Here is a 144179-nt window from a genome sequence, read left to right on the forward strand (position 1 = left end):
GACGAATGTAACAGAGGGAATCTGGTCATTTTTTAAAAATAAAACATCGTTCAGACTTAAATATAAATAAAACGGAAATAATGTAAGTTATTTATTCTTTCTCTGCAGCCTGGTACCAAATGGCCCACAGACCGGTATTGGTCTGCGGCCCGGGGGTTGGAGACCACTGCTTTAGATGACACATAGTTTTCCATTGAGCAGAACCTTTTTCTACAAAATGACACATTAGGAAAGCTAACGCAATCATTCATTCATGTGATGAACATTTGAATTTCTGTTCAGTGCCAAGTAATTTTCAACGTCTTCCTGAGTCTGATCCATTTGGACTGCCTGCATTTACAGTCAGTTTTGGATGTTCACATTTTTCCAGAATACACTCTATTTCTTTGAGATTTTCTTTTTCTTTTATTAAATTTATTGGAGTGCCATTGGTTAATGAGATCATATAGGTTTCAAGCGCACATTTCTATGATGCATGATCTGCATATTGCATTGTGTGCCCACCACCCACAGTCAAGTCGTCTTCTGTCACGTATATTTGGCCCCTCTTACCCTTTTCTACCTTTTGTCTCCTTCCCTCTGGTAACCACCCTATTATTGTCTGTGTCTGTGAGTTTTAGTTTTATATCCTGCATATGAGTGTTTTGTTTGTTTGCTTTGTTTTTTTAGCAAGAGAGAGACAAACAGACAGAGACAGGAATGGAGAGAGAAAAGAAGCATCAACTTGTAGTTGCGGCACTTTAGTTGTTCATTGATTGCATCCCACATGTACCTTGATCCTGGGGCTCCAGCCGAGCCAGTGACCCCTTGTTCAAGTCAGTGACCCCAAGCTCAAGCTTGAACCTGCACCACCACTGGTCAGGCCTTCATATGAGTTTTGAAATCGTATGGTTCTTAGCTTTTCCTGTCTGATTTATTTTGCTTAGCATAGTATTCTCAAGGTCCATCTATGTTGTCGAAATGGCAGTATTTCATTTTTTCTTATGGCTGAGTAGTATTCCATAGTATGTATGTACCACATCTTCTTTATCCTCTGTTGAGGGACGCTTTGGTTGTTTCTATGTCTTGGCCACTGTTAGTACAGGTATTGATCGATTTACGACCTACGCAACTTACGACCATTTGACTTTACGACCACAATCGCTAGCCATGACTGCTCCGAATCTGGCAGTGCAAGTGTTGCCCAGCTGTGCGTACGACAGTGTGGACCAGCTTCCGGCAGCACTACCATCTCCGTGTGCACCATTTCAATTGTTATCCCAGACTCGGTACAGCAATTTATGTTTTGTATCTTGGATATTTTTCATCAAACCCCTCCCAAGATGTCCACCAAGAGGAAATTGTCTTGTCTTTGACTTAAAGATTTTTATAAATCATTTCATAGTACTATACATATAGCCTACTCAACTTACGACCAAATCGTGTTACGACTGGTCTGTTGGAACCAATCGTGGTCGTAAGTCGAGCACTAGCTGTAATGCTACAATGAACATAAAGGGGCATATATCCTTGCAATAAATGTTTTCAAATTTTTTGAGTAGATAGTCAGAAGAGGGATTGCTGGGTCATATGATAACTCTATAATTTTTTGAAGAAGCACCCATACTGTTTTCTATAGTGGCTATGCCAGTTTACATTCCCACCAGCAGTAAATGAGGGTTTCTTTTTCTCCACAGCCTCTCCAACACTTGTTATTACCTGTCATGTTGATAATAGCCATTCTAACAGGTGTGAGGTGGTATCTCATTGTAGTTTTGATTTACATTTCCCTAATAGCTAGGGAAGTTGAACATCTTTTTATATAGCTGTTGGCCATTTTTATGTCTTCTTGGGAGAGGTTTCTGTTCAAGTCTTCTGTCCATTTGTGTGTGTGTGTGTGTGTGTGTGTGTGTGTGTGTGTGTGTGACAGACAAAGAGAGGGACAGATAGGGACAGACAGGAAAGGAGAGAGTTGAGAAGCATTAATTCTTCATTGCAGCTCCTTAGTCTCCTTAGTTGTTCATTGATTGCTTTCTCTTATGTACACTGATGGGAGGGGGGAGCTACAGCAGAGCAAGTGACACCTTGCTCAAGCCAGCGACGTTGGGCTCAAGCCAGTGACCTTGGGCTTCAAGCCAGTGACCTTTGGGCTCAAACCAGTGACCATGGGGTCATGTCTATGATTCCATGCTCAAGCCAGCGACCTTGCACTCAAGCTGGATGAGCCCACGCTCAAGCCTGTGACCCTGGGGTTTTGAATCTGGGTCCTCTGTGTCCCAGTCCAACGCTCTCTCCACTGCTCCACCACCTGATCATGCCCTCTGCCCATTTGTTAATTGGATTGTTTGTTTGGTGTTGAGTTGTATGGATTCTTTATATATTTTGGATATTAATACCTTGTTAGAGCTGTTGTTTGCATATACTGTATCATCTTCCTTTTGGGTGATTGTCTTTTTGTTTTATTGTTCGTTTCTTTTGCTGTGCATAAGCTTTTCAGTTTGATATAGTCCCATTCATTTATTTTTGCCTTTACTTCCCCTGCCTTTGGGGTCAAATTTATAAAATGTTCTCTAAGACAATGGTTCATACACTTAGTACCTATGTTTTCTCCTACATATTGAATAATTTGTTTCAGATCTTATATTTAGGTCTTTGATCCATTTTGAATTAATTTTTATACAATGGGACAAACTGTAATCTAGTTTCATTCTTTTGCATGTGGTTTTCCAACTTTCCCAGCACCATTTACAGAAAAGGCTTTCCTTTCTCTGTTGTGTATTTTTGGCTCCTTTGTCAAAAATTATTTGCCCATATACATATGGTTTTATTTCTGGGCTCTCAATTCTGTTCCATTTGTCTGTATGTCTGTTTTTCTGTCAATACCATGCTGTTTTGATTATTGCAGCTCTGTAGTACAATTTGAAGTCAGGTAGTATGATAGCTCTAGCTTCATTCTTTTTTCTCAGCATTGCTTTGGCTATTTGGGGGTCTTTTGTGGTTCTATACAAATCTGATTTTTTTGGTTCTAGTTCTTTAAAAAATGACAGTGGGATTTTTTTTTTTTTCTTTTAAAGAGACAGAGAGAGAGTCAGAGTGAGGAATAGACAGGGACAGACAGACAGGAACGGAGAAATGAGAAGCATCAATCATTAGTTTTTCCTTGCGCATTGCTACACCTTAGTTGTTCATTGATTGCTTTCTCATATGTGCCTTGACCATGGGCCTTCAGCAGACCGAGTAACCCCTCGCTTGAGCCAGAGACCTTGGGTCCAAGCCGGTGAGCTTTTTGCTCAAACCAGATGAGCCTGCGCTCAAGCTGGCGACCTCGGGGTCTTGAACCTGGGTCCTCAGCATCCCAGTCCGACGCTCTATCCACTGCGCCACCGCCTGGTCAGGCGACAGTGGGATTTTGATGGAGATTGCATTAAATCTGTGTATTGTTTTGGGTAATATGGCCATTTTAATTATGTTGCTTTTCAAATGTATTATCATTCAATTATAATATTCTGTTATGATTTTTTTTTTTTTTTACTGAGACAGAGAAGGATAGACAGGGACAGACAGACAGGAATGGAGAGATGAAAAGCATCAATCATTAGTTTTTCGTTGCGCATTGCATTGATTGCTTTATCATATGTGCCTTGACCGTGGGGCTACAGCAAACCCAGTAACCCCTTGCTCGAGCCAGCAACCTTGGGTCCAAGCTGGTGAGCTTTGCTCAAACCAGATGAGCCCACGCTAGAGCTGGTGACCTTGGGGTCTCGAACCTGGGTCCTCTGCATCCCAGTCCGATGCTCTATCCACTGCGCCACCGCCTGGTCAGGCTATTCTGTTATGATTTTTAAAAAAACCTTTTTTATTTTCTAGAACTTTCTTTTGAATTCATATGATTAAAATATCAAAAATTATAAGTTATTTAGTGAAATATATATCATACTTTTCTTCATCTAATTCTGACTTCTCCCAACAAGTAACTACTATCAGTTTTAGTTATATGTGTGCACACACATATAGCCATCTATATTGTTTTATGTGTTTCTTTCTCTATACACACACACACACACACACACACCAGTGTAATTACATATGGATATTTTGTAACAGCATCTTTGCATATTTTTATTTTTTAGATGTTTGATTTGTCAAATTTTTTGTAGTGGAAGTGGTTTGGAAACCAGATTTTAAATTTCTTTATGTTAATTTTCTTTTTTTAAAAATTCATTGTTACTTTTCATGCCCTGGCCAGTGGGCTCAGTGGTAGAGCATCGGCCCGGTGTGTGGATGTCCTGGGTTCAATTCCCAGTCAGGGCACACAGGAGAAACACCCATCTGCTTCTCCACCCTTCTCCCTCTCCTTTCTCTCTATCTCTCTCTTTCCCTCCCGCAGTCAAGGCTCCATTGGAGCAAAGTTGGCCTGGGCACTGAGGATGGCTCCATGGCCTCTGCCTCAGGTGCTAGAATGACTCCGGTTACAATGGAGCAACGCCTCAGATGGGCAGAGCATCACCTCCTAGTGGGCATGCCGGGTGGATCCCAGTCAGCTGAATGTGTCTGTCTCTCTGCCTCCCCGCTTCTCACTTCAGAAAAATACAAAAATAAATAAATAAAATAATTCATTTTTAACTTTATTATTTCTTCTGTCTTAGTTTTCTTATGTTTGTTTTTTCCCCTAAATTCATGAAGAAAGTGCTTTTTTAAAATTCCTTCCTTCCTGTCTTTATTGTAATGAAAGTTTTTAAGAAGGCCAATTTATAGCCTAGGTTGCACCTTCCTACCTATTTGAAAAATCCAAAAAGATTACACTGATGTGCAATATTACCTGCAGAGTATTGTCATTTTTAGTAAAAATTTTGCTGACTTGATAAGCAAACATGTTATTGTTTTTTTTTGTTTTGTTTTGTTTTTTTGTTGTACTTTTTTTTCTGAAGCTGGAAACAGGGAGAGACAGTCAGACAGACTCCCGCATGCGCCCGACCGGGATCCACCCGGCACGCCCACCAGGGGCGAGGCTCTGCCCACCAGGGGGCGATGCTCTGCCCATCCTGGGCGTCGCCATGTTTGCGACCAGAGCCACTCTAGCGCCCGGGCCATCTTTGCTCCAATGGAGCCTTGGCTGTGGGAGGGGAAGAGAGAGACAGAGAGGGAAAGCACGGCGGAGGGGTGGAGAAGCAAATGGGCGCTTCTCCTGTGTGCCCTGGCCGGTAATCGAACCCGGGTCCTCCGCACGCTAGGCTGACGCTCTACTGCTGAGCCAACCGGCCAGGGCCCATGTTATTGTTTTATTCATACTCTTTTGAAGATTCTCCACTGGCTTCTTATCATCAGCTGGTATAAATTATTATGCTCAATTTTGCTATCATTTCCAACCAAAAGGTCATTTTTTTTTCATTCTGACACTTCTTGGAACTACTGCTTCCTGTCTGTTTACAGCTAAACCTCTTAAAAGAGTACCTCCCATTCCTTTCTCAACCCAGTTGGACTCTGGCTTCTGGCCCAGGACTCTGAAAACCAGCGTTCATCACCAGTGTTGATAATGACCTCTGAAATGCCAGATCCAATGATCTCATCTTGTTGCTGGTCTTTGCTGAGCTCTCAGGACATTTGATGTTGACCATCTCTTTCATCTTGAAGCTTTTTCTTTTCTTGGTTTTTGTGACAATATTCTTTCCTCCATTCCTTGGCCTACATGACCACTTTTTCAGCTCCCTTCCCTCCCTTGCTTCCTAAACATGAGATTATATAGGATATATGATCTCTATCTCCATCTATGTCTCTATCTCTGTCTCAGTCTCTATCTCTCTGTCACTCTCTTTGCCCTTGCTTGCTTTCACAGAAGAAATAGGGATTATCAGGCATGAACTGATGGAGATTTTCACTCTCCTGACTTTGCCTCTTCCCTCCTATGACGAATAATACTCTCTGCACTCTAGAGCCATTTCCCTTCCTCTTGCAGGATCTGGCACCATTTGGACGCCCTCTCTCTATCTGTGTTTTCCAGCTCGCCCCTCTTTCTCTTTGGCTATGACATATGCTCGAATTTCCATTTTTGTGAAAAATGAACTTCTCTCTTGACCTTTATCTAGATCTTCCTTTACTTATGACTGCATATTTTTCTTTCATAGTTGACCTTCTTGAAAGTGGTCCATATTCATTTTAGCTACTTCCTCATTCTACATCATCCTTTCATTCTATTGTACACCACTGCAGTGAGAACTCTCCCTCCACAATTCCACTGAAACGATAAAGGCTACCACTGATCTGTTAATTGGAAAAAAACCCAGCCTCTCTTCAGCCCTCAGCATGACCTCCCTGCAGCCTTAGAGATGGTTGAACACTCTCTTTTTCTCAAAAACCTTCCCTGGCTTCCACAACAAGACTCTCTTGTTCTTCCCCTGCCTGGCTGATTATTCCCACTCACTGTCCTTTGCATCATTTCCTTCGTCTTCCCGCTTCTGGTATTCCTCATCCTCTTCCTGCTGAGCTCTCTTCTGCTCTGCTCTCTTTCCCTTCCCTCCTGCTCACTCATCTCCTCTCTTTGTGGTTCTTCTTAAGTGATGTCTCCCCTGCACTCCCATGGCTCCCTCTATCACCAGTTCGCTTAGATTCACAAATCAATATGTCTAGCCTCACGGTTTTCCTGAACTCCAGTCCTAAATTGTGTCCTCCCAAATCACGACAGACTTTGATTCATTCAAGATGATGGACAAAGAGGGCAAAGGAAGCAGAAATAGTAAGAGAGAGAGGAGAACAACAGGGAGGGCTGTGGGAATGGAAAAAAAAACAATTGTAAATGAATGTGTGTGCCTCTCGCTTTTCCCCAGCTGTGTTTAGGGCACTCACCACTCTTATCCCCACCTTTCTTCACTAAAGCTGTGGTTCTCAGAGTGTGGTACCCAAGCCAGTAACATCAGCATCGCCTTGGAACGTGTTAGGACTACACATTCTCAGATCTACTGAGTCAGAAACTCCGGGGTGGGCCCAGCAATCTGTGTTTTAATAATCCCTCCAGGTGATTCTATGCCTGCTGAAGTTTGAGAATGCCTGCACAAGTCAATTTCCTCCATGAACCAGGGACAGTGTTATCTCCTCTGTAGAGCCCTCCCCAAACCCTCAGACAAAATTAATGACTTCCTCTTCTGCTTTATTCATGCCAATTATATAGCACTTATTCTATTATAGTTGGCTCTTTAAGAGTCCTTCCTCCCCCATAGATTATAAAGGTCTAGAGTTATTATTGATCTTGATATTACCAGTGCCTGGCATGAAGTAGACATATGTTACATTATCACAAATTACTTTTATTTTTCTGCTCCCATGACCCCTTTTCACTACCTACTTACCCTTTCTTTTTCTTCCTTGAACTTGGCTTCTGGGTATGAATAAGTCATCAAAATGAGATCTCACCATCCTCAAGCCGTGTTTTCACTGGATTCAAGCTTTCAGCCTCTTCATATGTATCACTCAGGGTTCAAAGACAGAAAAGGAACCATAAGTGGAGATGTATAGGTGTATAAATACATATATACGATTGACTACAAGGATTTGAACTTATGTGGTTATAGAACTAGTTAAACTCTTTGTGCAAAGCTATTGCTTTCACTTTTATGCTGGTGCTCAAACTCCAGTGGGCAGACATTTGGGAAGAAAGGCAGAGGAAAAGGGGGTGAGAGCGGTGAGCAGAGGAAAACTGGATCCACAAGCACAGAGTGGAACTCACAAGCATCAACTGGAACCCATGGGGACAGACTAGAACTGAGTCAGTTTTCCTGTCTCCAACCTGGATGACATGTGCACCACCAGTCAAGCAGGTGCCTCCATCATGGAGCTAAACACACCCCTGACCCAGCAGTCAGAGCAGCGGAAGGAGGACCCGGGAAAGGGGGAGTAGCTCAGGCCCGTGGCTGCCCCACACCAAGGCGGGAGCCAGCACGTAGCGAGCATGTGTGGGAGCTACAAAACATAAAGGAACACCTTTCCTGGGTTGGCTGGCAATGGAATTGATTTGAGAAAGATGGATAAGAGTTACACAGGGGAGACTAGGATATCCCAGGGGAGACAAAATCATAATTCTCAACAGAAGACCCTCAGTCACCAGTGAAAGGCATAATTATGCTGAATATATTGTCTTTACTGAGGTAAGGTAGATTTTAGAAAGATTATTCGTAATTTAAAGTAAAGCTATCTACATTTAATTAACTAGAGCATCATCCATGCATTATAACTAATTGAGGGTGTTTTTATAAGTGTGTAATAAAGAAGAATAGAGTTTAGAAAAGTGTAGTGGGCAAGAGCTTAGACTCAACTACTTGCTAGCTATGTGACCTTGAGCAAAGTATTAAATCTGTAAGCCTTTGTATTCTCATTTATAAATTGGTAATAATAGTAGTCTTTATCTGATAGAGTTGTTGTAAGGACTTAATAAGAGAATTCATGTAAAGGACTTGGCAGAATATTGGGTACATAATATATTAACTGCGGCCAATATCTCATCATCATTATTGTTCTTTCTGTTATTGCCATTATTTCTCTAGGAAATACTTTCCAGGAAGGTTAATTCCAAAGGCTCAATAATACCTTTGCTCACTCCAGATAATTCATCATATAGCATCCAGCATCGATTGTCAGAAGAACTTCGCTCTACTTATTTTGATGCTTTCTTTGGATTAAAATGTAGTTGCCTTTGTCTTCTCAACCCCAACCCCAAATGCATTCCTGCACTTTCCTGTAAAAGTTGTCTTTCATTCATCTAAAATATGGGCTCTGCGGCTTTTTCCCACTACCTGCCCCACAGACCTTGAGCAAAGATGGTTTTAAAGCCCAGGGTGCAGCAGCTGAAGACCCAGCCTCCTTGCCCATTTGCAAGGTGACCGCCTGGCCTGCTCTCAGGTCCCAGCAGGAAGGAATGGGCTGAGGTTCAAGTGAATATGTGGCTTTCCTGTAACAGAGTTTAGGGACTTGTTTTATGGGGCCATGAAAAAAACAGACTGATGTTGACGCACAGTACGGGTGTCATTTTATAACTATAATCCAAAGTTGTAAAACATTTTATTGCCTGAGAGAAAGAACTAGATATCTCTTTATTTTTTTTAAACAATGAAAAAACAAAGAATAGTGTTATCCTTTCATTAAAGAGCCATTCTAATCATTTTCTTTATCCTGATTATCTTTGAGTTTTCATGAATCTTTATCTCCTCTAAATCTTCAATCTCATTTTCTCTGTCTTTAATTAGGTTTTCTGGGTTATGGCCACTTTAACCAGAGAAAAATCACTGAACTAGAACTTAGAAATAATACAGTCCCTTCTGGTTTTATTACTCAATTTCAGTATTGATTGGATCTCCAGAATGTACTTTCATTGGCATAACCTTCTTTTAAAACAAAATCTATGTATCTTACCAATGCAATGATTTTTTTTTCTCCTTTACCAAGCCCAAACTGACATTACTTCAAATACAATAATTTACTCATTGGAAAACATTGAAGGGTTTCTATTTGTTGAAAGGTACATACTGCAAGCCTCACATTAGCTGTTTCAAGAGTGAAATGTGACCCTGGCCAGTTGACTCAGCGGTAGAGCGTCAGCCTGGCATGTGGAAGTCCCGTGTTCGATTCCCGGTCAGGGCACACAGGAGAAGCACCCATCTGCTTCTCCATCCTTCCCCCTCTCCTTCCTCACTATCTCTCTCTTCCCCTCCCGCAGCCAAGGCTCCACTGGAGCAAAGTTGGCCCGAGTGCTGAGGATGGCTCCATGGCCTCCGCCTCAGGTGCTAGAATGGTTCCAGCGTAATGGAGCAATGCCCCCAATGGGCAGAGCATCGCCCCCTAGTGGGCATGCTGGGTGGATCCCGGTCGGGCGCATGTGGGAGTCTGACTGCCTTCTGCTTCTCACTTCGGAAAAATACAAAAAAAAAAAAAAAAAAAAAGAAAAGAAAAAAAGAAAAAAGAATGACGTGTATCAGGAATTCTTTCTGCTTTCGCCTCCCACCCTCATAATATCCTTTGAGTTCATCTTCTCTATGATGTCCCAACTGCTACATAGCAGTGTCTATCTCTAGGGACACCATATAGCTTCCCACTCCTTCCAAAACCACCGCCATACTGAAATGCTCTTCACTGGGACGTAGGTTTGTCATTGAATCATGTTTCCATGGCTTTGTTCAAACTGTCCCTCTGCCCAGAATGCCCTTTTACTTTGTCTGCCTGGTGAATTCCTTCAAGACCGTGTTAAATGTCACCTCCTCCAGTAAACTCTTCCCAGATTCCTTGGGTGGGATTATGCATGCCTTCCTTTGGCCTGCTGAATAGAGCTTGTTTGTATTGTGAAAGTCACTACACTGGCATTTGTAATTATTTCATTGTGTCCGTCTCCTCCTCTAGACACCTGAGGGCAGAATCCTTGCCTTCTTCGTAAAGGTGCCTTCCCCAGTACCCAGTACAGTACCTGACCAAGGGAGGCGCTTGATAAATACTTGCTGAGGGAATGGAAGTACAGTTTTTTTAGAGGGCATGTAAATAAGGAAAGATATAATAACAAAGACAATTACTTGGATATTTTTCTGAAGAAATTCCAAGAGAAAGCTACAAGTAACTTGTGTGCAATTTAAAAGAAATGGGCTATTCATTCATAGCTAAAGGATGAAGTGTAGAGCTCCCAAAACACATTTCTCTCTTTTTAGAAATGTACAGTGTCTACCTAAATGTACAGGGAATGTCTTTGGAGAAAGCAAACCCAGATTTTCTTTTTGCAAAAACAAAAGAAAACAAACACACACACACACACACACACACACACACACATCAAAGAATAAAATGGTGCTTCTGAGATAACTTTAGCTTCTGCAACCTACTTTTGAATTATGGTTATGTTTTAGCTGTGTTTTTAATAAAGTAGGTAATTTTGACCCAAGCCATTCTTTCCTCTTATTCTTTAAAACTATGTAGAATGTTCAGCATCTTACAGCTGTCTATGTGATGCCTCTCAGAACAGTACATATTTTGGTTTCATGGAGTAGGATGCCAGACTTTTTATGTGCCCCAAATAAACCTAGAGCATCTCTTTATCTTTGTCATCTATCATTTAACTCATCAATCCAATAAGCACCCACTCTCGACCCCCCTCTTTGTATTTATTGGAACCAGAGGTACGGGGGCAGTGCTGTGGATCTGGCGCCTGGCATTGTCCAATCCTGATGTCTGCTGGGACAGAAAGAATAATCCAGAACCCTGGAACAAACTAGTCCCAATGATCAATATAGTTTCTACTCAATGAATGTAGATTACAACAAACTGGAGGAAGAAGGTACAGACTGCAAATTGAAATACTATATTTCATTATAAAGCTGCTTAGAATGAAAGACTTCCAGAAGCCGTCTGCACAATTTTCCACTTAACCAGGAAATATTTCCCCTCCCAATGCATGAAATCATGTTGGTGTATTGTGCTGGGGTTTATACTGATTAATAAATATCTGAAACTTAAAGTAAAAAGACAGTCATTTATAATAATAGGCTTCTACTTATTGAGCACTTGCCATATGTTTCTCAAAGGGTCTTTTGTGATCCTCAGGGAAGCCCTGTGAAGTAGGTACTATTATGACCCCCCTGTGATAGATGAGGAAATTGAGGCTTGGTGACGTTAAGCAATTTGCACAGCGTCATCCAGCAACTACGTGGCAGAGCCTGGATTTGAAACCAGAGACTGTGGATCCAGGACACGTGCTCATGATTCCAGCTCTGTCTGTGTTTCTGCAATGATGGAGAGTGAAGAAATGACCATTGTGGCCATCCCCTCTGGTCTAACGCACCCACTGAGCAGCTGCCAGTGTGTTGGGATGAGGAGATCCCAGGTGAGGGCTTGGTGTTTGATGGTTATGTCATTAGCCCAGCATTCCTCAGCCTGAGTGCCCTACCATTAGCCACATACAATTCTACCTGAACTTCCTCCTCAGAACTTACTGGGTTGATCTGGCCTTGGGGATTTCTAGTTGGCTCTAGTTGGTTTCATGTTGGGTTGTTTACCTTCATGGAATGAGGCCTGAGGTGTTGGTGGCAGAGTCTAGCAAGAGACAGCCAGCATCACTGTGAGTCATTGTTTGTTTTGGCACGTAGAGTCAGGACTCTGGGCCAGGGAAGGTTGCTGTGATTTGATTTCCAAGCTGCGGACAAGGGACTTCCAGGCACAAGGATTTCATTTTCAGTGAGCTCGTGGTCAGGCTGCTTTACCGGTTTCTTTGTGTGTTTGTTCTTTGCCTTAGGGATAGGAAAGCACATGAAATAATTGCATAAAGCAAAAGGTCTAGAAAAGATTCTTTAGAACTGCTGAATCAGGCCTGTTGAGAATAATCACATCGCCGTCATCTATAAATAAAATCGGTCATGCTGCCCGACATTTTTATACCACCTAGGATGCTGTTGAGTGTTTGTTTTTTGTTTTTTTTTCTGTGAGTATTCATTTGGTTTCATATCTATAAAATACAGCTAGCTCTTTAGGGGAAAGTTATGTATACATATTTATAAGACCTTTGTGAAAATTATATGTAAAAGATTGGTCATTGCTAAGTGAGGAAACCACTTCCTGGACTTACTTCTTCCGCGCACTTGGAGAAGCCACCTTCTCACTGTCAATCCTGGGTACTGTCTGATTCACCAGGCCAAGATTCTGTAAATTATTGCCTATTGATACTGAGAACAGAGTGATGATTGCCAGATGACAATGGGTTTGGGGGGCTGGGTGAAAAAGATGACAGGATTAAGAACAGTTGGTATTTACAAAGTAGTCACAGGGATGTAAAGGACAGCATAGGAAATATAGCCAATAATATTGTAATAACTGTGTATGGTGCCAGGTGTGGGTACTAGATTTACTGGGGGGAATCACTTCAAAAATTATATAAAGTCTAACCACTACGCTGTACACCTGAAACTATTATAAAATAATACTGACCGTAAACTATAATTGAAAAAAAATTTTTTTAAAGGAATCTGTATACCTCTTGGTCATTTGTCATTTTTATAGGAAGTAATGTGATGTATCAGATGTTTGGGCTGCAGCTTAAAGTATCTGAATCTATTAGCAAGAATAGAAGGTTCAGCTGCTGCATCAAGAAACCCAACAGTAATGGGCTCACAGATGAAGTTTATTTTTTCCCTCATGTAACAGCCCAGGGTGGGTGTCCAGTCTTAGTGTGGGAGGAGGGGCTCATGCCAGCCAGCCATGCTCAGCGTAGCTCCTTTCTTCTAGTCACTGCGGTCTCAGCCCATAGGAAGTGAGTGCTTGAGAGGTGTGTGTGCCAGACCAGGAGGCGGCACACATCTCTTCTGCTCACACTTCATTGGCAGGAACTGATGGCTACTTCGTAGTGCAGAGGAGGCTGGGCAGCCAAACGCCGAGCTATATGTCTACCACAATGGAAGAAGGGGAGAACAGGTCTTCATAAACTGTTAACAGTCTTGCCACAGTTGGTCCTTCTGGCTACAAAAAGTCAGTGAATTCCCTATTTTCAACACACAGAGCACACTCACTTCATCCCAAGGGAGACAGACAAAAGCCCGTCCTGTAAATGCACCACCTGCAAGTCTGTGGTCTCTGGGTAATGCACAGCGCTCTCTATCCGGCTTGGATGTGGTTCCTAATAGTCTGGTAGTCTGTGAACCAAAAAGCAATTTATCTTTTCTTCTGTGCTCACACGCACACTCAGTATACAGTGGTGGAACAGGAACTAAAAAACCGCGTTTAAAACTCCCATACAGAAAAGAGAAAGAAATGCACACAGCAGCTCCCGGCCTATGGCAGTGCTAGGACCCTAGGGGAATGGGAAGGCCAGCTGCCCTGGCAGAGGAGGGGGTGCCCCGATTAGACCCTGGTTCTGCTCTTTAGAAGGACCCCCTTGCCAGTGCCTCTGTGTGGTCCTTGGACTTGCCCTTGGGGGTTGCTGGTTCTTCCTATTGTGTCCTCTTTAGCCTCATCTGGGGTGGGTGCCCTCCTCAGTGGCTGGGCAGCTTTTGCAGCCCACTGCCTACTAGTGCAGGTTTGGAAATCTGAGACTGCAGCAGTCATGAGGTTCTGTTGGCTTGGCTTTGCTAATACAATTCCCTCAGAAACTCAGCTGGCTTCTGATCTGTTACCATCTGAACAGCTCGCATGCCAATAGTCTCTCCCAAAATTCTTTCCAAGATGTGCGTCTCGAGCCTGCTCTGTTTCTTTGCTCTCGTGCACTCCATGCTTCTCTTTCTCAGTGTAATGGCTGCTGTGTGGAGGCCTTGGAGAGCACCGACTTTGGAAGGAAGGCCACGTGCTTTTTCTCATCTCTAATCCCATGCTGTTTGAGGTGTAGAAGCCCCTGGCTTTTCCAACCCTTCAAGGCCGCCAAATTTCTAAACCCTCCCTCTTCTTTTGCATCTGTCTTTGCAAATCAGTCTCTTCTGACCTGAGCTAGTCTCTTTCTTACAACAACGTAGTAAAAAACAGCAAAGAACAGCTAATTCACACTAATGTGCAGGCTCTCTTAAATCATTTATATAGTTATATGCTCAGTTCGAATGTGGTCTTCTAAGTCAGACATATCAGGTGACTGTTTTGGTTTCTGTTTGTTTGTTTTTCTAAAATAATGAAGAGACTTTCTGGGCACAAATCAGATTTTTATAAGACATTTTCCTTGTGTTTATTATTTTTTAAATTGTGGTAAAATATAACATAACTTTTACCCATTTAATTATTTTAAGTGAGTAATTCAGAGGCATTAAGTACATTCACATAATCTGCAACCACCAGTACCAGACATCTCCAGAACTCTTCATTTTGCAAAACTGGAACTCTGTGTCTGTTAAATAGAACTCCACATTCACCCATCCCTCAGCTCCTGTCTCTATGAATTTGACTACTCTAAGTTCCTCATGTAAGTGGAACCCTATAGTATTTGTTCTTGGTGACTGGCTTACTTCATCTATCATAACGTCTTCAAAAATAATTATGTTGTGTCATGTGTCAGAATGTCCTTCCTCTTTAAGGCTGAACAATATTTTGTGTATGTAGATCCCACATTTTCTTTATCCTTTCATCCATCAGTGGACATTTGGGGTTGCTTCCACCTTTTGGCTATTGTGAAAAATGCTGTTATGGTCTGACCAGGCGGTGGCGCAGTGGATAGAGCGTCAGACTGGGATGCGCTGGACCCAGGTTCGAGACCCCAAGGTTGCCAGCTCGAGCGCAGGCTCGTCTGGTTAGAGCAGGGCTCAGCAGCTTGAGCCCAAGGTTGTTGGCTCAAGCAAGGGGTCACTCGGTCTGCTGTAGCCCCCCCCCCCCGTCAAGGCACATATGAGAAATCAATCAATGAACAACTAAGGAGCTGCAATGAAGAATTGATGTTTCTCATCTTTCTCCCTTCCTGTCTGTCTGTCCCTATCTGTTCCTCTCTTTGACTGTCTCTGTCTCTGCCACAAAAAAAAAAAAAAGAAAAAAAATGCTGTTATGAACATGGATGTACAACTATCTCTATGAGTCTCTGCTGTTAATCTTTATGGGTGTATATCCAAAATTGAATTACTGGACCATATGGTAATTCTGTGTTTAATTTATTTTTTTTGGAAACACCATACTGTTTTCCACAGCAACTGCACCATTTTACATTCTCAGCCACAGAGTACAAGAGTTCCAATTTCTCTACATCCTTGCCAACTTGTTATTTTCTGGGTTTTATTGTGGGTTTTTTAAATATCTTTTTTTTAGAGAGAGAGAAAGAAATAGGAACAAAAAGACAAGAAGGAAGATGAGAAGCTTCAACTCATAGTTGCGGCACTTTGGTTGTTTGTTGATTGCTTTCTCATATGTGCCTTGACTGGGGGGCTCCATCAAGCCAGTGACCCCTTGTTCAAACCAGAGACCTCTGGGTGGCTCAAGTTAGCGACCATGGGGACATGTCTGTGACCCCACACTCAAGCTGGCAACCTTGCGCTCAAGCTGGCGACCCTGCACTCAAGCTGGTGAGCCTGCGCTTAAGCCAGATGAGCTCATGCTTAAGCCAGTGACCTCGAGGTTTTGAACCTGAGTCTTTACCATCCCAGGCCAGTGCTCTATCCACTGCACCACTGCTTGGTCAGGTGTGGGTTTCATTATTTTTGTTTTTGATAACAGATATCCTAATGGGTGTGATGTGATACTTCTTTTTTGATGACATGTTGATTTTTTAATTACTTTTTTTATTATGGTAAAACACGTATAACATAAAAATTGCCATTTTAATCATTTTAAATGTACAGTTCACTAGCATTAGTTGTATTCACAATGTTGTGCAATCATCACCACTCTCCACCCCACTGATGAAGTTTTTAAAAGTAAATTTTAGACATTGTGACAGTTGATCCCTAAATGCTTCAGTATGCATCTCTAGAAAATAGAGACCTTGCCCTATATAATATACAGTAGTATTATCATATGAGCCTCCACTCACATTTTATTGGGAGAAAACTTACGGTGCCTCATTTACCTGAAAGGGAGGCTGCTAATTATGGTGGAGTTGCGTAGCCACTTGCTCAGCTGTAATAGAAGAAGATAAAATGGAGTTTGATGCTATACTAACCTACAGTAATAAAGCAATAAAGACTTAATTGACTCACATTACAAGCAGTTTGGGGCTCGTGATATTGGGAGGTTAGTATAGTTTCTCAATGTTATCAAGGAGTCAGTTCTTTCCTCCTCCAGCTATGCCATCCTCAGTATGTTGGTTTTGAATCTTGGCATTTGCTGTCCCATGGTTATACAATGGCTGCCATAATAAATACTAGGTATCGTATTTTCAGAATAGCATCCCAAGTGGAAAAGGAGGAGAGTGGGAAGACATGAGGTTTTCCATTATCAGGGATGTAAACCCTTCTCTTGCGACCCAGTAGACTTCCCCGTGCATCTCACTGGCCAGGCGCAAACGAGTCTGGAAAGATACTCAACAAAGGAAAGTGAAAGAGCCATGATTGGCTTAAAACAACCGTGCCATATATCCTTGTGCTAAACACATTGCTGTTCTGAATAAAACTATATTCTGTTAGCTAAGAAGAAGAGGAATAATGACTGTTGGATTGGCAATTATATCTGCCACAAATATAGGGAATATTTTTTATTATTCTTGAGATATAAATAGACTCTGAGGAGGATCTTGGCATAACAACTCTAAGAAGATATTATCAAATTGAAGTACTGATAGAAGGGACTTTTTCTTGGGATAATCCATAAATGGGTGAGGACAGTGTATTTCATCTATTTCTGAGAAAAAGAATCCTTTGGGCCCTGGCTGAGTAGCTCAGTGGGTTAGAGCGTCGTCCTGAGACACCACAGTTGCAGGTTGGATCCCTGGTCCGGGCACATACAAGAAGCAACCAGTGAATACATAAATAAGTGGAACAACAAATCGATGTTTCTCTCTCTCTTTTTCTTCCTTCCTCTTTCTCTCTAAATCAATCAAGTTTAAAAAGATAAAATAATTTTTTTAAAAAAAGAAAAAGAATCCTTTAGGCCATTAGCTTGAAAGTATCCCTATAAATCATCTGTCAGTTGAAGGTGATTGAGTTTAGAAATCAAGAAAACACTGGGGAGCCTGACCTGTGATGGCGCAGTGGATAAAGCGTCGACCTGGAATGCTGAAGTCGCCGGTTCAAAACACTGGGCTTGTCTGGTCAAGGCACATATGGAAGTTGATGCTTTCTGATCCTCTCCCCTTCTGTCCTTCTGTCTCTCTCTTCCCCCTCTCTAAAATGAATAAATAAAAATCTTTTTTATTATTATTTATTGATTTTTAGCTAGAGGAAAGAGAGAGAGAGAGAGAGAGAGAGAGAGAAAGAAGGGGGGGAGTGGGAAGCATTAAGTTGTAATAGTTGCTTCCCGTATGTACCTTGACCAGCGATCTCAGCATTCCAGGTCACCACTTTATCTACTGTGCCGCCACTGTAAGGCTGAATAAAAATCTTAAAAAAAAAAAAGGCTTTGGGGAAAACCCAGTCACCATCGGCTCTTAAAAATCTTCATATTTGCCCTGGCTGGTTAGCTCAGTGGTAGAGCGTCGGCCTGGCGTGCAGAAGTCCCGGGTTCGATTCCCGGCCAGGGCACACAGGAGAAGTGCCCATCTGCTTCTCCACCCCTCCCCCTCTTCTTCCTCTCTGTCTCTCTCTTCCCCTCCCGCAGCGAGGCTCCACTGGAGCAAAGATGGCCCGGGCGCTGGGGATGGCTCCTCGGCCTCTGCCCCAGGCGCTAGAGCATCGCCCCCTGGTGGGCAGAGCGTCGCCCCTGGTGGGCGTGCCGGGTGGATCCTGGTCGGGTGCATGCGGGAGTCTGTCTGACTGTCTCTCCCCATTTCCGGCTTCAGAAAAATACAGAAAAACAAAACAAAACAAAACTGTGACTGTGCCTCTTTCCTCCTCGCCCCCACCCCTCTCCTCAGAGCTCTAAATCCTTTATAAAAAAAAAAAGAAAAAAAAAAAAAAAAAATCTTCATATTTGACCAATGTCACCCTGTCAAATTTAATTGTCTAAATAAAAAATATTTTTTTAAAAATCTTCAAATTCTTTTTAAAATGGTAATGTACAGAAAATTTTTATTAATTAATATATTAGTTCTTGCCAGTGCTCACAATAATTATTCTGGGGCAAAATTGACCTCTGAGATTAAATAGTATTATGTATATCTGTCTGGTTAGAGGAAGTCATATAGTCTAAGTGTAACACCGGGTCACTCAAACTATCATGCTCTCCCATGCTTGGGGTTCAGTGAAAGCAAAATGCTAACTAGCAACATAACGAGTGGTTTTGTGCAGCTCTCTCCATGCTGATTTATATCTGAGAGTCTGTAAACATTTTAGGAACAAAACAAATAGTCCTTGTCATTACCACTTATAATTGTAAATGAATTACAAAATAATACAAGCCCTTCATATTTGCCCATGACACACATGGAAAATAACTTAAGATTCCCAGAGGTTAAAAAAAAGAAAAAGGCTGGCTGCAGTTGGTTCGCAGACACTGTGACAGTCAGTCATTAGTGAGCGGCTTGTCCATCTTCCCGCTCCATTCCAGCTGGCCCAGACAGCAGCATGAAGGGCGGCTGTGCTGGGAGCTCATTTTCTGATAAATTACAAAATGAACAAAAGGTATCTCAAGACCCCAACATCACTTGCAGTGGAATATAGTAAACATTTATTGAAAAGCCATCAAATGTTAAACACTATCAGTGCTTTAGATGTATATATTTTTAACTCTTATAAAAATCCTGTGAGGTAGGTACCATTATTATTCCCACTTTACTGGTGAAGAAACTGAAGCTCAGGAACTTAATCCAGGACACATACCTAGTAATTGGCAAAGCTGGTGTTCCGATCCCTGGTAATCTGGCTCCGGAGTCCATGAACTATTGCTTTCTCTCACCATGAGTACAAACTCCTTCTAATTCCTAACGAGCAAATTCTTTCCAGCCCTACAAAATATTATCTTAACTTTCATGATGTTTCACAGTCATTATTATAAGTGGTTCCTCACTAATAAAGTTATAAAAAATGTAAAAGAAGATGATCAATGGGGCTTACTTTTCCATTTGTAAATTGGAGGAGGTTTAACCATTGCCTAGTAGAATAGAGAGTTTGTCTGTAAGAATTATCATTGGTAATGATATGCTATCGTCTTAGACTTCAGTAGCCTGTCCTGGAAGAACTATTTGGAACTTGATGATAAAATTATGACTAATTATATGACCTTAACTTGATCACAGCCCCTTTTTCCAATCAGTTAAAGTAATTGGAGTCTTAGGTGCTGAGCTAATGTGAGCTTATATCATAGTAATACTTCGTTTGCGTTCATGAGATTGTAAGTTTTTAAGTGACTAGGTACTCTCTTGGGAATTTGCGGCTAGAAGACTTCCAGAGGAACAAAATGTCAACAGTGGGGGACACCACAAACCTTTGATATGGTCCATTTTCTCTCTGAAAAAGAATGAGAGCCTTGGGGATGCAGATCACAAAGGGAGCAGCGAACACACAGGGGTTTTCAGGCTCTGACTCCATGTTGAGTTCACACTATGCAGTCACACTCCTACACGGTTGGGCGAAAGAGTGAAAATCACTCAAAGTGTGATATTTATTAGAAGAAAAGAACATGCGATAGGATTGTACAAAGAGTTAGCAGTATTGGCTCTGTGGGCGGATTTGACCATCTGGATAACAGTTTTGCAAGTCATTTGGATAAATGATACCATTTGGAGGAGAGTCTTCCAAACCACATCTAAATGCCAGAATCCTATCGAGAAGGTTTATGCAATTCTGGCTCTTTTCCTTCTTTTGTCAGAAACTCATTGGGTGACATTGTTCCAGATATAATTTACTATTTGGGACGTGGGAACAATTACCCTAAGTATTTCACTGTGAGATATTATTGAAGGTTAACATCAATGGAGTAAACATTACACAGAATAAAAAGGAAGTATAGCTTAGAATGCAAAGATAGAACTACCTTAGATGTATGGAGTATTCCTTCCTTCTCCCCGTCTTTCTTTAAAAAGGCAAGGAAAAATGTACTCTGCTAGCTGGTAGGCACCGTACTGATGTAGCTCAGGGAAAGTGTAGAACTTGTCCTTGTTAGGAAATGTAAGTCAAGTTTGGGTGACACTTTCTAATGGGACTGGAACCAGTGGACCAGTTTATTTTAATGGTGTCTGGAAGGATGGAAGAGAGAGAACCATCTCTTGGTTTTAATTTTTAATTCTCAGATAACACTGAGGCAGTGAAGAGAGTTAATTCAGTAGTTCTATTAATTTATTCTTTGCAGAGGTATTTCCAAGCAAGTAGCTTCTCAAGCCAGAAAACTCAGAGAGGCTTATGAACCTAATCAAACGGTCAGCTCCTGGAGCCTCCAAGAGTCCTCTTCTAGGACAGAGAGTAGGAAGCACATGGGTGTCATGTCTCTGCTGCAGGTTCTTTGTCACATTAAAAGATAGTGTGGGTGAAAGAAGAATGAATAGATTAGTTTAGACAAGAAAAGTACATGGAATAGAGTCCCCTTCTTTGGTTAACACAGTCTCATCAGGGTGGGAGAAAAAAGTATATAAAAAGACCAAGATATGTCAGATGGGACATTGGTAGGTTAACAAGCCAGACACTTCGTTCTTCCAGTCCTCATGATAACTCAGAGAGGGATGGGGAAGTGAAGCAGGTAAGGGAGCTCTCCCATCTACACACACGCACACCTCATTGTTCTTTTAGACTCATAATGGTCAGATGACAAAAGAACCTGACACGCTAGGATATATTATGGGTAAAGTATATATTCTTCACTATAACGATATTCCTTTACTACTTCAGAAGACTGACTTGGAATATCACATATTTCCTGATCCTTGTCAAAATGATTTACAAATTGTTTAGGTTCTAACCCAGTTCAATAAGATAATACAGACCCATAGTTTAAAAAGACATAACTAGATTATGAGTTTAAATGTAAAGTCAGAAAAAATATAGGAGAAAATCTTCAAGATCAAAGGCTAGGCAAAAAGTCCTTGGGCTTGACATAAAAAAAAAAACTCAGTCCATAAAAGAAAAACATGATAAATTGGATCTTATCAAAAATGTAAAAACCTTACATGTTAAAAAAAAAACCAAACGCTTAGTCCTGGCTTGATAGCTCAGTTGATTGAAGTGTCATCCCGAAGAGCAGAGGCTGCCATTTCCTGGACAGGGCATATACAGGAACAGGTCAATTCCTCTCTCTCTCCCTCTTTCCCTCTCTCTGCCCTCCTTCTTCTCTCCCTCAATTCCTTCCTCTCTGTCTAAAATCAATTTTTAAAAATGTTTAAAACTTTTGCTCTGCAAAAGACCCTGTTAAGTACCAAGACCATTCAAAGGGGGAAAGGTAATCTTTTAAACAAATGGTTCTGGATATTAACATGCAAGCAAAATTACCCTGTACTGTATATTAAAATGGACTCAAAGTGGATCAGACTGGGTACATCCATACCATGGAATACTACCGAAGAATAAAAGGTACCAAATTATCGATGAGCACAAATTCAGATGATTCTCTAGGGAATTCATAGATGAAGTCTCAGTGAAAAAAAGTCAATCCCAAACGTTACATGCTGTGATTTCATTTGTGTAACATTTTTGAGATGATAAAATTATAGAAGTGGTGAAAGGATTAGTGGTTGTCAGAGATTAGAAAGGAGGGTTTGGGGGAAGGAAGTAGTGTGGTTATGAAACGGCAATGAGGGATCTTTGGCTCCCCTTTCAGGAATGTCTGTATGGTCTGTAGCTTGACTGTGCTGGTGATCACACAAATCTACACATATGGTAAAATTGTATAAAACTAAACACACACAAGGCCCTGGCTGGTTGGCTGAGTGGTAGAGTGTTGGCCTGGCGTGTGGAAGTCCTAGGTTTGTTTCCTGGCCAAGACACACAGGAGAGGCGCCCATCTGCTTCTCTACCCTTCCCCCTCTCTTTTCTCCCTCTCTCTCTCTCTCTTCCCTCCCACAGCCAAGACTCCATTGGAGCAAAGTTGGCCCGGGCACCAAGGATGGCTCTATGGCCTCCGCCTAGGGTGCTAGAATGGCTCCAGCGTAATGGAGCAATGGCCCAGATGGGCAGAGCATCGCCCCCTGGTGGGCTTGCCGGGTGGATCCCTGTTGGGCATATGAGGGAGTCTGTCTCTCTGCCTCCCTGTTTCTCACTTCAGAAAAATAAATAAATAAATAAATAAATAAATAAATAAATAAATAAATAAATAAAAAGATTTAAAAAAAGATTAAACACACACACACAGAAAGTAGTACATGTAAAACTGGTGAAATCTAAATGAATCCAAATGATTGAATCAATGTTAAATGTCAGGATCTTGGTTGTTGATATCGACTGTACTACAGTTATACAGATGTTACTACTGGGGAAATAGAGTGAAGGGTGTACATTTCTATATATCTTTGTTTTAAAATATAACATTAAAAATGTCTGGCATCTGGTTTGTTTTTTTCCATTGTGTTTGTAGGAGCTAATTTAAACTTATACACAACATGGTTTTTAGAGCATTCATTTCAGAGTCTTCTGAAATAGTTGCTCAATAACATATCGTGAGAAAAATTCAGATTTGTAAAGCATTTGTTATTTCCTCCTGCAGTGCTCATTTATTTAGTAACCATTTGTTTCTGACGTTCCTGTTAGCTAAGCTGGAGACATATGGACATGTTGGATCCATAAATCCATAAATGTTAACAGCACTAACAGTAGGTTGGAATCTGCCATTGGTGTCTAGTCCTCACCCAAAACCTTCTTCATGTCCTAACGCAAACCCTTGTGTACTATCTTAAATACATCAATGCTTGTCTAAGGATAAATGTCATTATGAGAAAATTTCCATCAGTTCTCAACTAAGACTGGAATATTTGAGCTAATGCTAGTTACCAGTCATTATGTTATATGCTCAAGGATTTACTGCATGTGTAGGTGGCCATAATGATACTGATTTGAACCATGGTTTCATCAAATGCACTCTTTTACAGTTAAAGACAACTTCCTGTTTCTCTTGAAAGAATAAGATGAAATGTTTGCCTTAGTTATTAATACCTGTTCATTTGATTTCAGTGTGCAGGCATGGATGGGAAGAAATGCAGCGTATGGATGTTTTTACCTCTTGTATTTACCTTGTTTACTTCAGCTGGATTGTGGATAGTGTGAGTATCTCTTATTTATTTAAGGACTGAGGTGCAGCGTAGATAAAAATGTGGTTTTGGTAGTATATGGCACGGCTATATGAATGTACTTATAAATACTTCAACGGGCCCTGGCCGGTTGGCTCAGCAGTAGAGCGTCGGCCTAGCGTGCGGAGGACCCGGGTTCGATTCCCGGCCAGGGCACACAGGAGAAGCGCCCATTTGCTTCTCCACCCCTCCGCCGCGCCTTCCTCTCTGTCTCTCTCTTCCCCTCCCGCAGCCAAGGCTCCATTGGAGCAAAGATGGCCCGGGCGCTGGGGATGGCTCTGTGGCCTCTGCCTCAGGCGCTAGAGTGGCTCTGGTCGCAACATGGCGACGCCCAGGATGGGCAGAGCATCGCCCCCTGGTGGGCGTGCCGGGTGGATCCCAGTTGGGCGCATGCGGGAGTCTGTCTGACTGTCTCTCCCTGTTTCCAGCTTCAGAAAAATGCAAAAAAAATAAAATAAATAAATACTTCAACGTTTATGAATGAAGCCTTACTAAAGTCACCGTTTCTCTTCCCTTCTTCATTACCCAAAGTAAATAACAGGAGCGAGTAATAAATTATGCAAAGCTGGTAGTGAAGAATACTAGACTTCTTTTGTGTTCCTGTGTTCTTCCAATAATGAACATTCTTTAAACTGGTGATATGGATTCATTATTTGCAAGATGTGTTGATTTGACACTTGTAACATCTTTAGGATTCCACTACAATATAGTTCGTAGTCCACGGGTTTTTCTTTTTCCTGTGACTGTGTCTGGTATCTTTATAAAATGGGCATGATTACATTAGAAATCTTGGCTTATCACAAAACATCCCCATTCTTGCTTATTTCAAATACTGTTCACTGGTAGAAAATTATTTTAGTTCCTTGCAGTTCATTAAGAAAGGTGGACCAAGAAGTTAGAAAATTTGAATTTGAATTTTAGTTTGCCTAAAGTTGTAAGTAAGGTCTTATTACTTTGTTTCCCAGTTTTTGGATTATAATGATTTCCATTAATTTGGGGATATTTTGAAAATTAAAGAAATACTATTAATAATGACAGTTGAGCTTCAAAGAGTTAGATGATCTACTGTTGAAAAGAATATTTTCTTAGGAAATAAAATGAATATGACTTAATGTGGTTAGTTTAATAAAACTGAGAAACAAATGGTTCTTTTTTTAAAAAAATTCTTTGTTTGATAAACTTTTATTGTTCTTTTTTCATAGATACTTTATAGCTGTGGAAGATGACAAAATTTTCCCATTAAATTCAGATGAAAGGTAAAGTTGACCTCTGGGTAATTCGTTTTTCATTAATAGACCGAACAAAAACTTTGCCACTGGTGAGGTTAAACTGCAGAAGTGACTGTGCTTTAACCTCAGCATCTGTGTTTTCTGTTATCCAGGATACCCGGTGTGAAGCGTGCACCATATATAAGGTAATTTGATTATTCTTTTCTTTTTTGTAATGTTCCCTTAAAATATTTTATTTTATTTTTATTGAATGTATTGGGGTGACACTGGTTAACAAAACTATACAGGTTTCAGGCGCCAGATTCTACAGCACATCATCTGTACCCTGCATTGTGTGCTCACCACCCAAGTCCTCTCCTCCATCACCGTTTATCCTCCCGCTGTGCCCTCCTCCACCTTCCCCACCCACCTCCCCTTGGCGGTCACCACACTGTTGTTCATGTGATAATTCTCTTCTGATCTACTGGATTTTAGAAAAAGTTGGGAAGGGGTCGGTCCTTCAGTCAGGCTACTAGAACGAAGTAGCATAGACTGGGTGGCTTATAAACAACAGAAATTTACTTCACACAGTCTGGAAGCTAGAAGTCCACAATGAGGGTGCCAGCACGGTCAGGTTCTGATCAGAACCCTCTTCTGGGTTACAGACTGCCATCTTCTCACTGTATCACTACATGGTGGAAAGAGGACAAGGTCCTCTTTATTAAGGCACTAATCCCATTCATGAGGGCTCCACCTTTATGACCTAATTACCTCCAAAGGTCCTATGTCCTAATACTATCATATTGGGGGTTAGAATTTTCAACATGTGAATTTTGAGGAGACACAAACATTCAGCCCTTTGCTGAGGGTTATAGATTTTAATGTAGTAATAATGAAACATTTTATATTTTTCAAGTATTGCAGGTACTGAACCTCCTGCAAGCTGTGTGTTTAGTCAAGTTATGAACATGGCAGCATTCTTAGGTAAGAAGATAATAAAGAGTGCTTTACGTGCTTTGGCACATTTCTATTTATTTTCACTTTTCCCAAACCCATATCAAAGCATGGCGGGCTTAGTTGATAATTTGGGATATCATGGTGAAGCTAATTTTTTGTTTTGAGGGCCTTTTTCCTCTTAAATCCTTTTATAGTCACCCTGCTTACCTTACATTTTCTCTTCCCTTTACCATCTTTATCATTTCAGTGCATTCTTGATTTCTTTTGCTACATGGAATAATGTATTTCACATACCACATAAAGTGCCACATGAGAACATAATATTGTATAATATGCTTGCTCTAGCAAGTGAACTTGACTCAGAGGAACTGCTGAGCTAAAGCCAGCCCATATGTTTGCTTTAAAAAGAATGTCATATTTATTTCTTCACTGGCAAAGATAAAAAAAATGGCTAGGCTCTGTGATAAATATTCACGTGTGTAGATACCGTTTTTTAAATATGAAGGTGCTGTTCACCTTCCGGTGCCTATTCTGTACACATATCAAGCTGCCAAATGGAGACATAGGTTAAAAAAGAAGAAAAAAAACTTGTATCCTCATGTCTGGCCCCAGTGCCCCACTTTTTTTTCAGGGCCCAAGCCCTCAGTCAGTATCCTGTCCCCTTTGTCCTGTGAGTGCTTCTATGACCGGGTGGTCCCCCAGAGAGTGTGGGAACCAGCCACGCCCTCTCTCCTTTTCCAGTTGGCCTCACACACCTTCAGCTCAGGGCCAGGCCTTCCCCTGTCTGTCAAAGGGTCAGCCAGCTGCATCATCGTAGCATGCTGCGGGGGATGGGCCAATGACAACTAAATATTTCAACACTGGTTTTCTGGAAATGGTTCTTGTGGAAGGTGAGACTTTTTTTTTTTTTTTTTTAATTTTTTATTTATTTATTTATTCATTTTTTAGAGAGGAGAGGGAGAGACAGAGAGGAGAGACAGAGAGAGAGAAGGGGGGGAGGAGCTGGAAGCATCAACTCCCATATGTGCCTTGACCAGGCAAGCCCAGGGTTTCGAACTGGCGACCTCAGCATTTCCAGGTCGACACTTTATCCACTGCGCCACCACAGGTCAGGCAAGGAAGGTGAGACTTTTTACTGCAAGTAAGAAATAAAGATGATCTTATTCCGGAGGGCATATTGGCCCTTTTAACATGTCTTCCCAAGAGGTGCCCTATTATGTATAATTCCCTCCCCCCACCAAAATTTCTACTCTCTCTCTTTTTATTGTCAGTGAGAGAAGGGGAGTCAGAGAGACAGACTCCTACATGCGCCTGATCAGGATTCACTCGGCATGCCCACTAGGGGGCGATGCTCTACCCATGGGGTGTGTTGCTCTGATGCTCAGCAACCAAGTTTTTCTTAACACCTGAGGTGGAGGCCATGGAGCCATCCTCTGTGCCTAGGGCCAACTTGCTCCAGTAAAGCCATGGTTGCAGGAGGGGAAGAGAGAGTGAGAGAAGCAAGAGGGGGAGGGATGGAGAAGCAAATGGGCACTTTACTGTGTGTCCTGACCAGAAATTGAACCTAGGACATCCACATGCCTGACCAATGCTCTACCTCTGAGCTAACTGGCCAGGGCCTATACTCACTCTTAACATGTTCTTTTTTAATGTTTGCTGTAGGAAAAGGGATGACCTGTAGATATTATTGGAAAATCAAGGGAGATGGTTGGTCCAACATGCAACACAGGCAGAATCTTAGTTCTGAGGGTTCAAAAAGTGGGAAGCATGGTGAACATTCCCTGTAAGGCCCGCAAGGCCTCGCTAACCCGTAAGGTTTAAAGAGGAGCACTCTAGGGGGCTTCTCTGCGGTTACTAAGGTTGGTCCCTGGAGCTAACCTTCACCACCCAGGCTTCCCGAAGCACCCTGCACTCGCCTGCGCAGAGGGCGTTTGGGAGGCAGGGACTGCACGCGAGCGCGGCGGACAAGGGTGGACACATCCTGTCCCTGGCGTTGCTGAATCTGTAATGATGCTCTTCTCTTCCTGCCCTTAGCAGGCAGTATTTTCATGTCCCAGATATTCCCAAGCTCTGAAAGAGGCGGTGTTTTCAGCAGCTGGTGCCCCCGTGGCCACCAGGGCCCATCCTTGTCACTCAGGTTTTATCTTCAGTGCCTGCAGCCTCAGAGCTGCCAGGGGCTTTATACTTGCCTTTTTTTTTCTACTCTTGACACAACTCTTCTGAGAAGATCTAATAAACTTAGTCATACCAAGGCATACGGGACTGATAAGGAGAGATTTGCATTTAACAGAGCACAAAGCCCCGAGATTGAATCTTCAGTCACAGGGGACCTTTCCCAACCCCTTGGCAATCACACCACATACACTTGTAGATTGGTACCTACTCGTAAGATCCTCACAGGGCGCATTAATAGCAATAATTAATGAGAGTCATTTATATTCCAGGCATAATGCTAAGAGCTTTGCAAATGCTACCTCACCTAATCTTGATACAGAGGAGAGTGCCCTTATAAAAAAACTGCCACAAACTGTCTATCCTCCATTGGGCTCTAAAGAAACCAGTGACCATGTTGGAAGCCACATATTGTTGCCTTCACATTCTTAAGAAAAATTGAGCCTGACCAGGCAGTGGTACAGTGGATAGAGTGTTGGACTGGGATGTGGAGGACCCAGGTTCGAGTCCCCGAGGTCTCCAGCTTGAATGCAGGCTCATCTGCTTTGAGCAAGGCTCACCAGCTTGAGCCCAAGGTCGCTGGCTCGAGCAAGGGGTCACTCGGTCTGCTGTAGCCCCCCCCCCCCCATCGAGGCACATATGAGAAATCAATCAACGAACAACTAAGGAACCGCAATGAAGAATTCATGTTTCTCATCTCTCTTCCTTCCTGTCTGTCTGTCCCTATCTGTCCCTCTCTCTGACTCTGCCACACACAAAAAAAGAAAAATTGATATTTCCCAGTAGTCCTTACTGTATAACTTAAAAAATACCAATTTGCACAGCTCACATAGTTATCTGGTTATAAAGCTTATGATTAACTAATTGTAAAAGCATTTCCAAAAGCAAAGTAATGAAAACAAGTCCCCCTCTTCCAGATGACACTCGTCATCATCCAGGCCTTCCCTGTTCCACCAAGAAGACATTAAGTTTTTACTAGCTTTCCCGCTCTAAAGTATTGCAGCAGTCAGTGTTTATTCTTCATTATCTTTCATCATTTTGAGTGCCATCTGGTAGACACAAAACTGATTCAGATTAGGATTCAGTGGGAGTGAACCAACAATGATTTATTTATCAACTGTGGGGGTGAGAAGTCAGTTCACTAATGATTCTCGCTCTGAACTGTGGACACCCCCATCTCCCCAGATTTGTCCTGTTTGACCTGAGACTATTATTACTTCAGACAACATAAATGACTTTTAGAAACAACCTGCACAGCCGATAAGTCACTGCTTTTTGGCCGCTGTATAGATTATAATTTACAGTCTACAAAGGAATTGGTGTAGCCTTGATTAAAATTAGTTACCAAAGGTCTTTTATCTTTTTGATGGCCTAATCGAAGATCAAATGCTCAATTATTTTCTTTACAGAATTAGTTATGCTCTTTGTCCGAGTCAGTTGAGGTGGAGGAGACCTAAGACAAATTTCTTAAAGGGAATATTATTTTTCTGGAGAGGTTGCAAGAATAAAGCAAATTGCTGAATGATTTCAGTCACCTAAAAGCAGCCATGCTCCCTCCTTCAGCCAAAACATATTGATTGTCGTCTTCTGCTGCAGTCATAAGTAGGAATTATTGATGCATAAACAATAAAACTAAACAAAACAAAAAAAGAATTTGGCCAGGCATCAGTTTAGAACTGTAATGAAGAGCTGCTATCTTGAGCTGAACTTAAAAAACCCCATCAGCCTCAAAGTAAAAACAATTTAATAAAGAAAATAAGCAATGTAAAACATATTTGTGTTCTTCTAAATAGATAAATTAAATAAGGACACCTGTAGAGCAAAGGACTAGTCTGAACAGCAAAAACAACAGGATGGCGGGGTTTTTTAAATCTTGTCTAAAACTGTTGATAAAAATATCTAAAAATTTTAATGAAACTAAAAATCAGTTAGCATATTTAAAGATGACTGTGAAACTGCCCTAGTGCCCAGAAGTCTTTTTCAAGAAGCTATAATTAAAGCACTGCTTGATTGAAAATGGACTTTGTAACAGTCTGAATCACCTTCCAATTACACCTAATTCTTAACAAACTGTTAAAAGGCCAGAATCCTTATTATTTCCACCACCCTAAAAACTCAACTAGAATGTCTCTCTCCCTCTCTCTCTCTCTCTCTCTCTCTCTCTCTCTCTCTATATATATATATATATATATATATATATATATATATATGCCTAGTCTGAGTGGGTTAATGGAATGAATAGGTTGAAAGGGCAAACTGTGGTTTGAGATGCAACATGGAAGTTTGAGTGTTGGGTTAAATTCCTGTCTTCAAGTAGGTTTGTTTCCTGCTTGCTTTCATCATCTGTTCGTGATAAAATGATTTTCATCATCCCCATTACAAATGGGAAGGCTAGCAATGCTGGGACCAAGAGACGGATACCCATCGGGTTTTCATTGGAGAGAAGTGGGTAATGCAGAGGACCGCATTCCCCTCTCCTGAACATCGTGGAACAAACTGAGTGGGCAGGTTGACGTCCAGAGCCAGCTCAGTGACTGCTCCAGCAGTGGCTTAGCCCTTAGGCCAAAGTTCCAGCGCCATCCTCTCCTTCCAAACTACGTGACAACCAGAGAGTCCCGAGTGACAATTCACTAGTCATTTTTAGAAGAAATGAAATGCACCATCTTGGTCTTTGTCAATACGCCCTGAATAATGTGCACACAGTCAGTCAGCATGTGTCTCCCGTGGTGCCCTGTGTTTGTTTGGGTTTCTGGATTTAACCTAATGGCTTCTGTATCTCAGGATCACTTGGTTGGTGTCAGAGTGTTTCTGTTGAATTTCTTCTGTCCCCATTTCCTCCTCCAGTCCCATTCGAAAAACTAATAAGTTGTGCTGCTTTTTCATCCTCTAAGATAGTTATTGTCATTATTGATAGATTGCTAATATACTATAACTCCTAACTAGGTTCCTCAAATAAGTGGGTTTGAAAACTGTTGTCAATTCAAGTATAATTTACTAATTTTCTGATCAATAGTGGGCATTAGCTGACATATAAATATACCAAAAGCTAAATCAGAACAGAAACTTGAGATTTCATAAGTTATGGTTTGTTTCTATTGTTTCCAAAATCCAAATATGTATTAACCAGGTTGTATACCACTCTGATCAGAGGTACTTGAAAGTGAATATCAACTCACTGAGCTTAACTTTGTAGCTTGAAACGGACATTCAGCATACTTGAAAATGCAAATTTAGGGTGTTTTTTTTTTTATTAATGGCTACTAATAGTGGCCTGTGATCAAGATAAAATCTTTAGCACATAATTACCTACTTAATTGCTATATAAATAAGGTAGTTCTTGAATTTCTAAATGTCTTCCCTGCTAAAGTTTAATGTCAAAATAAATTGTTTTGGGAAACAGTAAGTGCATTTCCTTCATTTGGATATAATTTACATTAATTGCAAGTGTCTTTTTATCACTTGTAAACTAACCTCTCTCAGCTTTTTGTATAACTTTCCCTGAACTAAGCAGTTAATAAAAGGTTGGGTTTTTGTTTGTTTGTTGCAAGAGAGGGACAGGAAGGGAGAGAGAGAGAAATCAACTCATAGTTGTGTCACTTTAGTTGTTAATTGATTGCTTCCTATACGTGCCTTGATGGGGGGGGGTGTTCCAGCTGAGCCAGTGACCCCTTGCTCAAGCCAGTGGCCTGGGGTTCAAGCCAGCGACAGGATCGTGTCGATGATCCCACGCTCAGGTCAGCGACCCCATGCACAAGCTGCTGAGCCTGTTCTCAGGCAGGAGGAACCTGCACTCAAGCTGGCAACCTTGAGGCTTCAAACCAGGGACCTCAGCATCCCAGGTCAATGCTCTATCCACTGTTCCACCACTAGCAAGGCTAATCTTTTAAAGTAATTAACATCAGGCCCTGGCTGGCAGCTCAGTGGCTAGAGCATCGGCCTGGTATATAAACATTCCACGTGTGATCCCATGTCAGGGCATACAGGAAAAGTGACCATTTACTTCTCCACCTCCTTCTCTTCCTATTCCCCTCCCACACCCAATGCATTGGTTTGGGCGTGGCCCTGGGCGCTTAGGATAGTTTGGTTGGTCCCAGCGCATCAGCCTCAGATGCTAAAAATAGCTTGGTACTGGAGCATTAGCCCCAGATGGAACTGCCAGGTGGACCCTGGTCAGGCACGTGCAAAAGTCTGCGTCACTGTCTCCCCGCCTCTCACCTAAAAAATAAAAAATAAAATAAAGGCCCTGGCCAGTTGGCTCAGTGGTAGAGTGTCGGCCTGGCATGCAGGAGTCCCAGGTTCAATTCCCGGCCAGGGCACACAGGAGAAGCGCTCATCTGCTTCTCCACCCCTCCCCCTCTCCTTCCTCTCTGTTTCTCTCTTCCCCTCCCTCAACCAAGGCTCCATTGGAGCAAAGTTGGCCCGGGCGCTGAGGATGGCTCCATGGCCTCCACCTCAGGTGCTAGAATGGCCCTAGTTGCAACAGAGCAACGTCCCAGATGGGCAGAGCATTGCCCCCTGGTGGGCATGCCGGGTGGATCCCGGTCGGGCTCATTCAGGAGTCTGTCTGACTGCCTCCCCGTTTCCAACTTCAGAAAAATACAAAAAAAAAAAAAAATTAACATCATTTGGAAGAACTGAACTTTCCTAATATAATTAATGTGATTTTTAGTACATACCAGACCCTAAAATCTGTTATGTGAAAATCCCTATTTAATAATTTGGTTACACAGCTGCTCTCCTTTGACAACGAACATCTCCAGGTGGAATCACAGGGAAATAGGAGTAAACCAGCAATAAAGGGATGTGTACACTGCCTTTGTCTTCCTTCCCTTCCCCAGGCGTGATTTCTGGCCCAGGGACCCACAGGTTTGTCTGGATGTGGAAACTTGTCTTCTTCCCCGTGTTTTCCTGCCCAGTCTGTTGTAACACTGTTCTAAACTCCTGGATGACTGAGTTGGTGACTGTCTGTGCCATGGGCTGTCTTTCCCCATCTTATTTGTCGTGTGTCCAGCTTCTGCAGTGTTCTCCTAAGCCAGGCTGTTCTGTGCTGACCTCGTTTTTGAAAACTCTGAGAACACTATTAACAGTTCCATCATCCTAGCATCACCCAAGAAACATATAACACTGCTGCTCCAACTCCTCTGCGTCCCACAGGTTAGGTCCCATAAAACCTCTAAATAATAAACATCACATAAAAAGTTTTTTTTAAATTGTCATTTCAGAGATTTTTAAATGTCCTGTGGTGAAAAGTTTAATTTTGCACATTGTAGTTTTAGAACTCTGCTTCATAGTCTGAGTGTATGATTTCAGTGTTCCCATTTTAACGCTTTATTTTATCCCCAGTTCTTGTGGTAGCTGTTCTGCGCTTCATACAACTGAAACCAAAGGTGTTAAATCCGTGGCTGAATATCAGTGGATTGGTGGCGCTGTGTCTGGCTTCCTTTGGAATGACCTTACTTGGTAATTTTCAGGTACTTCATTTGGCCTTTTTCACCTCTGTCTCACACTTCACCTAATGGATTATCATAGCCACTGAGGGACAGTCACTATATGGCTGATATAATTCTGCACAGATCTTTAAAAACATTGCTAATGGTGGCTTCTAATATGTACAGCAGGGGTCCCCAAACTATGGCCTGCGGGCCACATGCGGCCCCCTGAGGCCATTTATCCGGCCCCCACCGCACTTCCGGAAGGGGCACCTCTTTCATTGGTGGTCAGTGAGAGGAGCATAGTTCCCATTGAAATACTGGTCAGTTTGTTGATTTAAATTTACTTGTTCTTTATTTTAAATGTTGTATTTGTTCCCGTTTTGTTTTTTTACTTTAAAATAAGATATGTGCAGTGTGCATAGGGATTTGTTCATAGTTTTTTTTATAGTCCGGCCCTCCAATGGTCTGAGGGACAGTGAACTGGCCCCCTGTGTAAAAAGTTTGGGGACCTCTGATGTACAGGTTCTTCAGCAGTCAGCCCTGCGGTCTCTCAGCCTGGTCGGCCTGTTCGCATTGCACACGCTACAGTATGCATTGGAAATGCAGCAGCACGGTTGCTGGGGAAAGTAGTTATGAAAATAACTGTGTATTTTCTACAAAGGGTCTCAAAGTGCTTAATGCTTTTTTTTTCATAACAAATTGTGTCCTAATGTACCTTTCTAGAAAACTAATAGGATCATTGCCTTTCTATTACTAAACACTGAACATCCTTTTTGGATGAAAGCTTGCATTTCAGATTAGCAAGCTCAAGTTTGAAAAGCCAGCATCTTTCTAGAATACCTATGACTTGTGCAAAGATACACTCAGTCTTCTTCCCAGAAACTTAGAAACTCAAGGTCACAGCATTTACAAATAATTTCCCTTGCCAGTACCATCACTCAGCTGTTGATCTGAATGACATCTGTACACCAGACCAGGAGACCCCTGCAGCAGTAGGTTGTCTGGTTCCCTGCCTCCAGCCCTCAGCATCCTCCAGCCTGATGTATACGGCTGCCAGAAACTTCCCTCTTGTCATCAAGCACCTGATCCTGAGCACCTCTCTCCCTTCTGTTGAGTGAAGTCCAAATAGTATAGGCATTCAAGAAAATATGGTAGTAGATTCTCAGAGTGTCTCTTTTCTTAACCCACAGTCCTGAGAATTCATTAAACCAGGGTTATTTGACAGATAGGCGGTCCAACCAATTCCTCTATTTTAGGTCTCATCCCATATCAAGTTAGACGAGAAAGCTGCATTCATAGAACATGTTGACTATGATGATGACTTATCAGGAAAAATTCTGAGAGTTTATCCTGTTGAATTCCAAAATCTTAGGGCCCAGAGCATTTTTACTGAGTTTTGGTGGGAGTCTTCCCCTCACTTCCCTGTCTGTGTTGAAGGTGCTGGCGTGTTTAAAGGTGCTCAGTGACCATCATTTCTCTCAACCAGGACTGGGATGGAGATTAATGAGTAGATGGTTTGTCTTTACTCAAGTCCTAGAAGAAACCCAGAGATTAGGTTGTTTTGTGAACTACAAGTAGTCAAAGCCATGAATGATGATGCTTCTTGTGAAAAACCCTTTCTGGAAGATCTGCAGAGAATACACAGGAAACAAATAACAAATGAGATGCCTATGGAGAAATCAGGTGGCCAGTATATGGGATGGGAGACAGACTTTTCAATCTATACTTTTTATAATTTTTAAAAGTTTGAACCATGTAACTATATTATCTTTTTTTTTTTTTTCATTTTTCCGAAGCTGGAAACGGGGAGGCAGTCAGACAGACTCCCGCATGCGCCCGACCGGGATCCACCTGGCATGCCCACCAGGGGGCGATGCTCTGCCCATCTGGGGCGTCGCTCTGTCGCATCCAGAGCCATTCTAGCGCCTGAGGCAGAGGCCACAGAGCCTCAGCGCCCGGGCCATCTTTGCTCCAATGGAGCCTCAGCTGCGGGAGGGGAAGAGAGAGACAGAGAGGAAGGAGAGAGGGAGGGGTGGAGAAGCAGATGAGCGCTTCTCCTGTGTGCCCTGGCCGGGAATCAACCTGGGACTTCCGCACGCCAGGCCGACGCTCTACCACTGAGCCAACCGGCCAGGGCTATATTATCTATTTTAAAAATTAGGTTAAAAATAATTAAACACAGAGAGTTTAGAACACCAATTTCCTAGAAGTAAAATTTGTCTTGAGAAATCTTTATTGAAAATGTTTCAAAATGTCTTTTGAACTATGAGAGAAAAAGGCAGCTTTTCCAAAGAGGGGAGATCGTAAAAAGTAAGTAACATTGATTTGATACGAGCATTACTCATAGCAATGTCAAGAATAAAACATCTGGCCTGACCAGGTGGTGGCGCAGTGGATAGAGCGTTGGACTGGGATGCCGAGGACCCAGGTTCGAGACCCCGAGGTCGCCAGTTTGAGCACGAGCTCATCTGGTTTGAGCAAAAAAGCTCACCAGCTTGGACTCGAGATCTCTGGCTCAAGCAAGGGGTTGCTCGGTCTGCTGAAGGCCCACGGTCAAGGCACATATGAGAAAGCAATCAATGAACAACTAAGGTGTTACAACAAAAAACTGATGATTGATGCTTCTCATTTCTCTCCGTTCCTGTCTGTCCCTATCTATCTCTCTCTCTGTAAAAAAAAAATAATAAAAAAAAAATAAAACATCTGAAAGCACTGGCAATTAAAAAAAATATTCCACTGGCCAGGGCACACAGGAGAAGCGCCCATTTGCTTCTCCACCCCTCCGCCGCGCTTTCCTCTCTGTCTCTCTCGTCCCCTCCCGCAGCCAAGGCTCCATTGGAGCAAAGATGGCCCGGGCGCTGGGGATGGCTCTGTGGCCTCTGCCCCAGGCGCTAGAGTGGCTCTGGTCGCAACATGGCGACGCCCAGGATGGGCAGAGCATCGCCCCCTGGTGGGCAGAGCGTCGCCCCTGGTGGGCGTGCCGGGTGGATCCCGGTCGGGCGCATGCGGGAGTCTGTCTGACTGTCTCTCCCTGTTTCCAGCTTCAGAAAAATGGGGAAAAAAAAAAAAATATTCCACTATGTTTGAGAAGCTATGTCTTCAAAATAGATTTTATTTTCTTGAACATGTATTTAAAATATATATGTAATTCCTAACGGTGCTTTAAGTGACAACTTTTTTAAACCAGTGGGTAATGATTTGAGGAATTTACATCTCTAACACCCAATTGAAATAACCCAAATGGCTCTCCTTTAACCTACTAACTGTAAAAATGCTCTGACCAGGAATCTTCAAACACTATTGTCCTTTAATGGGTCTACAGCTCTGGCAAAAGCCCCTCGGTGGTGGTTTTATCATAACAGGAGAACAAAACAAAATCCCATTAACAACGACTTGGTCACACCGTATGGACAGGCCAGTTTTGTAGGAGTAATGAACAGTCCAAGTATTAGTTGTCTATGCCAATGAACTTGGACCTATTTAGAACTGGTCCTCCTCAATCAGTAAATACACAGCCAGATCCCAAGTCTCATTTCTTATTTAATTTTATTTATTCATTTTAAAGAGGAGAGAGAGAGAGAGAGAGAGAGAGAGAGAGAGAGAGAGAAGAGGAGAGGAGAGAGAAGGGGGGAGGAGCAGGAAACATCAACCCCCATATGTGCCTTGCCTAGGCAAGCCCAGGGTTTCAAACTGTCTCCTCAGCGATCGAGGTCGACGCTTTATCCACTGTGCCACCACAGGTCAGGCTCATTTCTTAGTTTAGAAAACAAATTTCGAAGTGTATGTTTGTAAAAACTTTGACATTTCTCTCTCTTTGTAACTTTTCTGCTTTTTTCTTTTACTTTTTTACACTTTTCTGGAAAATAAATTCAAGAAATAGATTACCACTGCCTTGTAGTTTTTCTAAACAAATGTTGTGAGGCTTGGGGGTATTTATTTTCCTTCTTCCCTTCAGAGTTCAAACCAACTGAGAATTGATCCAAGGGGCCAGTGGAGACGAAGGACTCCCTAATCTTGTTAAAATTCATCATTTCATTATTGGGGTATCACTTTACCTATTTTTTTTTCCTCCCTCACACATTCCATTGGCTTCTATGTGTTTTCTAAATGTCCCTCCATGTGCCCTTATATGTTCATCTCTTAGCTCACAAATGATGAAGAAATCCATAATGTTGGAACGTTCATGACCTTTGGATTTGGCACATTGACGTGTTGGATCCAGGCTGCACTGACACTCAAAGTCAACATCAAGAATGAAGGACGGAAAGTTGGGATTCCACGAGTTGTTCTCTCAGCATTGATCACTCTCTGTGTGGTCCTCTGTATCCTTTGAATGTGAAAAGGTTTTTTTGCCAATGAGATTAAAACACCAAGAACTGGTCTAATTGTAGAAGATGAGAAAATTGCCATTCTGGATTGGTTCAGATATAGATAGATCATTTCAGAATCTTAGATAAAATGAAAAAGTAAATACGTATAAAAACAAAAACTCTCAGACTATTTTTCATGCCAAAGAGGAGATCTAAAAATAAAACGGTGTGCCTTCTCAAGATTGTTTCAATCTGTAGAAATGGTGTCATGCATTCTCCCAATCACTAATGAAGTAAAAGTTTTCCTTTATGAAAAACAGAATTGTGATTTTTTCCCCCTCCATCTTAAAATTTTTCATTTGTGATTTTATTAATGGCCCTATTATTAATTCTAACTAATGAATTTCAAGGGACAAATACATTTATGTCTTTTAGGAACATCTTTTCTGGAAAACAAATTCAAGAATTAGATTACCACAGCATGTATAGTTTTCCTTAAAAGTTTTTTAAGGTTTTGAAATGCTATTTATTTCACCTCCTCCCTCAGAGTTTAAACCAATGGAGAATAGACACAAGGAGCCAGATGGTGATAAAGAAATCAGTCTTTATTCCTGGTAAATTTGGAAAGGAAAATGCCCAGAGGCCTCCTATCTCACACCATGGAATTCAACTTATCCACCCAGTAACAAGAAGAGAAATCAGGGAAAGGAAGAGATCAGGGCTTCACTCAGCTTAACCCCAAACAGATCCCAGAGAGAGAGGCTCCTAGGATGGAGCACAGTAACTTCACCTACTGGTGGCACGGTCAATGAAAGCTGGACAGTTCCAATCCCACCAATCAGATTGCTCACTCATCCCATGGGGCGGAGTGATCATAAATGTTCACCTCCATAAGTCTCCCTAAGGAAACCAGAGAAGAAGCATCAGGTTCCTAGATGATAGACTGCATAGGTAACACTAGACATCTTCAATCATGTAATAGCCAGTATTTATTGGGCACTTATAATGTGCTACGTGTTATCCTAAGCTCTTTAGACATATCAACTCCCTTCATCTTCATTTTACAGGCAAGACTAGTGAAGCACAGAGGTTAATTTACCAAGGATCACACACACAGTATGTAGAGATCTTGATTTATAGTCAGCTCAGTTCTTGCACTCTTAATCAGTACATGATCTTACATTAGAGAACATGGCTTTAAAATACAAAAAGATTAAGCATTTAGTGATGTACTCTAGTGAATGGAATATTTGCAGTCTCATAGTTCTTCTTCCTGCACAAACTGCCATTAAATCATTTTTTTGTTTGTTTTTTATAAAGTTCTGTAGTTGTATTAGAGAACATTTAAGGACTTGAACATTGAGCCGAAAAACTATTGCTAGCAACCTGATAAAATATTTTGAGTGAAAAGGTCAGAACTCTGCCAGTATGAGGTTTGAAGATTCATCCCTTCCCCATTACCATAAGTAATAATATTACTTTGGCAATATTTTGAACCCTCAGTTAGAAGAGTATGTGCAGACTTCAAATTATTCTGAGTTTTGAGCTTATTCCAAGCAATTGTGATCCATATTATTTCTGAATACATGGAACCACTCCTTGGTTCCCAGGTGAATGGACAAGTCTAATTTGGAGAGCAAAGTTTGGCTGAAGTAGTTTCACATACTCTGAAAATTTCCCAAAATATTAGGGCTCAGTTCTGAAGATAGAACTAATTCTAAGGGGGCATTTCAGATTTTCCTAAATAAATATATCCTTGACCTCTTGTCCTTTCACTAAAGCATGCTATGAACCTTTCTCAACGTACACACTCCATCTCCATACATATTCTGGCTAAGGAGTTTTACCTGTTTTGTTTTGTTTTTTAATTTCATACTTTCACTGAGGCACAAGTTTAAATGTAACACCAGGAATGAAACTAACCTATCTTATTGTCTGAACGACGGTAGTGAAAACTAGACAGAAAAGAAAGAGGGACCACTAGACATTATTAGTAGCACTGCAGAGACAAAGGCAGCTTATATGGAGGTGGTTTGCTTATGTTCAAAATTGTTTCTGCAGATAGAATGATGACTGAATCCACAGTCATTGGCAGTGATTTTTAAAAAGACAACCTTATTTTTCTGGCCAAGTCCTTACTTTGGCATTGTGACTCTTGCTCATCTCACAGTTTATTAGGCACCCATAGAGTCTAGTGGTCGAGTGCAAGGCCTGGGAGTCGGAGCGCTTGAACCCCAGGTCCACCAGGTAGCACCTGTGTGACCTCAGGCAAGTTACTTACCCATTTGGCCTGTTCCCCTATTTTTAAATGAACTGATGCTGATCATAGGACTGTCATGAGGATTAAGTTATATTTTCCATGAAAGCACCTGGAAGCATGTCTGGCACAAAGTAAGAGCTCGATGATGTTATCAAGTATATTCATGTAGCTGTTCAAGTTTAGCAAGCTCCATCAAGCTAACTTTTGCTAGCGAGGAACAGGGCCAGACTTTTCCTGTTACCTGTCTCGGCCGTTTTCATGAGGCTGACAGGGGTACTTTCCTTGACTGCTCCTCTCCAGACTTCATCCTCATGGCCCAAGGCATCCACATGTATGCAGCCAGGGTCCAGTGGGGCCTGGTCATGTGCTTCCTGTCTTACTTTGGCACCTTTGCTGTGGAGTTCCGGCATTACCGTTACGAGATTGTTTGTTCTGAGTACCAGGAGAATTTCCTCAGCTTCTCAGAGAGCCTGTCTGAAGCTTCTGAATATCAAACTGACCAGGTGTAACCTATCAGATCTTCCTTGCTGGTGACGTGGGTGTGGCAGTGGGGGAGGGGCCAGAAGGACACACCCACTGGACTTGACACATAACCTCATGACACAGTCTACACACATGTTCACGGCCACATTTGCCAAATGAGCTTTCCAGGGCGAGTTATTTAACAAAAAAGCACAAGCCCTATGTGTCAAAATACACGCTGTTACACTGAAAATATATGCACGACAGAGCAAGAAGCTTGTGCATGATCACCTCTCTTTTCCCTCTCCCCCAATACTTCCTGCTCTTCTCATTCTCTTCACATATTCCAGACATTGCGATGACCCTGCCATACGGTAGAGCAGGCCAAGTGTGACATGGGAATAATGCCAACTCCCGAAGTTGCCTTCAGATCCAAAGGGCTTGGAACCAGCTCACAAGGAAGTTCTGAATCTGGCACTGATACTCTTGAATGTATAGCCTATCATCTAATTGGATGGAAACTGTGTAGGTGTGACCCTATGTGACCTGTGGAAAGGCACGGGATCAAGGAGAGAACTTTTGCACAATACTCCTATCACTGCTCAGTGGTTGGCTGTAAGGATTCAGTGGAATATGCTACAGACTGGGAAAGTGAAGCCCACCACCAGGATTTGGACTTTACTGTGACAGAAATACTTCCAAATGTGAATATTTGTGATCTGCTAGGCATGGAACAAGATGGGGGCAGTGAGGGTGTGGTTTCATTGTTGCTTTATAGTAGGCAATATATAGTTTTTGTTTTATATTTCATGGCTTGCCTTCTTTTTTAAAAGTAACTAGCAAGGGTCTCTGGAGGCTTCAAGGACAAAGATGGAGGCCAAATACAAGAGATCAGCTTGTTTTGGGTTCAACTATGATAAAAAAAAAAAGGTGACCTGCAGGCTTAATTTGCTTTTATGTTTGAAGTTAAGAAAATGTTCACAGAAAAGCACAAAGAAACATGTGGAGGTAATAAAAAGAGCCCCTGTGGGACATTTATTAAAGATAGGAGATTTCAAGCAAGATCTTGCTGCAAGTTCAAGTCAGGGGAGAGTTTCTTACTATGTATTGATAGCTCAAATTTAATATTGGGGGGGGAGGCGATGGCTTAAGGGCTTTTCATATTTGGAATTTCTAGAAGCCAATTAAAAGATTACCATCCCCCCCCCCCAAACGAAAATGACACAGCTGTCCCCTCCTGCCTACAGTCCCACTGGCTAAGAGTATAGAACTCAAGCTATAGGCCTGGGCTTTTGAGGTTGTGCTTCATAGAGGAGCCGAATCCTAAATCCAACGTGCTGGCGTACGTAGACCACACTGACAGGCCCTCCATGAGTGCAGTTTGTTTCAAGAAATCCCCAAATGTATTTTGTAGGAAACTGGGATTCATAGTATACAATGTGGAAAACATTGCTTTTTTATTCAACCCGAAGTCAGCTTCTTAAGGGGGAAATCTCTGTAGTTATCTCCACCTCCTACGCTGTGCCTGGCACATAATAGGTGCTCAACAAATGTCTGTTGAGTAGAATTATTGGTCATTGGAGAGTAGGAAAAGGAGCATCAGAGAAAGACTCAAAAGTGAGAGAGAGAGAGAGAGAGAGAGAGAGAGAGAATGGAAGATGACTGTTTTAAGACATGAATGGAAGAAATCATGAATGAAGGTCCCGTGGGGAAGTAAGAATAGTTAGAAGTCAATTTGTGAAGAAAATAATCAAGCAGAGACTATTCTGTTAAAAAGGTATCTTACTGTAAATAGTCCAAGGTGACATTTATTATCTTGGAATACTGTTTTTGGGGTTTTTTCATTTTTATATTTTAAAATTTTGATCAGAGAACAAAGATTTATGAAGTTCTCTGCTACTCTATATGATCCAAATTACACAGCTTTTGGTGATGCACTGTACACTTTCTTAAGAGCATATCTTATGATAGCACATGTTAGCAGAATCAAGCAATGACTGGCATTATTCATTGGGATCTGACCACTAAATAAAATTCTTTTATGCAGAGTTGTGATTTGTCTCCTACTCTAATATCTTTAATATTGAAGCATGTGTAAATTCTGTAAGACAGTATGCTGTGTTTTCCAGCAGTAACAACCAAATCTGATCTGCTGGACACCCAACTGGATATCCTACAATTCACTTCAATTCTGACACTAAGTACCCAGGGTTGCTGTCAGACCCCACAGGTTTAAGGAGGTCCCATAAGACCACTCTCACTTCAGATGCCAGATACAACTATTGAGTTCCAGGTTACCCACACTTCCTTCCAACTTGGTTATCAAATTAGGGAGTTCCCACCACTCCCTTCACTGTTGATAATTTGCTAGAATGGCTCACAGAACTAAAGAACACACTTGACTGCCGTTTGCCTATTTATTATAAAGGTTTAACTAGAGAACAACCAAATGGAGGAGATGAATAGGGCATGGGAGGGTGGGGAGGCACTCAGGGGCAGGCCATCCTCCCAACATGTTGATGTATTCACTGACCCAGAAGCTCTCTGAATCTCACTGTTCAATAGTTCATAGGTCTCAATCTCCAACACTCTCTCAGACCCCCTTTCTGGAGGTTGGTCAGGTCTAATAATCACTTGGCCTTTCTGTTGACCAGCGGCATCCTCAGGCTACCTAGGAGCCCCACCCACTTTATTAGCATAAGCATGGGCTTATTATGAATAAAATACACTCTTATCAAGAAATTCCAAGCCTAACCAGGTGGTAGTGCAATGGATAGAGCACTGACCTGGACACTGAGGACTCAGGTTCAAAACCCAGAGTCACCAGCTTGAGTGTGGGATTGACATGACCCATGATTGCTGGCTTGAGCCCCAAGGTCACTGGCTTGAGCAAAGTGTCACTGCCTCCCCTCACCCATCAAGGAACATATGAGACAATTAATGAACAACTTAAGTGATGCAACTATGAATTCATGCTTCTCAACCCTTCCCTTCCCCTTCTTTCTCTCTCCCCCTCCCACAGCCATGACTCGATTGGTTCATGAGTTGGGGGGTGGGGGAGGACACTGATGATGCCTCTGTCTCAAGTGCTAAAATAGCTTGGTTGTCGAGCAACAGAGCAAAAGCCAGATGGGCAGAGTATCGCCCCATAGGGTGCTTGCCGGGTGGATTCCAGTCTGGGTGCATGCAGAGCTCCCTGGGAGTTAGGTACCACAGCTTTCTGCTATGAGGCCAAGACCAGGGAATCTGCATTTAGAATGAGCAGCCCTGGAGGATCTAATGCAGATGGCCCAGAGAACGAAGTGTGAAACACTAAACTGTTTTTAGTAGTCTAGCTAAGCCTCCTAAAGAAGCAAGTTCCTTGCGTGGTTGAGAGAAAAAAAATTTTTTGGTGTTTTTAATGTTAACATTTTAAAGGTTCAATCGTTTTTTATTTAATGGAGAACTGACAGTGCGGTAGTTTTATTACCTGTGTCATTTATTGAATTTTCTTTGCCCCTGGTATGGAAAAGTAAAAACCTTTGTGTCCTGAAATGTATAATCTATCTATTATAAAGGAGCTGGACAGCCACTGTTTGTTTTATTTTTGTCCTTAGGCATTGTGTCAGGATAGGATGGGTTTTGCTATTCCAAGGTAAACCTTATAAAATGAAAGTTCATTTTTCAAACTAGATGTCTATCCAGGGTTCACAAAGGGGCTCTGCTCATTGCTGACTTGGGCCTTGGCTTGTAGAGGCTTCAACACACGCTTCCTAATTTCCGACAGCCAAGAAAATGCGGCAGACTGCTCACCGGTCCTTCAAGCTTCTGCTGGGAAATGACACATCATTTAGCTTACATTTCATTGGCTAGGGCAAATCACATGGCTGTATCTGAGAGCGACACTCCTATCATCTGCCTAGAAGGGGAGAAACATTTGCGAACAACCTAGTGACTACCACAGGCTTCACATTTAAGTTTTTCAGACTTCCTTGGTCGTTGTCATTTCCTTGAAGTGGAGTTCCAAAAACTCGGTGAGGAACCACCCGTCATCATACAGAAACCGAGGAAGGTAGCAATCTATGGGGATAGGGCAGAGCACCGAATTATAAGTATCAAGAGCCATCCAAATCATAATTAAATTAGAGAAATGTTATTCCATTGAGCCGAAGGACTCAGCCATTTCTAAAATGTGGCAGTAGTGGGAGCCAACAGTTTGGGAGAAGAGAATTCCACACATGCAATAAGTTTATTTTCACAATCCTAAGTTCCACATGAGTTCAGATTTCCTATTAACACTCCTCAAAGGGTTCCAAGAAACAGCAAATATCCACATTTGAAGTCCAAAGGACAGAGTGTGGGTAAGAACAGGCAATGTCCCTCGCTGGAAACCAAAGATCTTATCAGCATAAAACTTGCTTTTATTTCCATTTTCAGAAAGGAGAAGCCCCAACTGGCTGTCGCCAACCCCTCTCCGAATTCTCCCTCTACCCCACTCCAGGCACGCTCTTGCTCCTACCACTTCCCTGGAACTGCCTTCCTTAAGTTCTCCAAAGATCTTGTAAAGTTAAGTACAGAGATCAGTTTTTTTCATACTTTATCTAGACCCATAAGCAACACTTTATAATTTGATCACCCCCTCCCCATCACCCTGCTTAAAACATCTCCCCTTGGCTTCCACAGCATCGTGCACTCTTATTTTGCCTCCTGCTTCACTGTCCACTCCTCAGTCTCCTTTGCTGGGCCATGTCCCCGACATCCTCAAGTCAGTGTGCCGACGACCCAATCCTCGAACTCTTCCTATCTACGCTCACTCTCTGTGTGGCTTCATCCAGTCTAGTTTTAAATACTGCCATATCCTGACCTCTCAACTTCTCCAGCTCAGACCTCTATCCTGAATGCCAGACCTGTACATTTGACTACCTTTGTGACATCTTCACTTCAAGGACATCTCAATTTTAACACATCCTGATCTTATCCCTTTAAAAAAGTCATTCTTCCTAGAGTCTTCCCATCTAAGTTAGGGACAACTCACAATCCTTCTCTTTTTTTCTTTCTCTCACACCCCGCATTTGTCAGCAAATGCAGTTTGCTCTATCTTTAAATTATACTAGAATTTGTCTACTGCTACCCATCTGGTACAAGCCACTTCCATCTCTCCTGGACTTTTACAAAAGTCTACAAGTACTGATCTGCTTCCATTATTCCCCTTTCAGACAGTCAACACAGCAATCACAGAGCTTCTATGTTTACTTCTAAGATGCTTATGGTTTCACGACTTACGTTTAAGTCTTTTATCCATTTTGAGTTTATTTTGTGAATGGTGTAAGTTGGTGGTCTAGTTTCATTTTTTTTGTAGGTAGCTGACCAATTTTCCCAACACCATTTGTTAAAGAGACTGTCTTTACTCCATTGTATGCTCTTATCTCCTTTGTCAAATATCTATTGTCCATAAAGGTGTGGGTTTATTTCTGGGTTCTCTGTTCTGTTCCATCGATCTGTGTGCTTGTTCTTATGCCAGTACCAAGCTGTTTTGAGTACAATGACCTTGTAGTATAACTTGATATCAGGAAGTGTGATACCTCCCACTTTATTCTTCCTTTTCAAGATTGCTGAGGCTATTCGTGTTCTTTTTTGGTTCCTTATAAATTTTTGGAATATTTGTTCTATATCTTTGAAGTATGTCATTGGTATTTTAATAGGAATTACACTGAATTTATAAATTGCTTTAGGTACTATAGACATTTTAATGATGCTTATTCTTCCTATCCATGAGCACGGTATATGCTTCCACTTGTTTGTATCTTCTTTGATTTCTTTTATCAATGTTTTATAATTTTCTGAGTACAAGTCTTTAACCTCCTTGGTTAAATTTACTCCTAGGTACTTTACTTTTGTGTTGCAATAGTGAAGGGAATTGTTTTCTTAATTTCTTTTTCTTACAGTTCATTGTTAGTGTATAAAAATGCCTCTGATTTCTGAATATTAATTTTATATCCTGCTACCTTGCTGAATTCATTTATCAGGTCCAATAGTTTTTTGACTGAGACGTTAGGGTTTTCTATGTATATCGCAGCAATGTATTTTCTGATTTATCTCCACAGGCAAGTGAAATAAAAGACAGGATGAACAAATGGGACTATATCAAACTAAAAAGGTTTTGCACAGCTAAAGACAATAAGAACAGAATAAAAAGACAAACCACACAATGGGAGAACATATTCAACAACCAAATTTAAAAAGAACTTGTAAAACTCAATACCAGGAAGATAAACCAATCAAAAAATGGGCAAAAAAAAAAAAAAAAAAAAAAGAATAGACACTTCTCCAAAGAGGACATACAGATGGCCAATAGGCAGATGAAAAAATGTTCTACACCACTAATATTAGAGAAATGCAAATTAAACCACAATGAGATATCACCTCACACCAGTTAGAATGGAGCTCATCAACAAAACAACACATAATAGTGCTGGCGAAGATGTAGAGAAAAGGGAACCCTCCTGCACTGCTGGTGGGAATGCAGACTTGTGCAGCCACTGTGGAAAACAGTATGGAGATTCCTCAAAAAATTAAAAATCAAACTGCCTTTTCACCCAGCCATCCCACTCTTAGGATATATCCTAAGAACACCATATCACTGATTCAAAAGAAGAAATGCACCCCCATGTTTATGGCGGCATTGTTTATAATAGCCAAGATCTGGAAACAGCCCAAGTGTCCGTCAGTGGACAAGTGGATTAAAAAGCAGTGGTACATATATACAATGGAATACTATGGGGCTACAAAAAAGAAGGAAATCTTACCTTTTGCAACAATATGGATGGACCTGGAAACTATTATGTTAAGTGAAATAAGCCAGGCAGAGAAAGAAAAATATATGGGCCCTGGCCGGTTGGCTCAGTGGTAGAGCGTCGGCCTAGCGTGCGGAGGACCTGGGTTCGATTCCTGGCCAGGGCACACAGAAGAAGCACCCATTTGCTTCTCCACCCCTCCGCCGCGCTTTCCTCTCTGTCTCTCTCTTCCCCTCCCACAGCCAAGGCTCCATTGGAGCAAAGATGGCCCGGGCGCTGGGGATGGCTCAGTGGCCTCTGCCTCAGGCGCTAGAGTGGCTCTGGTCGCAACATGGCGACGCCCAGGATGGGCAGAGCATCGCCCCTGGTGGGCGTGCCGGGTGGATCCTGGTCGGGCGCATGCGGGAGTCTGTCTGACTGTCTCTCCCTGTTCCCAGCTTCAGAAAAATGAAAAAAAAAAAAAAAAGAAAAGAAAAATATATGACCTCACTCATTGGAGGAATCCAATGAACAATGTGAACTGAGGAACGGAAGGAATAGAGGCAGAGGTGGGATCAAAGGGACCAGAGGAAAAGGGGATGAGAGGATGGGATCAGAGAAGGGAAAGAGATGAATGAAATTATATATACATAATACAGCATTATAGGGAACAGGACAGCAAATCCTGGAGGGAAGGGGGGAATTCATTAGGGGGAAGCGGCATGGGGGAGCCGAGGGGAATAAGGGATGGGTGGAGATATATTCGGTGGGACACTTGAATCTATGTAAACACAAATTATAATTAATTATAAATTAAAAAAACATGGCAGGGAACAAGAGGGAAGAATATTAGTGGGTGAATTTCATTCGATTACTGCCATTTTTTCAAAAGTACTCTGACTCTTAAAATATGCTATTTCCTTTTAAAGATAAATGAACTATATGTACTTTCTCTTAATGCTCTGCTCCATCTGCTGTATCTGGCGGCCTCAGGCTTTGTAAGGTCTCTGGAGAAACAGCACCATCTGCTGGGCAAAGGCTCTGTGCAACTGTCTTGACACCAGACCAGTAGTTCTCAACCTTTCCTTGTACACAATGCTACACTGGACCCGTTAGGCTTAGCAACCAAGGCCAGCCTTTCAGAAGGCCAAACAAGAAGCTCTACCACTCCAAAACTGCTAGGACGATTAGAGAAGCCAATCTGTCTGAGGCTTTTCTTTTAAGAAACCAACTTGGGTTTTGACTCAGGATTAAAAATCTGCCATTGTGGGAAAGAGCAATCTGGATTAACAAACAAATGAAAAGGGCCACAACCTCAAGGGGCCGCAGGATGCTGAGAAAACTTAGTGCCTTTGTTCTTCTGAAAACTCCAGAAGCGAGATTCGTCTTTCCATACTAAGGGCCATGAGTTTATCTGGATTTTCCTCCTAGCTGCTCGCTACCCACTTTCTAGGCAACTTCTTCCCTCGTGGCCAGTCTCCTTGAAGACTCAAGAATCTTCCTAAGATCCTGTCTATCACACTGTGAATGAGTTTCTTAGGCTCTAAGAAATAGGCCCCTCACCTTTTCCCCTTCCTCCTTCCTTTCACACCCCTCTTTGACCAACTTGCTATCGTCACCTTCTCTTTAATTTTTGACTTTATTTCTATCTTCAATTACTCAATATAAACTCGTTTTTCTAGTACCTTTTTAGGAAAATCATGGACAGTACATGCCTGTTGCTATAGACGACTACATGTTTCTGCCCCAACAAATGCACATATTGAAACTTAACCCCCAAAGGGATGTATCTGGAAATGGGGCCTTTGGGGGGCCTTGACAGAGCCCTCAGGAATGGGATTTTAAAACAAGCCCTTTTAAAAGAAGCCCAAGAGAGCTCTTCGTCCCTTTCACCATGTGAGATTACAAAGAGAAAACTGGTCTATGAAGAAACCGGCTCTCATCAGACTTTAAGTATGCAACAACATGATCTTGAACTTCCCAGCCTTCAGAACTGTAATAAAATTTTGTTGTTTATAAGCCACGTGTCTCTGGTATTTTGCTACAGCAGCCTGAATCCACTAAGACACTGCTCTACCTCAGTTCTCCACTGGCAAGATATTGAGTACCATTGCTTTTTCTTAAATTCTTTTCTAATCCAGACTCTGATGTGTACTTTTCTCACTTCTTCCTTAGTTTTCCAATTATTCCTTTACTTTCATTGAGACACCTTTTTCTGTTATCTTGTGAGCTTTTTCAGAAATTGTATGAAATGGAACCTTTTATTATCATTTGTGGTTTTATCATCATTTACAACTCACTCCCGTTTCTAATATTATTCTAATTCATTCCCAACCACGACCAGTGGCTCAGTGGATAGAGGGTCTGCTGGGCATATGGATATCCCAGGTTTGATTCCTGGTCAGGGCACACAGGAGAAGTGACCATCTCCTTCTCTCTCCTTCCCTCTCCCTCTCCTCATGCTTTTCCCCTCTTGCAGCCACTGGCTCCACTGATTCAAGCATGGCCCCAGGTGCTGAGGATAGCTTGGTTGGTCTGAGTGTGTCAGCCTCAAGTGCTAAAAATAGCTCAGTATTTGAGCATCAGCCCAGACAGGGTTGCCGGGCAGATCTTGGTCAGGGCACATGCAGGAGTCCATTTCACTATCTTCCCTCTTCTCACTTAAAAAAAAAAAAGAATTTCCCTTTTACTACTCTTCCGTATTTCCAGTTCTTAGATTTTTTAATTAGCTACTAGAAGATAAAAATTATTAACATAAAATTTTTTATATTCCCTGTCCTTTCATATTTGAAAGGCTACTTCCTTCTTATTCAAAGCATTTCCAAAAGTATTACTCCAGAATTCATTAGTTTTTCTTGATTAATTAGAATAACTGCCTCCTTCAAGCATTATCCTATATACCTCAAATGTCTCATATTCTGAATGTTTACTATCAAAATGAAGTAACTAATGAAATTAGCCATGTATGTATACCTACCTCAAAAAAGTTAATAATTTTCCAATAGCATTCTATTAAAACAAAAACGATTAAGACAAAAACAAAAATAAAATCCTATTTTTCTCAATCTTTACAGTTTCTCTTTTGATTACAGCAGTATGTGGTGTAGTTCAGGGACCTACATAAAACCAAGCGAAGAAGAAAATGTGTTTATTAACTACAACATGAAACTAACATGACATCCCTTTAGAATTGAGCAAGGAGAAGTAATGCTGCTATAAAATTCACATTTCTCACATTCATTTTGAGGAAAATAGCACATGGTAGTGCTCTTCCAGGTCTTATAAACTGATTTCAGTAAACTTTATTTTTTTTTTAATTTTCCTTTTTTTTTATTAATTTTTAGAGAGGAGAGAGTGAGTGAGAAAGAGAGAGAGAGAAGCGGGAGGGAGGAGCAGGAAGCATCAACTCCCAGATGTGCCTTGACCAGGCAAGCCCAGGGTTTTGAACCAGCAACCTCAGCATTCCAGGTCGATGCTTTATCCACTGCGCCACCACAGGTCAGGCCAAATGATTTCAGTAAACTTTAAAAAAACAACAACAACAGTATTAATAAATATTCTCAAACTGCTAAGAAGGAGTTAGAAAGGCAACTATAACATCTACAGTGATAATAACTGACAGGATCAGAACTGTTTTGTTAAGACTATAAAGATGTTGACACTCATGTTTCTGTGTTACCTGATACATCAGTGCACCCTTTTCAGTGACAAGGCAGCTGCCTGCTGAGGGTGCCATAATGATTAGCAAGTTTCTTAAATAATAGACATTTGATTAATCAGGACTCAAATAAGCTTCTTTTCCTAATTTTGTCGCTTTTGGAGCAGAAATAAATAACTGTCTTTTGTACATAAGGTTGCTAATATTTTGAAATTCAGCTGTTGTAATCTTTTTTCTTTTCTTTTTTAATTCAGTGAGAGGAGGAGAGGCAGAGACAGACACCCGCATGCGCCCTAACTGGGGTCCACCCTGCAAGCCCTCAAGGGGCGTTGCTCCATTGCTCAACTGAGCTCTTCTTAGTGCCTGAGGCGGAGGCCATGGAGCCATCCTCAGTGCCTGAGGCCAATTTGATCCAATTGTGCCGTAGGAGGGAAAGAGAGAAAGAGCAAGAGAGAGAAGGGGGAGGGGAGGAGTGGAGAAGCAGATGGGAGCTTCTCCTATGTGCCTGACCAGGAATCGAACCCAGGATATCCACATGCCAGGCTGACACTCTACCACTGAGCCAACCAGCCAGAGCAGCTGCTGTAATCTTCTAACTCATCATTAAAAGGGGAGATGAACTATTATTAGAATAAGTCGTTGAAATACTTCCAGTTTACATGTATGCTTAAAGTTCATTCCTCTTACCAGTAGAATAAAACTAGACTACTGGGATAACTCTGAGAAGACAGTGGTCTCCCTTGGAAACCCTCCTCTAGGCAGAGGAGGGCAGGGACAGTTCGCTGAAGGATGTGATGAGGCTGTAGTAAGTCTTTTCATCATCCGTCAGCCCTGCGTTGCCAGGCCTCACCACCACGGCTACATGCACATCTGCTTCCTCAGCAGCACTGGCCTCTGTGAAAATGAGAAGATGTGTCGGAAACGTTAAAATATGACCTGAGATTTGCTTCAAGTAATCAGAGGAATGTGGGAATGTAAGAAACAAGTCTGGCCCTGATCTGATAATTGCTGAAGCTAGAAGATTGGCACATGGACGGTTACTCTATTATTCTCTTTTACATAACTTTTAATTTTTCTGTAATAAAAAAATTTCAATATATAATTGTACTTGACAGACTAGAATGGCAATGTATCCAGACTGCAAAGTTTTATTAAGTACACACGGCAGAAGGGCAGAGCCATGCTCTGTCCATGACTTTCCTCTATTCCCTTCCACTAGTCCTACAAAGAACTGAGCTGTTTCCCAAAGGGCAGCCTGGCAGGAAAAACACCAATCAGACAGATACGAGACAAGTGGAATGTTAGGGCCCAAACAGGCTGAAATACCTGCTCTCACTTCCAGAGCCCAAACGTGTCATGACTAGACTGCCCATCTTTTTTCCTGGTAAACTCCTACTCTTTGAAATTCAACTCAAATATCTCATCTTCCACTATTACAGCATCCTATGTGCTCCTCTAACATCCTATATTTAGTTCTATTGTGACAGCATTAATGGACAGTTATTATCGTTGTCTCTCTCCTCCCTCAATGGACTGCATGATAGATAGAAATAAAAATAGAACTAATAAAACGAGGTAAACTAGATATTACAGGAAGTATCTCTAAAATTATTGGGTTACATTTCTCTCCATTTTGATTCCATCTGAAAGAGTAACAACTAATATATTAATTTAGCACCTACTATGGACCAGGTACTGCTCCAAGAGCAGAGAACAAAACAAAGCTCCTCCTTCATGGAGCTCCCATTCTCATCTAAACCTTCGCAACCCCAAGGTAGTTAGTATCACTATCCCCACCTCAGCTATGGAAACTGAGAGCTAGCAAGTGGTAAAACTCAAGTTGGAAATTGTCCATCTGACTCTGTGATCTGTGCTCTAGAAGAAGGGTCAGCAAAGAGGGCCTGCCACTTGTTTTTGTAAATATAATTTTATTGGAACACAACCATGAGCATTCACTTGTGTTCTATTTATGGCTGCTTTCGCACTCTAAGGACAGAGTTGAATAGTTATGACGAAGGCTGCATGGCCTGCAAAGCCTAAAATATGCACTCTCGGCCCTTCGTGGAACACATTGGCCAACTCCTGTTCTAGAGTACTACCAGCCTTAGTGTGATCCATGGACCAGCAGTGTGGGAGCCACCTGGCGGCTTGTAAAAACTGAAGACGCTCAGGTCCCCAGGGTGGAACTGCTGAGTTAGGATCTGCAATTTAACAAACGACACCTCTGCCGAGGGTGAGTTTTGATCGGAAATTTCAAGGAAAGAAAACTGGCAAGAGAGGAGGCATTCTAGGCAGACATAAAATACATGTGTGACTATTGGAAGAATGGAACAAGTCAGTGTAGGAGACAGGACACAGGTCAGAGAGAGTGTGCATATTTGGATAGAGAGCAAAACTGAGGAATAACCTGAAACGCATGCTACGGAATCTAGATGTGGTATAAAAAAAAACTTCAGTGGTTTCGCAACCTTTGGAAAACAGTTGCAGCACCTGAATGGACTAAAGGACGGCAGCGTTAAGAGAGATACTAAGTTTCCAGAGAGAGTAAATGGAACAGAGCTGCCTTCCTCCTACTCACCTCAAGTGTCTATCTTCTGCTCTTCCTGGGAAAGAGCTGTCACCTTCCCAGGGCAAAAAAGTGCTAACCAATCCCGTCCTCGGTCAAACACTGCACATGCCATTCAGTCCAGCAGAAGAGGCCGCTGCCTCCTGCTCCCTTGCCAGTTTCCAGCTCAAATGCCTCAAGCAAAGCTTTCCTCCTATCTAGCAATCGGGGATCTTCCCTCAGCTAAGCCATCACGATCTATGCATGATGCACGATCCACAATCCAACAGGAGACTTGACACTAGCTAATGATTGTTCCACATTCAACATCTTACCTAGATAACCACCAGGCAAGTTTTGTTCCTAGACATCTAATTTGCTCTATTCATATAAAGTCGAGACACTTCACTAATATTTGTTGACTTAAAACTCTGGATCTCTAAAAAAACAACAACAACAACAACAAAAAACCCAACTCTGGATCTCTTTTCTTTCCCCAAAAGGAAGAAAGTCTTTCAGTTCTCCCAATATACTTGGGTATTATTTGGGATATCACTTAGTCTTCCACTCTGCCTTGGCAACGGAAGTCTGGGCACGTGGTACCAAAACACAGGATCAGAGATAACAGACAAGAGTGAGGCAGGCAGCCAGCTGCCTGGCCCCGGCCCAGCTACAGATGGGCCCAGTTCTGGCTCTACTACGGGGCGGGGCCTGGCAGAAGTCTAGGGGCAGGAATAAAACCTTTTTGTGGAGAACTCGGAGTCAATTTCATTGTGAGGCAACTTGGGAATCATCTCTACTCTCTAAAAAGAATAGGAATAATTTCTGGGACTGCAACCTAAGAAAATGGCTTAAGGGAAAAAAGAAAGATCTGAAAGTATAGATGTGCTATGATGGCAATTAAGACAAAAAATGTGGTTAAAAACAAGACTGTGAAGAAACTTTAAGGGGTCTTAGGTGGGGGATAGGACGAGTGGGGATCACAGAATGCTCAGGACAGGATGACTGGGGGGGGGGGTCCTGCCACAGGCAAATCCTTAACACTAAGCTGCAGAAATTTACCACTCAAAATGCTAAGGAAATTAAATATAGGACAAACCACAAGATTTTCATCTCCAGCAGCTCCCTTTATGTGAATGATTAAAGAAAAGCCATTCACAGATGAAACCAGACTAACTTACCAGAACAAGGCCTGTCTCCATAAAGAGCAAAATTATCATTACTCACAGAAACTGCTGGCACATCCCTAACCTATACAGACAGTAAAGCACCCTCCCTACCCCACCACTCTAAGCCCCCCCAAAATCGTTACTGTATATTGTGGCTCTGAATCAGTAAAAGGCTTTTTTTTGATAGGCGAACATTTACAGTTCAAAGTAGAGAGCAGGTGGAACCCTTGCTGTTACGGCTAACATTTGGTGACAGTACATTTATGTGGCTTGGTACCTAGTTACACAATGAACCTGAAGCAGCGTGTCTGTGCATCTGTCTGCCACTCACCTTCAATGCAGTCAGACGTGCAAACAGAGCGCTTTACGAGATGCAGAAAAATGAGATACGATTTGTAGAAACCTTTAGACTCTTGAAGCTGACGCGAGCCAGGGAGTGCAGGGCAGGGACTGATCCCCACGAAACACTGTCTACCTAGGTCAAAAATTCCGGTCTATGCCTGACCTGTGGTGGCGCAGTGGATAAAGCCTCGACCTGGAAATGCTGAGGTCGCCGGTTCGAAACCCTGGTCAAGGCACATATGGGAGTTGATGCTTCCAGCTCCTCCCCCCTTCTCTCTCTCTGTCTCTCTCTCTCCTCTATAAAAATGAGTAAGCCCTGGCCGGTTGGCTCAGCGGTAGAGCGTCGGCCTAGCGTGCGGAGGACCCGGGTTCGATTCCCGGCCTGGTAAAAAAAAAAAAAAAAAAAAAAAAAATTCCGGTCTAGACTCACCAGGCTCTGAGATTTAACAAAGGTATTAAGAATTACTGAATGTCTACTGTGTACCAGGTGAAATTAAGCCTCTTTTACTCCTTTTACTGTGAAAAACATGTAACTTCTCGAAGGCATCAGATGACCTGTGCTGATTAAGATTTCTTTTTCAAAACCACTTAGCAGATTAGTAGTCGCTTCCATATACCTGCAATTTTCCCCTAACAGACCCAAAGGTCAAGGGTCAGCAGTAAAAAAAGTATGCTCGTACACACGAACACAGGTAAGACGCCTCTGCCAGCAGCCTGGATCCTAGCTCTGAATGTCCTAGTGAATGAGGGTGACTTTAGCTCTGTGACAACAGACAGAGGGCTGAAGGGAGAAGCAGTGTTTACAGGTACTGACGCTGCCTCTGAGGGGCCCGGGAGCCACGTGGAGCTGACTGTGTACCCCTGGCCCTCGGCCTCCTCCCCAACACCCTTCCCCAGCCTGCCGCACCGACAGGGTGCTGGAGCAACTGCACAGTACAGAGCTGTTTTGGGGGTAGTGGAGGGTGAAATTTAAAATCCAAGGGGAGTGGAAGAAACAAATACATAGATCTACACTCAAACACAAGTGCAATTATAAACACACCAAAAGGAGGCCTCTGGGAGATGCACAACTCTAAGGAAAATGACCATGCAATCAAAACCCGGGGTCAGGCTGGGAAGTGTGGGCAAGCCGTACCAACAAGGGGCTTTCAGGTAAGAAGGGCAGAGGTCACCTTCCCCAGCCCCCTCTATCTCTGTGCCTGCGGCTTCCTGTTTTCCTTCTTCACCACTCTTTCCTGCTAGAATTCTGTAGAGGACCTAGTCTTATACAGACTCTTGAGTGCATGTTTTACATTTGGTCAAACCACTCTTGAAATTACTTAGATTACCAACAGTATATATTGTTTTGCGCACGCAATCCGTAAAGTAATAATGTATCTGCTAATGTACCATATAAAATAAAGTGGGCCAAGTTGGGTAAAAAAGACTCTATCTTTGAACAGGTGAATCATGAGAGGTGCCTAGGGGACTGAGACTGTCCTCGGGAAGGCAGGGATGAGGCTCCCAGTCCCCGCTGGGCAGTGTGCATCAATCGGAATGACTATGAGGCAGAGTCATTTCAAACTACAGAGTCTTCTTTCTCTCTTTATTGGCTGAGTGTGTATATGTGATCTCACTGTACTAGATATATTTGATGCAGGTCCACTGTGACTTTATTGTCCTTAACTAGACATGCACCTACTGTCATATTTTTGCTTGCATGCTCATTCCCACAGTGTCACTTTTAAGTTATCCTGCTTATTTCATCTGTGTGCACAGGTACAGAGGAGTGGTAGGGGACCATGGATAAGGAGTTAAGATGAGAAGAATTAGTCTTTCCAATGCCATTTCCCCACACCCAACCCCCAAGGATGGGTAAATGGAGAGGGAGTTGAGTTGGCTAGTTCACTGCTTCTTTTATAAATTTCTTATTTTTCAAGGGTCCAGACATAAACTTTCTTTAAAGAGGCAATGTGTTTGCAGTGCCAGGCTCAACTCCCCTCATGGAGTAAGAAGTCAGATTACTCACCTCGAGTAACGTCTGTCAGAAACAAGATGTTGTTGGTCGAGCATCCAATGCTGTTCGCAATCTTTCGGTAACTCTCACTCTCTACTTTGTGTCCAATCTTGGTATCAAAATGACCATCAACGAGCTGAACACAGAGAAGGGGAAGAATGACGCTCTCAATACACTTGTGATCTGGCCCCCTTGTCTCTCATCCCTTATCTCTGACACACACAACAATCAGAGTAAGCTCACTCAATACGTAACTGACAATCTTCCTTTTTTTTCTTTTTTAATCTTTTTCTTTAGAGAGGAGAGAAGACTCCCGCATGTACCCTGACTGGGTCTACCCAGCAACCCTTGTCTGGGGCTGATGCTATAATCAACCGGGTTATCCTCAGCACTTGAGGTTGATGCTAGAGCTATCCTCAGTGCCCAGGGCTGAAGCTTAAACCATGAAGCTCAAACCATTCAAGCCACTGGCTGCGGGAAGGGAAAGAGAGAAAGGAGAGGGAGGGGAAGAGAAGCAGATGGTCGCTTCTTAAGTGTGCCCTGACTGGTGAACAAACCCAGGACATCTGCACACTGAGCCAACGCTCTATCCACTGAGCCAACTGGCCAGGGCCTGAAAACCTACTCAATGGGGATCTTAGTGAGGCTTTGTGAAGTACCAAGGTTTTATAGCAATAAACATTCAAAAGGAGAAAACTATTGCAACTAATTCAACATATATAAGATCATTTTATAAACTGCTTTTCTTTCATCAGCATTACTTTTTTATCCAAACTCTTTTGGATAAAAGTACATGCCCTACTTTGTACCCTTAAAATATATAACATTTGCACTCAAACTAGTTACTGAACTAGATTTCTCTAACCTGCCTCATTAATAAGCTGTTACTTGACTTTCCAGGAACTTTCATTTTTTGATTAAAACGTTCTGAAATTCTACCCAAGAGCTAGTATATACCCTTGCTGTCTTAGAAATAATTGGGCCAAATGTGTACCCTGCAAATCAACCAACAGTGATTAAAATAAATCCATACTAAAGATCAGATTTTATAATGTGACCTTTTAAATATGTATTTTCAGAACTTTTTTTTTGTGGCAGAGATAGAGTCAGAGAGAGGGACAGACAGATAGGAGGGGAGAGAGATGAGAAACAACGATTCTTCGCTGCGGTTCCTTAGTTGTTCATTGATTGGTTTCTCATATGTGCCTTGACTGGGGGGGGGGCCTATAGCAGACCGAGTGACCCCTTGCTCAAGCCAGCAACCTTGAGCTGAAGCTGACGACCTCGGGATCTCGAACCTGGGTCCTCTGCATCCCAGTTCGATGCTCTATCCACTGCGCCACCGCCTGGTCAGGCTCAGACCTTTTCACAAACTAAAAAACAAGCCTAACAAGCACTCAAAGACAAATTAAGGTAATAAAAATATTATAACTTTTTAAATTCTAAAAAGATTGGTTTTGTATATTTTTTCTCTCAAGTCTAACCACACTTAGTAACTGGAGAATAAATTTTTTATTATCGAACTCATTACATAATTATGGTCTTTTATACCAGAGAGAGCATAAAAGACATTTGCATCTATTCAGAGGACAACGGCTACTAATAATTTTAAAATGTTATTACTGATTTAATTTTTGATTTAGAATAAAAAGCATGAAAGTACTAAAATGAGAACTCGACAATCTCCAAAGCCAGTGTTCTCTGTATACAGAAGTAATTCAATAAGTATTTATTTTTAAAAATAGTTGGTTGAGTGACAGCACCAAGTTCAGTGTGTACTGAGTGAGCGTTTCTGTTTGAAGCCCTACAGGTATTCCCTTCCTCCAATGACCACTCCTCTTCCAGGGGCCGTGGGGATGGTAGGGTAGAAGAATGAATAAGAATTTCTCATGAACAAATCTAACAGGTGGTCTTAACTTATAATGTTTAATAATGTACCCAGTTCTCTTACACAGAAATGCTGGTTCTGCTAAAATAAAAATCTATATCTCTCCAAAGTACCAGAAAACAATCAATCCTCGTTGTACTCTGCTGCATTCAAGAAATCTATTTTTTTTCATATAGTGGCATCTATCATTATTTTACATTTTACCTGCTACTTAAATGTCTTTGTTAACTGTATTTTATATATTGTTCTAGTACTACCATCACCATCACCAGAATCACTTAGGGTGAATGTTTAAAAATGCAGGTTCCCGACTCCCCACCCCAGCCCTGCCAATTCAGATTTGCTGGAAAGCAGGGCTCAGGGCTCCACATTTTTAACCACTCCCCAGGTGACCCCTATGCTTGACAAAGTTTAAGAACCTTGCTGCAAAGGCTGATAACAGAAACATTTCGCCCTTGCCTGTAACATGTTCCCCAGTTTTTCTACTTCCCCTTACAACATGCTTAGCATATATAAATACAATTATCTGAATGCTGATTTAGCTGTAACTGTAGCGTATTCCTTTAACATTCATTATTTCATGCTTTAACAGTGTCAAAGACAAAGTAATCATGTAACCTACCTCAAGGATGTCTCCCTCAGTAGAATGCCCAAACAATAGTTTCTGCGCCTCTACACTCCCTGAAGAATAAATATACACCTTCATCCCAGCCTCTCGCCACTTCCTGACTGCTGGAACTACATCTTCAAAGAACCTATAGGGAAAACCAAGTTAAAATGCAGAAACATATTATCTAGCAGGATGAAAGTCAGTCAAAATTGTTGTCGCAGTTTCTCTATTTGTGCCCAAATGATCGCCACAAGAAGTAACTCCATGAGACTGTATCTGCAGATCTGATAAGGGTGTCAGCGGAGTTCCAGGATCACCACAGAGCAGAATAGCTTGGCTGGAGAGGAGGACAGTTTTTGATAGCCCTGCTAATGATAGTCAGAAGTGATTACAGATAAAGGGAGCAATGAGAAAGTGATGTTTTAAATTCCCAAGTAACTCAGAAAAGCAAACAATAATATTCTATTATTATTTAATCATTGATGTAATGTATAAGAAAAGGTTAATTTATGTCCAGTGTGCCTTAAGAAAGCGTGGGAATGCATTAAGAGAGATTTGCACCCAAACAAAAGAAAAAATGTTTAGGGGCTCAAAGCTACTAATCTTTGATTAGCTAGAAAATGGAACTATATTTCTTGAGAACTAAGATAACCTAAAGTTTTACTATACAGGAAAGAAAATTATGTAACAAATCAGATAAGAGACTTATACCATCTCACTAATCAGAAAACAGTGTCTGGTTTTCTGATTCCTGACATTGTCCTGTTTACAATTTTATGGCATATTCAGTGGTGAAAATATCGCAGGAGATGGGTGAAAAGTGAAGCACAAGGAAGTTGGGATGTGGAGCTCGCCATCCTTCAAAGATTAACTGAAAAATGTTGGAGAGGTCCTCTACTGGGTAAAACAGCTTAATATGGTACACTAACTGAAGAAACCAGCACACATAATTGTGAGTTACTCTGTGTGTTATTTTGTACCCACAGAGACATAATTTTTCCATGTTGAATATGCAGATTGTTACTGCACCAAAGCAGGGCTTAGAAGCGTAAGATAACTTATTTCAGGTCCCTGGTTTTACTGAGGAATCAAGACCAAGAGAAAGAAGGGCTAAGTACTTGGAACATAGTCTCCTACCTCCACTCTTGAGTGTTTTACAAAGCTATCTAGCTGATTTTCCCAGATCATTGGACTATACTACAATTCCAGTGCATCCTTCAAACGGTGGAAGCCCCTTATAAGGTACATACAGAAACTGGCATCTTATTTGCAAAAAACAAAGGAAACAACGGCAGCTGGAAACAGTCTTGGGTCTTAGGGTTTACATCAGCCAATGGCTTAAAATCCTTAGTAGCAGTGTCTTAAGAGTTTCTTAGCAGCACGTGACTTAGAAATCTCCTTAGCGAGTATTCTCAGGAAGTCCACACCAAGACAAAGGGTCTGTGGAAGTTGCTCAAAAGAGCACAGAAAAGAGTGGCACTGCTGATACTGTGAGTACCCCCAAAGGGACAAAGTGCATAATTTTATAGAGCTCTCATTTCTCTAACACAAGAGAAAACAGGTCATCTAATGGTTCTGGGAAGCAGCCCAATAGGGCTATTACTCTTATGCAAAGGTTCAAATATGACTTAGTTCAAGAAAAGTTATCATTGTCTTAGAAGCTATTTTCAAATTGGGATTAAAAGTTCTTCAACCAGCCTGACCAGGTCGTGGCTCAGTGGACAGTGTCGGACTGAGACACAGAGGACCCAGGTTCGAAACCCCAAGGTTGCCAACTTGAGTGTGGGCTCATCTGGCTTGAGCACAGGGTCGCTGGCTTGAGAGTTGGATCACAGACATGACCCCATGGTCGCTGGCTTGAGCCCAAGGTTGCTGGCTTGAGCAAGGGGTCACTTGCACTGCTGCAGCCCCCGGTCAAGGCACATATGAGAAAGTAACCAATGAACAACTAAAGAGCCTCAAGAGCTGCAACAAAGGATTGATGCTTCTCATCTCTCTTCCTTCCTGTCTTGTCCTGCTCTCTCTCTGTCTCACACACACACACACACACACACACACACACACACACACACACACACACAAAAAAAAAAAAAGATCTTCAGCCATCCCACAAAGCCAAACATCAGGTTTGGGGAATTTGGCTGGGTGAAATGTTTTTATTCCTAGCTTTGAAAAAGCAAAACACTTACTTGTTAGAATAAAAGAATGTTGACTGTATCTATTTTACTAATCATGCAACACTGGAGGGAGAGCACTAGTGGAAAATGTATTCGGTTTGGAAGCCAGTGAAATGTTCAGAGTCACAGGAGCAGCTACGTACTCGGCTTTCACGCGCCCCGCTGTGAACGCTGCCCTCCACATGTGGCCCTGCAGCTGTTTCAGTGCCGTGGTCTTTCGGTCCAGAGACATCTGCCAGCACACATTATCTACCACGGCCTGGATTGTCTGTTGCAGGTCATCTGCCCCATTCTCAGATGCAGCAGGGATCGGAACAGCCCCATCCAGGAGGGAGTCTTCTTCAGCCTTCAAGTCATAAACAACATGAAGATTGTTTCTTAGTTATTTGAAAAAAAGAATATTGAAAACAAGACCTGAAAACCAAGGTTTCTCCAACTATCATTAGCACCAAGCACTGTTACAAATTAAAAGTATCCTACACTTTAGGGCTGATCTGAATGATTCCTAAAAGAAACCGGAGTATAATTAATAACTTACTATATAACTAACACTGAAATTTACAATGAGAGGTATGTGTGAAGAGAGGTGGCACATGATAAAATGACACAGTAATCAATGCTTTGTTGATTCACTTACTAGGATTGATAAACCAGGACTTTAATTAAATGTGATCATTTCCTCTGCATATTATAACTGAGGAAAAAACAAAGAAAGCCTTTAAAATTAGTTCATGCCTGGAATTCAATGAAAAGAAGATAGTGAAGTAAAGCCTTCAGCTGGTTCACATTCAGTCTCTTGCCATCTCCCACATCTTACAGAAACTCTTAACAGCTACTGGAACAACCACAATGTGACAGCACCTATGTTCAACCTCTAAAGACTCAATGATTTATATCCTACAATGAGGGAGTATGCAGGCATGTTTTCACAAGACATTTGAGACAACAAAAAAGGTAAGGGAGGGGAGTGTTTCAAACTAACCAGAGTTATCTAGAAAATCCAAGAAATCTAAATATCACACGCCCATAACGGATATGACTAACATTAAAAAATCCAGAGCATTCCACATTGTCCAATGTAGAAAATTAACTAGAAGATTACTGCCACAGAGTGAGCTCTGCACAGCATGTAAGATCTTTGCCACTGAAGCAATTGTAATAGGAAAAAATACAAAAGAGGAGTTCCGTAGCACACAACGTGGAAGGGGAAAAAAAGAGACTGAAAACGGCACACGACAGAGCAGAATAGAGCACGTGAGAGTTGGATGGGTAGGAGAGCTGGGCCTCGTTTGAGCTGAGGAAGGGGTCTGGAGGCGAGGTGTGGGTGTGAGGGGTAGGAGCTCCAGGCTGGGCTCAGCCAGCGCTCATGCCAGGAGGCAGAAGAGAGTGGAGAATGAAGTGATGAGGTGCTATCACTTGGAGACATTAATGAAAAATGCAAAAAGACAGCACAGAACCTTTTGCAGGGGCCTAAGCATAAGGCTCCAGCATCTTTATTTCTAAGACACTTGGGAATATAGGAGCAATGGCATAGTACTGTCCCGACCTGTTTTCTCAGGAGACTGACGTCCTGCTGGCACTCCTCTTCTTCCCAATGTGTCTGCAGATAATCTTTAACATTTTCTTTGATATAAGGAAATAAAATGTCCTGGTAAAAGGGTAGAAGAAAAAAACAAGAATTAGCTTTAGTCATCTGCATGAGATCAAGTTCTTCAACAATCTCACCTTAGCTAATTGTAGTAAATTAGCCACTGAAAATATGAAAATTGCAGCTGCAGATATATGAGTGAGACAAACAGAAACCAAGAAATAAATGAAGTAGATAAGAATCAGTAAACTATGCCCCTGGAACATACCTGTTCTACCTTTTCTTTTTGTAAATGAAGTTTATTGGAGCACAGCCACCATCATAATTACATAGTATTGATGGCTACTTTGGGGATACAACAGCAGAGCTGAGTATTTATAACCAAGACCATATGGCCACAAAGTCCAAAAATTTACTATTCAGCCCTTACAAAGTCCGCTGACTCCAGAACGAGATTGCTAGACCACAGGTCCTTGAGTGCTGGGACCAAGGATATGCCGCTATGTTGCTTGCCGCTGTAACCACAATGCACCCCACAGCACTCGGCACATGTACCTCACTCAAATATCCACTAAAAGGATGGTGTCCATGCGAGTGCTGTGCAGGAGGCGCAGTACAGAGTTGCAATTACTCACGGATGGATTTCAGGGGAAATTTATTATGATTAATAACAATAAAAAATAATCAAGGTAAAATCAAAAGTGGTTTGAACTTTTATGGGTAACCTAAAGTAGAATAAAGAAAAAGAATCAATGCAACAGAAAGCTACACAACATCGCCAGATAGAGACACATCAGCCTAAGCTCCAGAGCAGGGGTCGGGAACCTTTCTGGCTGAGAGAGCCATGAACGCCACATATTTTAAAATGTAATTCCGTGAGAGCCATAAAACGACCCGTGTACCTTATGCATTATCCAATAAAAATTTGGTGTTGTCCCGGAGGACAGCTGTGATTGACTCCAGCCACCCACACCATGAACATGAGCGGTAGGAAATGAATGGATTGTAATACATGAGAATGTTTTATATTTTTAACATTATTTTATTAAAAATTTGTCTGCGAGCCAGATGCAGCCATCAAAAGAGCCACATCTGGCTCGCAAGCCATAGGTTGCAGACCCCTGCTCTAGAGTAATAAATAGCTAGTTAAAGCAACAGACTAAGAAAAGAGAATTACGAGTATGTACAAATCCCACCAAACTCTGCAGGAACACACCACCAGACTGGGAAGCAACAGCCTGGGCTCCAAAGTCGGCCACAGGCCTTGCACATCCACAGGAAGAATTCTCTAGCACCTCAGGGGTGGTCTAAGACTACCTATTTTATGGGAAAATTTTGGCTGGAGGCTGCATAACCTCTAGGAACAAAGAAAGGTCACCACATTCTGGAATAATTAACTAGGCCAGCAGTCAAGTGATGAGAACATCCTCCCTGGTTTCCAGAAGAACTACTGCAGGAGTCTCATCCTACCCTCAGTAAATGACTCAGTCATTCCTGCAGCCATTTTTTTCTGACCCTTATTGTTCATGTTCAACTGCATTCAAATTCATATATATATATATATTAATTTTAGTGAGACGAGGGGAGGCAGAGACAGACTTCCGCATGTGCCCCGACCACCGCATGTGCCCCGACCAGGATACACCCTGCAAGCCCACTAGGAGGTGATGCCATGCCCAGCTGGGGCCCTTGCTCCACTGCAACCGGAACCATTTTTTAGCACCTGAGGCAGAGGCCATGGAGCCATCCTTAGCACCAGGGGCCAACTTGCTCCAATTGAGCCATGGCTGCAGGAGGGGAGAGGGGAAGAGAGAGAGAGAGAGAGAGAGAGAGAGAGAGAGAGAGAGAGAAAGAGAGAGAAGAGGGGTAAGATAGAGAAGCAGATGGGCACTTCTCCTGTGTGCCCTGGCCAGGAATCAAACCCAGGACATCCACACACCAGGCTGACACTCTACCACTGAGCCAACTGGCCAGGGCCCATATACTTTTTATATACTGTTCTTCCACAATGCATGACAAATGTTTTTTAAAAAAACACCTGATCACTACGATTCCACTTATTAGAATACTATTGTAAGGCTGGTGGCCATCACCGTCATGGCCATGCAGGTTTACACTGGATTTGGGTAGATGGTAAAAGTGTGTTAAGGCACCAAAAAGTTGCAAAATTAATACTGATATTTTAGGAGGAAAGGTCAGGCTTTCTGTCCCGTCCTTTCCTTGGGGAGGGGAGGGAGAAGAATGTGGAAGCTTCCTGATCTACAAGGACAAAGGGTCATTAAGTTTTAACTATAGAATAAAGGTTGTCTGAGGAGCTTCTTTTCCCTATCAGTAAGAGACAGAATTTACATACCAGCCTACATTGATTTTGGCTCTTTCTCCCTTCCTGGAATCCTGAAAGTAACATACCTCCAGGCAAAGGAGGGAAGATAGACACTAAAAGATTTGTAAATGTCTTTGATTGTATTACCTTGAAAGTTTTAATGTTCTTATGAAGCCCCTAAACAAATGTTATAAGCTTGTGTCATGATGTCATGCTCCCCCCAGACTGTATGTGATCAAGGGTATATAACCAGCCTCTGAAATGCATTTGGTGCTCATGATTTGGGTCTGCAATGCCCTGTGTTAGCCATATGCGGCTGGCATATTTAATAAATCTCCTTTCAATAAAACCCTTCAAAATTCATCTGGACTTTGTGTCTCTACGTATACCTGCAAAAGTGAGGTACAAGTACTTTACAACAGTGGTCCCCAACCCCCGGGCCATGCGGACCGGTAGTGGTCCGTGGGCCATTTGGTACCGGTCCATAGAGAAAGAATAAATAACTTACATTATTTCCATTTTATTTATATTTAAGTCTGAACAATGTTTTATTTTTAAAAAATGACCAGATTCCCTGTTACATCTGTCTAAGACTCACTCTTGACGCTTGTCTCGGTCACGTGATACATTTATCCGTCCCACCCTAAAGGCCAGTCTGTGAAAATATTTTCTGACATTAAACCAGTCCGTGGCCCAAAAAAGGTTGGGGACCACTGCTTTACAAAACCACCAGCCTCAGCAGGGTTCCCAAGCCCCTCAGCACTCCGTTTTTTTCTAGACTTCCCAGCAAAACAAGCTAGGTCTAAATATCCCTTCTCAGGCAAACAATAGCAAACAATCGCCCCTCCCCATGGAGAAAGCAATCTGCAGTATAGTATGCCGCCCTGAGGGCAAGCACCTGCAGCCTTTCATAGACTATACACACAGTGCACTGTCCAAATACAAGCAAGCAAACTTAACACTTGTTTACCCAACAACTCTATAAGAAAGTGATATGTGCCTGACCAGGTGGTGGCACAGTAGTTAGAGCGTTGGACTGGGATGTGGAGGACCCAGGTTCGAGACCTCAAGGTCGCCAGCTTGAGCGCAGGCTCATCTGGTTTGAGCAAAGCTCATCAGCTTGAGCCCAAGGGCGCTGGCTTGAGCAAGGAGTCACTCAGTCTGCTGCAGCCCCCCCCACTCCCGTCAAGGCACAGGAGAAATCAATCAATGAACTAAGGAGCTGCAATGAAGAACTGATGTTTCTCATCTCTCTCTTCCTGTCTGTCTGTCCCTATCTGTCCCTCTCTCTGACTCTCTCTGTCTCTGCCCGCCCCCAAAGTGATATGCAAAACAAGTCAGAAACTGTCAGTAATCCATGCATTGGGAAGATGATTTCTCTTAGGTTAAAAAGTTTTACATTCACTTGCAATTGTAACATATGTATCTTTTCAAGTGAAATATGGCACTCTCAACAATTATTTCAGTGTCTACTATATACCAAGATATGCTAGTCCTAGAGTGGGGCATGGAGAAATGGACTGAAAAGATAAATAAGTCACAGTCCCTATTCTCAATAAGTTTAAGAATCTAGACGTTGAGGTGGCAGGTTGTTGGGCAAACCAATGTGTTTCAAGTGTGTTTAGGTCTGCTCGCTTGTACTGGGGCAGCACCACGTGTGTGTAGTCTATGGAAGGCTGCGGGTGCTTGCCCTCAGGGTGGCAGACCACAAATTGCCGACTGCCTGCTGCAGTGGGGAGGGGCGGCTGTTTGCCAGGGAAGGGGTATTTCCACCCCACCTGTTTTGCTGGAGAGTGCTGAGGCTGGTGGGGGCCTGTGAGTCCAGAGAATGAGTCTGTGTTGTGGAACTGAAGACGAGTAGAGTCGGGGCTTGGGAGCCCTGAGAAAAAGGGAAGCAGTTTTCCCTGCCTGTGTGCTTGTCCGCCATTACAAGACTCTAATAAACAGAATGGCCCACCATTTTCTGGCTCCACAGTTCCTTTACTGTCTGCCCAAATCCAATATGAACCTGCATCTGCGTGGCCACGGCCACTGGCCTTACACAGGTAAACAAAGACTTATACTGGGGTACAATGGGGAAGACTAACAGAGTATGAACAGAACACTGTGTGAACTCAGGGTATAATGGCTCTGCCACAGTCTTAGGAATAGAGTCTAAAAAAACATGTTGTGAACGTAGATCCCAAGTATATAATTCAGAGTAGGTCTTCTTACATTATAAGAGAAATTCCACAATCAAGTTGAACTCAAGAAGTCAACTAGAATTCATTCACTCATTTATTTATCCAAATATTTACCTAATGTCCGATACAGGGCAGGCCCTGTGCTAAGAGCTGGAAATATAACTACGAACAAAAACCACACCGGACCACTAATCTCAAGGAGTAGAATCGGACCCTTTTAGGGGGTCCCGTAAGGGCAAACTATTTTTATAAGGACACTAAGTTATTTGTCTTTTTCAGTTCCATCTCTTCAGGACTATGTAATAGTTTTTCAGAGCCTATACAGTCTGTGTTGTGGACCTGAAGACTTGAGTCGAGTCGGGGCTTGGGAGCCCTGATATCACAAGAGATCCAATGCAGATAAGAGAATCCAGATGTCTTCAATAGCTAGACAGTGAAGAGGAATACAGAACATGTGAAACAACGCCACTCTTCTAACCACGTTTTCCAAAACAAAAAACTTGTTTTGTGAAAACATAATTTACGTTAAAGTAATGAGATTTATTGTTGTTTAAAATAAATGAGTATTTTAAAATTACTGTTTTAACTTCTAATAAGGTAAATATTGGTCAGTGTAATCCACATAAATAAAAGTTCTTTGGTTCCTCAGTCATTTTTAAGAGTGTAATGGAGGCTCTGGCAGGTGGCTCAGTGGATAAAGTATTGGCCCAGTGTATGGACGTCCCAGGGTCGATTCCCAGTCAATCACACAGAAAAAGCAACCATCAGCTTCTCTACCCCTCCCCCTGCAGCCAGTGGCTGGATTAGTTTGAGCACAGCCCCAGGTGCTCAGGATAGCTTCACTGGATAGCCTCAGGCACTAAAAATAGCTCAGTACTCCAGCATTAGCCCCAGATTGGGTGCCAGGTAGATCCTGGTAGGGGTGCCTATAAGAGTCTGCCTCCCTATCTCCCCTGCTCTCACCTAAAAAAATAAACAAACAAGAACAAGGGTGTAAAGGAATCCTGAAAACAAAAAGTCTGAGAACCACAAAGTGAACAGGATTAACACAGAGAGGACCAGAGGAGAGACCGTTCCACACAGAGAAAACCCTGTGGGAGGGAACGGTTCTAAGTAGTCACCTGATCTATGAAGCATTTAAATCAGAGATTAAGACACAGGTTTTCAAATATTCCCATACCACCTTGAGGTGTACAAAAGGCCCTGAAGGTAAGCAATCCTACTCCTTGCAAAGAGGGCTCACTAAATGTAATAATAAGAACGGGCTCCGCGTGCGGAGGACCCGGGTTTGATTCCCGGCCAGGGCACACAGGAGAAGCGCCCATTTGCTTCTCCACCCCTCTGCCACGCTTTCCTCTCTGTCTCTCTCTTCCCCTCCCGCAGCCAAGGCTCCATTGGAGCAAAGATGGCCCGGGCGCTGGGGATGGCTCTGTGGCCTCTGCCTCAGGCGCTAGAGTGGCTCTGGTCGCAACATGGCGACGCCCAGGATGGGCAGAGCATCGCCCCCTGGTGGGCAGAGCATGGCCCCTGGTGGGCATGCCGGGTGGATCCCGGTCGGGCGCATGCGGGAGTCTGTCTGACTGTCTCTCCCTGTTTCCAGCTTCAGAAAAATGAAAAAGAAAAAAAAAAAAAAAAAAAAAAAAGAACGGGCTCCAATTCCTGAAGCTCCAGCATGTGCCAAACAGAGCACCCACCTTTTCTGATTAGTATTAACCAGAACCTGCCTTCAGCTCAGCTTTGTGGGGTGTAGGGAACATATTACAACCACAGATCCAAGCTTTCTCCCTCTCTTCCCTTTCGACGTCCTCCTCGTTACAAGCTTCTAGACCATTACATTTTCCTAAATACTAGTACAAGAGCGAACAAGGGCAAAAAGAAGTGTAAGAAGCTGGCAGAAAGCTGAGAGAGAATATGGTTAGGACAGTTAATAGACCCATATAAACACAACTACACTGCTCACAAAAATTAGGAGATTTTTTATTGCTGCATGTTCATTTTGAAATGTCTGCTAATTTTTGTGAGTAGTATATGTGCTGTTTTAGTGTGTATAGTGTTCCCTAACTGACACAAAGGTTTGAAATCATAATTAGAATTTGTTAATATCTCAGAAGACCCAAGTCTAAGTTCAACTTAAACTGCACTCACAAGTGAAAATATATAAGAAAGTTACTATGGCTTTTTTTTTTAAATGGTAGGACTTAAGTATTTATCTCCCTCATAATATGTTATTCAAATTTCACCTGCCCTAGAAAACATAAAGAAGTCATTCCATTTTGCTTGTTCTTATGTAGCATTCCAGCAAGTAATAGATCATTCAGCGGATTGTGAAGCATACAAACAGATCGGGCATATTTTTCAGCGTACTTGACAGAAAAGCCTCCTTTAAGCTCAATAAAAACTCATTCTTGATCTAAAACAAGAAAAATGAAGAGTTAAGATTGACAGCTTCCTTTTTCTGCATGAAAATCCTTTTACCCTACTGATATACTTCTGATTTTCTTTGAGTTTTCCCATCATGCCCAACATCGCGCCCCTCCCTACTCACGCACTGTCACCTGCGGCAAACTGGCCCCTACTTGAGATTGCTACCTGAGAAGATGTTGTAAAAGGGAAGGTGCACTAGCCATTCCTTTCTAGGCATATACCGCAGAGTAACTAACATGTGCACAAAGGGCAAAGTAAGAAAATGTTCATTGTAGCACTGGGTATAAGCGCAAAGTAACCAGAAACACATAATTATCAGCTAGAAAATAAAGGGGGATATTCATACTCTAAAACATTATAAAACAGTTAAACATGAATGTACCAAAATTATATTTGTCAATATAAATATAAATGCTAACGTATAAATAAAACTCTAATACAAAATGGCTTATACTCGGGCCTCAGTTTTATCTGTAATGTTTTATCTCTGAGATCTGAAACAAACATAGTATCAAAAGTTAGCTTTATGGTGGGTGCATGGTCATTACAATACTTTTTCTTCTTGATATTTTAATTGTTTCACAATTAAAAAACAAGCAAGCTAACTTTGATCCCTTATCCTACCTACACTTACTTGACTTTTTCTCTTGGTCATCCTCCTCCAGTGTCCTGCCTCCATTCCCAATTTCCAAGCAACCAGAAATACTCCTGGGGGAAAACTGTTGGTTAGATTCAGGACCTCCTAGTAATGGAAGAGCTAAAGTACCTACCAGAAGTTATAAAATGCATGCAGGTTCTAGACTGCTTTGTGCTTCACAAAGACTAATTTCCTACATACACCTCTACTGGTACCAAGAATAATTCGCGAGATGAACTGTAAATGCTGAGATCCCAGTTTCCTGTGCTCTGTGGGACAGGAGATGAATACAGATTCTAGGCGGCAGGCCGGGGCAGGCCCCTACCTATCTTTTACTAGCTGTGTTCAAGTAACTGACCCTTTCTGAGTCTCAGTTTTCTCATCTGCTATATGTGAATAATATCAAGCAAAGGCACTGTAGTAATTCAAGACAAATAGAAAGCACCTTCTATCACTTATAATATTCTCCAACACAGACAAATATATAAACTGGGCAAAGATCACCTTTGACCTGAGTTTATTGGTAAATAATAGCAAAAAAGTTCCCAGGGTATAAAGCGAAAGCACAACCAACTCATTTACCAGATATTTACTGAAGATCTACTTAATGCCAGATAATTCTGATAATGGTAGTTATAAACCATAACCCCGCTCCTCAGAGAATGTGCAGAAACAAAAGGTGCAAGGTTCCTAACAATTCCAAACTTTTAGGAAAAACTTGAGAAGTTAGAGATTACTTTGGAATTCCTGTTCATCCAATTTGCCCCTTTCCTCTATAAGTAAACTTCTCTTCTGCACTGAGTAAACCCCAAACTAGGCAATGAAGCTAGAACTTACTATACACCTGGAATATTAATATCACCTGGAGGTGGCATGTTAGCAGACTGTTCTATTTTAGTGCCAAAGTATTACTGCATAACAGAAAAGTATAGTTAACTACACTGTAAAGATTTGTCCAGCCTTTCAATATACATATTGAACATATATTATGTAAATTAAGTAAAATTCCTTCACGTTGCTTATTTTAATTTTTAATTTTTTTTTTAATTTTTCTGAAGCTGGAAACGGGGAGAGACAGTCAGACAGACTCCCGCATGCGCCCGACCGGGATCCACCAGGCACGCCCACCAGGGGCGATGGTCTGCCCACCAAGGGGCGATGCTCTGTCCCTCCGGGGCGACGCTCTGCGGCGACCAGAGCCACTCTAGCGCCTGGGGCAGAGGCCAAGGAGCCATCCCCAGCGCCCGGGCCATCTTTGCTCCAATGGAGCCTTGGCTGCGGGAGGGGAAGAGAGAGACAGAGAGGAAGGAAGGGGGGGTGGAGAAGCAAATGGGCACTTCTCCTATATGCCCTGGCCAGGAACCGAACCCAGGTCCCCCGCACGCCAGGCTGACGCTCTACCACTGAGCCAACCAGCCAGGGCCACGTTGCTTATTTTAAAAAGCCAGTAATTATATCATGGTCTGAATGTGCTATGATACCATATAGGGAAGCTCTAAAAATAAACTTTTTAAAGCTGGTGCTTATTGCCCAACCCTGCCGCACTGAAAATGTTCAGGCTTTAAAAGTAATTCCATAAATAACTGTGATGGTAAACATTTTAACTTCAGTTATAATCCATTTATAAATAATTTCAGAATTCTATATATAGTACAAAAAATGCAGCTATGAACCTATGATTACAAGTGTGTGCCTATTTTTAGTTCATCAGATACCTGAGGGGTTGTTGTGGTTTAGTAGTACATATAGCAAAAGGCTATAGAAATAAATGAGAGTAGAAGACAAGATGGCGATGGAGTAGGCGGACATACCAACTTCTACCTCCCAAAACCAAAGTGAATTACAAAATAATTTTAAGAACCATCATCTGGAAAAACCAACTTTGGACTAAACTAAGAGGACTCTTCAACCAAGGAACACAGAAGAAGCCACACTGAGACTGGTAGGAAAAGCGGAAACGCGGAGAGGGCTGCCCAGCTCCCTGGACCGAACGGCAGCCGGGAGAGACTTGCGTGGCGGGAAGTGAGTTTAGCAGAGAGGGGAGGGTCCTAAGCCCAGCCTGCAGCCCCAGAGCCTAGAAGAGGCGTATGGACAGTATTTAGCTGGAAACAAGTCAGGATACTGTTTGTGAGAAAGATCGACTTCTCAGACCCAGGATTCTTCTTAAAGGGACCGCACAGAAAACCTCTCTCACAACCACTCACCCGGAGCTCTGGGGGATGGGAGAGAGGAGAGGACTTGAGTAGCAGGAAGAGAGTGTAATCTAGGAGACACAGGGAGAAACATTTTGAGAGACAGCCACCCTAACCCCTGGGACAAGTCACTCCCCAAACCTGAAGTGAATATTTCCCCTGGAAACAGCAATACCAGCAAAGGGAAGCAGGACACCAGCCAAACAAGGTCTCCCACGGCACTCAGTGCAGAGTTGCTTAGGAGGAGGGAGCTTTCAGGACTACAGTAGTGAGTCTTAGGGTCTGAGCTGCAGCGCCCACACCCACATGGCTGAGGGCTAGCCCGAGGGCAGGCGGCGGCGGGATGCAGAAGTCCGGTTCTGTCGGAGAGGGCGGAAGCTGGCTGGCCTCCACTGAGGCCCAGGTGTGAGCTCAGTCTTGCCCAGCTGGAGAGGAGGGGACGTTCGAAAGTGGTCAAGCCCAGCTGCGGGCCGCCTTCAATCCAGCCTGGAGGGGGGGGAAGAGCAGGAACCCCGGAAGAGATGGAGACTCGCCCTAAAGCAACGGTGTAGAAGCACAGCCGAGCCCCGCCCTGCCCGTGGAACCGAGGCTTGTGGCCTGACTTGGGAGCCAGCTCCTTCCCGGGGGGTGGAGCCAAAAGCCCAGAACAGGCGGAGTCCCGCTACTGAGTGTGGGCACGCAGTCCCACGGGCCTGTGGAGCCAAGGCTTGCAGCCATCCCACGAGCAGGCTCCTCCTGCAGGGCGAGCGAAAGCCTGGAATCAGGTGGAGACCCGCAGCTGAGCAAAGGTGCTCACCCCTGCCCTCAGGGCCCAGCATGACGCCACCCCATGGGGACTGGGCGAAGGCCAAGTCCACCTAGGCTTGTATAATGAGCACGTGATCACAGCCACTCTTGTGAAGGAGAGGTGGAAACCACAGCAACAGCCCCAGGGGGCAGGCACCAGCAACACCCATACCCGAACACCCCAGGCAGCAACAGCAGAGGGGGTGGTGGGACTGCAGACAGACCACACATAGGGAACACAGAGGAAACACCCAGTGGACTCCAGTGGCCAAAACCTTCTTTTACACAGACAAAATGAGATGACAGAGAAATGCTACACAAATGAATCAAGAGAAATCCCTAGAAGGAACCTGAATGAGTAAGATATAACCAAATTACCAGATGCAGAGTTTAAAATAACAATTGTTAGGATGCCCAAAGATATCAGAACAACAATAGATAGTCATTATGAACACCTAAATAAAGAGATAGCAAATATAAAAAAGGACATTGAAATAATAAAAAAGAATCAGTCAGAAATGACAAATACAATATCAGAAATGAAGAACACAATGGAAGGAATTAAAAGCAGATGGATGAAGCTGTGAATCGAATCAGCAAGTTAGAGGACAAGATAAATAAAGGCATGGAAGCAGAGCAGAAAAAAGAAAAGAGACTCAAAAAGTCTGAGGAAACTCTAAGAGAGCTCTGTGACAACATGAAGAGAAATAACATCCGCATCATAGGGGTTCCTGAAGAAGAGAAAGAACAAGGGATAGAGACGTTGTTCAAACATATCATAGCTGAAAACTTCCCTCAATTAAGGCAGGAAAACATCTCACAAGTTCGAGAAGCACAGAGAAATCCATTAAAGAGAAACCCAAAGAAATCTACACCAAGACATATCAAAATTAAAATACCAAAGCTAAGTGATAAAGAGAAAATATTAAAAGCTGCTAGAGAAGAAAAGACTATCACCTACAAAGGAGCCCCCATAAAGATGACTTCCGACTTCTTAACAGAAACACTTGAGGCCAGAAGGGAATGGCAAGAAATATTCAAAGTAATGCAAAACAAGAGCCTACAATCAAGACTACTTTATCCAGCAAGGCTATTGTTTAAAATTGAAGGAGAAATAAAAAGCTTTCCAGACAAAAAAAAACTCAAGGAATTCACTACAACCAAAACAAGGCTGCAAGAAATATTAAGGGGCCTGTTGTAAACAAGAGGAATACAGTTTTAAAGAATAAAATGGCAATAAACAATTATATATCAATAATAACCTTAAATGTAAATGGATTAAATTGATCCGATCAAAAGACATATGGTAGCTGCGTGGATAAGAAAACAGGACCCATACACAGACTGTCTACAAAAGACACACCTTAAAACAAAAGATGCACATAGACTGAAGATAAAAGGATGGAAAAAAATATTTCACGCAAATGGAAATGAAAAAAAAGCTGGAGTAGAAATACTTATATCAGACAAAATGGACTTTAAAACAAAGACTATAGTTAGAGATAAAGAAGGTCACTACATAATGATAAAGGGAGCAATCCAACAGGAAGATATAACCGTTATAAATATCTACGCACCTAATATAGGAGCACCTAAATATATCGTATATAAAGCAGACTTTGATGGATTTAAAGGGCGAGATCAACAGCAATACTATAATAGTAGGGGATTTCAATACCCCACTAATATCACTAGATAGATCCTCAAGAAAGAAAATTAACAAAGAAACAGCAGACTTAAAGGACATACTAGATCAACTTCATTTAATAGATATCTTCAGAACCTTTCACCCTAAAGCAGCAGAATATACATTTTTTTCAAGTGCTCATGGTACATTCTCTAGGATAGACCACATGTTAGGGCACAAAAGCGACTTCTACAAATTTAAGAAGACTGAAATCATATCGAAACACTTTCTCTGATCACAATGGCATGAAACTATCAATAGAAATCAACCACAACAGAAAAACTGAAAAATACTCAAACACTTGGAAACTAAACAGCATGTTGTTAAATAATGAATGGGTTAACAATGAGATCAAAAAAATTAAAAAATTCCTAGAAATAAATGATAACGAGTATACATCAACTCAAAATTTATGGGACACAGCAAAAGCAGTCCTGAGAAGGAAGTTCATAGCATTACAGGCATACCTCAAGAAGCTAGAAAAAGCTCAAATAAAAAATTTGACCCTGCATCTAAAAGAACTAGAAAAAGAACTAGTAAAGCCCAGAGCTAGTAGAAAGAAGGAAATAATAAAGATCAGAGCAGAAATAAATGACATAGAGGCTAAAGAAACAATACAGAAGATCAATGAAACCAGGAACTGGTTCTTTGAAAAGGTAAACAAGATCGATGAACCTTTAACCAGACTCACCAAGAAAAGAAGAGAGAGGACTCAAATAAATAAAATTAGAAATGAGAGTGGAGAAATAACAACTGACACAACAGAAATACAAAATATTTTTAGAAAATACTATGAAGAACTGTACGCCAAAAAAACTAGACAACCTAGATGAAATGGACAAATTCCTTGAATCATATAATCTTCCAAAAATTAATCTGGAAGAATCAGAAAACCTAAAAAGACCAATTACAACAAATGAGATTGAAACAGTTATCAAAAAACTCCCAAAAAAGAAAAGTCCTGGGACTGATGGCTTCACAAGTGAATTCTACCAAATGTTCAAAGAAGAACTAACTCCCATCCTTCTCAAGCTATTTCAAAAAATTCAAGAGGAAGACTTCCAAGCTCCTTTTATGAGGCGAGTATAATTCTGACTCCAAAACCAGGCAAAGACAACACAAAGAAAGAAAATTATAGGCCAATATCCCTGATGAATTTAGATGCTAAAATCCTCAACAAAATATTAGCAAACCAGATCCAGCAATATATGAAAAAAATCATACACCATGATCAAGTGGGATTTATTCTTGGAAGACAAAGCTGGTACAATATTCACAAATCAACCAATGTGATTCATCACATAAACAAAAGGAAGGAGAAAAACCACATGATAATTTCAATAGATGCAGAAAAAGCATTTGATAAAATCCAGCACCGATTCATGATCAAAACTCTCAGCAAAGTAGGAATACAAGGAACATACCTCAACATGATAAAGGCCATCTATGAAAAACCCACAGCCAACATCATACTCAATGGGCAAAAGTTAAAAGCAATCCCCTTAAGATCAGGAACAAGGCAGGGGTGCCCCCTTTTACCACTCTTATTCAACACAATTCTGGAAGTCCTAGCCACAGCAATCAGACAAGAAAAAGAAATAAAAGGCATCCAAATTGGAAAAGAAGAAGTACAACTATCATTATTTGCAGATGATATGATAATGTATATATAAAACCCTAAAGTCTCAGTCAGAAAACTACTAAACCTGATAAATGAATTCAGCAAGGTGGCAGGATATAAAATTAATACTCAGAAATCAGAGGCATTTTTATACACTAACAATGAACTGTCAGAAAGAGAAATTAAGGAAGCAATCCCCTTTACCATTGCAACCAAAAAAATAAAGTACCTAGGAATAAATTTAACGAGTGAGATTAAAGATTTGTACTTGGAAAATTATAAAACATTGATAAAAGAAATCAGGGAAGATACAAACAAGTGGAAGCATATACCGTGCTCATGGTCAGGAAGAATAAACCATCATTAAAATGTCTGTATTACCCAAAGCAATTTATCATATAAATTCAATGCAATACCGATTAAAATACCAATGACTTACTTCAAAGATATAGAACACATATTCCAAAACTTTATATGGAACCAAAAGAGAACACAAATAGCCACAGCAATCTTGAAAAGGAAGAATAAAGTAGGAGGTATCACACTTCCGGATATCATGTTATACTACAAGGCCACTGTACTCAAAACAGCCTTGTACTGGTATAAGAATAGGCATACAGATAAATGGAACAGAACAGAGAACCCAGAAATAAACCCACAGCTCTATGGACAACTGATATATGACAAAGGAGGTAAGAGCATACAATGGAGCAAAGACAGCCTCTTTAATAAATGGTGTTGGGAAAATTGAACAGCTACCTGCAAAAAAATGAAACTAGACCAACTTACACCATTCACAAAAATAAACTCAAAATGGATAAAAACTTAAATGTAAGCCGTGAAACCATAAGTATCTTAGAGGAAAACACAGGCAGTAAGCTCTCCGATATCTCTCGCAATATATTTGCCGATTTATCTCCACGGGCAAGTGAAATAAAAGACAGGATAAACAAATGGGACTATATCAAACTAAAAAGCTTCTGCACAGCTAAAGACAATACAAACAGAATAAAAAGACAAACTACACAATGGGAGAATATATTTGACAATACATCTGATAAGGGGTTAATAACCAAAATTTATAAAGAACTTGTAAAACTCAATACCAGGAAGACAAACAATCCAATCAAAAAATGGAAAAAAGAAATGAATAGACATTTCTCCAAAGAGGACATACAGATGGCCAATAGGCATATGAAAAAATGTTCAACATCACTAATCATTAGAGAAGTGCAAATTAAAACCACAATGAGATATCACCTCACACCAGTCAGAATGGCGCTCATCAATAAAACAACACAGAGTAAGTGCTGGCGAGGATGTGGAGAAAAGGGAACCCTCCTGCACTGCTGGTGGGAATGCAGACTGGTGCAGCCACTGTGGAAAACAGTATGGAGATTTCTCAAGAAATTAAAAATAGAACTGCCTTTTGACCCAGCTACCCCACTTTTAGGAATATACCCCAAGAACACCATAGCACTGTTTGAAAAGAAGAAATGCACCCCCAGCAGCATTGTTCACAATAGCGAAGATATGGATACAGCCCAAGTGTCCGTCAGTGGATGAGTGGATTAAGAAGCTTTGGTACATATATGCTATGGAATACTACTCAGCCATAAGAAATGATGACATTGGTTCATTTACAACAACACAGATGGACCTTGATAACATTATACTGAGCGAAATAAGTAAATCAGAAAAAACTAAGAACTGTATGATTCCATACAAAGGTGGGATATAAAAATGAGACTCAGAGACATGGACAAGAGTGTGGGGGTTATGGGGAGGGGGGGAGGAGAGGGAGGGGGTTGAGGGAGGGGAGGGGCACAAAGAAAACCAGTTAGAAGGTGACGGAAAACAATTGGACTTTGGGTGATGGGAATGCAGCATAATCAAATGTCAAAATAACGTAGAGATGTTTTTTCTGAACATATGTACCCTGATTTATCAATGTCACTCCATTAAAATTAAAAAAAAAATCTCCCAATGAATGCATTAGTGGGTAGAAAAACAAATCAATGTTTATTTCTATCTTTCTCTTCCTCTCCCCCTTCCTCTTTCTCTAAAATCAATCAATAAAAAAATATTTAGAGAACTGTATGACATACTTCATCAGCATTAAATTTCTAACTTTGCCTTCACGTGTTCAGCATGGACACAAGTGTTCGGTTGTTGTTGGACACAAGTCTTTAAAATGCTTCCAAAGCAGGGAGTCTCAACCTTAGCAACACTGACATTTTGACCTGGATAATTCTTAGGGAGGGATAGGGCACACAGGCTTTCCTGTGCATTGTAAGGTATTTAGCAGCATTACTCACCATTACCCCACTAGATGCCAGTAGAACCCCACCTTCCTCCACTTGTAACCACCATGTTTACAGATACAGCCACATAGACACTAGGGGAGGGGGGTAAAAAAATAAAAAATAAAATATAAAGAAATAAATGAGAGTATTTGTCTTCCAGGGCACTATGATTAAATTCTGTTAAATGCCAGAAGAGATGATGCAAGCAGCAATCTATTCTACTCTGTACAGTTCTATGGCAGCTTTCTGGAAGCACTCCATTTAGGGCCACAGAACTTCTGAAGATCTAATTAAAGAAGTTGCCTCATAAATGCTTAGAAGTCCAAATATGGATCTGTTTTATGATTAAGCAGTTATTTTAGTGGGAAAGTCATAGAATCAATAAAAATAAAATTGTTATATTTTCTCGTCTCCTGTGAAGAAACTGTGTATATAAAAAGGTAATGGGCCCCATGTTCAGTGCAGTGTTATTTACAATAGCCAAGATCTGGAAGTAGCTCACCATCCATCAGTAGGTGAGTGGATAAAAAAGCTGTGGCTGGCCTGACCTATGGTGGTGCAGTGGATAAAGCGTCGACTTGGAAATGCTGAGGTTGCCGGTTCGAAACCCTGGGCTTGCCTGGTCAAGGCACATATGGGAGTTGATACTTCCTGCTCCTCCCCCTCTTCTCTCTCTTCTCTCTCTCTCCCCCCCTCTCCTTTCTAAAATGAATAAATAAAAAATAAAAAAATAAAAAAAAAGCTGTGGTAAGTCCTGGCCAGTTACATCAGTCAGAGCAGTGGTTTACAGAGCCAAATATCAACAGTACAACGATTGAAATTTCTTTTGAGAGCCAAATTTTTTAAACTTAAACTATATAGGTAGGTACATTCCTTATCGAGGTAGCACTTGCACATGGTATTTTGTGGATGAGCCACACTCAAGGGGCCAAAGAGCCACAGTTTGCCAACCACTGAGATAGAGCACCGTCCCAACTGCCAAGGTTGTGGGTTCGATCCCTGATTATGGCACATAGAGGAAGCAACCTGATGAATGTATGTACAACTAAGTGGAAACACAAATGAATGCTTCTCTCTCTCTCTCCCCGTCTCTTTAAAAGCAATAACAAACAAACAAAAAAAGCTGTGGTAGATACATTTACACAATGGAATACTACTCAGCCATAAAAAAAGGAGAAGGAAATCTTACCTTTCCCGACAGCATGAATAGACCTGGAGAGCATTATGCTAAGCGAAATAAGCCAGTCAGAGAAAGATAGGTACCATATGAAATCACTTATATGTGGAATCTAATGAACAAAATAAACTAACAAAAAAAATACACACTCATAGATACAGAGAACACACTGACAGCTGTCAGAAAAGAGGGTGGTTGGGGAGCTTGGTGAAGAAGGTGAAAAGCTTAAGCAGAAACAAAATAAAACAAAACAAACATTCATAGGCACAGACAACAGTATGGAGATTATCAGAGGGAAAGGGGTTGGGAGAGGTAGAAGAGTTGGTATAGGGGGAATAAATGGTGATGGAGAGAGACTTGACTTGGGGTGGTGAACACACAATATATAGATGATGTATTATATACAATGGTACTTTTGAAACCTATATAATTTTATTAACCAATGTCACCCCAATAAATTCAGCAATTAAAAAAAGGTAATAGGTAATACTTAGAGTGGGTATAACTACTTAAAGAAACTACTTGAAAAGTATTCCAAAGAAACCACACAGTGCAAATGATCTCTAGTATTTGAGAACTTAAAACTTTTTAGCCAGAAAATTAAACAACACAAAGACAATATTGATGGGCTACTACAGTATTTCTCTATTAATCTGAGAGCCTAACAAGCATAGAAAAATTACATGGTTTGATGGGTCTTAAATCACATTCTCTAAAAAAGAAATAAAACAGATTACCAACAGTATATAGAGCACAACCCTATTTGAGGGACAATCCACAGAACAAAATCTAAGAGAACATGGACATACCAAATGTTTACAAAGGTTCTCTCTGGGTCATGAGATTATAGCCAAAAGGGGTTTAAAAAAACCCTTTTGGGGGGCATATCTATCTTTTACAATAAAAGTGTATAATCCATTTTTAAACACAATGATTCAACACAATAAGTCTTTTTAACATCTGTCATCATAGTTATAAATTTTTTTAATGAGAAGTTTTTAAGATCTACTCTTAATGACTTTCCAATATACAACATAATATTATTAACTAGAGTCACTATGCTGTACATTACATCCCAGGACTGACTTATTTTATTACTAGAAGTTTGTAACTGCTTGGACATTTCTAATGCTGGGAATTTACTCCCTTTTAGAATGAGTGGTCCATGCTGTTCATCAAACAGCCTTAGTAGTTGTGGTATTAGAACTGCTCCTTGAATATACTTCCTGAAGACCACTCGAGAACCTACCAAGAAAAGGACTACACAGGGCTACATGTTGTCCCTATCTTCAGGGGTTAAGTAGGAACATAACCATTCTCTTCTGAAAGCTGGAGTCTTTAGGAAAAACCATTAGATTTCACTATTTACATTCAAAATGAATAAATGTGTTGCTGATGAGGCAACAGTGTCTTCTACACCCCATTAAGGATATTAAGCTGTAATTAAACAAAGACAAACTATTATTTAATTAATGCAATGAATCACATTGCACAAGGGAAGATTATCATTATAAGGGGCTAATAAGTTGGGATAGGTTTTTAAAAAGCAGAAAACAGAGAGTATCTCATGTTCTGGAGAAGAAAATTTGGCCCAGAGTCCTAGTCCCTAAAAGAGGGGAAAGGAAAGGAAAGGAAAGGAAAAGGGAAGGACATTTATCTCCCTGAACCCATCTATCAGCCCTGCAAGGTGACCTTTTACAGATGGAGACGAAGTTCAAAAAGGTTTCACTGCTGATACAAAGTAAAGCTAGGACGCAAACCCTATGCCTGAGCCCATCCAGCTTATAGGTGGATGACTGGGCAGCACAACTTATTAGGATCACCTAACTCCTAGTACTATATTCTCTGTAGGCAATCCTAATGTACTTTTGGTTTCTGAAAGAGATTCTACTAAGAAAATGAGAGATTTGCGTTCACCTGACAGTTCTGTAAGATATCCAATAAACAGTGATAATATGAGTAGCCTGGCCAGCAGTGGCACAGAGGATAGAGCATTGATCTGGGACACTGAGGTCCCACGTTTGAAACCCCCAAGGTTGCTGGCTTGAGTGCAGGGTCAACATGATCCCATGGTCACTAGCTTGATTCCATGGTCGCTGACTTGAGCCCAAGGTTGCCGGCTTGAGCAAGGGGTCACTGGCTTGGCTAGAGCCCCCCAGTCAAGGCACATATGAGAAACAATGAACAACTAAAGTGCCACACAATGAGTTGATTTTTCTCATCTCTCTTTCTCTTCTTGTCTATATCTCTCGCTCTAAAACCTCAATTGTCTCCCAATCTAAAACAATAATAATAGTAATACAAGCAGTTATAGTAATGGGGGGAGTAATGCCAGCATTTACTAAGCCCTTACTATTGCAGGCACCTCTCTATTTACAGACAATCCTTAATGAGCTCATCTAATCTCATGACCTGCAGGTGGTAGAACACTCTGAGAAAAATAAAGTTAGAGCTTAATTAGTATATAAATATAGTAGACACATAAAATTTGACTGGACAATAGACCCTTAGATAAAATAGTTATTAATCAATACTGACCTTTTAGAAGTTTGTGCCAATATTGTTGTTGCTACTCCAGTTATTGTATAATTATACTTAGCATGACTTACCACCTGATTTGTAGCTTATAGAAATGAATTAACTGTTGCCTAGAAATATGTAACTATAGTGAAACAAAAACAATTATTAATCAATGTATTCTGAATACCATATGATTGTAACTTAGTGTGTGTGTATAAAAATAAAGCTAGACTAGCCATTGGCAGAGATGCCTGGCAGTGAATGCTAAAAAAGAATTCGGCTCTCTCACTAGTTTCGTGCCGACGCCGTCTCTTCCTGTGGGACGCTGGATTCCCCCCGGGGCTGGACCCCGGCAGTTAGTCTGCTGCAGCCCCACGGTCAAGGCACATATGAGAAAGCAATCAATGAGCAACTAAGGTGTCGCAACAAAAAACTAATGATCGATGCTTCTCATCTCTCTCCGTTCTTGTCTGTCTGTCCCTATCTATGCCTCTCTGTCACTGTAGTAAAAAAAAAAAAAAAAAAAGCAGCACTTCAACACACACCATACTACATTTGCATCAAAATATCCATTGGGGGACAGCAGGAAGAAAGCATGTCAAGAGCTACTGTGCAGAGTGCAAGCTAGTCAGCAGCAACTCCGTGTTTGGACCCAACAAGGTGACTAGAATTCGGCTAGCTTTGCTGGTGCTTTAGCAATTGTGAGAAATGGAAAGCCATTCACAGATGGAGAGTATGCCAAAACATTCATGCTTGATGTTGCCAATGAACTTTTTGACGACTTTTCAGATAAAGACAAGATAATCAAAACGAATAAAAGACATGCCTCTGTCTGCAAGAACTGTTCACGATCCTACCATCATGATAGCAAATCAAATTGTGGCAACACAAGTGAAGGACATAAATGCAGCACCATTCTTTTCTCTCGCTTTAGATGAGTCAACAGACATAAGCCATTTATCCCAGTTCAGCGTGATTGCAAGGTATGCTGTCAGTGACACATTATGTGAGGAAAGTCTTGCTATTTTGCCTATGAAAGAGACAACAGAGGGGAGGATTTATTCAAGTCTTTCACTGAGTTCGCTAAAGAAAAAAATCTACTGATGGATAAACTTATTTCGATGTGTACTGATGGTGCTCCGTGTATGGTGGGGAAAAACAGAGGATTTGTAGCGCTTCTTTGTGAACATGAAAAGAGACCCATCCTAAGTTTTCACTGCATCCTACATTGGAAGGTGCTTTGTGCTCAGCTGTATGGCAAGCAGCTTGGTGAGGTGATGTCGCTGGTCATTTGGGTGGTCAACTGTATTGTTGTCTGAGCTTTAAATGATCACCAGTTTAAAACACTACTGGAGGAAGTTGGGAATAATTATCCTGGTCTGCTTCTGCACAGCAATGTGCGTTGGTTGTCAGGAGGGTAGGTGCTCAGCCGTTTCGTGGCTTGTCTGAACGAAATCCGGACTTTTCTTTTTTTTTCAGCGACAGAAAGAGAGATAGGGACAAACAAGAATGGAGAGAGATGAGAAGCATCAATCATCAGTTTTCGTTGCAACACTTTAGTTGTTCATTGATTACTTTCTCATATGTGCCTTGACTGCAGGCCTTCAGCAGACCGAGTAACCCCTTGCTCAAGTCAGTGACCTTGGGTTCAAGTTAGTGAGCTTTTTGCTCAAGCCAGATGAGCCCGCACTCAAGCTGGAAACCTCAGGGTCTCGAACCTGGGTCCTCCACATCCCAGTCCGATGTTCTATCCACTGCGCCAGCACCTGGTCAGGCCGGACTTTTCTTAAAATGAAAAACGTCAAGCATCCCAAGTTAGCTAACACTGAGTGGCTCCTAAAGTTCTACTATCCCGTGGACATGACTGAACATCTGAACCAGCTCAATGTGAAAATGCAAGGTGTAGGAAATACAGTCTTATCCCTTCAACAAGTAGTGTTTGCATTTGAAAACAAGCTGGAACTCTTCATCGCAGACACTGAAACAGGTTGTTTACTACACTTTGAAAAACTGGGAGAGTTTAAAGATGCATGCTCAGGAAATGACCCTGCTCAACATCTTGATCTCCAGCAGCTAGCGGGCTTCACATCTAATCTCCTGCAGTCATTCAAAGCGCACTCGTCTTTTTAAGTTCAGCACCCATCCACACGAGTGTGCCGTGGACAGTGCAGGCCAGAGTTACATCCCTTGTGTCTCCGTTAGAGATTTTGAGCTACAAGCTGCTGACCTGAAGGCCTCAGACATGTGGGTGAATAAGTTCAAGTCATTGAATGAAGATTTGGAAAGACTTGCATGACAGCAAGCAGAGTTGGCGAGCAAACACAAGTGGGGAGAGATGAAAACACTTTAACCCGCAGACCAGCTGATTGTCAAAACTTGGAATGTGCTGCCTGACCAGGCGGTGGCGCAGTGGATAGAGAATCGGACTGGGGTGCCAAGGACTCAGGTTCGAGATCCCGAAGTCACCAGCTTGAGCGCGGGCTCATCTGGTTTGAGCAAAGCTCACCAGCTTGGACCCGAGGTCTCTGGCTCAAGCAAGGGGTTACTCGGTCTGCTGTAGGCCCACGGTCAAGGCACATATGAGAAAGCAATCAATGAACAACTAAGGTGTCGCAACAAAAACCTGATGATTGATGCTTCTCATTTCTCTCTGTTCCTGTCTGTCCCTATCTATCCCTCTTTCTGACTCTCTGTCTCAAAAAAAAAAAAAAAAAAAAAAAAAGCTGCCTGACCAGGTAGTGGCGCAGTGAATAGAGCATTGGACTGGGATGTGGAAGGACCCAGGTTCAAGATCCTGAGGTCGCCAGCTTCAGCGCGGGCTCATCTGGTTTGATGAGCTCACCAGCTTGGACCCAAGGTTGCTGGCTCGAACAAGGGGCTACTCGGTTTGCTGAAGGCCTGTGGTCAAGGCACATATGAGAAAGCAATCAATGAACAACTAAGGTGTCGCAACACGCAATGAAAAACTAATAATTGATGCATCTCGTCTCTCCATTCCTGTCTGTCTGTCCCTGTCTATCCCTCTCTCTGTCTCTGTAAAAAAACCAAAAACTTGGAACGCACTTCCCATCACATACCACACACTGCAGCACCAGAAGTCGCATTAATGGTGAGAAGTACTTTATTCATCATTGATTAGCAACAGCATAACAATGTTATTAAAAAGAATTCAGAGACTTACTATACTTTAAAAGTGTTGGTCTTACATAAAATGCACACATTTACTTGTATTTAGTGTTAAACATATTGTATGGCTCTCACAGAATTACATTTTAAAACATGTGGCGTTCATGGCTCTCTCAGCCAAAAAGTTCCCGACCCCTGCCTTATTGTGTAAGCACTGTGCAAGACTCTGGTACCTGCCCTTGAGCGCTCTCAGCATTGCTGGAAAGAGAAAACATATACAACACATGGCAGCATCTCCGACAGTGGCAAACACATGACCATTAAGAGGAGGGAGAAGATTTTTAAATTTCTAGTTAAACAAAAGTCCTTTGAGAGCAGAAGCTGGTCTCACCTCTGTATTGCCACAGCTTAGTAAAAGAAATATTTTTAAGCCTGACCAGGCAGTGGTGCAGTGGATAGAGCGTCAGACTGGGATGTGGAGGACCCAGGTTTGAGACCCCGAGGTCGCCAGCTTCAGCGCGAGCCCATCTGGTTTGGGCAAGGCTCACCAGCTTGAGTCCAAGGTCGCTGGCTCGAGCAAGGGGTCACTCGGTCTGTTGTAGCCCCACAGTCAAGGCACATATGAGAAATCAATCAATGAACAACTAAGGAACTTCAATAAAGAATTGATGTTTCTCATCTCTCTCCCTTCCTATCTGTCTGTCCCTATCTGTCCCTCTCTGTGACTCTGTCTCTCCCACACACACACACAAAAAAAGTTTTAAGTTAATGAATGCATGGGACCACTTTGCACTTGAAGAGGAAAAAGTAGAACATTCCAAGATGGAGTAATGGCGGTGGCATGAAACAGCATGACCCTAAAGGGTTTTTCCAGCTATAAAAAGTATAAAGAAATAGAAGGGCAGCAAGTTGGAAAACCCAATTCATTGAAGTTAGAAGCTGAAACAACCTCTTAGCCATTAGGAAACCATAAAGGATTTAAAAAAATATATCTTTTATGTATTCATTTTAGAGAGGAAAGGAAGAAGGAGGAGGGGGGAGGAAGGGGGAGAGAGAGAGAAGGGAGGAGCAGGAAGCATCAACTCCCATTTGTGCCTTGACCAGGCAAGCCCAGGGCTGTGAACCAGCGACCTCATCATTCCAGGTCATACTTTATCCACTGTGCCACCACAGGTCAGGCCATAAAGGATTTTATGGTACAAAGACAACCTGTTTATGAACCTGTCTTTCTTATTAGGTCCTTCAGTGTTGTAACTGGGTCTTAAGGATTGTGGCTCACTAACAGACCCTAACACATAATAGGTATTCAAATAAATGTGAAAGAAAGGATTAATTAGGCTGGAAAGATTATACAAGTGCCATAATACAGAATCTTCTAGAAAAAGAGATCAGAAATGAAAGCCAAAGGTGCTTTCATGATGTCCCTCTGGATATACACAGACCCAATCGGTGATTCTCCAAAGGTTCCCCCCTTTACTGCAAACTGAATCAACAAAAATCCTCTCTCATACCACCAAGGGTATATATCCCTATAGGAATCATTACCCCAAGCAACTGGGAAGTTTCAGAGGAATGTTAATTAACTACTTGTCAAAGTTCTGCCATTCCAGTTTTTCCACAAATTCTGAGATTAGCAATGTTCTGGGTCTTCCTTTTTTTTTTTTTTAACTATTTTTATTTATTTATTTATTTATTTATTTATTTATTTTAGAGAAGAGAGACAGAGAGAGAGAAGGGGGGATGAGCAGGAAGCATCAACTCCCATACATGCCTTGGCCAGGCAAGCCCAGGGTTTTGAACTGGTGACCTCAGCATTTCAGGTTGATGCTTGATCCACTGTGCCACCACAGGTCAGGCTCTTTCTTAACATATTTTTGGCTAGGGCCATAAGGAGCAGAAGTGGAGGCGATCATGGTGGGAAACAACTGGGAACATGGAGGGTTTCAGTAAATGTTAGTTCCCCTTTTCCTTACTGATCCTTCACAAGTACTTTCTGTCTCCACCAGTCTGATATCTACTGTACTGTATCAGTGTTTCTACAGAGCTCTGTAATTTTTTTCTTTCTTTTTAAATGTTTATTTTATTGATTTTAGAGAGAGGCTGGGAGAGAGAGAGAGAGAGAGAGAGAGAGAGAGAGACAGAACATCAATCTGTTTCTGTATGTGCCCTGACCAGGGATCGAACCAGAAACCTCTGTCCTTCAAGATGATGCTCTAACCAACCCAGCTATCTGGTCAGGGCAGGGCTTTATAATTTTCAAAAGCTTTTGCATTCCATCTCATTTGATCTTCATCAGCACCTTACAAGCATGACAGATCCTACCTAGTACCTCATTCTTGCAGGTGAAAAAACCTAAATTCATAGGTTGAATGAAGACAGGGAAGTTACTCAATTACAGTTACCAGTGTCAATGAAAACACAGGTGAAAGCAAGCTTCCGGCTGCTGCCCCCTGTGGACAGTTTGCTAAGTTTCATATTGAGAGCAGAGTGGGTATCCTATACTTCTCAGAGCTGAGAACATCAGAAGTGATAATACTTTTCAAATAACTGTTTAACAACAAAGTTGGGAGATAATATCAAACAACACAAACTCTCTTCCTAGAAGGACCATTAAAATTAACATAGCTGTTCTCATGAGAATAAAAATGACAACTACAACATACCCTATTATCTTCTAAAATATATTGTTAGAATATAAAACATAAGGATAAATTATATACATTAATAAACAATCAGGAATATATTGGCTATTAACACAAAATATATTTATTAAACACCAGAAAAAGTAAACAAGCAGGTTTGTTTTTAAAGGGAATCAAAATATTTATCATTTTGACTTTCAATTAAATAGGTATCTGCTATTTCAAATATTATTATTATTATTGAGAAGAGAGGAAGGGAGAGAAGGAAAGGGGAAAGGGAGGGAGGGAAAGTAGGGAGAAAGGTAGGGAAAGGGGGGAGAAAGGCAGGGAAAAGGGGGAGGAGAGAGGGAAAGTGTGGGGAGAGAGAAAGAGAGAGAGAGAGAGGGAGGGAGGGAGGGAGGAAGGGTGAGAGAGAAGCATCAACTTGTTGCTCCACTTTTAGTTGTGAATCCACTGACTGGTTCTCACAGTGTCTTGACTGGAGATAAAACTGGAGATACAGGCTGGCGATCACAGGCTGGAGCCAGCAACCATGGGCTCAAGCCAGTGACCTTGGGCTCAAGCTGCAGGATTGAACCAGCACCCTCTGCACTCTGGGTCAACACTCTGTCCACTGTGCCACCACTGGCCAGGCTCAAATTATATTTATAAGATAAAGGATTTATTTGCTTAGTTAAAATTTTCTAACATAGTTTGGTACAAGATTTCTTCTTTTCCTTTAGTCTTGTTCAAAACCTTGCCAAATACCTCTTTTTCTAATGTAAAACTCCAGTCTCTAAATACTGTCTTTACTAACCTCTATACCACCACAATCCTCAAACACCAACATAATCTAAAAAAAAAAAAAAAAAAAGTCAAGGAGCATTTCAGATCTTGCTTTCTGACACTATTGTCAGTTTGGCTCAAAATGAATATTTACACAATTTTAAAATTAAATAATTTTTAAGTAAAAAAATTTAAATTATAGATTATATCCAACGCCATAAATAATAAATTTTGGCCCTGGCCAGTTGGCTCAGTGGTAGAGCATTGGCCCAGCGTGCAAGAGTCGCAGGTTCGATTTCCAGCCAGGGCACACAGGAGAAGTGCCCATCTGCTTCTCTACCCCTCCCCCTCTCCTTCCTCTCTCTCTCTCTTCCCCTCCCGCAGTCAAGGCTCCACTGGAGCAAAGTTGGCCCGGGCACTGAGCATGGCTCCATGGCCTCTGCCTCAGGCGCTAGAATGACTCTGGTTGCAACAGAGCGATGCCCCAGATGGGCAGAGCATCGCCCCCTGGTGGGCATGCCTGGTGGATCCCAGTCAGGTGCATGCGGGAGTCTGTCTGACTGCCTCCCTGTTTCCAACTTCAGAAAAATACAAGAAATAAATAAAATAAAATAAATTTCAAAACAAAATTATAGCCATTATAAAGTCTAACTCCTATGTAGCTAAGAACCTGTAAAGACACCTACAGTCAGAAATGTTTGGGTTAACCAAGTGTGTTAGAGAAGACAATGTTCCTTACCTTAATAGCCACATCCTACTTCCCCAAATCTGTGAATGTTAAATAGCCACATCCTACTTCCTAAATTCTGTGAATGTTACTTTACATAGCAAAAAGAGCTTTGCAGATATGAATAAATTAAAGATCTCAAAAAACGGCAGAGTATCCTGGCTTATCTGGTTAGGTTTAATACAATTCCAGGTCCTTCTAGGTGAAAGGGGAGAAAGCAGAACAGTCAGAGTCAAAGTCAGGGAGTGAAGTACGGATCTGCAGAAGCTACACTACTGACTTTGAAGACAGAGAAAGGGCCAAAGAGCCAGGGAGAGCAGCCAGTGTCTTGAAGCTGGGAAAGCAAGGAATAGAATTTTCCTCTAGTCTCCAGAAAGGATATAGCCTGTCAATAACTTGATTTTAGCTCAGTGAGACTCATTTCAGAGTTCTGACCCTCCAGAACTGTAAGATAATAAACGTGTATTGTTTTGTGGTAATTTTTTATAGCAATCATAGGACACTAATACAACAGGTTTAGCAAGGGACTATTTACCTGTCCACCTGCCAAGGCCTATTATGCAGGTCCCTTTCGTACAGATATTTAGTACCAACAAATTATCTACAAATCAACACAAGATGGTGATAGTCGAGGAGTGGAGAGATTCACAAAAGAATTTTGGATATGTCAGGAATTTTTAGGCCTCTTATCCGCTTTCCTACAAATACATCTCACTCCTAATTGTCCTTTAAGAAATGTGCTTTTGCTTTATTTATAGTTCAGTTATGGAAGACTTTGTAAAAGCTGGGCAAGTGGCCACTTGCTTAATGCTTTGGTCTACCAGGTTTATTTCATTATCTTGCTTTCTTTTGTAAAGAGCCTTACTCATCCATAATCAATTTACTGAGAGATTTGGGTTCTGTAAATTTGGGTTCCTCCAATTTATCTACTTCTCTTGCTTGGTCTGCCTTATCATGCACAAACTCTTGTTCACAGCTACTCCTAAGCTCCTAGAGACAGCCACCAGGGTCCCTAAGACCTCCTCCCATACTGCAGATGGCCTTTTCCTGGGTGGGGCAGTCCCCTCCATTTGGCATCAGCCTGAAGGAAAGCAATAGCTCCACCCTCTGGGACTCCCTGCCACCTTCTTCTGCAGAGCTTGTGCCCTGCTGAGGAGTCAGCTGCCTGAGCTGGGTATAGAGTTCTGGGCAGAATTAGGGGTGTCAGTGACTGAGTTGTGTGGCTTTGAGTTAGAGGGCATATGCCCACTTTCCTGTGAACCTGGCTGGTGCTACTTCCTCATGGAGATTGGCAAAACTCACTCTCTGATATCCTGGTGGCCACACCCTCCTGAATCCTGGCGGCTCCATCCTGCCAAGGGCTGGGCAGAATCTGGGACAGAACTGAGTTGTGTGAGTCTGGGTTGGAGGCCCCCCTCACCTTCCCTTAAGCCTGACCAGCACCATCTCCTACACAGGAGATCCACCAGCCCTCCCCTCCCCAACTCCCAGTAGCCTGCCCAGCTGAGATTGGCTCCTGGGCAGAATCTGGGAAAGACTGAGTTGTGTGGCTCTAAGATGGAGGACGTTTTTTCTTCGCACACCCGAGCGGAACAGATCCCTCCCTTCACACAGTCAAATCTTGGTCTGTTGGAACCTGATAAGACTGCAGGCCTTACCCTGATGACTCCCTGGGACCCTGCCTCACCAAAATGGTGTGCAAGTCCCCAGTAGGGGGAGCTAGACTTGGTATACCTTGGGACATTTGCTGAGTAGCGTCAGACCCAGCACTGGCACACAGTTTGAATCTGTATTAGTCTGGTGAACACCATTCACCCCTCTACCTGGTGACTCACCAAGAATCTACCTCATGCAACTCAAGTGCCACCAGAGACTCTTTCAGTTACCGAGTATAACAGGCAGCTAGCTGGCTGAAGCAGATCTGGGGTGCCTTGAGACTATTGCTGACCCTGCCTCTGGGGCCTGGCGCTGGCAAATGCCAGTCTTGGTGCACAGCTTAGAACTTCCCATGCACACCCAGGCCCCACAGAAGCAGCCACAAACTATAGATCCCTTTGTAGCTCCAAACAGGCTGCCCAGGGCCAATTACAGGCAGCATCTGACACTGGCTTGCACCAGAGTCCTTCCCAAGTGCCCCCAGAACCAACACATCCACTGGTCAGCTTCACACAACAACATAGCAGGATCCAATAAGCTTCACAAGTAGCATATCCAAAGGGAAATATCAGCAGGCCCCAGACCCTGCTGAGGTATATTCTACTTCATGTGATCAACACCTAGACAGCAGCTCATACACTGTGAAGTTAATCTTCACAGTCAACCAACCTAAGGGTTGACCCCATATATGAAAAGGGTTAACAGCAATCAAGACTCAATTACAACAAGAGGGCCCACATAACACCCACAAGGAACATTCCCGGAATACACAGCTCAGGTGATCAAGGAGACTATGCCACTGGGCACTGGGTCCCTCAGCACACCTACTACATAAGGCCACCTTACCAAGACTGGGAGTCACAGTAGCTCTACCTCATACACAGAAACAAGCACAAAGAGGCAACCAAAAGAGGAGATAAAGAAACAAGCCCTAAATGAAAGAATAGGAGAAATCTTGAGAAAAAGAGAGCTAAATGAAATGGAAGCAAGCAATATATCAGGCAGAGTTCAGAAAAATGGTTATAAAAATGCCCAAGGAACTTAGTGAGAAATACAACAGGCCGCAGCTGGTTAGCTCAGTCGATAAGTGTGCCATCCTCAAACGCAAAGGTTACAGGTTCGATCCCAGGTCAGGGCACAAAGGTGAAGCAACCAACAGATACACAACTAAGTGGAACAACAGAATGAATGCTTCTCTCTCTTTCTTCCCACGCCCTTGCTCCTTCCGTCTCTCTAAAATCAAGTCCTGACCAGATAGCTCCATTGGTTAAGCATCGTCCCTATACACAAAGGTTGTGGGTTAGATCCCCAGTCAGGGTACATACAGGAACAGAGTGATGCTTCTGTATCTGTCTCTCCCCCTTCTCTCTCTAATATCAATAAATAAAAAAATTAAAAAATTAAAAAAAAGGCCTGACCAGGCGGTGGCGCAGTGGATAGAGTGTCGAACTGGGATGCGGAAGACCCAGGTCCGAGACCCCGAGGTCTCCAACTTGAGCGCAGGCTCATCTGGTTGGCGCAAAAAGCTCACTGGCTTGAGCCCAAGGTCACTGGCTTGAGCAAGGGGTTACTCGGTCTGCTGAAGGCCTGCGGATAAGGCACATATGAGAAAACAATCAATGAACAGCTAAGGTGTTGCAACATGCAACGAAAAACTAATGACTGATGCCTCTCATCTCTCCATTCCTGTCTGTCTGTCCCTGTCTATCCCTCTCTGACTCTGTCTCTGTAAAAAAAAAAAAAAAAAAAAAGAACCACTACAGCAAGGAGTCAATGGCTCAGCTGGAGCTCCCCAGTAATGGCACAAACAAGAATCAATGAACAGCCTGACCTGTGGTGGCGCAGTGGATAAAGTGTTGACCTGGAAATGCTGAGGTTGCCGGTTCAAAATCCTGGGCTTGCCTGGTCAAGGCACATATGGGAGTTGATGCTTCCTGCTCCTCCCCCCTTCTCTCTCTTCCCTAAAATGAATGAATAAATAAATAATTGAATAAAATGAAAAAAATTAAAAAAAAAAAGAATCAATGAACAATTAAAGTGCCACAACTGCAAGTTGATTCTTCTCATCCTTCTCCCTTCCTGTCAACAAATAACCAAACAAACAAAAGTTTCAACAAATTTAAGAAGACTGAAATCATATGCCAAGCACATTCTCTGACCATATGGTATGAAACTACAAATCAATCACAAGAAAAAAACTGAAACACACAAAAACATGGAAGCTAAATAACATGTTACTGAACAATAAATGGGTTAGCAATGAGATCAAGGAAGAAATCAAAAGATACCATAAAACAAATGAAAATGAGAATACAACAACCCAAAATATATGGTACATAGTGAAAGCAGTCCTCAGAAGGAGAGTCAGAGCACTGCTGGCTAATCTCAAGAAACAAGAAAAATCTCAAATAAACAATCTAACTTTACACTTAAAACTTGAAAAAAGCCTGACCAGGTGGTGGCGCAGTAGATAGAGGATTGGACTGTGGATGCGGAGAACCCAGGTTCAAAACTCCGAGGTCACCGGCTTGAGTGCAGGCTCACTCAGCTTGAGCGTGGGATCATAGACATGACCCCATGGTCACTGGCTTGAGCCCAAGGTCATTGGCTTGAGCAAGGGGTCACTCACTCTGCTAGAGCCTCCCAGTCAAGGCACATATGAGAAAGCAATCAATGAACAACTAAGGAGCCTCAACGAAAAATTGATGCTTCTCATCTCTCTCCCTTCCTGTCTGTCTGTCCCTATCTGTCCCTCTGACTCTCTCTGTCTCTGTAACCCCCCCCAAAAAAAAACCTTGAAAAAAACAACAAAGCCCAAAGTTAGTAGCAAAAAGTAAATAAGATCAGAGCAGAAGCAAATAAAATGGAGTCCATAAAAACAACACAAAAGATCAATAGAACCAAGAACTGGTTCTTTGAAAAGATAAAACTGCCTGACTAGGTGGTAGTGCAGTGGACAGAGCATCAACATGGGACACCAAGGTCCCAGGTTCGAAAACCTGAGGTCACAGGCTCATCTGGCTTGAGCGCAGGCTCACCAGCTTGAGTGTGGGATCATAGACATGACCCTGTGATCACTGGCTTGAGCAAGGGATCAGTGGCTTGGCTGTAGCCCACCCCCATCAAGGCACGTATGAACAACTAAGGTGCCAGAACTATGAGTAGATGCTTCTCATCTCTCTCCTCCCTGTCTCTCTCATTTAAAAAAAAAATAAAAAAGGATAAACAAGACTGACAAACCTTTAACCAGGTTCATCAAGAAAAAAAGGAGAGAAGGCTCAAATTAATAAAATCAGAACTAAAAGAGGAGAAGTAATAACTGACACCAAAGGAAATACAAAGGATTGATTGTAAGAAAATATTCCAAACAAGCATATGCCAACAAATTGAACAATTTGGACAAAATAGATGAATTCCTAGAAACATATGATGTTCCAAAACTGAATCAGGAAGAATCAGAAAATCTGAACAGATTATAACTACTGAAATTGAAACAGTAAAAAAACCCCAAAAACTCCAACAAACAAAAAGTCCTAGACTAGATGGCTCCACAGGTGAATTTTATCAAACACTCAAAGAAGAACTAATACCTATGCTTCTCAAACTATTCCAAAAATTTCACGAAGAGGGAAAACTCCCAAGCTCATTGTACAAGTCCAGCATTATCCTAATTCCAAAATCAGATAAAGATAATATATACATTAAAAAGATCATATACCATGATCAAGTGGGCTTTTTTGGGGGTATGCAAGGTTGATACAATATCCACAAATCAATAAACATGATACAACACACAAATAAAAGACAAAAACCACATGATCATATCAATAGATGCAGAAAAAACATTTGATAAAATCCAGCACTCATTTGTGATAAAAACTTTCAGCAAATGGAAATAGAGGGAATGTTAAAGGCCATATATAACAAACCCATAACCAACATCATACTCAATGGGCAAAAACTATGTGTTTTCCTTAAGATCAGGAACAAGACAGAGATGTGCACTATCACCACTTGTATTCAGCACAGTACTGGAAGTCCTAGACAATGCAATAAGATAAGAAAAAGAAATAAAAGGCATCCAAATAGGAAAGGTGGAAATAAATCTGTCATTATTTTCAGATGACATGATAATGTATATAGAGAACCCTAAAGATTCCACCAAAACACTACTAAAACTAATAAATGAATTCAGTAAAGTAGCAGGGTACAAAATAAATAGAGAACTCAGTTGTATATTTATATACCAACAATGAATTATCATAAAGGGAAACTAAGAAAACAATTCCATTTATGACTGCATCAAAAAAATTAAAATACCTAGGAATAAATTTATCAAGAATGTAAGACTCATACTTAAAAAATATAAGACATTGAAGAAAGAAATAAGGAGACACATAAATGGAAGCATCTACCATGCTCACGAAGAATTAACATCATTAAAATGTCATACTACTGCCTGACCAGGTGGTGGAGCAGTGGATAGAGCGTCGGACTGGGATGCGGAGGACCCAGGTTCGAGACCCCGAGGTCACCAGCTTGAGCGTGGGCTCATCTGGTTTGAGCAAAGCTCACCAGCTTGGACCCAAGGTCGCTGGCTTGAGCAAGGGGTTATTCGGTCTGATGAAGGCCCATGGTCAAGGCACATATGAGAAAGTAATCAATGAACAACTAAGGTGTCACAACAAAAAAACTGATGATTGATGCTTCTCATCTCTCTCCATTCCTGTCTGTCTATCCCTCTCTCTGACTCTGTTTCTGTAAAAAAAAAAAAAAAAAAAAAAGTCATACTACCACCTGACCAGGCAGTGGCGCAGTGGATAGGGCGTTGGACTGAGATGCGGAGGACCCAGGTTCGAGACCCCGAGGTAGCCAGCTTGAGCATGGGCTCATCTGGTTTGAGCAAAGCTCACCAGCTTGGACCCAAGGTCGCTGGCTTGAGCAAGGGGTTACTCAGTCTGCTGAAGGCCCACGGTCAAGGCACATATGAAAAAGCAATCAATGAACAACTAAGGTGTCACAATGAAAAACTAATGATTGATGCTTCTCATCTCTCTCCATTCCTGTCTGTCTGTCCCTATCTATCCCTCTCTCTGACTCTGTCTCTGAAAAAATAAAAAAAATAAAAATGTCATATTACCCACCATACTACCCAAAGCAATCTATAGATTCAATATCAATTGCTATCAAGATACCAATGGTGTATTTCATAGAACTAGAACAACCTGACCTGTGGTGGTGCAGTGGATCAAGTGACGACCTGGAATGCTGAGGTCGCCGGTTCAAAACCCTGGGCTTGCCCAGTCAAGGCACATACGGGAGTTGGTACTTCCTGCTCCTCCCCCTCTTCTCTCTCTCTTTCTGTCTCTCTTTATCTCTCTTTCTCTGTCTCTCTTCTCTAAAAATGAATAAATAAATTAAAAAGAAAAAAAAAAACTAGAACAAATATTCCAAAAGTTTATACAGAACCACAAAAGACCCCAAATAGCCCCAACAATCTTGAAAAAGAACAAATTTGGAGTAATCACACTGCCTATACTACAACACTATACTAAATCAAAACAGCATGGTACTGGCATAAAAACAGACATATAGATCAATGGAACAGAAAACAGAGAGCCCAGAAATAAATCTATGTCTTTATGGTCAATTAATAATTTGACAAAGGGACAAAAACATACAAAGGGGTAAAATAGTCTATTCAATAAACAGTGTTGGGAAAATTGAACAGGTATGTGAAAAAAGTGAAATTAGACCACCTTCTTACATCATACAAAAGAATAAGCTCAAAATGAATTATAAACTTAAATGTTAGACTTGAAACCATAAAAATCCTAAAGGAAAATAGAAGCAATAAAATCTTGGACACTGGTTATAGGGATATTTTTTCTGATGTATCTCCTCTGGAGAAAAAAACAAAAGAAGAAATAAATAGGAGTTCACCAATTAAAAAGTTTTTGCACAGCTAAGGAAACCATCAACAAAATGTAGACAATTCACCTGACCGGTGATGGCACAGTGGATAAAAGTGTTGACTTGGGACACTGAGGTTCCAGGTTGGCAACCGAGGTTGTCGGCTTGAGCACAGGCTCACCAGCTTGAGCGTGGGATTATCGAAATGATCCCATTGTCTCTGGCCTGAGCCCAAAGGTCGCTGGCTTGGGTAAGGGATCACTGGCTCAGCTTGAGCCCCCCCCCCCCAATCAAGACACGCATGAGAAGCAATCATGAACAACTAAAGTGACATAATTAAAGTTGATGCTTCTCATCTCTCCCTTCTTGTCTGTAATTCTTGCTTAAAAAAAGAAAGAAAAAAAAAAGATGGGTAAAGGACCTGAACAGAAATACAGATATGAAAAGATGCTCAACATCACTAATCATAAAAAAATGCAAGTTAAAACCATAACAAGGCCCTGGCCGGTTGGCTCAATGGTAGAGTGTTGGCCCAGCATGTGGATGTCCTGAGTTTGATTCCCAGTCAGGGCACACAGGAGAAGCCACCATCTGCTTCTCCACTCCTCCCTTCTATCTGTCTCTTTCTATTCCAAAGCCATGACTTGATTGGTTTAAGCACATGGTGCCCCAGGTGCTGAGGATGACTCCAAGGAGCCTCCGCCTCAGGCATTAAAAATAGCTAGGTTGCAAGCATGGCCCCAGATGGGCAGACCACTGGCCCCAAATGGGGGTTGCCAGATAGATCCTGTTCAGGGCACATGTTGAAGTCTATCCATTTCCCATCTTCTCATTTGGAAAGAAAAAAAACAACAAGCATAATGAGACATCATCTCACATCTGTCAAAATGGCGATCATCAAGAAATCAATAAACCAGTATTGGCAAGGGTGTGGAAAAAAGGAAACAAACCCTTGTGCACTGTTGTTGGGAATGCAGATTAGTACAGCCACGGTGGAAAGCAGTATAGTTACCTCAAAAAATTAAAAATAGAACTCCTTATGATCTAGCAAGTCTACTTTTGGGAACATATCCAAAGAAATCCAAAACAGTAAGTCAGAAGAACATATGCACCCCAGTGTTCCCTGCAGCATTATTTACAATATCCAAGATTTGGAGGCAGCACAAGTGTCCATCAGTAGAAAAGCAGATTAAAAAAAAAAAAAGAAGCTGCCTGACCTGTGGTGGCACAGTGGTTAAAGCGTCTACCTGGAATGCTGAGGTCACAGGTTCAAATCCCTGGGCTTGCCCAGTCAAGGCACATACAAGGAAGCAACCACAAATTTATGCTTCCTGCTCCTCCCTCCACCCCTTTCTCTCTTTCTCTCCCTCTCTAAAATGAATAAATAAAATCCTTAAAATAAAAAATTTTTAAAAGCTGTTGTACATTTAATCAATGGAATACCATGCAGCCATAAAAAAGAAACACTTACCATTTATGACTACATGGACGGATCTGGAGAGTATTGTAAGTGAAATAAGCCAGTAAGAGGAAGACAAGTATTGTATTATTTCACATATAGATGGAATCTAATGAACATAATAAACCTAAAGAGCAAAACAGAAACAGACTGACAAAGAGAAAAGACTGACAGCTGTTGGAAGGGAGGACGGTTGGAGAGCTGAGTGAAAAGGGGAAGAAATTAATAAAAAAACAACTCACAGAGATAGACAAGAGTATGGTGATTATCAGATGGAAAAGGGGGTGAGGAAATAGAAGAGGGTAAAGGAGGGATAAATGGTGATAAAAGGAGACTTGATTTGGGGTGGTGAACACACAATGCAATATATCAGGCGTCTGGAACCTTTTTGGCTGAGAGCCATGAACGCCACATATTTTAAAATGTAATTCCATGAGAGCCATACAATATGTTTAACACTAAATACAAGTAAATGTGTGCATTTTATGTAAGACCAACACTTTTAAAGTACAATAAGTCTCTGAATTCTTTTTAATAACATTGTTATGCTGTTGCTAACCAATGATGAATAAAGTACTTCTTACCATTAATGCGACTTCTGGTGCTGCATGGTTTTGCTGATGGCTTTGTAGTCTGGTTGATATGTGGTGAGGTTAAGCTTCATGCAGGCGTTGAGACTTTCATCCGTTAAACGTGATCGTAGGTTGGTCTTAACGTTCTTTAGATGTGAGAAAGACTGCTCACATGCATACATAAAGCCAAACATTGTAAGTACAGCAATACTCACACGCTGCAGTGTGTGGTATGTGACGAGAAGCGCGTTCCAAGTTTGTTTGTTTTTTTTTACAGAGACAGAGAGAGAGTCAGAGAGAGGGATAGACAGGGACAGACAGACAGGAATGGAGAGACGAGATGCATCAATTAATTAGTTTTTCGTTGCGTGTTGCGACACCTTAGTTGTTCATTGGTTGCTTTCTCATATGTGCCTTGACCACAGGCCTTCAGCAGACTGAGTAACCCCTTGCTCGAGCCAGCAACCTTGGGTCCAAGCTGATGAGCTTTTGCTCAAACCAGATGAGCCCGCGCTGAAGCTGGCGACCTCAGGGTCTTGAACCTGGGTCCTTCTGCATCCCAGTCCAATGCTCTATCCACTGTGCCACTATCTGGTCAGGCAGCATTTTATCTTTATTTTATTTTATTTTTTTTTTACAGAGACAGAGAGAGAGTCAGAGAGAGGGATAGATAGGGACAGACAGGAACAGAGAAATGAGAAGCATCAATCATCAGGTTTTTGTTGTGACACCTTATCAGGGGTCTCCAAACTTTTTACACAGGGGGCCAGTTCACTGTCCCTCAGACCACTGGAGGGCTGCCAAATACAGTGGTCCTCTCACTGTCCACCAATGAAAGAGGTGCCCCTTCCAGAAGTGCAGTGGGGGCTGGATAAATGGCCTCAGGGGGCCGTAGTTTGGGGACGCCTGCTTGTTCATTGATTGCTTTCTCATATGTGCCTTGACTGTGGGCCTTCAGCAGACCGAGTAACCCCTTGCTTGAGCCAGAGACTTTGGGTCCAAGCTGGTGAGTTTTGCTCAAACCAGATGAGCCCGCGCTCAAGCTGGCGACCTCGGGGTCTCGAACCTGGGTCCTCGGCACCCCAGTCCGATGCTCTATCCACTGCGCCACCGCCTGGTCAGGCGGTGCAGTCTAAGTTTTGACAATCAGCTGGTCCGCAGGTTAAAGTGTTTTCATCTCTCCCCACTTGTGTTTGCTCACCAACTCTGCTTGCTGTCATGCAAGTCTTTCCAAATCTTCATTCAATGATTTGAACTTATTCACTCACATGTCTGAGGCCTTCAGGTCAGCAGCTTGTAGCTCAAAATCTCTAACGGAGACACCGGGGATGTAACTCAGGCCGGCACTGTCCACGGCACACTCGTGTGGATGGGTGCTGAACTTAAAAAGACGAGTGCGCTTTGAATGACTGCAGGAGATTAGATGTGAAGCCCACTAGGTGCTGGAGATCAAGATGTTGAGCAGGGTCACTTGCTGTGCATGCATCTTTAAACTCTCCCAGTTTTTCAAAGTGTAGTAAACAACCTGTTTCAATGTCGAAGATGAAGAGTTCCAGCTTGTTTTCAAATGCAAACACTGCTTGTTGAAGGGATTAAGACTGTATCTCCAACACCTTGCATTTTCACATTGAGCTGGTTCAGATGTTCAGTCATGTCCACGGGATAGTAGAACTTCAGGAGCCACTCAGTGTTAGCTAACTCAGGATGCTTGACGTTTTTCATTTCAAGAAAAGTCCGGATTTCGCTCAGACAAGCCGCGAAACGGCTGAGCACCTTCCCTCTTGACAACCAACGCACATTGCTGTGCAGAAGCAGACCAGGATAATTATTCCCAACTTTATCCAGCAGTGTTTTAAACTGGCGATCATTTAAAGCTCAGACAACAATACAGTTGACCACCCAAATGACCAGCAATATCACCTCACCAAGCTGCTTGCCACACAGCTGAGCACAAAGCACCTCCTGATGTAGGATGCAGTGAGAACTTAGGATGGGTCTCTTTTCACATTCACGAAGAAGTGCTACGAATCCTGTTTTTCCCCACCATGCACGGAGCACCATCAGTACACACCGAAATAAGTTTATCCATCGGTAGATTTTTTTCTTTAGCAAATTCCGTGAAACACTTGAATAAATCCTCCCTTCTTGTTGTCTCTTTCATAGGCAAAACAGGAAGACTTTCCTCACGTAGTGTGTCACTGACAGCACACCTTGCAATCATGCTGAACTGGGATAAATGGCTTACGTCTGTTGACTCATACAAAGCGAGAGAAAAGAATGGTGCTGCATTTATGTCCCTCACTTGTGTTGCCTCATTTTGATTTGCCATCATGATGGTACAATCGTGAACAGTTCTTGCAGACAGAGGCATGTCTTTTATTCGTTTTGATTATCTTGTCTTTATCTGAAAAATCGTCAAAAAGTTCATTGGCAACATCAAGCATGAACGTTTTGGCATACTCCCCATCTGTGAATGGCTTTCCGTTTCTCACAATTGCTAAAGCACCAGCAAAACTAGCCAAATTCCAGTCACCTTATTGAGTCCAAACACGGAGTTGCTGCTGACTAGCTTGCACTCTGCACAGTAGCTCTTGACATGCTTTCTTCCTGCTGTCCTCCGCTGGATATTTTGATGCAAATGTAATATGGCGTGTGTCGAGGTGCCGCTTTATATTTGACCATTTCATCGATGCAATTTTATCATTGCATATTAGACACACTGCAGAATCTGCTCTCTCCACAAAGGTGAATTCCTCTGTCCATTCCTGCTGTAAAGTACAATATTCCTCATCTTTTTTTCTTTTAGCCATCTTCTTCATCAAAAGGGTTTCTGCAGTTAGCTAGCTGACTACTTCATTAAAAGGAGGGAAGTTTACATCCTGATCTCACAACGACCTGTGTACGTTATGCATTATCCAATAAAAATTTGGTGTTGTCCCAGAGGACAGCTGTGATTGGCTCCAGCCACCCACAATCATGAACAGGAACGGTAGAAAACGAATGGATTGTAATACATGAGAATGTTTTATATTTTTATCATTAATTTTTTTTATTAAAGATTTGTCTGCGAGCCAGATGCAGCCATCAAAACAGCCACATCTGATTCGCGAGCCATAGGTTCCCTACTCCTGCAATATATGAATGATGCATTACAGAACTGTACACCTGAAACCTATATAAATTTAGTAACCACTGACATGCCAATAAATTCAACTGAAAAATAAAAAGTAGAAATTAAAAATTTTTTTTGAAAAATCAGATGTACACATTCCAAGCAAAAGGTGATGCTTTGCCTCATTTCACCTCCCATATTTTAAATAAGCATCCTTTTCAGAGTCTATTTAGTGGCACATTTTTTCTCATTTTATTCTCTTTGTTGGTGATTTTGCAGCTTAATATTGGCCAAGTATTGTCTAATGTTCCGTTGGGCAAGAAAGCTTTGATGTGCCTTATGCAGAGAATTGTGTTAGACAAGCTTTGTTAAAGCATGAGTTACACTGCCATCGGCCAGTTCAATGGTAACGAATCAATAATATATATTAAACAAGGTAAATAGAAACACATAAAGCAAGTTTATATATTGATCAGTGGATGAAAATGTTGTGACCAGAGGCTCACAGGAACCTAACCCTGTATTTTCTCTAGGGGAGATAATTCAGTATTTGCTAACATGATGTTCTCAGTGACTTTACAGAACATAACTACTGCAACTGTTGTTACATGTAGTAACTCAACATGTAGCAACAGGAAAGCCACCGAATTATAGAGCATTTTCAGGGACAAGAGGTCATTTTCTCCAAACTCAAACATTAGTTGAAGGTTCCTGACAGGATAACTACTGGGGCTGATGTAGTGTTATTTCATAGCATACATGATAAAGACATTAGAAGAACGCAATGCACAAAGTCAGAAAATGAAAAATAAATCACCAAGTTCAAAGATCAAGAGGTGGCTGCATGGGGGTAAGGGAAGAGAATATAACATTTATCTATACTTATTTATTTTGTCTTTAAATTTCAATTTACTTTATAATTTAATAATGGTACAATATGTGTACACAGTTTATAAATTCTATTGGTACTGCCTTCTGCTGATGGCGTACAAGACTGAAAAAAGTTGGGAGATCACACTACAGAGGATCAGTCAATATCTGCAAATAAACACCAAGGGCACCTGTCGTTCAGTGAGGGACAGGGCTGGTGGTTTTGAGGAGTCAGATGCACTGGGAACATGTGAGGAAATCTAGGTTCTACTGCTGCTCTGCCCCCAAGTTGTGATGATCTTCACAAAGCTGTGATGATCCTCACACCAGACATTCCTACAGGAATCAATTGTCTCATGAAAAATTAATTCACAGATTGTAACACTCACCAAACTAAGCCAGGAGCCCTTCTTGCTCCAAAAATTTGACAATTCTATGACTCGGAGAAAAAGACACAATAGCTGGTAAGTAAAACCACTGTGTGCTGTCGCCTGGAGTCCAATGGTTGAGGCATGCCCTTGAAAGAGCGACAGGCTGTCCACAGAACACTACTTCCCGAATGGGAAGAGTCTATGGAATCCTTCAAGAGACTCTGTTAGTGTTATATTACATAGTTCAGCTAATCGACTGTAAGTGCTCGGCAAAAAAGGGAGAGTTGGGGAGGGAAGGAAAAACTAATCCTAACCATAACCAGTGCTGGCAATCTGTCTGTCATTCTACCAAATGAGGGTTTTCTGTTCCCTGGGTCAATTCGCCAGGCTCTAACAATGAGAGGTTCATATCTGATACAATGTATTATTCATTTATATCACCTGACCATTAATCAACTACTTTCTTTGGTGCCCAAGTGGAGAAACAGGTATTGTTTCAACCTTAAAGGAAAAATGGCTGCATCTGACTTACTAAAAGATGGAAATCAGCCATAGAGGACTGACCTCCTCAGAATAATTGACAATATTCAATTTTCACAGTATACACTGACTATAGAATCAACCCCCAAATAAAGTAATACTCATTATAGTTTATTCTAGTCTAAGAGCTCACTCCTGAACCTATCACCAAGAGGTAGTGTAAAGTGAATTTTGTTACAATGTGCCTTTATGGTACCTCACATTGTTTAAAGTGCTCTCATATTAACTGAGTCATTTAATGCAAAGACAAAACAAGAACTGTGGTTCCCAACTCAGAGATCAAATGCAATAATGAAAAAGATTTTGAGCCAGACAATTAGAGTTCAAATTCCATACTGTTCAATTTTTCAGAGCTTTAGTTTCCTATCATTTTCACACCTCACCGAGTTTTTGGGGATGAGTCAAGTATACAAATTGCATGTATACAGTACTTTTATCATTCCACAGAAAATAGTGCTTCAAGTTCACACACCTAATGTGACTAATCCCTAATTCTCACTCCATCAGCTCCCTGTTTAGAGATTCAAGAAAAATTTAACAGACTGACTGGTGGTGGTGCAGTGGATAGTGTGGACCCAGAACACAGGTCACAGGTTGAAGCCCTGGGGTCCCTGGCTCTGAGTGTGGGTGGGGCTCATCAGCATAGGGTTGCTGGCTTGAGTGGGAGAATGTTCCACATGATCCCAAAGCTCGCCAACTTGAGCCCAGAGGTCACTGGCATGAAAAGCCCAAAGTCACTGGTTTGAGCAAGGGTTTGGCCCCAGTCATGGCACAGACAAGAAGCAATCAATGCACAACTAAAGTGAAAGCAACTACAAGTTGATGCCTCTCACCCTCTCTCTCAATTCCCGTTTCTCACTCTCTCGCTCAAAAAACAAAGAATATAACCAACCTAGCATCTTTTAAAAAGATGTTCAAAAGATAGAACTAGGCCCTGGCCAGTTGGCTCAGCAATAGCGTCCACCCAGCATGTGGAAGTTCCACACTGATTCCTGCTCAGGGCACATAGAAGTGCCCATCAGCTTCTACACCCCTCCCCTTCTCCCCTCCCTCCCTTTTTCTCTCTCTTCCCCTCTTGCAGCCACGGCTGGATAGGTTCCAGCATTTAGGCCCCCTGGCCCTAAAAATAGCTAGGTTGCTGGCATCTGCCAGGTGGATCCTGGTTGCGGTGCATGCAGGAATCTGTCTCTTTCTCTCTCCTCTCCTCTCATTTAAAAACAAAACGAACTACTCCGCGAAATGTTTTGGTTCAAGTAAATTTGTGAAATGCTCTCTTGAAGACTCAAAAAGGATATGTTTGTGCAGGTGTGTATAATACAAAGTCTCTATAATTGTTTTTATATAAAGCTGACTCATCATGTACACATTTCCCAAAAGTACATTTAATAATGGAATCCCGCCTGACCTGTGGTGGCGCACTGGGTAAAGCATTGACCTGGAATGCCGAAGTTGCTCATTCGAAACCCCAGGCTTGCCTGGTCGAGGCACATATGGGAGTTGATGCTTTCTGCTACTCCCTCTGTTCTATCTCTTTCCTCTCTCTCTCTCTCTCTCCTCTCTCTCTAGGGATAAAAATGAATAGATAAAAAAAAATAAAATCAATAAATATATTTAAAAAAATAATGGAATCCCTTTTTGCATAATTACTATAAACAAGCACACAGACCTAGAGTTCTTATGAACATATAGTACTGTCAGGTGAACCTACTTTTTTGGAAACGTTGGTTTTGAGGCCCTGGCCGGATAGCTCAGTTGATTAGAGCATGGCAGGACATATAGACATTGCAGGTTCAACCCTGTCAGGGTACATACAACAATCAACCAATGATGGCATGAATAATTGAAACAAGAAGTCAATGTTTTTCTCTGTCTCTCCCTCTCTCTCTAAAAATCATTTTAAAAAGTTAAAAAATAAACATCGGTTTAGATAAATCAGTGTATAGCAAATTGACATAATTATATTAGGGTAGTTAATATTAATAAAATGATTAACAGATTGTAGAACAAGACACAAGAAACCAGGGATACCTGAAAAGTCATCCTAACACTTTTTTTTTTTTTTTTGTATTTTTCTGAAGTTGGAAACGGGGAGGCAGTCAGACTCTCACAAGCGCCGGACCAGGATCCACCCGGCTTGCCCACCAGGGAGCGATGCTCTATTGCAACCAGGGCCATTCTAGAGCCTGAGGCAGAGGCCATGGAGCCATCCTCAGTAACCGGGCCAACTTTGCTCCAATGGAGCCTTGGCTGCGGGAGGAGAAGAGAGAGGAAGGAGAGGGGGAGGGGTGGAGAAGCAGATGGGCGCTTCTCCTGTGTGCCCTGACTGGGAATCGAACCCGGGACTCCTGCACGCCAGGCCGACGCTCTACCACTGAGCCAACCGGCCAGGGCCTAACACTTAAGTCTTTCCTTTTGCAGGACTAGAAGCCTCAAGGACCACTAGATCGCGGCCACCACATCGCCAAGTCAACCAGACAGAAGGCGGGGTTCAACTACCCCGCGGGCGGCGCACACTTTGCCTCATCCTGACGCTGCAGACCATTCCCTCCTCCACCCTCTTCCACCACCACCTCCATCGTTTCCCACCCATCTGCTTGTAACCAAACACTGGGATGGGAGAGGGTGAGATGGTGCCGGGAGAAAAAGCATCCCCACAAGCCGCCGCAGCCTTTCTACTTCTCCCCCACAGCGGGTGCAAAGCCACACCGCCTTTTCTACCTCTCGTGTCTCTACTGCAAGGTCTACAATACTCAAAATATTTTAAATTGATTTTAAGCACAAGTAACTTCCCCGCTCCCTTCCTCCCCTCACCTTCACGAAAGCAATCGGGGTAGTGGTACCTTCGATATCTAACAGGATCACTGTGACTTCGGCGGGCACTGAAAGCACGACCATTTCAACACCGAATTATTACCACGGGCCTACAGGTAAGGAGGGCGGTGCCGAGCGCGCCCCCTGCACTATCCTGGGCTTCTGACAGCTCCGCAGGGATCTCCGAGTGGTCAACCGCCAGCAGCCGGAAGCACGAGGGGAAGAAGCCACCTCCACGCCCCCGAAAACGGAGAAGGGAGCGCGCAAGGCACCTGAGCTCTGCAGCTGCCCAGGGCCGTAGGCCGAGACCACGTGGGCAGGAAAAAGGCGGGCCTGGCGGGGCTCCGAAGGGGTGGGGGGAAGTAAAAGCGTCGACACCGGTTGGCCGCTAGAGAGCCTCGAACTGTTCCGTCAAAATAGACCTCGCATGGGCGGGAACAAAGCGAACGCGGGAGCGGAGTGCGCGGGCGCGCTCTCTCCGCAGACTGGTTGAGCGAGCGGGAGCCCCGCGAGTGGCGCGCCGGGGATGTGAGTGCCCCTTGCCCTCTACAGCACCTGGCCCCCACCCCGCCCACTGTCTCCGTTTTTGCATATATACAGTAATCGGGCCGGCCCTGCGCCCCTCCTCCCGTCCTCAGCCGGCAAAAGAGGCCGTGCGGACGTCCTGGCTGGCTTGACTGCGGTGGCGCGGATCCGGCCTATCGGCCGCAGGGAGGTCCGCCGCCCCTCTCGCCTGGCGTACTAGTAGCGGTAGGGGAAGAGGCGCCGGCGCCGCGCCGCGGGCCGTAGGGGCCGCCGCGCGCCCGTTTCCTGTTCGGCTGGTTCCAGCCAGCTCGAGGACAAAACACGCGTGCGCGCGGCGGACGGGCAGGCGCGCTCGCCGCCTCATCCGTCGGTGCCGGGTGCAGTCCGCCTTTTTGTGGAGCAGCCCGGCCAGGGTGCTAATCGATAGCGGCAGCCGCAGCAGTTCCGCACTGGGAACCGAGGGCGGAGGAAGGCAGGGTTGACGGCTGTTGCCAAGAGTGGGCTGGACCGGACGCCAGAGACAAAGGCTCTCAAGGCAAGAAAGACTTGGCCCTGTGACCGCGCTGCTCGGGATTTTTGAACCCAGGAATTTTCGCCCCTTCGTTTTCTCTTCGGACGCTTCTCTCCCAAGCCTGCGTCCTCTCATCCGCGACTTCGCCCCTCACCGGAGGGCCGCGATGGAGGTCCCGCCCCGGCTTTCCCATGTGCCGCCGCCATTGTTTCCCTCCGCTCCCGCTACTTTAGCCTCCCGCAGCCTCTCCCATTGGCGGCCACGGGCACCGCGGCAGCTCGCCCCGCTCCTCCCTTCGCTCGCTCCCAGCTCTGCCCGACAGGGGGCGCGCCGTGCCCAGCGCCACGTCACCGCCCAGCAGCCCTCCCGATTGGCGGGCGGGGCGGCTATAAAGGGAGGGCGCAGGCGGCGCCCGGATCTCTTCCGCCGCCATTTTAAATCTAGTTCCATACAACGCTCCGCCGCCGCTGCTGCCGGGACTCGATCTACGCGCCAGCACCCCCTAGCAGACAGCTCCGCCACCATGGAGGACATGAACGAGTACAGCAACATAGAGGAATTCGCAGAGGGATCCAAGATCAACGCGAGCAAGAATCAGCAGGATGACGGGTACCGCACGCTTCTCCCCTCTCCCCCAGCGCGCCGCACGCGCCCTTCGTCTCTCGAGAGCCGCGCGCTGCCCACATCCTTGCCCGGAGTCGATGCCCCGCGTGCCCGCTGTGCCCTACTAGCTTGAAGGGGAGAGAAAAGTAGGAGACGGAGGGTTTGACTCGAGAGGCCCGCGGAAGGTGGGGGAAGGGCGGAGGGTTGGAGGCGGAGGGCGGAGACGGCGTCTGTGTCCCGAGTGCGCAGGCGTCGCTTGGGGCCCAAGGGGGAGGGGCCGGTCTCGCTGCACCACATGCTGCAGCTGCCGCCGCCTCTTCATTGTAAGTGTGTGTGTGTGTGTGGCTCCGCAGTTTTCCTGGAAAGAGTTTAGAGAACTCTTAATTTGGGAACCAGTGTGCAGTGGTCCCCAGGTCCCTAAAACGCGTTACTATGAGTTTCTTAGGTGGAACTTCAGCTTGACAGCTGAGGGAGAGGGTGGACCTAAATTTTGAGGGATTAGAAAGAAAGCTGGACTTTCTGAAGTAAAACAGTGCTTAACATTTTGTTGGCCTTGGCCTGGTTTAAACTTTGCGTTTATGCAGTGTGGAAGAGCAAGCTGTTATGACCTCAGTGGGATTTTGGAGTTTTTCGTGGTCTATTGATAATGTACTCTGAAAACATGGATTAAATTTTTTGTGCATAGAGATTACATTTACTGTACTTGTTTCATAAACCTAATCCCAAAATTTGATCGTTTTAGTTTTTAACCTTTAAAAAAATTTTATTTCTAGTAAAATGTTTATTGGAGGCTTGAGCTGGGATACAAGTAAGAAAGATCTGACTGAGTATTTGTCTCGATTTGGGGAAGTGGTAGACTGCACAATTAAAACAGATCCAGTCACCGGAAGATCAAGAGGATTTGGATTTGTGCTTTTCAAAGATGCCGCTAGTGTTGATAAGGTAGGAATGTGTTTTTGCATGATGCTGCTCTTGTGTGCTTCTTGCCAGTTGTTAGGAGGGTTGGTTGTATACTGCTGTCAGATTAAATAAATGTGTCTTTTAGGTTTTGGAACTGAAGGAACACAAACTGGATGGCAAATTGATAGACCCTAAAAGGGCCAAAGCTTTAAAAGGGAAGGAACCCCCAAAAAAGGTCTTTGTGGGTGGATTGAGCCCAGATACTTCTGAAGAACAAATTAAAGAATATTTTGGAGCCTTTGGAGAGGTGGGCTGTGTTGTTGCTAAAATGTGTCTTATATTTGATTCCTTTATGTAATATTTATCCTTGGCCTACTTCTTACAGAACAAATTCATGTCAGGTGAGGGGTTAAATTACTGCTTCCAGTCACACCATAGTTGGATCACAGTCTTTTGTGCTGCAATGGCAATCAGTTTCTAATTTTGGTGAAAACTTGGATGCTCTGGCGTGGTCATTGTTTGAACTTGTAACTATTGGACTCTTGATTATGAAATGATACTGGGGGAAAAAAGGTTTTTTTCTCCAGGTCACCAGAAATACTTAATGGATGAAGTGAATCACATTTAGTTTGATGTTGATATTAAGTAGCAGTAGTCTACAGAAGTGATCTTGTTAGAGTAACGTGTTATGTTGAAGCTTGCATAGGGCCTGTGATGTTCTGAAACCTTTGCTGGCTGATCTTGAGTGTGCTTCTTGATTTCAGATTGAAAACATTGAACTTCCCATGGATACAAAAACAAATGAAAGAAGAGGTTTTTGTTTTATCACATATACAGATGAGGAGCCAGTAAAGAAATTGTTAGAAAGCAGATACCATCAAATTGGTTCTGGGAAGGTAAAGCTATTTTAGTTATATTGAATGAAAAGTTTTGAATATCTTTTCACTAATGAAATAGTTTGCTTTGAGAATAAAATCTCATAACAGAACTTAAGTAACAATATTGTTTGCTTTTTAAAATTTGTCTATAGTGTGAAATCAAAGTTGCCCAACCCAAAGAGGTATATAGGCAGCAACAGCAGCAACAAAAAGGAGGAAGAGGTGCTGCAACTGGTGGACGAGGTGGTACTAGGGGTCGTGGCCGAGGTGAGGTTTAATTGTAGGGTCATGACTTACTGGTTTGAGCTGTAAACTACTAAATATGAGTAAGCCCATAAGAAAGTAAAGCCAGGTTTTAAATGTTTCAACATGGAAAATGCTCAGTTGAGTGGGTTGGTTTTTCATTTTATTGAGTTTATTGGTTTCACCATTTTAAAGATTGGCCACTGTAACAGTGTCATCAATGATAGGGGAATCATACCCATTAAATGTAGTAAAGATTACATAAAACACCAGGGCACGATAGTTTTTCTTGGGCATGAGTTCTTGCTTTATAATTAGTCTGCCTGTCTTCACCTTTATCCTGATTTTCCATTAAATTTAGGAAGCCTGATACTGGCAGGATTGGACTTTCTGCCCCTGCCCCCCCCCCCCCCCCCTTATGGCAGCTGGAGTAATACTTTTTCAATCAGATGGTCCATTCTGCCTTAAGATTTGCAGAGTGAGAGATAGGAACATATCGTTTTATGTTAGGAATGGGGGTCAAAATTGTTTCCTAACACTGTGCATTGTTTCAGGTCAGGGCCAAAACTGGAACCAAGGATTTAATAACTATTATGATCAAGGATATGGAAATTACAATAGTGCCTATGGTGGTGATCAAAACTATAGTGGCTATGGCGGCTATGATTATACTGGGTATAACTATGGGAACTATGGATATGGACAGGGATATGCAGACTACAGTGGTAAGAATATTTAACTTAATTTCCTAACCATTGGTATTAAAATTCAGAGTTAAATTATAATCCATTCTGAAATTGTGTGACTTTTCATTGAAGTATTTGAAGTTACATTTTTAAGGCAATTGATAGTCATAGGGTGATGTGTGAAGCTCAGGTTACAGATTTTCAAGATTGTGTGACTAGTTTGTAGGCTGTTGAAATGATTGTTTTCATATTTGTCATGCACAGTTCTATACATCTAATAGTTTTCTAAAATATATATAATAAAGCCATATTGTAAAGTCTCTTAATAAACATTTTTGTATTGTCAAAATAGGCCAGCAGAGCACTTATGGCAAGGCGTCTCGAGGGGGTGGCAATCACCAAAACAATTATCAGCCATACTAAAAGGCGGACATTGGAGAGAACAGGTGTGTATAAGAGCACAAGCCATCAGTAAAATTACCTAATTTAATTTAAAGATCAATAGACAAATGAAAAACAAGTAAAAACATATTGCGTAGCCTGTTTTTACTAAATTGTTAATTTTTAATTGCTTTTTGCCTAAAGTGTCTATAGATCTTTAACTTTAAAGTTTTACCTCACTTTCTTTAGTATTACAGAAAAACTTAAAAGTTTTTCTGTTTGCTTTGTGTACCAGGTGGTCTAGAGGAATAATTAAACTTTTTTAGAACTATTAACAGGTAAAGTACTGAAATGGGTACAACTTAAGGAAAACACGAATGTTGTCTTCTAACTCTGACATTATACCTTGTTTGTACCCGCCAGCGGGAACTTCATTGCAGGCCGTGTGTCACCCTGACCACGTCTATCTCTGGGGGTCGCACGTTGCGGGCAGAGCGCAAGGCATACACCAGAAAACGCTGTCCTGTGGTATGGTCTCTTCCAACTTCATGTACCAGCGTAAAGATTAAAGTGGAAAACTTCAGACTTTGGCTTCTTTTTTAATCTTTTTGGAGATTAAGTGTCTAAACTTAACTTAAATGGTTTTTTACAGGAGTTAAAGTACATAAATGCCTTTTTACAGCTTAATCATTTTGGTCTTCTGTTTAGTGTTGTATTTCAATTGTGGAGCCTCATTTTAAGTGTTCATTCTTTAAGATTTAATGCTTGCTTTTTCTTTTTATAGCTAATAGTGAAATCTACAAACCAAAACAAGAACTTTAAAATCTGGGATATTAATTAAAGATCATATGCACACAGCAATTTTTCTTGTGACATAATAACCTCATTAGAAATTAATATTTGTAGAAGCATTTTACTTGGTTTACTAGAGATGCTTCTAGTAGACTAATCTAGCACAGTTCAACCTGTGGATATGGGAAGGTTGCATTCCCCAATTCTTTTCTAAATAAATTTAAATTGATATCATTTGGGAACTTCAGGGTGAATTTATTACGTACTCAAATTGCATTTTGCCAATGAATATGCATGTGATCTTTAATTATTGAAGAAAATAAAGTGAGGACTTAAAACAATTCATGAAAGTGGACCTGAAAGCTTGTCAGCTTTGCACAAATCTAATTACTATTTTGTTTTTGTTTTTAGGAGGAGATTGTTAAAGTAACGCATCTCGCAGGATGACATTGAAGATTGATCTTCTGTTGCTCTAAGATGATTATTTTGTAAAAGACTTTCTAGTGTACAGACACAACTGTGTCCAACTGTATATAGCTGCCAATTAGTTTTCTTTGTTTTTACTTTGTCTTTTGCTATCTGTGTTATGATTCAATGTGGATTTGTGTTTATACAAACTTTATTTGTATGATTTCATGTTAAACCTCAAATAAATGCTTCCTTATGTGATTGTTTTTCTGTGTCAGGTACTAAATAGATCTGTAAAAGTGTGATTTTTAAATAAGCAATAATTAAGGCACAGTTTGTTTTGTAAGGAGTGTTGGTACGTAAGCAGAAACTGGTCTTCATGAATAGCCAGCTATAGTGTCACCCTGTTCCTCATTTTTAGATGTATTCTACACTCCCAGTCTTCATCTCCTTGTTAACAGGCTTTCACTACACTTCTAAATAATGTAATTTCCTCTCTGTATCTGGAGATGTTGTCATGGTTGTGATTAGTGCAAGCTTTGTAGTAGGCTGTGAGTCTTCTAAGGATTATATTCTGAAGATAAGTAACCCTTTAATGGCACAAAGCATGTTAGCTCCTTTTATGAATAGAAAAGGTTTTGCTTTGTTCCTGTCTCTGGAAAAACATTTGTTACAATTTGCTAAATATCTCTAACTTAATCAGTGGCCTGTTTGGGTGGGCCTTTGAATAATCATAGTTCCATGAATTTAACTTTTGATAAAGAAGCCCAGGGAAAGGGCACTGTTAAACTGGTAAGACCTACAGTTTGAGAGTATCAGAAATAGTCGCATCACACAGGAATTTGGTAGATAAGCCTGAGGTTATTAAAATTAGAGCAAAAGTGAGATTAAGGTATTTGAAGTAGTGCCTGAGTAAAATAGTTATATTCTGTTAGTATGTCATAGCAAGCACCAAACTGAACAGTTTACTCTACTGGGTTATTACGGAGCTTTATTGAGTGTGAGCAAGGTGATGTGATCTCTTAGAAAAAGCCGTGCTAATTTGTTTTTAATCCAATTAGTGCATGAGCTGTGTAGGTAAGCATATCCATATTTGTACATAGAAAGAATACTGGGAAATGATACGCTTGAAGTCTTATGTTAATGCAGATCTAAGGGTGACAAAGTCATGTCATTACAGCAGATCTTCCTGGTACACTAAAAAGCAATTTTAACTAGATTTTAAAGGATTTCCTAGGTAAATCCAAGCTTTGAATTTTATAGTAAGTGAAGTTAATAGAATTAAGGTTTTTAAAGTTTTGTTTTTATGGATCCATGTTAGTCACTAGGATTGACATATGTGTTCACGTGTAAATAGCTGACCTCATCTTAAAGTGTAAATTTTATGCTGATGAACCTGCCCTTTTATTTGGTGCCTGCAACTTTGTTCCAATGATGTCTGTACTTGCTGGAGTATTAAGTTGCAACGCTCTTGGCTTTGTTTTGCTCCGGTTTTCCTTTAATCTAATACCTAGGCCAATTACCAGTTTTGGCTATTACAAGGGGTGCTGTTGATTCTTTATACAACGCTAGGGAACAGAAGGGTTGGTTTTGCTTTGGGGGGAATATTTTTCACTTTATGTTGTCAAAGTCAGTAGGTGCAGTGTCTTTAGGGTAGTGAATCCTGTAGTTCAAGTTTATGATTAGGTGACAGGCTGACATTGAGATTGTCCTTTCCCTGATCAAAATTGAATAAAGGCTTTTTAAACAAAATCCAAACTCTTCAATCAAGTCTTGATATATATGACTTAAGAAATACACTACATCTAGAGATTGAGATCTTTTACAAAGATTTGGAGCGGGAATGAATATGCTCGTGTTTTGCACTTGTCCGAGGTACTTCGGACTCAATTGTGATTTTAGGCTCTAGTACCAGCATGAAAATTTGAAATAAATATCCCAAGGCTAAGTGCTATAGACAATTCTGTAAGGATGAATGGTAAAGTTAGTATCAAGGTTTCACTATGAAGTACTTAGAACTGAGCAAAGTGATTTGACAATTGAAGGGGAAGCAGAAATTCTGAAGTACCTGTAATAAACACTCAGCAAGATTTTAGAGGAGAGGGGAGGAGCAGGAAGCATCAGCTCCCTTATGTGCCTTGACCGAGCAAGCCCAATTTTGAACTGGCGACCTCAGCATTTCAGGTTGTTGCTTATCCACTGCATCACCACAGGCCAGGCTAGCAAGTCTCATAGCTATGTTTATAAGATTAAGAATATTCAGACCTGGCTGGTTGGCTTTGTGGTAGAGCGTCGACCTGGTGTGCAGAAGTCCTGGGTTCGATTCCCGGCAAGGGCACACAGGAGAAGCGCCCATCTGCTTCTCCACCCCTCCCCCTCCTTCCTCTCTGTCTCTCTCTTCCCCTCCCGCAGGCTCCACTGGAGCAAAGATGACCCGGGCGCTGGGGATGGCTCCTTGGCCTCTGCCCCAGGTGCTAGAGTGGCTCTGGTCGCAACAGAGCGACGCCCCAGAGGGGCAGAGCATCGCCCCCTGGTGGGCGTGCCCGGTGGATCCCGGTCGAGCGCATGCTGGAGTCTGTCTGTCTCTCCCCATTTCCAGCTTCAGAAAAATACAAAGAAAAAAAAAATTCAGGTGTGTGTTTGGCTTGATTGGTTCAAGTGCATTGGCCCTGGGTGCTGAAGATGGCTGCGTGGAACCTTTACTTCCAGTGCTAAAAATAGCTTGGTTGCAAGCATGGCTCCAGTTGGGCCGAGCATTGGTGCCAGGTGGATCCTGATCGGGGCACATGTGGGAGTCTATCATCTCCCTGTCACTTAGAAAAAGAAGGGAAAAAAGTCTATTGGGAAACTAAACATGGATGAGCAGAGCTTTAATTTCATTGTTTGATATTTTCATCATGGTGAGACCAAAAACCCTTTGCTTATCTCCAGTAATTGTAATAGAAACATTCACTACTAAGGTTACAATGTGATAACTCAACTGAAAAGGTAATTCAGGACACTGCAAGTAAGATAAATTAATTTTTAGTTGTAGGAAATGAATGTGTTATATAATTTGAATTGCTTCAGCATTAAGCAAAATCATACCATTCTGTAAAAATCACTGCAGTCTGACCAGGCAAGTGGCGCAGTGGATAGAGCATTGGCCTGGGATACTGAGGACCCAGGTTTGAAACCCGAAGGTCATTGGTTTGCGCACAATCTCACAGGCTTGAGTGCAGCGTCGCTGGCTTGAACATGGGATCATAGGACATGACCCCATGATTGCTGGCTTGTGCAAGGGGTCACTGCCTTAGCTGGAGCCCCAGGGTCAAGACACATGAGAAAGCAATCAATGAACAACTAAGGTGCTGCAACTACGAGTTGGTGCTTATCTCTCTCCCTGTCTCCCTGCACCCCTTGCTAAAAAAAAAATAAAAAAATAAATTCTAATTCCTCCCAACTTTCCAACCTAGTCACTGCCATTTACTGAGGTCTCAACTTTTGGAGCAAAAATAATGCAACTTTATCTTTTATACTGTCATTCAAAAGTGTATTAGTCATAAAAATATGGGCTGTTCTTTTAAGATTGGTTAGTTTTATATATTTTTGACTTGGAACAGTCCAATTGGATGTGGAATACAAGTTTTGGTTGAATAACAAATTCACATAGGACTTCTCAACCACTTTTTTATAAATGGTAGGAAAGAATACAGTGGTCTGGAGGCTAAAGGGTTATGCTGAACATTCTGAAGATTTGTGTTACTTTAAATGGCAGTTTAAGCTCGTTTTAGCCTTGGCTGGTTAGCTCAGTGGTAGAGCATCGGCCCAGTGTGTGGAAGTCCAGGGTTCAGTTCTTGGTCAGGGCACACAGGAGAAGCGACCATCTGCTTCTCCACCCCTCCCCACTTTCTCTTTGTCCCGCAGCCATGGCTCGTTGGCATGGTTGGAGCAATTTGGTCCTGGGTCCTAAGAAAGGTACCATGGCTTTGCCTTGGATGCTGAAAAGGCTTGGTTGCTGAGCAACAGAGCAGTGGCCCCAGATGGGCCAAGCATCACCCTGTAGGGGGTTTGCCAAGTGGACCCAGTCAGTTGGGGTGCATGCTGGAGTCTGCCTCCCCACCTCCCCACCTCCCTACCTCTTAAAAAATCTCCAGTTTTCCTCCTATCAGTATTCATTTAAGACGTGTGCCACTTGGGAAGGCATATATATCATCTTGGTGGTGGGACTGAGGGACAGTTTAAAAAAATATTCAACATAATATACAGATTTGTTACTTAAAATTTAGTAAGATAAAATGATTACATAAGTTGTGATTTAACAAAAATCAGAAGTTTGAAATATCTGAGAAACACTATCCTTATCCAGCAGATGAACTCTTCAGATGAAAGGAAAACTTAAAACATATCTATACACAAGTAAATGTAGTTCCAGCGAAATTAAACTTCGAAAGCCACCTAGCTTAAGTGGCTCTTGAAATTGTTTGCTTTTATGGTAGAATGACTAAAATTTATTGAATTTGCTATCATTGATGAGTTGCACAGAGCTTCAGGTGGTACTTGGATATTTGCGTATTGGCTGGTGAATACTCATAGGGTGACTGTTCTATTGATGAGACAATAATGGCCAATCCCACAAAAGGTCCTATGCAAAACCTTGATTAATTCTGATTTTTCAGGTTGGAGAAGTTAGCCAATTAGTTGGAAATGCCCATTTATTAAATTTTGTAAACCTACATTTCTATCAAGCTTCTATAAAACTGTCAAGCATTTCTGAGGCCTAGATTTTGAACAGAAGTATTCTGGAAATAAATTTTAAGCATTAAGACTGGTCAGCAGTCTTTTAGTTAATTTCTGAGTGCTGAGATCTTTTGAAGTGGGATTTTTTTTTTTTCCATTTTTCCGAAGCTGGAAACGGGGAGGCAGTCAGACTCCCCCATGCGCCCGACCGGGACCCACCAGGCATGCCCACCAGGGGGCGATGCTCTGCCCCTCTGGGGCATTGCTCTGTTGCATCCAGAGCCATTCTAGCACCTGAGGCAGAGGCCATGGAGGCGTCCTTAGCACCCGGGCCAACTTTGTTCCAGTAGAGCCTTGCCTGCGGGAGTGGACGAGAGAGACAGAGAGGAAGGAGACGGGGAGAGGTGGAGAAACAGTGGGCGCTTCTCCTGTGTGCCCTGGCCGGAAATCGAACCTGGGACTCCTGCACGCCAGGCCGATGCTCTACCACTGAGCCAACCGGCCAGGGCCTGAAGTAGGATTTAATAATTGATTTCATTCTGTTCCTGATAAACTGGAGCCACCGCTTGTTCCCATGATAGGTATGTCCTATGGAATTGACAGCGACTATTTCAGGTAGTCCTACACCATCACACATTTAGGACAAACTTAGTTTTCTATAGACTAGTGGTTCTCAACCTTTTTACACTTTGGGGCTGGTGAAAATAGGATTATTTCGGGGACCGCTAAGGTGCAAATCACCCTGAGCATAAGTGAATTTGAGTAAGATCACTGGGTACATCAGGGTGATTAATACTTTCATGGACCGGCATGAAATTTCTAGCAGACTGGTCAGCAGACCAGCGGTTGAAAACCACTGCAATGGACCACACAAGCAGAGGGAGAAAAAGCAGGTGGGATAGTGGGGGCTATATGGTATTAGGGTAGTTTGAACATTTTTCATTACTAGGAAATCTTTTATTTTCTCCCTGTGGACTCTATGTTTTGAATAACTTTGTCAAATTGTATATTGCTCTCATTATGTAGTGTCATTTCTATTAAAGGCATATAGCTGCCAGAACTATACAGTATGTGATAATCAGCATCATACCATCAAGTTAATACAATGCCAGCTAAAATCACAGGAACCATTTTTGTTAGCTTGTGCTGATTTTTTTTAATGATACGTGTTTCTATCACTTTTAACATATTGATAATCAGTCCCAAGAATTTATTATAGTAGCCCCTTTATCCATGGTTTTGCTTTCCACAGTTTGTTACCCACAGTCGACCATGGTCCAAAAATATTAAATGGGAAATTCCAGAAATAAACAATTCATGTTTTATTTTTTTAATTTATTTTATTGATTTTAGAGAGAAAGGGAGAGAAACATTGACTTGTTTGTTGCTCTGCCATTCATGCATTCACTGGTTAATTCTTTATGTGTCCTGACCAGGGATCATACCCACAATTTTGGTGTATTGGAATGATGCTCTAACCAACTAAGCTACCCGGCCAAGGCTGACAATTCATCAGTGTTAAATCGCACCATTCTGAGTAGCATAATTAAATCTTTTTTAAAATTAATTAATTTATTTATTCATTTTAGAGAGGAGAGGGAGAGACAGAGAGAGAGAGAGGAGAGACAGAGAGAGAGAGAGGAGAGACAGAGAGAGAGAAGGGGGGAGGAGCTGGAAGCATCAACTCCCATATGTGCCTTGACCAGGCAAGCCCAAGGTTTTGATCCGGCGACCTCAGCATTTCCAGGTCGACGCTTTATCCACTGCGCCACCACAGGTCAGGCCATAATTAAATCTTGTACTATCCTGCTCTGTCCCACCGGGGACGTGAATCATCCCCTTGTCCAGTGTGTCCACGCTGTATATGCTTCCCACCCCGTTAGTCACTTAGTCGCTGTCTCAGTTACCGGATCAACTGTTGTGGTACTGCAGTGCTTGTGTTGAAGTAACTTTTTTACTTAATAATCACCCCAAAGTTCAAGAGTAATGAAGCTGGGAATTCAGATCTGCCAAAGAGAAGCCTTTGGCATACAGTACTTCCTTTAACTGAAAGGGTGAAAGGTCTGGACTTACTAAGGAAAGAAAAAATTGTATGCCGTGCTTGCCTAAATGTACAGTGAAAACAAATCTATTGAAGTGTGAAGTAAAAAAACTTCTTGCCAGTTACAGGTTATCATTAGTTATTTTTGTTACAGTAGATTATCATTAGTTATAGTTCATCTCTTACCATGCTTAATTTATACATTAGACTATATCATAGGTATGCATGTATAGAAAAACAGGAAATATCAGGTTAGGTACTATCCACGTTTCAGGCTCCACTGGGGTCTTGGAATGTATACACCTCAGATAAGAGGGAGTATGCATTGCTTTCATAATCTGGAAAAAAATGATTTTAAAATACTTGTGGTATGGATATAATTAAGTTTTTCTAATTTTGCATGTGAAATAAAAAGTCCCCCAAATTGTACTTTTGATTTCATTTAAAACATATACTATTTTTCATACATTTATATTTTAGTTTTAATCCATGTAAACATAGGGTTTAGACCCTATGAAAACTAAGAATAACTCCACTCTGGTCTATGATTTCCCCTATTCTTTTACTTTAAAGTTATTTTAGTTGCTATTAGCATGATGTTTTAGACATGAAGATACACACTAGCAAAAGTGTTATTTCCCCTGAATTTCCCATCTGAGACAATGCCAAATGCAAACACACCATTTCATTTCTGATTATCTGCTGAAAGGATTATTTTTTTTTAAATATCATTCCCAAGAAGGGAAGGTCTTCTTGGTGTTGGTGACAGATACAGAGAGATTTGCCATTGATTCACACTCAAGAACCACAGTACTACCAAGCTAGTACTTGATTTTTTAAATCTGAATCTTTTTAAGTTCTGGGTGTAATACATGCTCCTTGATGAAATGGAAGTCATTCTTTTCTTCATTAAGTATACCAAGGGGCACATTTCTCTCTGCCTGTAATAGAAACAATCAAGCACTCCTAACCAGAAGATTTACAGGCATTAATTACTGTTCTCTTGACAGTTCTCCTAGGAAAGGCAAACAAATTCAGTATAACTTAAGAATAGTGGTCACTTTATTAACTCCATTTGCTGCCATGAGAAAGAAAAAAAAGACATTAAGTGAAGACGTCAAAGGTTCTCAGATTCACTATTTCATAAATTGCTCCCAAGATCATGTCCTGTTCTTTTTTATGTCGCATTACATCACATTTCCATGCGTTAGCAGTCTTACATATAGTGTAAAAGTATACACTCAGGTGTATAAATATATGCATATAAAAGGTAGATACGTTTTCAAAAAGTATTGCTTCCGCCTGACCGGTGGTGGTGCAGTGGATAGTGTCGATCTGGGACATTGAAGTCCCAATTTGAAACCCCTAAGATTGCTGGCTTGAGTGCCAGCTCATCTGCCTTGAGCACAGGATTACCAGCTTGTCCATGGGATCATCGACATAATCCCATGGTTGCTGGTTCTGCTGGAGTGCCCCCCACCCTCCCACCTCAGGCAAGGCACATATGAGTAGCAATCATATGCGTTGATGCTTCTCATCTCTCTCTTCCTGTCTCTCTTAAGAAAAAAAAAAAAAAGACTGCTTCTACTTGCAGCAACAAATACAAAATAATATTGAATGTAAACCGTAACTGAAATATAAAATTTTAAGCTTGAGCGCGGGCTCATCTGGTTTGAGCAAAAAGCTCACCAGCTTGGACCCCGGGTCACTGGCTCAAGCAAGGGTTACTCGGACTGCTGTAGGCCCACGGTCAAGGCACATATGAGAAAGCAATCAGTGAAAAACTAAGGTGTTGCAATGCGGAACAAAAAACTAATGATTGATGCTTCTCATCTCTCCATTCCTGTCTGTCCCTGTCTATCCCTCTCTCTGACTCTCTCTGTCTCTGTAAAAAAAATAAAAATAAAACACTGAGAGAGAGAGAAATTCACGTGGCTAAAACCTAGAAGGTCAAAACCTAAAACTGGCACTCAAACTGGATTTTGACGGCCTTATGGGACAAAGGACACAGAAGTCAAAGTTTTTTGTTTTGTTTTTTTTACAGAGTGAGTCAGAGAGAGGGATAGACAGACAGGAAGGGAGAGATGAGAAGCATCAATCATTAGTTTTTTGTTGCACGTTGCAACACCTTAGTTGTTTATTGCTTGCTTTCTCATATGTGCCCTGACCACGGGCCTTCAGCAGACCGAGTAACCCCTTGCTCCAGCCAGCAAGCTTGGGCTCAAGCTGGTGAGCTTTTTGCTCAAACCAGATGAGCCCTCGCTCAAGCTGGCGACCTCGGGGTCTCTAACCTGGGTTTTCTGCATCCCAGTCTGATGCTCTATCCACTGTGCCACTGCCCGGTCAGGCAGAAGTCAAAGCTTAAATCCAACCAAAGACTCTGATTACTCCATCAAAAAGCTTCCACAGGGCTACATTCTCCGGACAAGATGTAATCCAGGTCCTCAACTGCGTGGTTAAGGAAACCTCAACCTCAGAATTTAAAAGTCCTAGAAAGGTAAGGAGCCTCAAGTGCCTGAAATAAAACAAATAAAAATCATTTCTTCACTTGATTTGATTGTTTTGACAAAGATTTTCTTTTTTTTTAATTTATAATTTTTTACAGTTCTTTTTAGATTTTATTTACTCATTTTTAGAGACAGAGAGAAGGGGTGGGAGGATCAGGAAGCATCAACTCCCATATTTGCCTTGACCAGGCAAGCCCAGATTTTTTTGAATCAGCGACCTCAGTGTTCCAGGTCAACACTTTAACCACTGCACCACCACAGGTCAGGCTCAAATATTGTTTTCTAACACATAAAAATGTAAAAACTTACTTTCCCAGGCTCCCTTAGTGCCAGAGCACAAATATGTGATCTCAGCTATTATCAACTGAAATTCTCCTACATTAGATTTTTTTTTTTTTTTTAAGAAATAGAGGGAGAAAGAGAAGGAGTGAGATCGTAGTTGCTTCACTTTAGTTGTTCACTGATTGCTTCTCATAAACACCTTGACTGGGCAAGCCCAGGGTTTCGAACTGGCAACCACAGCATTCCGGGTGGATAATCTCCACCCACTGCACCACCACAGATCAGGCAACGTTAGACTCTGAGACAGGAGTTAGTAAATCAAATTGGTTTAGTGGAATCGATGCTAGAACAGGTGGCAGCCACAGTGGCAAGTACTTTACTAAGGAAGCAGTGGTTCCAGCAGTGACATCCAGTATGTCACATTAATAAAGTCAGTGTTGAAAGCAGCAGTATTTGTGAACAGCAGGAATCACCAGCAGTAGAAACAGGTGTCTCATGGAGCCAGTTCTGTGATTTTCGAAATAGCTCCTGGATGAAAGTTCCCAAGTGTGGCTTTCCAACTTTCCTGGAGAGTCTGAGGTAGCTAAAATAGATTTTTAGTTAAAAAAAAAAAAAGCCTGACCAGGTGGTGGCATAGTGGATAGAGCGTTGGACTGGGATGCAGAGGACCCAGGTTCGAGACCCCGAGGTCGCCAACTTTGCTCATCTGGTTTGAGCAAAAAGCTCACCAGCTTGAACCCAAGGTTGCTGGCTCCAGCAAGGGGTTACTCAGTCTGCTGAAGGCCCGCGGTCAAGGCACATATGAGAAGGCAGTCAATGAACAACTAAGGTGTTGCAACGCGCAATGAAAAAAAAAGTATGGAATGGATATATAACAGGCATATTAATCAGAAGTACTTCCAGAAAAGCAGAGGGCATCCAAAATTTCACTTCTCCATAAAAGCAATGAGAACAGTGGCAAAAATTGTCAAAATAATTGTTTTCAGAACTCTGGAAATAAAATCTTTGCAATGATCCAAGGATCATTTTTTTTAAACACAACCTCTCAGAACCAGTGAGCTTTGTGACACTGTAACTTCCCTATAAGGAAATATAACAAATAATTGTATACCAACAAATTAGATAACGTAAAAAATGGATCAAGTCCTAGAAAGATAAAACTATTGAAATTATCTCAACAAGAAACAGAAAAACAGCCCTGCCTAGATAGCTCTGTTGGTTAGAGCACTGTCTGGAAGCACAGAGGTTGCCGATTCGATCCCCAGTCAGGACACACACAGGAACACATGGATGTCCGTCTCTATCTCTCTCTCCTTCTCTTCTTCCTCTATAGCTAAAATCTGTAAGTAAATTAAAAAACTAAGAGATTGTGCCTGACCTGTGGTGGCGCAGTGGATAAAGTGTCAATCTGGAACCCTGAGGTTGCTGGTTTGAAACCCTGGGCTTGCCCGGTCAAGGCACATATGGGAGTTGATGCTTTCTGCTCCCCCCCCTTCTCTCTCTCTCTCTCTCTCTCCCCCCCCTCTGTAAAATGAATAAATAAAATTAAAAAAAACAAACTAAGAGATTGAATTAAGTATTTTTGGGTTGTGTGTGTGTGTGTGTGTGTGTGTGTGGCAGAGACAGAGAAAGAGAGAGAGGGACAGACAGGGAGAGAGATGAGAAGCATCAATTCTTCATTGTGGCACCTTAGTTGTTCATTGATTGCTTTCTCATATGTGCCTTGACGGCAGGGGTGGGGGTGGTTGTGGAGGGGGGCTACAGTAAAGCAAGAAACCCCTTGCACAAGCCAGCGACCATAGGGTCACATCTATGATCCCATGCTCAAGCCAGCAACCCCGTGCTCATACTGGTGAGCCTACGCTCAGTTGGCGACCTTGGGGTTTTGAACCTGGGTTCTCTGCATCCCAGTCTGATGCTCTATCCCAGGCATGGCCAACATATGGCCCACGAGCCAGACCCAGCCCACGTAATGAGTTTTTGCGGCCCGTGATTAAATTTTTAATATTCTCCGCACAACGCACTGTGGAAATGAAATAAATGGTACCTTTAAATCGTTATACATAAACTATGATATCTTCAGTAATCTTCAGCTCAACTTATATTTGTGAACAAACTTTTTCTTTAATGAATCTAAATAAAAGTACAAGATCAAGATAGAATGATTTATATTTGGAGGCTGTTAAGAATAGCTACTACAAGTATAGAGCCAGATATTAAAATAATAATAGGCGATGCAAAGCGCCTCAACACGTCCATTAGTTTTTTGTTAATTTGTTGTACTAAATTACTTACATTCATAAACAAATTACATAATAAAATTTTGTTTACGTAAACTAATCGTTTTTGTATTTAACATTTTTTAATTTTAATATTTTGTCCGGCCCGTGAAAAGTTTTCTTTCTAATCTGGCCCGGGGGCAAAAACTGTTGGCCACACCTGCTCTGTCCACTGCACCACAGCCTGACCAGACTGAATTAAGTTTTCTCTCTTTTTTTTTTTTTTTTTTTTTTTTACAGAGAGAGAGGGGGGGGGGATAGACAGGGACAGACAGGAACGGAGAGATGAGAAGCATCAATCATTAGTTTTTTGTTCCGCATTGCGACACCTTAGTTGTTCATTGACTGCTTTCTCATATGTGCCTTGACCATGGGCCTTCAGCAGACCGAGTGACCCCTTGCTCGAGCCAGCCAACTTGGGTCCAAGAAGGTGAGCTTTTGCTCAAACCAGATGAACCCGCGCTCAAGCAGGTGACCTCGGGGTCTCGAACCTGGGTCCTTGGCATCCCAGTCCGATGCTCTATCCACTGCGCCACCGCCTGGTCAGGCATGAATTAAGTTTTTTTTTTGTTTTTTTTTAATTTCTTTTCTTTTTTTTTATTCATTTTAGAGAGGAGAGAGAAAGAGACAGAGAGGAGAGAGAGACAGGGGGGAGGAGCTGGAAGCATCAACTCCCATTATGTGCCTTGACTAGGCAAGTCCAGGGTTTCGAACCGGCGACCTCAGCATTTCCAGGTCGATGCTTTATCCATTGCGCCACCACAGGTCAGGCATGAATTAAATTTTTAAAAAAACTTTCCATTTTGAAAACCCAGGACCAGATGCTCCAGCGATGAATTTCACTAAAACATTTAAAGAATTAGCACCGCCTGACTGGCAGTGGCGCAGTGAATAGAGCATTGATAGAGGTCGCTAAGGTCCCAGTTTCAAAACCCCAAGGTTGCCAGCTTGAATGCACAGTTGCGAGCTTGAGTGTGGGATCACAGACATGGCCCCATGGTCATTGGTTTGAGTCCAAAGGTCACTGGCTTGAAACCTAAGGTTGCTGGCTTGAACCCAAGGTCACTGGCTTTAGTAAGGGGTCACTGGCTTGGCTGGACTCCTCCCCCCCCCCCCCCCCCCCCGTTAAGGCACATATGAGAAGTAATCAATGAACAACTCAAGTGCTGCAACTAAGAGTTGCTGCTTCTTCTCTCTCTTCCTTCCTGCCTCTCTATTTCTATCACTAAAAAGAAAAAAGAAAAAAAAGCCAAAAACCAAATAAAATAATCCCCCACAACTAATATCATACTTAACAGTGAAAGATTGAATGCTTTGCAACTAAGATGAGAAACATGATAAGGATGTCAACTCTTGTTTTTCTACTGAATGTGGTACTGAGGGTTCTAGCAGGCCAGTTAGGCAAGAAGAGAAATGAAAGGTATTCAGATTTAAAAAGAAGTAAAACTATCTCTATTTGCAGGTGACATGATCATGTATATATAAATAGAAAATACTAAAGAATCCAAAAAATATTAGAATAATTGAGTTCAGCAAGGCTGCAGGGTATAAGATCAATATACAAAAATTATTTTATTTCTATAATCTAACAATGAACAATCCAGAAATAAAATTAAGAAAATGATTCTTTTTACAATAGTCTCAGAAGTAATGAAATACTTAGGAATAAATTTAACAAGAGAAATGTAAGATTTTAAAATATTAAATACATATTATTGAAAGAAATTAAAAAAGTTCTATATAAGTGGAAATATAGCTCATGTTCATGGGATGGGCCTAATACTGTTAAAATGGCAATACAGTACTCCCTAACTTCATATACAGCAGGTTGTCAACCTGTGGGTCGCGACCCCGGCGGGGGTCAAACGACCAAAGCACAGGGGTTGCCTAAAGCCATTGGAAAATACATATTTATTATACATTTTTAAATAAAATATGTACTTCCGACAGCTTTAGGCGACCCCTGTGTTTTGGTTGTTCGACCCCCGCCGGGGTCGCGACCCACAGGTTGAGAACCGCTGATATACAGAGTCAATGCAATGACTGTCAAACCCTCAGCTGGACACACTGCTAATATTGACAAGCTGACCTTAAAATTCTTACGGAAATATGTATATTACAGCATAGGGAATATAGACAATAATACCATAACTATGTATGGGAACAGTTAGGTACTTGAAACATCAGGGGGACCACTTTGTAAAGTACATAATTTTCTAACCACTATGTTGTACATCTGAAACTATTCAAAATATCTAATGTAAACTGTAATTGAAAAATATCCATAAGTATTAATATATATATGTATTTTAATTTAATTTAATTTTTATTTTTTATAATTTTATTTTCTTTTTTTCTTTTATTTATTCTTTTTTTTTTAGAGAGAAGAGAGAGAGAGAGAGAGAGAGAGGAGAGAGAGACAGGGGGGAGGAGCTGGAAGCATCAACTCCCATATGTGCCTGACTAGGCAAGCCCAGGGTTTCGAACCGGCGACCTCAGCATTTCCAGGTCGACGCTTTATCCACTGCGCCACCACAGGTCAGGCCTGTATTTTAATTTTATTTACTGATTTTACAGAGAGAGGAGGATGATAAAGTTTAGATATGCAAAACTAGAGCTGGGAAAATTTGATTTGGTATAAATTATGATCATAAAAAGAAATTATGTCCTAGCTGGGTAGCTCAGTTGGTTAGAGTATCATCCTGAATCACAGACGTTGCCGGTTCAATCCCTGGTCAGGGCACATACAAAAACAGATCAGTATTCCTGTCTCTCTTTCTCTCAAATCAATAAATAAAATAAAATAAATAAAAAAGAAAATATAGCAAAAAATCTTCAATGGTAAAATTAGTTATGGGCAAGATGAGACTAAATGTTCAAAGCATTGATTCTGATTAAATAATTTCAGAGAAATAAAAAGAAAATGAAAAACATTGGAAACAGGTTTACTGCTCTCCATATAAAATTAATCAGACTTAAATTTACATTATATTTAGCTATATAAAATTGATAATTGATTCTTCAATGTATCATTCTATTAAATTTTTTTTTTTTTATATAGAGACAGAGAGAGAGTCAGAGAGAGGGATAGACAGACAGGAATGGAGAGATGAGAAGCATCAATCATTAGTTTTTCATTGCGCATTGCGAGACCTTAGTTGTTCATTGACTGCTTTCTCATATGTGCCTTGACCACGGGTCTTCAGCAGACCAAGTGACCCCTTGCTCAAGGCAGCAACCTTGGGTCCAAGCTGGTGAGCTTTGCTCAAACCAGATGAGCCCGCTCTCAAGCTGGTGACCTCGGGGTCTCGAACCTGGGTCTTCCGCATCCCAGTCCGACACTCTATCCACTGCGCCATTGCCCGGTCAGGCTCTATTAAAATATTTTTATTGATAAAAAATGTAATAAAAAATTTCCTAATCTCAAAACCACAGTATGAAAAGTACTCTTAATTTCACATTAGCTTGACTAGTGGTGGCACCAGTGGACGAAGCATTGGCCTGGGACGCAAGGTCCTGAGTTCGAAACCCTGAGGTCACTAGTGTGAGTGCAGGCTCGTAGGCTTCAGTGTGGGATCAGACATGAACCTATAGTCAGTGGCTTGAGCAAGGAGTCACTGGCTCAGCTGGAGCCCCCATCAATCCAGCACCACAGTTTAACAGCCTTTTGCAACCTAATCAGTGAGGTGGGGGTTGGGCAGACTGTCAGCTTACAGCCAATTCCCCACACTCTGTCCCCCCAAATTCTAAACTCCAAAAACCCTGTTGTTTTTTTGTCCCCAACAGGCACATATTTTTCTGGAACAGGGCGCACCTGGAGACTTCCTAGGCTGCACCAGTGCGCCCTGGCGAACACTGAGAACCACTGGACTATCCCTTCAGACCCCTGGACCTCTTGTGTAAGTTGCAATTATGTCTTCACCCATCCACTAGAACTCTATGTCAATTACTCCATATCCCTCTTCCAGACTTCCCTTTACATTTTAAGGCTCTGGGTTGCATGTTTCGGGGGACAGAAACAGTGCTAAATATACACCTGTTAACTTATTTCTCAGAATAACCCTGATAAGAGAAATCTAGTTTAGAGAGTGTGGAATAACTTGTTCAGTGAACATCTGTTGATGACAACCTCAGCAAGGACAGAGAACTCCTCCACTGTCTTCTCCTGTTACAGCCAGGGTTCAAACCTGTCTGGCTTAAAAGCCTGTCTCCTTGTATGTAGGCAACATTGCAGTGTCGTGTTCCGGTATTTTCCCTAGCTTGGATCCCCATGGAAAAGTTTATCAAGACCAGCTATTTATCAGTCTATACTCCTTAAATATACCAAATCAGTAAGAATTGATGTATAAAATCTGAATGTTATTTCTGTCCTGAATAGTGTTAGAAAGAGCACCATCTCAGCCTTAAAATCTGAGAAAGTAAAAACATGCCCTGCTATGCATCCATCTAGGAAAACAAATAAAGTCAGTTGCAAATTTAACAAGAAATAATGTTTTCTCCAAGGACATGGTGCAGCTATAAAGCATCAAAAGAACTCCCTTCATTGAGTGGCTACTGGTTCTCTAGTCATAGACTAGAAACTTAGCTGTTTGAAATGATATCAGGGCCTGACCTGTGGTGGCCCAGTGGATAACGTGTTGACCTGGAACGCTGAGGTTACTGGTTCGAAACCCTGGGCTTGCCGGGTCAAGGCACATATGGGAGTTGATGCTTCCTGCTTCTCCCCCCCCCGCCCCCCCTCTCTAAAATGAATAAATTTTTAAAAATATTAAATTATTTTTAAAAAATGAAATGATATCAGGAAGGACATTAGTTTGTCCCAGAGAATCTAAGGTACAAGGAAGCGACCTTCATTTCCAATCCAGGTGTACAGCTTCAGAAAACAGGTTTCTGAACACATTCCACCTGTGTTCAGGTACCTGAACTTTGTCGTTTTCAAGGAAACATGGGCTTGTTCAATTTTACAGTTCAGATCTGATATGGCCCCTTTACATACGACCCCACTTTGCTTTGATCCTGTCAAAACAGTGGTTCATTTATATTTCATCCAAATGCCACCCTTCCCCCAAATCCTGTAATTCTTCTCTTTTCCTTTATTTAGTGAGACATCCCATAGTTCTTCTGGTAAGCAGTCTCTGTTGTTGCAAAGAGTATAAATCCCACTATGACTACTGTGCCTGATGGTCTTTGGCTGATTGAGTTAGAGTGGTTCCCATCCAGGTATGGCCAACACCCTTGCTCGGTAATGATGAACCAGGACCTCGACTCAATAATAATATGCACAGCCTGACCAGCCGATGGCGCAGTGGGTAGAGCATCTGACTGGGATGTGGAGGACCCATGTTCAAGACCCTGAGGTCACCAGCTTGAGCATGGGCTCATCTGGCTTGAGCGAAGCTCATCAGCTGGGACCTAAGGTCGCTAACTTGAGCAAGGGGTTACTTGGTCTGCTGTAGCCCCAAGGTCAAGGCACATATGAGAAAGCAATCAATGAACAACTAAAGTGCCACAATGAAAAACTGATGATTGATGCTTCTCATCTCTCTCCGTTCCAGTCTGTCTGTCCCTGTTTATCCCTCTGACTCTGTCTCTGTAAAAAAATAAAAATAAAAAAATAATAATAATATGCACAGCTAAGACCCCTTCAGTTTTTCTTGCTTGAGGACTCTGTCCTTGAGTATGTACGGGTGTGCTGACGCTAGATTTTTATCTCTGGCCCTTCAGAGTCATGCAAGTTTTTTTTCTATCATTTTTTTAAATGTTTATTAATTTTAGAGAGGAAGGGAGAGAGCAGGAGAGAGACAGGAATATTTGTTCCTGTGTGTGCCCTGACTGGGGATCAAACTGGCAAGCTCTGTGCTTCAGGATGACGTTCCAACCAACCTAGTCATCTGGCCAGGGCTTTTTCTTTTTTTAAAAAAAAGATTTTGCCTGACCAGGTGGTGGCGCAGTGGATAGAGCATCGGACTGGGAGGCGGAAGGACCCAGGTTCGAGACCCCGAGGTCGCCAGCTTGAGTGCGGGCTCATCTGGTTTGAGCAAGGCTCACCAGCTTGGACCCAAGGTCGCTGGCTCCAGCAAGGGGTTGCTCGGTCTGCTGAAGGCCCACGGTCAAGGCACATATGAGAAAGAAATCAATGAACAACTAAGGTGTTGCAACGCGCAATGAAAAACTAATGATTGATGCTTCTCATCTCTCTCTCTGTTCCTGTCTGTCTGTCCCTGTCTATCCCTCTCTCTGACTCACTCCCTGTCTCTGTAAAAAATAAATAAATAAATAAAATTAAAAAAAAAAAAAAAGATTTTATTTGGCCCTCCTCAGTTGGCTCAGTGAGTAGAATGTCAGCCCAGTGTGCGGACATCTCAGGTTCGATCCCTGGACAGAGCACACATAAGAAATGACCACCTGCTTCTCTCCTTCTTCCCCTCCTGCAGTCAGTGGCCTGTTTGGTCCAAGCATCAGCTGGGTGCTGAGGACAGTTTGGTGGGTCCAAGTGTCAGCCTCAGGTGCTGAGGATAACTCGATTGATTTCAGCATTGACCCCAGATAGGGGTTGCCAAGTGGATACCAGTCAGCGTGCATGTGGGAGTCTATCTCCCCTCTTCTCACTTAAAAAAAAAAGATTTATTGATTTGGTGGAGGGTAGTGAGAAGAATCAACTCACAGTTGCTTCACTTAGGTTGTTCATTGATTACCTCTCATGCATGCCTTGACCGGGCAAGCCCAGGGCCTCCAACCAGCGATGTCAGTGTTCCAGGTCGACATTCCATTCACTAGACCACCACAGGCCAGAGTCATGCTGTCTTTTGAGTAAGAAGGCAAGGCAACTTATCCTTAGGGTTAGAACACAAACTTTTTTTTTAAATTTTATTTATTGATTTTAGAGAGAGGGTGAGAGAGACAAACATTGATCTGTTCCTGTAAATGACCTGACTAGGGATTGAACCAGCAACCTTTGCATATTGCAACAATGCTCTAACCAACCAAGCTATTCGGCCAGGGCCCAAATCTCTTGTATTTTAATTTTTGACCAAATGTCTATGTCTACCAACTTCTCATCAGTTGCCTGCGAATAAACTTTCACAGGCCCTGGCCCGTTGGCTTAGCAGTAGAGACAGCCTGGTGTGTGGATATCCCGGGTTTGATTCCTGGTCAGGGCACACAAAAGTGACCATTTGCTTCTCCACCCCTCCCCTTCTCCCTTCTCTCTCTCTAGCTCTCTCTTCCCCTCCTACAGCCATGGCTTGGTAGGAGCAAGTTGGCCCCAGGCACTGAGGATGGCTCCATGGCCTCGAATAGCTCGGTTGCTGAGCAATGGAGCAATGCCCCCAAGGGGCAGAGCATCACCCCATGGTGGGTTTGCCCGTTGGATCCTGGTTGGGGTGCATGCAGGAGCCTCTCTGCCTCCCCACTTCTCACTTTAAAACCCCCCCACAAACTTGCACAACTTCCTGCCATAACTTTTCAGATGGTTTAAAAATGTAATGACTACTCTGAAAATTTCTGACCTAAGACTGTTTGTTGTAGAGACACCTAAGAATGAAAAAGAAAACAGAAACCTCCATGAAGAGATTGCCTGTATTATCTGTCTAAAAGAAAGATCACTTAGTTTAATAGAAGATCCCCCCTCCTCAAACATCATTCATTTTTGTTCTCAAGGAATTAAATAGTTTTATTTTGTGACCTAATAAAATTGTCAAGAGCCTACAAGTTACTGTTTAAACCAGCTCTAACAACTCATGTATCATCATGTGTTTTGAAATGGATTTTTCTTTCTTAAAGATTTTATTTATTGCCTGACCAGGCGGTGGCACAGTGGATAGAGCATCGGACTGGGATGCAGAAGACCCAGGTTCGAGACCCCGAGGTCGCCAGCTTGAGCATGGGCTCATCTGGCTTGAGCAAAAACCCACCAGCTTGAACCCAAGGTCACTGGCTCCAGCAAGGGGTTACTCGGTCTGCTGAAGGCCCACGGTCAAGGCACATGTGAGAAAGCAATCAATGAACAACTAAGGTGTTGCAACGCGCAATGAAAAACTAATGATTGATGCTTCTCATCTCTCCGTTCCTGTCTGTCTGTCCCTGTCTATCCCTCTGACTCACTCTCTGTCTCTGTAAAAAATAAAAAATAAATTAAAAAAAATATTTTATTTATTGATTTTTAGAAAGGAGAGAGAGAGAAATAGAAAGGCGGGAGGGGGAAGCAGGAAACACCAATTCATAGTTGCTTCTCACATGGGGTTTCAAACCAGTGACCTCATAACTCCAGGTCATGCTTTATCCACTGCGCCACCACAGGTCAGGCTGAAATGGGTTTTTCTAAATCTAAGTTTTTTCTTTATCCTTGCAGCAGAAAGATTATTAACCTTTCTCCGATGATAATATTATATTTTTCTAAGGCTGGCTCTCATTCAATTTTTTTCCCCTTCTCTTTCCTCCTCCTTCTCCTCACTTGAGAAATTTTAAAACTTGACCAGAAAAAAATTCTGTTGTCATGTGTGCATTCTAGAAACATCCAGTGTACATAAACAATCAAAATTTCAACAAGAGCCTGACCAGGTGGTGGCGCAGTGGATAGAGCATCAGGCTGGGACACAGAGGACTCAGGTTCAAATCCCTGAGGTTGCCTTGAGCATGGGGTTGCTAGTTTGAGCATGGGATTATAGACACGACTTCATGGTCGCTGGCTTGAGCCTCCCAGTCAAGGCACATATGAGAAAGCAATCAATGAACTAAGGTGCCACAACAAAGAACTGATGCTTCTCCTCTCTCTCTTCCTGCCTGTCTGTCCCTCTCTCTGTCTTTGTCCCTGTCTCTCGCAAAAAAAAAAAAAAAAACTACAAAGAAATAAAAAGTTAATAAAGTCTTTTACCTTAAAGTTAAAAGCTTTAATTTTATTTTATATACTTGTACTTACATGTCTAAGAATACACATATACTGTAAATAAATACTGTGATTAACTCAAGAATCACCTATAAATGGTAAAAAAAAAAAAAAAACCCACAAATTTAAAGTATATTCAATGTCAGATTTATTCATTAAAAAAATCTTACACATTCTTTACTACAAGTTGGTACACGGATGACATTTTCTAAAAAACAAAACAAAAAAGGAGTAAAATTAGAATTGGGTCTTCTTTTTGGAAAATGACCAAATTAGTATATGTACAGATATCAGATGTTCTTTTCAATTACCAAAATATTCTATTAATTCTCTGGACTTCTGGAATATTCTTGAAATTCAATTCTGACCAAAAATTCTTCACTTTGAAGTTCCTAGCAATCGCTGCTCCTTATTGCAGTGGTTTTAAAACATGGATAATAAGTATGTTCATATATTATATATACATAGTCTCCTCTGAAAGTTCTTCTAGATTTTGTCTTTACTATATTAGGCCCTACATTCAGAACAATTAAAAACATTAAGATGTCTTTTGTGCTTAAAATCTCAGAGGCTTCCTGGAATGGCCACCAGGTAGCACAAAGATTTTCTCCTTCACTTACAAAAAGAAAGGATAATTGAAAATAATTGTTTATGTATTCTTCAAATTTTTCTTGAACTACGGTAAGAATGTTCTTCTTTTTAACCAAATAGCAAATACTATAAATACAGAAAATCAGAAAAGAAAAAATATATATATACTTTATCAATTTTCTATAATGTGTAAACATTATTTTAAAATAGGTATGACATTTTCTTTTTTTTTTTTTTTTTTCATTTTTATTTATTCATTTTAGAGAGGAGAGAGAGACAGGGGGGAGGAGCTGGTAGCATCAACTCTCATATGTGCCTTGACCAGGCAAGCCCAGGGTTTCGAACCGGCGACCTCAGCACTTCCAGGTCGATGCTTTATCCCACTGCGCCACCACAGGTCAGGCGACATTTTCAATTAAAAGTTAAAGACAATCAGTCAAACACATACTTAAGTGACTTTGTCTGAACCTATCCTGTTAAGCCAACAGCAGGGAGGCATCAATCAGAAAATGAGAATCAGCCGGCAGGGAGGATTTTGAACTATGGAGAAATGACTGCAGCAAAGAGGGGCTGTGGGAATCTGGAGTCACAAAGAGGACTTTGGGTTGGGGCAGGTGAAGGATGTTAGGAAAAACAAAAGACAGAAAATTTAATTTTTCTTCGGGAAATGAGTCAGAAAAACTGCTCTGGAGGCAACACAGAGCAAATGAACACAGTACACTTCTGGGATGGAAGAGAAGAACAATGTCCGGAGGCTGGTGTGTAGGGTAACTTAACCAGCACTTTTCCTGGGTGTCCTTACCAGGATGACTAAGTCTTTCTTTATGAAGTGAAGAGCCCTGAGAATTCTGGGCTGGAAATGTCAGCAGATCATTTTACCTATTCAGAACTCAAATTTCCACTTTTATTCTGAGTTTAGAAGAGTGATGTGTTTAACATCACTAAAGTCCCTGGGGACTTCTTAAATGTACACTGTTTTATTCTAAGAGGACCTTTGATCTCAAATAGTAGTACACTCTAGAGCAGTGGTCCCCAACCTTTTTTGGGCCACGGACCAGTTTAATGTCAGAAAATATTTTCACGGACCAGCCTTTAGGGTGGGGCGGATAATGTATCACGTGATCGAGACAAGTGTCAAGAGTCTTAGATGGATGTAACAGAGGGAATCTGGTCATTTTTTAAAAATAAAACATCATGGCCCTGGCCGGTTGGCTCAGCGGTAGAGCGTCGGCCTAGCGTGCGGAGGACCCGCGTTCGATTCCCGGCCAGGGCACATAGGAGAAGCGCCCATTTGCTTCTCCACCCCTCCGCCGCGCCTTCCTCTCTCTCTCTCTCTTCCCCTCCCGCAGCCAAGGCTCCATTGGAGCAAAGATGGCCCGGGCGCTGGGGATGGCTCTGTGGCCTCTGCCCCAGGCGCTAGAGTGGCTCTGGTCGCAACATGGCGACACCCAGGAGGGTCGCAACATGGCAACGCCCAGGATGGGCAGAGCATCACCCCCTGGTGGGCAGAGCGTCGCCCCCTGGTGGGCAGAGCGTTGCCCCCTGGTGGGCGTGCCGGGTGGATCCCGGTTGGGCGCATGTGGGAGTCTGTCTGACTGTCTCTCCCTGTTTCCAGCTTCAGAAAAATGCAAAAAAAAAATAAAAATAAAACATCATTCAGACTTCAATATAAATAAAACGGAAATAATGTAAGTTATTTATTCTTTCTCTGCGGACCGGTACCAAATGGCCCACGGACCGGTACCGGTCCGCGGCCTGGGGGTTGGGGACCACTGCTCTAGAGAAAAGGGATAGAGGCATGCATAAAAGCCATGAGTACAAATCTGGCACAGATGTAACTCCTGTCAATTAGCAGTTGTGCCAGACACTTTTTTCTTAAAGATTTTATTTATTGATATTTTAGAGAGAGAAGAGAAAGAGAAGGAGGGGAGGAGCAGAAAGCATCAACTCGTAATAGTAGCTGCTTTTCCTACTGCCTTGACCAGGCAAGCCCAGGGTTTGGAACCAGCGACCTCAGCGTTCCAGGTCGCTTTACCCACTGTGCCAACACAGGTCAGGCACACACTGCTTAAATTAACCTGCAATTCAATAATTGGAAATGTGAACTTTATCAATAAAAATTTATATTAAACTGAATATCTTAATAAGCTCAATCAAGAAGAATAATACCTCAGTTACCTACATTCTCCTTCAGAATTTTATTCTTTTTGCTCACAAATATTTTTGAAATTTAATTCCTAGAAACAAAACAAAATATATAAACATACTAAAATTAGCAACTACTTCTATTCATTTTTTTCTTTCAATTTTATTTTCTATTGGTGTCAGGTGTATAGTCTAGTGGTTAGACAATTATATACTTTATGCTTCTATTCATTTTTTATACAATAGCTTTATTGAGATATAATTCACATACAATACCACTCACTCATTCAAAGGGTACATACAACTCAATGATTTTTAGTATATTCACAAAGCCATGCAATCATTACTACAATCAATTTTAGAACATTTTTATCACACCAAAAAGAAACTCCACACCCATTAGCAATCACTTTCCATTTCCTCCAACTTCCCAGCCCTAGGCAACGAATACTTCTTTTCTATCTTTATAGATGTGCCTATCCTGGGCATTTCATATGCACAGAATCATACAATATGTGGCTTTTTGTTGCTGGCTTCTTTCACTTAGCATGTTTTCCAGGTTCGTTATGTTGTAATGTGTAATAATACCTGACTTCTTTTTTTTGTTTTCTTCAAGATTTTACTTATTGACTTTAGAGAGAGAGACAGAGAGAAGTATCAACTCAACTCATACTTGCTTCACTTTAGCTGTTCACTGATTGCGTGCTGTATGTGCCATGACCCGGCAAGCCCAGGGTTTTGAACTGGCAACTTCAGTATTCCAGGTCGTCGCTTTATCCACTGCACCACCTCAGGTCAGGCAATACCTCACTCCTTTTTATGGCTGAATGATATTCCATTGTAAGGTTTGCAGAAAAGTTAACACAGCAAGCCCAAGAAAGTTCTGCTTGCAAGGTTAGCACTTGGTTGGCATCTCGGAACTTGAATTTGGGGAGATTGCCACCATTCCCTAATAGGTAAGAATGGTTTATTCGTGGCACAGTGGACAGAGTGTCGACCTGGGGCACTGAGGTCCCAGGTTCGAAGCCCTGAGGTTGCCAGCTTGAGCACAGGCTCACCAGCCTGAATGTGGGGCCACCGGCTTGAGTGTGGGATCATCGACATGATACCATGGTCACTTGCTTGAGCCCAAAGGTCGCTAGCAAGGGGTCTCTGGCTCAGCTGGAGCCTCCCCCACTTCCCCACCCCTGTTAAGCCACGAATGAGAAGTAATCAATGAACAACTAAAGTGCCGCAATTACAAGTTGATGCTTCTCATCTCTCTCCCTGTTTGTCTCTCTCTCTCTCTCAGGAAAAAAAAAAAAAAAGGGCGGGATTGTGACTGTGTAGTGACTACTGCTTTTTTCTTTACTGATTTTACAAAGTGAGGGAGAGGGAGAGAGACACGAAGGAGGGGGGCAAGAGGAGAGCAAGAGGAGGAAGAGAAACATCAATCTGTTCCTGTATGTGCCCTAAACGGGGATTGAACCAACAACCTTTGTACATCGGGATGATGCTCTAACCAACTAAGCTACCCAGCCAGGGCCACATATATCTTTGTTCTTGATCAAGGTTTTTTGAGTTACAGTAACAGAAATCTACTTAGATTGTTCTCATGTAAATTGTGAATCCAGGGGATCCAGGAGCACTGCAAATAACCCAAAGAGTAAGCTCAGCTGAGAACAAAAGTGACTGGTATGTTTTTTTTGTTTTGTTTTGTTTTTAACAGAGACAGAGAGAGAGTCAGAGAGAGGGACAGATAGGGACCAACAGACTGGAATGGACAGAGATGAGAAGCATCAATCATCAGTTTTTCGTTGTGACACCTTAGTTGTTCATTGATTGCTTTCTCATAAGTGCCTTGACTGTGAGCCTTCAGCAGACCAAGTAACCCCTTTCTCAAGCCAGCAACCTTGGGTCCAAGCTGGTGAGCTTTGCTCAAACCAGATGAGCCCGCTCTCAAGCTGGCGACCTCGGGGTCTCGAACCCGGGTCCTCCACATCCCAGTCCAACGCTCCATCCACTGTGCCACCACCTGGTCAGGCTGCTATGTTATCAAGAACAAAGGCAGATACCATCTGCACCTTGTCAGGACCACATGGCCTCTGATCCCTAGTTATTTCTACACATCTGCTTCACTCTCTTCACTTCCCACTCCAACCTATGTTCTTAGCATCTCTGATCCACCAGGTGCAAAAAGGCTGCACAGTCATGTAATCAAATTTCTCCCTAGTTCCTGCCCTTTGTCCAACTGCTTAGAGACCCAGTATCCCAATTTCAATTTCTAGTTTATTGGCTGGGTCAAGTCTCCACCCTGGATTTGGCTTTGGCAATAAAAGTGGGGGTAGAATCATCTAATATAAATTTGGCTGCAAAGGGGTTACCCTTGGTTGCAGGGAAGAGTTCAGAGGAGCGAGTCATGGCCTGGCAGACAACTCAAAAAGGTATTTACTACCTGGACTTCTCATACGTCTTCAGAGTTAAGGTCCAGATATGGGAATGGGTTGAAGAGACAACATGACAAACTGTAACTGGTTAAATGACCACACACCCATATCAGTGATATACTATAGTGCTGAAGGTTTCTGGAGAGAGTTGCTTTCAGATCTTATAAGTAGATCTCCAGTAGCATCCAAAAGGCGAGCTCCTTGTGGGCTCTGCCTTGGTGAACATTTTTTATTAAAGTTAAGATTTCCCGGGCCTTGGCCTGGTGGCTCAGTTGGTTCAAGTATCATCCTGACATGCCAAGGTTGTGAGTTTGATCCCTGGTCAGGGCACATACAAGAATCAACCAATGAATGCATAAATAAGTGGAACAATAAATTGATGGTTTTTTTTTTCTCTCTCTCCCCCTAAAAATTAATAATAAAAAAAAGAATTAAAAAAAAAGGATTTTCCAGACCTAGTAATTTTGTGCTTTCATGTTGCCTAATATACTTAAATCTTCTCTATTTCTACCCTATCCACATTCTCAGCTAATGACAGACTTCTTAACTAGCTAAGAAAAATGAAAGGAATCAGAATTATCTGTTTATCACCAAACCTATCGATGAATCCACACCTGCATTCATATAATCTCCCTTCTTTCCTATACAATGAAAGAGCCATTTCTACTCTACTTGTACATTGGACCCCATCTCCTCTCACCTACTTAAGAAATTGGCTTCTGTATTTATACCCCCATTTCCACCTACATCACCAGTTTGCCTTTCCACTGGCTCATTGTCATCATCATACAGCCATGGTGTAACACTGAGGAAAAAAAAACTAGCAACCACAAATAGAGCTATACGGCACCCAGACATTTTTTTGTTTTGGGGTTTTTTTTTGGTGTTTGTGACAGAGACAGAGAGAGGGACAGATAGGAACAGAAAGGCAGGAAGGGAAAAGAAACATCAATTCTTCATTGCATCTCCTTAGTTGTTCATTGATTGCTTTCTCATATGTGCCTTGATGGGGTACAGCAGAGTGAGTGACCCCTTGCTCAAGCCAGCAGCCTTTGGGCTCAAGCCAGTGACCCAATGCTCAAGCTGGATAAACCCGCGATCAAGCTGGCAACCTCAGGGTTTCAAACCTGGGTCCTCCGCGTCCCAGTCCAACGCTCTATCCACTTCGTTACCGCTGGTCAGGTGGCACCCAGACTGTTAGCCACACATTTAAACTATCAGCAAGCCAAAAAACCCGTTTATGTTCTAGTCCTCTTGAACAAATACTGTATCACTTTTGAGAAATGTTTTAGCAATCTTTACAAACAGCTTTCCAAATTTGTTAAACTATGGTAAACACCAGAATATTATGCAATGTACTTGTTCTGTTGGGGTCTTCCAGGATTTGAGTTATTATTAGTCTATAAGTTATAAAATGAGAAGTGAAAGGTATGAGTCTTGAGGAAAATCCACACTCCTCTGCAAAGCAGCTACCTCAGGATAGGTCATTACAGGTTCTTCAGGCAAGGGGAGGCTAATCTAGATAGTAGATGGACCATATTCCTATTACTGCTATGACAAGTTACCATAAATTTAGAGGTTTAAAACAAGTTACTATCTAGTTCCAGAGGTCTCACTGGGCTAACTTAAGGTGTCTGCAGGCCTGTGTTCCTTCAGTTTTTTGTTGTTTTTTTAAATTGATTTTTAGGAGAGAAAGGGAGAGGAGAAACATCAATCTTCTGTTCCACTTATTTATGCATTCATTGGCTGATTTTTGCATGTGCTCCCACTGAGGATCACACCCACAAATTTGATGTAATAAGATGACACTCTAACCAACTGAACTACCCAGCCAGGGCCATCTGGAGGTTTTAAGGGAGAATTTATTTCCTTGTCTCTTCCAGTCTCTAGAGGCCACCTACATTCCTTGGCATGTGGCCCCCTTCCTTCCTTCTCAAAGCCAGCAGCATATCACCTTCAAATCTCTGACTCTAGCCCTCCTGCCTCCCTCATATAAGGATCCTTGTGATGACAGTGAACCCACTCAGATAATCCAGGATAAGCTTCCCATTTCAAAAACCGTAATTTAATCAGAGCAGCACAATCCCTTTAAGCACAGTGGTCCCCAACCTTTTTTGGGCCACGGACTGGTTTAATGTCAGAAAATATTTTCACAGACTGGCCTTTAGGGTGGGACGGATAAATGTATCATGTGATCGAGACAAGCGTCAAGAGTGAGTCTTAGACGGATGTAACAGAGGGAATCTGGTCATTTTTAAAAAATAAAATATCGCTCAGACTTAAATATAAATAAAACGGAAATAATGTAAGTTATTTATTCTTTCTCTGTGGACCAGTACCAAATGGCCCACAGACCAGTACCAGTCCGCGGCCCGGGGGTTGGGGACCACTGCTTTAGCACATCAGGTAATATATTCACAGGTTTTTGGGATTAGAATGTAGATATTTTGGGGGGCCATTATGCTGCCTACCACAGTACAAGAAAAGCTGTTTTTGCTGGCAAGGAAGGCTCAGCAAAATTTTGAGGGTCAAAGTACTCAGCTTCATTGAAATCTATCCAAATGTCCCCATGTAATTTTCAGTTTTATTTTTTTCCTGATCAATACTTTAATCTTAACATAGCTCATGCAAGTGAATTCAAGTTTTTTACTTGATTTAGAGAAAGGAAGAGTGGGGAGACATCAATTTGCTGTTCTACTTATTTTTGCACCCACTAGTTGATTTGTTATGTGCCCTGATTAGGGATCAAACCCGCAACATCAGTCCATTGGGGTGACAGTCCAGCCAGCTGAGCTATCAGCCAGGGCAACGTGCTTTGTAATTCAGTCATCCTCATGATCACTTTTTGAGTTTCTTTTTCTGAAATCTTGACCGTGGTTACATCTCGACGGATCCATCCCCTACCCCTCAGGCAGGTAAGGAACTTTCTGGCTCCTTATCCAGACCTCAAAGTAGGAATTTATACCTTGAGCTGATCATTTCTTTCTCTGAATTCTCCAGTGTAAGTTGAAATAGTTGCTCCACTCCAGTCCTTGTACCTTTTTTGTCTACTATGTTATCATATTGCAGCTATTTATTGGTAGTCCAGGGTGATAATTAACCATTTGCCATTGTATGCCATGAACTAATACCATTACCAGTGGCAATGGCGTTCATTAAATCAAATGGGATCAAAGAGCTAATTCCCATCTTTAAAATTCCGAGCCTTTTAATAACTACTTCCTTCTAATAACTAGGTGTAGTGAGGAAACAAAGCCACTGCAAGTACTCTGGAATAAAGAGATTTAATGCAGGGACTGAGGATTAGGCGAATGTAGTAGAAGCTGAAGGAGTAAAGGTCTGGGAGCTGCAGCAGAAGGATTAGAGAACATTTACTAATGACTGACTTGAAGCACTGGAGCAGGTTGAATAAGCTAGAACTCATGGAGAAAGGTAAGAAGCCAGAGTTTGTGGAGTCAGAGAAGCTGCCATTATGGTCACCTTGACCGCAAACCAGGAGTTTGCAAGGAAGTCTGCAAAGCCATTATGTTTGGCGGCCACAACTGCAATGTGAGTTTGTGGTGAGATCTGAGGAGCTAGAAACTGCTACAATCTCCTGGAAGAAGTCTATGCCCCTGCCACAACTTCCTGAGAATAAGTTTTTTTTCCTCTATTTTCCCAATCTCCTATGAGTACCTGTCATTGGCAAACTCTAACTCAGAACCATAAAGGAAGGGGATTGTGGGAAATGTTCCTGGCTTCTCTGAAAAGCAGAGAGGGTACAAGTGGGTGGTTGTAATGCAAAGCTGACGACCAGCAAATTCAGCATAGTTAGAACACTTTTGATTTTGAGGTATAAACTGGCAAGGCAAACTGGCTTAACTGATAAAGGGAATTTATTGAGTTACCTAAGTCTACAGGTAGAAACAGCTGTAGGCAGAAACTCATTTGGTAGTTCAAAGAATGTGACCAGGACCTGGTATCCGGTCCTTCATGTTTTTTTTTGTTTGGTTTGGTTTTTGTTTTTGTTTTTTTATAAACTGGAAACCGGGAGAGACAGTCAGACAGACTCCTGCATGCACCCGATCCACCCGGCACGCCCACCAGGGGCGATGCTCCGTGGCATCGCTCTGCCGAGACCAGAGCCTCTCTAGCACCTGGGGCAGAGGCCAAGGAGCCATCCCCAGCGCCAGGGCCATCTCTGCTCCAATGGAGCCTTGGCTGCAGGAGGGGAAGAGAGAGACAGAGAGGAAGGGGGGGGGGGGTGGAGAAGCAAATGGGCGCTTCTCCTATGTGCCCTGGCCAGGAATCGAACCTGGGTCCCCTGCACACCAGGCCGACGCTCTACCACTGAGCCAACCGGCCAGGGCCTCTGGTCCTTCATGTTTTGGTAACAACTCATCGCTGATTCCTAACTTCACAGGCATCTTTTTGTCGCCAAACAGCCACTGTTGGGTTGTTCCCTCAGCCACATGCTTCTCAGTTTGTGAATGACCAGTCCACAATATTTTTCACTCATGGCAAAGAGAAGTTCTACAATATGATTGGCCAACTTAGGCCTAGTGCCCTTCGCAAACCAAAAGATGTGACCAAGGGTGATGAGTTCATTCTAATTAGCTGACTTGCTGTTCCCTAGACCCTGTGCCAGCCTAACTAGCTTCTCCTATGTTATTTTTTTTATATATAGGGACAGAGAGTCAGAGAAAGGGATAGACAGGAACGGAGAGAGTTGAGAAGCATCAATCATCAGTTTTTCGTTGT

The 144179-nt window shown here is 42.2% G+C and overlaps 3 protein-coding genes across 8 annotated transcripts; 2 read left to right on the top strand and 1 right to left on the bottom strand.

Moving 5' to 3' along the window:
* Positions 1–23583: 23583 nt before the first annotated feature.
* TMEM150C (transmembrane protein 150C) lies at positions 23584–42110 on the top strand. The gene is made up of 7 exons (XM_066280265.1): positions 23584–23665; positions 24895–24948; positions 25074–25106; positions 25817–25884; positions 33373–33500; positions 37606–37783; positions 40332–42110. Exons 1-7 carry the CDS (start codon positions 23586–23588, stop codon positions 40538–40540), a joined length of 750 nt encoding a protein of 249 aa, XP_066136362.1. The 5' UTR covers positions 23584–23585; the 3' UTR covers positions 40541–42110.
* Positions 42111–42241: 131 nt separating this feature from the next.
* Positions 42242–107959, bottom strand: ENOPH1 (enolase-phosphatase 1). 5 transcript variants are annotated; one of them, XR_010731924.1, is made up of 8 exons: positions 107668–107959; positions 70783–70856; positions 63177–63278; positions 61774–61976; positions 59466–59598; positions 56968–57091; positions 51591–51797; positions 42242–44300 (listed from the first exon to the last, which is right to left on the bottom strand). XR_010731924.1 is itself a non-coding variant. In XM_066280263.1 (7 exons), exons 1-7 carry the CDS (start codon positions 107720–107722, stop codon positions 51658–51660), a joined length of 831 nt encoding a protein of 276 aa, XP_066136360.1. In that variant the 5' UTR covers positions 107723–107959; the 3' UTR covers positions 50379–51657. The 5 variants fall into 5 exon arrangements, 2 of the variants coding, with proteins under 2 accessions (XP_066136360.1, XP_066136361.1); XR_010731923.1 differs by having other exon boundaries at positions 42242–44303; XR_010731922.1 differs by lacking the exon at positions 42242–44300 and adding an exon at positions 50379–50767.
* Positions 107960–108106: 147 nt separating this feature from the next.
* On the top strand, positions 108107–113831 carry HNRNPDL (heterogeneous nuclear ribonucleoprotein D like). Of its 2 annotated transcripts, XR_010731921.1 has the most exons (9): positions 108107–109283; positions 110051–110219; positions 110323–110484; positions 110942–111073; positions 111208–111322; positions 111853–112023; positions 112337–112430; positions 112789–112893; positions 113569–113831. XR_010731921.1 is itself a non-coding variant. In XM_066280262.1 (8 exons), the coding sequence occupies exons 1-7, from the start codon at positions 108841–108843 to the stop codon at positions 112405–112407; spliced, it is 1263 nt and encodes a 420-aa protein (XP_066136359.1). In that variant the 5' UTR covers positions 108109–108840; the 3' UTR covers positions 112408–112430; positions 113569–113831. The 2 variants fall into 2 exon arrangements, 1 of the variants encoding a protein (XP_066136359.1); XM_066280262.1 differs by lacking the exon at positions 112789–112893 and having other exon boundaries at positions 108109–109283.
* The last annotated feature ends 30348 nt before the right edge of the window (positions 113832–144179 follow it).

This window comes from Saccopteryx bilineata, chromosome 5 (genome assembly GCF_036850765.1).
Source record: "Saccopteryx bilineata isolate mSacBil1 chromosome 5, mSacBil1_pri_phased_curated, whole genome shotgun sequence".
NCBI classification, from domain to species: Eukaryota; Metazoa; Chordata; class Mammalia; order Chiroptera; family Emballonuridae; genus Saccopteryx; species Saccopteryx bilineata.

Coding starts and splice junctions, on each gene's coding strand:
- TMEM150C (XM_066280265.1), top strand. CDS start 23,586: ATGGATGGGAAGAAATGCAGCGTATGGATGTTTTTACCTCTTGTATTT. Junction 24,949..25,073: donor CCATTAAATTCAGATGAAAG/GTAAAGTTGACC, acceptor TCTGTTATCCAG/GATACCCGGTGTGAAGCGTG. Junction 37,784..40,331: donor CACTCTCTGTGTGGTCCTCT/GTATCCTTTGAA, acceptor GCTCCTCTCCAG/ACTTCATCCTCATGGCCCAA.
- ENOPH1 (XM_066280263.1), bottom strand. CDS start 107,722: ATGGTCGTGCTTTCAGTGCCCGCCGAAGTCACAGTGATCCTGTTAGAT. Junction 70,857..107,667: donor GATCCTGTTAGATATCGAAG/GTACCACTACCC, acceptor GTTTTCCCCCAG/GAGTATTTCTGGTTGCTTGG. Junction 59,599..61,773: donor GCGGGGCGCGTGAAAGCCGA/GTACGTAGCTGC, acceptor TTTTCCCTATAG/GTTCTTTGAAGATGTAGTTC.
- HNRNPDL (XM_066280262.1), top strand. CDS start 108,841: ATGGAGGTCCCGCCCCGGCTTTCCCATGTGCCGCCGCCATTGTTTCCC. Junction 111,074..111,207: donor ATCAAATTGGTTCTGGGAAG/GTAAAGCTATTT, acceptor ATTTGTCTATAG/TGTGAAATCAAAGTTGCCCA. Junction 112,024..112,336: donor GGGATATGCAGACTACAGTG/GTAAGAATATTT, acceptor TTGTCAAAATAG/GCCAGCAGAGCACTTATGGC.